General features: G+C 36.1%; 6 protein-coding genes, 1 long non-coding RNA gene and 3 pseudogenes across 7 annotated transcripts; 5 read left to right on the plus strand and 5 right to left on the minus strand.

Moving 5' to 3' along the window:
• The first annotated feature begins 483 nt into the window (after positions 1-483).
• Positions 484-10,654, plus strand: LOC140673904 (fatty acyl-CoA reductase 1-like). Its single transcript, XM_072907155.1, has 8 exons — positions 484-808; positions 1,190-1,367; positions 1,692-1,835; positions 1,997-2,106; positions 2,856-3,048; positions 3,481-3,729; positions 6,441-6,533; positions 7,593-10,654. Exons 3-7 carry the CDS (start codon positions 1,780-1,782, stop codon positions 6,508-6,510), a joined length of 678 nt encoding a protein of 225 aa, XP_072763256.1. The 5' UTR covers positions 484-808; positions 1,190-1,367; positions 1,692-1,779; the 3' UTR covers positions 6,511-6,533; positions 7,593-10,654.
• Positions 10,655-17,014: 6,360 nt separating this feature from the next.
• Positions 17,015-17,934, minus strand: LOC140674072 (uncharacterized; annotated as a pseudogene).
• A 4,291-nt stretch (positions 17,935-22,225) lies between these two features.
• LOC140674237 (uncharacterized) lies at positions 22,226-24,826 on the minus strand. The gene has a single exon (XM_072907621.1). The coding sequence runs from the start codon at positions 24,824-24,826 to the stop codon at positions 22,226-22,228; it is 2,601 nt and encodes an 866-aa protein (XP_072763722.1).
• A 3,655-nt stretch (positions 24,827-28,481) lies between these two features.
• Positions 28,482-29,571, plus strand: LOC140674238 (uncharacterized). Its single transcript, XM_072907622.1, has 2 exons — positions 28,482-28,488; positions 28,730-29,571. The coding sequence occupies exons 1-2, from the start codon at positions 28,482-28,484 to the stop codon at positions 29,569-29,571; spliced, it is 849 nt and encodes a 282-aa protein (XP_072763723.1).
• Positions 29,572-32,632: 3,061 nt separating this feature from the next.
• Positions 32,633-33,087, plus strand: LOC140673905 (uncharacterized). The gene is made up of 2 exons (XR_012048122.1): positions 32,633-32,713; positions 32,826-33,087. It is a non-coding gene; the product is annotated as an uncharacterized lncRNA (long non-coding RNA).
• A 9,529-nt stretch (positions 33,088-42,616) lies between these two features.
• On the plus strand, positions 42,617-57,391 carry LOC140674239 (uncharacterized). Its single transcript, XM_072907623.1, has 4 exons — positions 42,617-43,787; positions 43,862-43,970; positions 51,071-51,379; positions 56,864-57,391. Exons 1-4 carry the CDS (start codon positions 42,691-42,693, stop codon positions 57,389-57,391), a joined length of 2,043 nt encoding a protein of 680 aa, XP_072763724.1. The 5' UTR covers positions 42,617-42,690.
• A 10,907-nt stretch (positions 57,392-68,298) lies between these two features.
• Positions 68,299-70,317, plus strand: LOC140674240 (uncharacterized). Its single transcript, XM_072907624.1, has 3 exons — positions 68,299-68,335; positions 68,418-69,859; positions 70,036-70,317. The coding sequence occupies exons 1-3, from the start codon at positions 68,299-68,301 to the stop codon at positions 70,315-70,317; spliced, it is 1,761 nt and encodes a 586-aa protein (XP_072763725.1).
• A 3,954-nt stretch (positions 70,318-74,271) lies between these two features.
• LOC140673805 (uncharacterized) lies at positions 74,272-75,175 on the minus strand (annotated as a pseudogene).
• A 4,671-nt stretch (positions 75,176-79,846) lies between these two features.
• LOC140674241 (uncharacterized) lies at positions 79,847-84,110 on the minus strand. Its single transcript, XM_072907625.1, has 7 exons — positions 83,896-84,110; positions 82,976-83,536; positions 82,530-82,926; positions 82,252-82,398; positions 81,868-82,152; positions 81,567-81,683; positions 79,847-80,254 (listed from the first exon to the last, which is right to left on the minus strand). Exons 1-7 carry the CDS (start codon positions 84,108-84,110, stop codon positions 79,847-79,849), a joined length of 2,130 nt encoding a protein of 709 aa, XP_072763726.1.
• A 13,479-nt stretch (positions 84,111-97,589) lies between these two features.
• LOC140674242 (uncharacterized) lies at positions 97,590-99,345 on the minus strand (annotated as a pseudogene).
• Between the last annotated feature and the right edge of the window lie 44,834 nt (positions 99,346-144,179).

Here is a 144,179-nt window from a genome sequence, read left to right on the forward strand (position 1 = left end):
AAGTATAAATATGTAAATGGAAGAGAAGACTTCAACTAGATTTACTAAACAAAGTCTAGTCCATATCTGTAAAAAAAACTTAAGACGATCTGGTTTATTTCACATTGTCCCGTGCTTTCAGTATGAGAAACGAATTTCATAATTATATGGTTTTACATCGAATATTGTTATACTTTGTAACTTTTTGTACAAACTACGATTTTTAAAACATTGTCTAGTGCTTGAAAGATATTTTTTTACTATCTATTTTTGATAAGCAATGCAGATTACTCCATTTTATGTGAGAGAAAATGTAAACTCATGTAGAATCGTACATTTATAAACTTTGTACATTTTTACTATTGATGAATACATATAACTTCATTACGCAAGTTCATTGTTTCAAATTTGACTTGTATTTCCGGTTTATTAATAATTCCACTCATATGCTTAGCTCTTTATATATAATCAAAATATGACTACTGTTTAGTAACAATCTTGATTTGAAGGAAACAATAACGTTTTTAAATACAAATGTATTTAAGAACGTTATTATAAACATATTTATTACTATTATTTTAATGCTAGTTCTGTTTTTTTTATTTTCATAACTATGGATAAAAATTTAATTGATCCAGCCATGTCGATTCCGGCGTTTTACGCTGGACAAAGTATATTTTTGACAGGCGGGACAGGATTTCTTGGCAAAGTATACATCGAGAAGATACTGAGATCTTGTCCGGATGTTCGAGAAATATTTATATTAATGCGTCCGAAAAAAGGAGTACCTAACCTTAATGAAAGACTCGAAAAAATGTTAAACTTACCGGTAAGTTAGATATAAATATATACACAATATTTCTTCAAAAATTGTTATAACGTATTAATAAAAAAAGTTTCTGAATAATTTTTATTATACTGTTATTTTAATAAAAAATTGACATTAATAACTTTAAAATTAGAAAGGGAAAAGTAGAAGTATAAAATCTCAAAAAAAAAATTTTTTTTAAATAATAAATTGTAAGAAAAGTCATTAAAAGGTTTTAAACTTTTTGCGTAATAATATTTTAACAATTATTTAACAATTATGGCAAATTTTCTTACAAATAATTTTTATATATAATATTCTTTTATTTTAATTATACGATAAATTACGAGAGGAACAACCTTCAAATTTCAAGAAATTAATTTTGATTTCTGGCGATACCAGTCAGGAAAATTTAGGTTTGTCGACTATCGATAGACAAATGCTGATTGAGAGAGTGACAATAATATTTCATAACGCGGCAAGCGTGAAATTTAACGACAGCTTAAAGTACGCTATCCTTACCAATACCAGATCAACGAGGGATGTATGTATCTTAGCCGAAAGTATAAAGAATCTAATAGTAAGTAAACACAGATTGAGAGAGATTCTGCATTCGCATATTTGTATAAAAAACTTTTTCTTTGTATTTTATTAAGTAAATTATCTTACATAGGATTTTATGCGATATATTAACATTATATTTATTTCTAAAATAATTTTCTATAAAAAATATAATTTTCAAACTTATATATATTCAAAGAATCTTAAAGAGACGTCTTTTTACATGAGAGCCATATTCATTTCTTAAATTGTGAACATTCTTCAATCTTTTACTATAAACTTCTTAATTATAGCATTTTGAGCAAGGTATAATTTTAATATTAATTGTTTTTATCTGTTAAAGGCTTTAATATGTTAGTACTGCATATACACATTTGGATAATCCGTTTATAGAGGAAAAGACGTATCCACCTATAGCCGATTGGCGAAAAATGATCAAAATGGCCGAGTCATTGGATGAGCATATCTTGAGTATTTTTACAGCTAAGTGAGTGTGACAAATATAAATTCAATATACATATGTAAATACGTATGTAAATTTTAAATAGTGTTAATTAGAAAGAGAAATTACTGTTTCCATTTATAATATAATATTACAATTACTTTTTCAAGTTTTTATTTGCTATTTTTATTTGAAATTATGTACAGATGTTTGAATAATATTCCCAACACATACTTATTCTCGAAAAACTTAGCGGAGGGTTTAATACAGGAATATTCTTCATTTTTGCCTTGTGCGATTGTAAGACCATCTGTGGGTACGTAGGTTTTTTCGTGAATATTAAAAAGAAGTGAAAAAACAAAATTTGTGTCCCTAGAATACGGAGTCTGGACTCATAGATATCTTTTCATTTCACGTTCTTAATCCTGTTCAAAATGTCGAATCCAAGTGTAGCGGGAACATACTAAAGCATTCACGTATACATTCATGCATACATATATTGCATTTTGCGGACTTTGAGTCGAACTTTCAGACTCTGTATTCTGGGGACATTATAAAACATAAGTTTTCCTTTCTCTTTCTCTATCTTTTTTTCTCTTTGAATTTTATACAGAAAATCTTAAAATATGATATATTTGTATTGATATATTATAATAAAATACAGCATGTGTGTGTATGGATGTAATATATACATATAAATATAAATAGCGCGAAAAAAAATATTCCAAAATTCTAAAAATTTATCTAAATTTTAAATCTTACAAATGGTGATTTATCTTAACTCTTTTACTCTGCCTTTGCGCGCACGCGTATAATAGTTATATAAATATTATTTAAAAGTATTGTTATTATTGTTGAAACAATTTATTTAATTATTTTATACAACAATATATTTACTAAATTAAGCAAAAATTGAAAGTAAGTTTTCGGGTTTGCACTTTTACTATTTTTTTCCATTTTTGGTTTATAAGAAAAGAGAAGATATGTCGTTCTATGTACATATATCATAGTAGTCATGTCAAAATTTAATAATAATACGATAAAAACATATATTTTGTTTAATAGTGGTAAATTCGCTGAGGGATCCAATTCCGGGATGGATAGATAATTTTAATGGTCCTATGGGACTGACAGCTGCTGGAGGAAAAGGATTATTACCAGTTTTGTATGCTAGTAACAATATTTCACAAGATGACGTACCAGTAGACATTGTTATCAACACTATAATTCTCGTAACTTGGAAACTTGGATTGACAACGTATGATCATCAATTTATGTATTAATGCACATCTCTATCTGCATTAAGTTACTAACGGAAATTAAATTTACGTTATACGTATTAATTTTTGTTATACATATATAAGTACTATTCAATTTGCTTCATTTCTTGCATTGGAGTTTAAAAAATTAAAAAGTCACATTTTTTTTCGATTAAATTTATATATGATTTTCTCTCGGATAAAATTAGATAAAGATGTTTAAAATAATTAAATAATTTTTTTTTATCTATATTCTTAAAACTTAATTTATGATATGTTAAAATAAACTTTTTTATATTTTGTAATAATATCTTGTAATATTCTCACTATCTCGTATTTGTCTAATTGTAAGATATTTTTTAAACTTAATGCAGTTTCTATAAAATTTTATATTTAATGCATTTATTTATAATATTATTTATTACTATTAGTTTCACACCACAGTCCACGTGTTTTGTCGTAAACTGTACTTTTCCAAATGAAAAAAGTATATTATTTCGAGAAGTTTGCAACATAGGATCCAAAGTTATCAAAGAGATACCTTTTGAAGGAGTTCTCTGGACCCCTAGTACATTATTTGTTGAGAATTTAATTATATATTATACATTGACAATATTGTGGCATATCTTACCAGCTGTGATAATAGATTCAGTTTTAAAACTTTCGGGACATAAACCTATGTAAGTACTGAACAAATTAATTGCTTTTTAAATAATAGGTTATTTATGAGAGAGAGAGAGAGAGAGAGAGAGAGAGAGAGAGAGAGAGAGAGAGAGAGAGAGAGAGAGAAAGAGAGAGAGAGTGAGAGGGGGGTGGAGGAAGGGAGAAAGTAAGTGAGGGAGAGGAAAAAAGAGAGAAGGAAAAGAGGAGAAGGGGAAAAATTGATTGATTGATTGAGCTTTATTAGCTTTCTCAGCTATTTGTAAAACTTGTTTTTTTCATATTTTTTTTAACATATAATCACAATGATGATTTTTCTATTATTATAAATGCCATATCCATTTTATTCTCTAATTCCGCACTGCTTACTCCATTTACATATATTAATGTATCATCTGCAAACATTTTTATACTACATTCTTCCAGGCAGATTTTAATTATATCGTTTATATATAAAATAAATAATAAAAGCCCTAAAACTGACCCTTGTGGCACTTCATATTCTGTGGCAATTAGTTCTGACTATTTATTATTGAAACGAACCTGTTGTGTTCTATTATTTAAATATGATTTTAACTATTTTAATACCATTCCTCTAATTCCGTATTGATATATATATATATATATATATATATATATATATATATTAGTTATGAGACACACTGTATATATATATATATATATATACAGAGTGTCTCATAACTAACGAGCCAACGCTCGTGAGCGGATAGAGCGGGTTAAATGGAATAGAAAAGTCCTGTACCATTTTGCGATTTTCAGAATAATTATTGAGAAATTAATTTACAAAGATCGGCAAATCCAACACGAGTATCAGCCTGCCGCAAAAAAAGATGGCGAGAAGGACGGCCCTAAGGACGGTCGCTAAGTGCGCGCGGGATAAATAGGCGCCATTGCCTCGCGGTTACCAGGGGCATAGACGAAAAGCGTTGATAAGAACAATAGATTAGCGATTATTATTTAGCGACCGGCCTAGCGGTGGGTCGTCCTTCTCGCCATCTTTTTTGCGGCGGGCTGATACTCGCGTGTGAGTGTGTGTGGAATATGTGTGTAGGGTGCGTGCAAGTGTATGTAAAGTATGTGTACGTACGCGTGTGTGTATAGGGTATGGAGTATGTTCGAATTTTACCTTTACTGGTTGCATCATGCTCAGATCTTGCCTTCACTGGCTGGATCATGTTCCGATCTTGCCTTGACCGGTTAGATCATGTCCAGATCTTGCCTTGACTAGTTGAATCATGTAAGATAAGACTATCGGAAAGTGAATATTTTACGAGATATTTTGAATTTCTTCAAACTGCAACTTTGGAGCTTTATAACTCGAAAAGTACTCAATGAAGAAACATTTGATTATAATGTTTTGGAAAGCTTGAGGTCAGCTACAAGAATATGTAATAAAAAATAGGGGATGCCATTTAAAAAAATTGAGGTGACCTTCATGTGACCTTCAAATAATTCTTCAAGGTCAAACCAATGATACCATCTTATGGCCCCCTCGAAACCAAACAACTTTTGTCTGAAACATTTTTCTCTCCCGGGCTTGGTTTTCAAGATATTCGACTGGATGAATTAAAATGGTCCACCCTGTATATATGTATGTGTGTATATATATATATATATATATATATATATATATGAATTAAAATGATGAATTAAATTATCACACTCGTTTCGCAAATATATATATCATTTAAAAAACATTGAGAACGAATAAATCTATACACCCGTACCAAATATAGCCTGACAAAACGTAAATACGCCTTCTACAATATATATATATATATATACATATATACGATTCGACTGGATGAATTAAAATGATCCACCCTGTGTATATATATATATATATATATATATATATATATATATATATACACAGGGTGGATCATTTTAATTCATCCAGTCGAATCGTATATATGTATATATATATATATATATTGTAGAAGGCGTATTTACGTTTTGTCAGGCTATATTTGGTACGGGTGTATAGATTTATTCGTTCTCAATGTTTTTTAAATGATATATATATTTGCGAAACGAGTGTGATAATTTAATAATGATGTCTGAGGCCCATTGATTCGTGATGTTCTTCTCAATATTCTTCTTTTCTTAAAAGTATTGCGAGAGAGCCTCGAACTCTCCTTATATATGATACAATCCCTAGTCTTTTTCCTCCCTTCAAAAATCGGGCCAATTACCTATCTAATTTCGATGTCAGTGCGTTAGTGGGGGTTGACACCTCCGCATTTCGATTTGCACACTTGAGACGATCGATTCGAACGAGAGCTTGATAAACATGCGACCGTTAGGATCGAGATGTAAACACGTTAAACAACAGTCGCACGACTACAATATATATATATTTATATACATACAATTCAGATAAACACATAACTACAAGATATTTTACTTACAGGTAGATTTTTTAATGTATAAAAGTAATCAAGGATAAGCAAAACATTTAATGTAACACGAAACATATATCTAATTATTTATTTTTTTATCAACTCAGAATATTAATTTTCATGTATTTTTTTTACGCAAAGTGTTTTAAAAATATTAGTTTGTAACGCCATTTTAAAATTGCACATTTTTTCAAATATTTTTTTTATTGTGGTGGTTTTGTGGATTCAACTTTCCCAGGACTCATAATAACTAAAGTTATGCCATTGAATATGTAAATTGTCTCATATAAACCTGTTATATGTACTAGGCTCTTGGGATTGCAGAAGAAGATATATGTGGCTAATCGTGCTCTGGAACATTTTTTGTTTAACGAATAGAAATTTGATAATACAAATAATCGGTAAGGTTTAATGTCATTAATCCCATTTGATGACCGAGAAACGTTTTCAATCGATCTTTCTGATGCCGACATAGAAAAGTGTATTAAGTATTCCATTCTCTCTTAACTTTAAATAAAATAAAAAAGTATTAAATTTTAAAATCGATTCAGCTCATTATTTAGAACATATTTTTTTAGGCTTTCATTTTTAATTAAAAACTCATTTCCATAAATATTTACTGTATTTTGCAGTTTATTAAATTATGTATCATAATTTTAAAAATATTGTCCTAAATTTTTAAACGAATTGCTTTTTCGTAAAACGCACAAAAATTGAAATTTGCGAAAATAATTATTAAAATAATATTTACTGATAACAATATAAAAATATGATAATAAATAAATAATAAAGTACTGTCACGTATTGAATGATATAACTTATACACTTCAGTTTTAATATAAAATTACATATTTTTCTTTTTATTTAACGTACTTAAAAATATAACATTTCTGATAATTAACACACATTCTTTTTTTTTCTTTTCTTATCCTGAAAACTTGAAATTTTTAATAAAACTTTTTTATATATCTATAAAATAAAAATTTGAATAAATCGGTTGGATAAATTTATTTACATGTTTTAATTGGTACTGTATTAAAATAAAATTTTAATGTATGAATTACAAGTTATGTTAGTTTTTAATTGCTGTACGATAGTAGTAGTATATTGATTTATAATATTGTTTAATTTTAACACCTTTCCTCTAATGTTTACATTATATATGAGAAAAAGAGATATCTTTTTTTACTAATATCTCTATTGATCTTGCTTTTGAAAGTGTTTCTAATAGATGGCATTTAATCGAGGATAATTGCCAATTACCAAAATTAGAATTCATGACCGGAGTTGCAATGATTCTGAACTCAACATTTTTTAAATTTAACAATATCATATATCGTCAAACGTTCGGTACCTCTATGGGTTTCCCTCTATCCCCCATAATAGCTGATAATAGTCATACAAGATTTGGAATCTAGAGCCATACAATCTTTGAGTTTTTCTCCTCCATTCTATTTCAGATACGTGGATGACATCTTATTAGCAACTCCTCCGGAATTAGTGAACCACACACTTATAACATTTAATTCATTGCACCTGAGATTACAGTTCACATTGGAATTAGAGAAGGACAACAAATTGAACTTTTTAGATATCACCCTTATGAATAATAAAAAAGAAGGGATTATTACAGATTGGTATCATAAGAGTTCATTTTCAGGCAGATAACTTAACTTCTTTTCTCAACACCCGTTTTGCCAAAAAAAGGGAACAATTATTGGATTGGTGGATCGGGCATTTCTACTATCTCATCCAAAATTTCTCCAAAAAAATTTACACAACACCATCAACACACTACTTGAGAATGGTTACCCAAAAAAATTAATATTCGATACTATTAATCAACGATTAAAATTTCTGCACAAAAAAAAAAAACATTATTAAAAATAAATCCAAATAAAAAAGAAAAATTAAACACTTCATACTTTCCCGTCCCCTATCTACCTGGTTTAACTGATAACTTCAATAATTATATTAGAGGATATAATACTGTTGCCTTATTCTACAGCATTAATAAACTCAACAGATTCATTAAAGTTCATAAAGACACCATTCCCAAGTCTAGCAATAACAATGTAGTCTACAAAATTGAGTGTAAAGATTGCAATGCATCTTACGTAGGGCAAACGAAAGGAAAATTAAAAACTAGAATTACTGAACACCGTAAACATATTAATAAAAATACGTCCATAAAATCGGTCATCACTGATCATAAACTTAATTACAACCACGATTTTAAATGGGATGACGCCATTATTCTAGATAAAGAATCGTACTATAACAAACGCTTGATTTCAGAGATGATATACATTAAAAAACAAGAAAATAGTTTGAATTTACAAACCGACACAGATAACCTGCCTGACATTTACAATAATATTATTAAGAAAATACCAAACTAACAATCTAGTTATATATAAGAAGGTTGAAGCAGAGGAATCGGAGGAACATTATTGTTTTTGTTTGTGACACGACACTATGTTATAAAAATTATTTTGTAAAAATGTCAAGGAGTTCGTTTTACATACGTTTAAAAAACGTTGTCTCCTCAACTGCAGCGTTTTGTAAGATTTAAAGGACTTTTTTAGCGTCGAATGTTTATACACTAACAGATTGACGTAATTAATTATTGGAACGTCAAAAATTCTCTAACAATATCTCATTTCATTTTAACGATTGATTCTCAAAAAATCTTTATTTCCAGAATTTTGACAATTCCTTTTGAATAATTGATCCCTCTAATTATCGAACTAGAGAAGACCAATTACATTATCAAAGAGTAAATATGTTATCCACGGTTACATTCTCGCTAACATATGTTCGTTGCGTCTCTAACTTGACATATTATGAGCTGTCACCAATCATCTACATTATACGTCCGTCGCGTTTTTTTGCGGAAATTGTATTTAACTTTCGATCTTTTTATAATATCCGTTTTTTTATATAACCTTGTAATATCTTTGTTAATTCTTGCGCTGAAGATAACCTGAATTATTGGGTCGAAACGTCCCCCACTATTATTATTTCTATTTATATTTTTATATTTCTGTTTATTCATTTATATAAACGTGACATTGTTACTTATTTTGACTATATTATTGCGACAATGTTACTCATTTAATTTCGTTCAGATTTAATTATATTTATATTTTTAACAAAAACTTGTCTTTAACTGAGATTATTTTGCTCCTATTATGCCTATTTTATAATGTTTTTTTAAAAATTGTATAGAGCTATTACTTTGGTTTTGTCATTTAAATAATATTTGAATGTTAGAATTTTGGAAAACATAGATTTTTATTATCTATTTAATTAAATTTAAACTTTTTGTTCTTTTATTTGTTAATTATTAATTATGTGTTGTTAAATAATTAATTATTTAATATGAGTGTACTACACACACACGCACGCATATATAATTATTAATAATTAATTAGTGTGGTATGAGCATACTACACACATACACATACAATTAAATAAATATCTTTATTAAATAAATCTTTATATAAGTGTTCAAAAATGGCAAAAATTGAGAAATGAATATATGAGCGACAAAGAGGTTGCAAAGTGCAAAAGATGCTTATAATTATATAGTTCATTTCACAATGTGGTTTACTTCATATTATCTAGTGCTTTCATTAATGCAAGCATACATAATTATATTCATATGGAATTTTTATATTTTGTGTGATATAAGGTTTTTCAACATTGTTTGCTTAAAAAATATTTCTTCTTTTACTGTCTATTTTTAACCTAAAAAAAGGCGTACTAGAAGATGTGGGGTGTGGATCTAGCTTCTAGCAAAATATTAAACATTTATGTAAAATCTTTTTCTGAAAAAATTATATTTTTGAACACTCTATATATGTGTATAAAGATTTTTAAAGGTATTTTTTTAAGTCTGTATAATATAAGTATTATATAAGAGTTACACACATGTTAAAAATTGCATTTTTTATCAGTCTGCGGTTGAATTTTGATTTACATAAGCATTAATTTTTGTTAATAGTTCTTTTTTTTTAATAAACCACAAGTAACGGTTATATTATTTTGAAAATTTTCAAGATCATGAGTTTGACTACATATATCAAGATCTAGTCATCTCTAAATGTGCAATAAACATTTATTGTGTTGCATCATCCTGTATTAATATTGCATAATATACAATAAATTGTAATATAAACAATACAAAAAGATAATCTTATGTGAGAAAGAAAAAAATGGGACAAGAAATATGCATTTCTTATCTAAATATTATAAATTTATTTGCAACTTGCTACACAATAAAAATTTTTTTACTATTTAGCTTTAATCTAAAAGCATAAGGCAATATATAGATTACTTTATTTACTTTACATGAAAGAAATTGTAAATCCATATATTGTAGAATATCATACAATTATAAACCTCGTTGAATTTTGTGTATGTGTATGGATGGATTGTGGCTCTAACTTCCAATAGAAAATTAAAAACTCATGTAGAATCTTTCACAGAGAAACTCTCTCTTAACTATTATATAACATATTTTTAATTACTCTATACCATATATAAAGATTTAGAAAGATATTTGTCTAAGTATCAGCATAATATAAATCTATATAAACTGTGTTAAAAATTGTACATATTTTTTATTAATCTACGTTTGAATTGGATTTGGACGCATGAATATCGATTTTTCTTAATAATCTTATAATAAATAACAAGTAACGATTAAAATCTTTTGGAAATTTTCGGGATCATAACCTTGATCATAAATCATGATCTTGTCGTTTCTAAATGCGTAGTAAAATAAATATTTATCGAATTGTGTTGCAACACCCTATATTAATATTGTAAAATATACAATAAATTGCAATATATAAATAATGCAAAAAGAAATTTTTATGTAAAAAGGCAAAAACGATAGAACTGGAAATAATATGCATTTGTCATCTGAATATATTTAATTGCAAATTTTAATACAATAAAAGTATATCACATAATAGAATAATCGCATTAGTATATTTTGATCGATTTCAAGATTCAAAAATTGTGTTATATTCAATAAACAAAAATTTTATACTACATACAACTGTTTGGATGTAATTCAATATCTACATTGATTGTAGAGTTTAAAAGATTAAAAAGTGAATCTTTTAAACTTAAAGCAATAGCATAATATATAACATATACTTTGTGTACACAGAATAATTCATAAACGTACAAACAAGTAATGTACACAAAAAAAAAAATTAAAACAAAAATAAATAAAAAATATTAAATAGCTAATTAGTATACATATAGTTTTTATGTAATGAAAGATTTTAGAAAATGCTAATTTTACTTCCTCATTGTAAGTATAAATCCGTTGCCTTACGAAAAAATTACAGTTATGCAACATGATGCAAACAACTGATGTGAACTTTATGGATAAATTAAAGCAATGTAGGATAAATGAACAAAACATTTAACAAATGTAAAAAATTTTATTTAGTTTCAAAAATTTTAATTTTAAAAATTAAATAAAAAATAAAATAAAATGAAGTAATGTACTACTCAAGTGGAATACAATATCCTATTATCTGATAAAAAATAAATATTTCAATTATATTTTATTTATTTAATTTTAATTTTGAAAACTGTCAGATTTCCGTGACTTACTCTAAATAAAGAGATATTATTTGTATATAACTTTTTATGCTTTACTATTTACAATAGTTTTACATATTATAGTTTAATCAAGAAAAACGATTTAAATATATGTTCTTCAAAAACAATATAAGTGCATTGTAGCTGTGCGTCGTATTTTCATCGTATTTTCATACAATTTAAATATTTAAAGTTTCTATTAAGTTTATATATCCGATAAATAATAATTTTATTTCACGTGTGGACATGTTAATTTGAATTGAATAAATAATTTATTTTTTATTGAATATTTTATTTTGAAAATAAAAGAGTTAAGCTTTGAATATCAGTTCTTATACACTATGTATATGTATTCTATTTTTAAAATAAAAACCAGTTCAGATTTTATACATATATTTTAGAAAGATTTTATTAGTAACCGTTCAGTTGTCATTATACAACCAGTAATGTAGTGATTGTGTATCTATTTGATCTATTTTGATCTATATTATATCTATTTGATTTGGTATTGAAATGGAAAGAAAACATATAGAACACTTGTAAATCGAAGTAAAGATTTGGGAAGATTAACCTTTCTTTTCAATGCGTAGAAACTAATGAGTCAGGCATGATAATAATATACAAAATTTTTATATATATATATATATATATATCTTTCTATAGCGGCCTCGAGAACTTTAAAACTTTTACGACCACGGAAAACATTAAATACAATATTTTAATTTAAAGCAAAATTGAGAAAGTTATTTTTATATAAAAATAAGTAGTAATGGGGCAGGTATGGCCTGTCAAAACAAATCCCCACCACCGTGCTCTCGGGCACCGCGGGGGGTGTCTGGTGTTTTCCCCCACCACCACCGGGACTGACAGAAAAAAAAGTGGTAGTTGGAGGGGGAAGGGTTCGCGCTCAGGTAAGAAAAATTTATTTGGAAAAATTTTCTGGTTTTCTCGGGACTTGAACCGGGTCCTTCGTATTGCTGATCCTGGTCCTGGTGTGCTGAGCTAAATAAGAACTTACTAGAGTAAAGGTTAGATAAGGCATTTATGTTACGTAGTGAGGCAGGTATGGCTCTTGGGCCGATATCGGTTACGGTGCTGGTGAAGGGAGTAAAAAGCGTTTTGACGTTCTGCAAGCGGGGCAGGTATGGCTCTTGGGGCGATATCGGTTACGGAGACGGTGGTGGGACGGAAAAACGCGTTCTGCACGTGGGGCAGGTATGGCCCGTCAAAACAAATGACGTCACATGGTAGTTGATCATGTATAACGTCATGCCTGTGAAAATAAAAAAAAAGATAATAACACAGGAACGTGCAGGTTCTGTCAAACGCGATGGTATGACGCAACGAAAGAAATAGTATTATCGGTGTCTTATATTACGATGAGCGCCTATTGTTGAAAGAGGTTGCGGAACATCCTCTTTCAACAATAAAAGTAATGGTACTACTTATATGTAAAATGAGAAAGAGGAGTGGGTGAAAAAAATAGATGATTAAAAATAAAATTGCTCATTTATTGATGCAGATTTTTACTACAAAAACCAATATTCTTATTACATATAATTAAGGTAATAATTAATTTTAATTAAGTAATAGTACAATGTATTTTTTTATATTTTATTACACAAAGGTTTACATGTTTAAACAATACATGTCGGTATGTTTAATACGCTTTTCGTGAAAGAAAATTTTATTAAATAATCGTACAATGAAGCGATCGTTTACGTTCACAATCTTCGGTAAAAAGAGTAAGAAACTGATTAAGATCGTAACCACTACACATATAATATAAAAATACGCAGCAGTATTGCCCGCAAGTTTGAAAAAAAATTCCTTGTAATTGCTGGGTATTCCAATGGTGGATGGTGGAATTTCGCCGCAGTCGGAGTAAAAATCCGGAATACAAAGGGGGCAATCCGTAGCTATCGAAGTAAGTGCCTGTACCGTATTTATCGAAGAAGAAAGCGACCCAATGTTCTCCAGGTCGAGTATGGTTGTCGGTGTTAGCAACGATGGCCGTCGACCTCGTCCACACCCTCGGAATTCTGTCGGCAGAATACACTCCCACATGTCTGGCATCAAGATGATGGAGTGCTTGCAAAATTTCGCGAGAGTTCATTTTTTTCCAACAAAGGCGAACGAACGTACGGTATTATTTGAATAACGTCGGTTTTTACCTCTTTTGATAATGCGATTTTATCAATATCGGCTTTCGGGTTTTCAATGTCGGTTTGCGTAGAAATGTTAGTAATTTTGAACTTGTTTTCATCCAGCAACGTCTTTGATTTCGTCAATTTCACGAATCCCTTTTCTTCTTCTTTTTCAATTAGATGTTCGATTTTTTGCAGGTTTTGTTTCTCTATTTCATTACTCGATTTAATATTTTCATTCATGTCACAAAAAACATAATCTTTTCTTTCGATTTCCTCGGCGATTTCGTCGTCCGTGTTCTCGGAGTATATTTCACTATCTTTCTCAGTACTACAACTAACTTGAGTACTAAACGTAACGTCGATATCACGATTATTTTGTGTGACTATCCAGTATTTTAGTTTATAAGCATTGTGTAATGCGCAACGGAAGATTCCAAAATTCCAAAATCCGTGGTGAGAGCAATATCGTCCGTCTTCTTCTTTTGACGATAGGTTTTTAAATGGCGGAGAGATATCTTCCAAATTATTTATATCTCTGGAAAGTATATTCCGCAAGTAGCTTGCCTTTTCGTTGCCTCTAACGTAAATGTAACGCACACGTCTTGTAATTTCGCGCAAATGTGAAATAAAATATTTCAGATTAGTTTCACCGTCCAACCACTCGATACCGTGATAATTTTGCGAGAGCCAATTGTTTTCTCGTCTTGCTTTTGCGGATAATTCTCCAAATGGATGTGGAGGCATCATAATCCAATGACCGACGATTGGGGCGTCAATCGAGACAATAACGACTTCCTTTGGGATAAATTTATCGTTGACATCACGGAAGCCTTGTATGTCGATGACTATGTCCATATTGTGAAAATTTATGTGCTTGCAATGACAAAGTATAACCTCTTCATGAAACGTTCGCGTTCACGTCTCGAATGAAACTAAATCTTCTTTTGTTACAATACACGTTTTTGGAAAACACGACGATATCGATATTTTATTTGAAATTGGAGGGGGAATTTTTAACCGAGTATTACACTATGAGGCATAAATCGTGCATAGATAAACTAGCCGGAAAAATCGACGATGACTTGACGCGACGCGTCGATTTCTATCACATTATCGAACTCTGCGTAAACAATACAGTTAATAGTCTCGGCGAGAGCTCTCTCGAATCGCACTTCTAATCGCAAACTTCCATGTTTCACAAGAATCCAATGGTCGGCACAATTAGCGGACAAATCGGGTGTAAGGTCAAAAGCAAATAACGTATATCCCTTGAAATAATCCTCTCTGCTTATAGAATTTCCTTCATTCAAAAAATGGATAGCTGTCCCCGAAAAAAGCGTTTGATAAGCTTCAACATAAAGCCATTCTTCAACCGAGAAAACCGGCTGTAACGGCCTACTGGGAATTTGCATATCATCGACATACATCGAGAAGAAATTTATACCCCAATTTTTAAAATTAAACGGATTTAATTTTCTATCACCATTGAATGGTTTATTATTGACGAAACCGACTATTATTCGTTTCGGTAGTTGACCTAATATTGCATTATCTATTGATTCCGCCATTACCCCGCTATGAATCGTAAAAGTTTTAACCTCGACTCTCGTAAGTGGATACTTGGCAGTAACTTTACTCAACATTCTAGCGTGTGCGAGTAACACCCCGGCGCTTATTTTCGCTCTTCTCACAAGTAAGCTGGCATCCAATATATGAATTTTCGATAAACTGTTACTTTCCATGAGACAAAATGAATCTTTCGAGCGTACGAGTCGTAAGCGTACTTCTACGCCGTTAATTAAAAATTTGTTTTGATTGAAAACGTCGCAATGAAGATGTCCTATAAGATCTAGCGCTCGTTCTCCGTGAATGTATCGAGTTCGTCTTACGAGCGCGGCGTTGCCTTTTGATTCCAATAGATCGTCCATGTATCCGGGTGTATCCGCGTCCCACAGACTCGAGGTTAGATGGGTAGTTTTTGCGGGTGAAGAGTAATTTAACAACGCCTCGATGTACGCGCGGTACGCGTAAGCGTTGTTCGGAGGCGACACGAGCTTTTGATTGAAATACACGTCGATCTGATTGAAGATAGAGTGGAGTAAATGATTTACGGGCTCTACTTTGACCTCTGTGGCGGCGGCGGTACCTCCCGTTCGCGGCGCGAGGTCGTCGTTGGTTTCCACGCGCACTCGAAGACTCAGCATGGTATGTGTGAGATCTAAATATTCTTCTCCATGGCCTGGGATGACGAATTCTATCGGTGAGTCGTTCGAGAGCGAGCTGACGGGTTTGTAATAGATCCATTGTGAACTTTCGATGCTAGTCTGCGTGGGTGGTAAAGAAAAAAGGTCGAGTTCACTTTTTAAACACTCGCTCGAATGCGTATGAAGAAAAGACATGATTATTTACCGTAAATTTTTATCAATATCTTTTACCGATATTTTCGTTGTCTACTGTGTTTAGCGTAGTATCGTTTAAGAAAATATGTCGGATACGGTGCGCTTTCTAGAAGTTTTACGACGTTTCGTGGAGGAGTTATGTCTTTTCTTTGACTTGCGATTTTTCTTTCTCCCCTTGCTTTTTAATGTTTTATTCCGCGCTTTGGTTTTTTTCGGTAATCTTTTCTTATTTGATCGCTGACGTTTACGTGACGACGTTACCGTGGATTTAACGATACGCGCGTTAAGCCCGGCGAAAGGAAACTGAGCTGCGTGCATTTTCGCATCTGTCTTATATCCCGAGCCTTTCATCAGACTACTTATTTTTTCTTTAGCTTTTCTCTTGAGATTTTCGCGCGATTCTTTAAAACGGTTTTCGGCCGACACCTTTAGCGGTATATTATTTTCAATATTACCGATTATATTAACACCTGCTTGTAAAGCTTCTTTCCCTACTGCACGCGCTCCTCTACTTAGATAAGGTAGTATACGTCTAAATAATCCTCCTAGAAAACTTCCGATTCCATGACCGCGTTGATAAGGTGCGCCGACGAAAACTCTCGGAATTCCACCAACTCTGCCGCTTTGTAAATTGTAATACTCGTAGTAGTCTGTCATGTTGCATTTAAGAACTTAATTTTTATCTTTTTCCCTATGACACCGACGTTCGCAATACTAACGGGTTCGCCTATAGTGTAACGTCACAGTCGATGTTCCGGATTCGAATGCTATTTTTTTTCCGAACTGATCTCTTATATCGATTTCAATCCTACTGAAATTTGTTCGTCGTAACGGGATATAATGCAGAGAAGAGAAATGTTTCACTTGATTCGTTCCGTACTCGTAATCGCGACCATGCCCCTCGACCGACACTATTCGGAGAAGAGGAGACTGCACATCGCCTGTTATGTAAGGTTCGCAAATATCACAATAAATGAATAGTTATCGGGAATACCGCGAGCCAAACTACAGGGTTCGTAACTAAAGAATCCAAAGTGTCCCTTTTCAAAACCGAGTTTAACAAAAATTGATGTAGATTTTGTTTTTGAATCAGGATTATACGTCGTAAGCATAGTATAGTATCGTCCTTCCCGCTTAGGAGCATTATAAAGTGCATCCCCTAAACCGAGTATTCGTAGAAGTTTATCGGAAAAGTTTACATAATGATTTAGTTTACATTTATTTTCATCACACTCAAGGTAAAACTCTATACTACCGGCGGATAACCCCTGTCGATCCAGATGAAAATGCGAACCGACTCCTTTACACGTCGTATTAATCGCGTCGAGAAGTTCGTCCATATTTTTATAAATGCCAGCCCGTATTTCGTCTTCCCTCGAAATTATCACAGAATCTTTTTTCTCGTTACCTTGAATGTCAACATCGGCGAATGTGAGTATATTCTCACCGCGTTGTATATGAAAAAAAGTATTGGGAAATTGAATTTCGCTGAGCGCGACTTCCCATTCGCCGTGTAACTGTATCGATTGAGGCAATTCCGTAATAAATGACGAGGTAGTATTGTCCGGAAAATAACGCATACTGCTATTGCTCGGAAGAACCAGTAGAAATTGGTCCTCCTTCATCTCAAAGATTCGTTAAACTTGAAGCGGGAATCCAACTATCGAACTTGCTAGGATAATCACGCCAGCTAACTAACAGCTGTTTATTATCACCACGTCCTCTGCTCTTTATCACGCGATCGACGATAAATTCTTCCTCCTGTAAATTTTTCTCAACTAGGGCTAATTCTTGCTCGTAAAAAATACCGTCTATGACCTCGCCGACTAAGTCACTTAGTTCGTACACTCGCGGTTTTCGCCAATCAAGAACCCGATGAATTCGAAATATCTCCTCGCTCCACTTTGCCTCGTATCCTTTCTCGAAGATAACTTTTGCTCTACTGATCCGCACGAGTTCGCCAACGCGATATTTAGCCTTTTGTTTTTCGCATTTCTCGTTTTTCCAACGAAGAGTTATATTTTCGCGCGCAATGCGGGCATTTTCCCGCGTAACGACCGCAGGTTGCATTTTGATACTGGAATGACGCGTGTGATTATAAGCGTGAACGATATCCTGCAAAACATTTATGTAACGTCGTGTATTTTTATGCGTAAAATAATGCCACATACGTTCCTTGAGTGTTCTATTAAAACGCTCCACTATAGCTGCTTTAATATCAGGATTGCGAGTTACGCGAAAGCGAATGTCTTTTTCTTTTAAGAATTTTTGTACAGGACGCGCTATAAATTCTTTACCTTTGTCGGTCTGTAGGCAAACCGGTAGACGACCATTGCTTCTCGAGAATATACGCTCAAAAGCTCGTATTACACAGATACCTGTTTTGTCACGTAAAGGTTCAACCCATACAAATTTACTAAGCACATCGATTACGAGTAAATAGGAATAACCGTCATTATAGCTCTTGAGATTACGGAGATCAATCAAATCAGCTTCCCACAAATCGTCGATATTTGTCACGTTATAATGTAAACGCGGAAATTTTCGTCGTACCGGTCGATACAGCGTGTACGCGTCTTGCGATTTAAGCCAGTCGAGAACATTGTTGTAAACTAAAATTCGGTTTAACGGCTCGCGTTAAATTGTCCACCGCGGAATACCCTGCGTAGTGTGAGGGGTAATACAGTTTTTCGAATTCCGACATTAGAGTCTCATCCAATCGAGTAAACGTTTTTCCCTTTTGACGGAGAATCTTCGTTATCGTGTGTTAATGTTTCATCGGCGCTGTCTTCGCCGGCGGATACAAATATCGTGTCTGCGTCAGACTCGTTTAATTTACGAGTGTATGATTTTGAGCGCAGAGTTTTCTTCGGAGTGGAGCTCCCGCGAGGTAACGGATTTTTAATACGATGAACTCGTAACAAATCGCGATTACCTATGAGATTGGAAGGCGTGTTTATATCATGCAGTAATCGAGCAAACTGAATTCTTCCGGTTGCTTTTACGGTTATTCTTTCTCATATCGCATCGTTTATGAGATCCGAGATATTCGATCCCGTTACGACTATACTGTCTATAGTCACAACTCCGCGTCTATCCCAGCTAATCTTAGACTCCGGGATGTCTACCAAATATTTCAATAGAGCGCGTGCTTTGTCGCGATAAGATTTCGGCACGGAGACGACTATTTGTTTTATCATTTCCACCGATTGAGCGCGTTTTTTTCCGAAACTGCTACTAGCATTACTACCGCTAATGTTACCGTCACTGCTAATTAAAGTTTGCGTTTCCAAAAGTTCATCGTTATCGTCATCATACAAATCTTTCATGTCTTCGTTCTGCTCTTCATCTACCTCGCCATTATCGTTACGTAAACGTTTTCTCGCAGCTCAAACAAAGTGAAGATAACGTTGAAGTACTTCCTTATACATTTTCCATCTTTCCCCCTCGTCGCGGGGAGTCGCGAGATTAAGAATACGGCACATCTCAGTATCGAGTCGCGATAAAGTAGTTCCAGGCGTCTGCACCGTATTATTATTTTCGTTAACATTTCCCAGATTTTTTTTTATCGAATTATCCGACGATGATGCGCTGGGTGCTATTTCCGGATGATGTTGATGTTGCATGCGCTGCATTCTCTCGAGATTATCCGTAGAAATTAAAACCATTTTTTTAGCTCTTTTCATTATTCAAATATCGTAATCGTTAATGCTTTACTTTTTATTCTGAAAAAAAGCTGATATAAAAAATTGTATAATTTTTCATTTCCCGATAATCCGTGATAATATAACCTCGAGTAAAGGAGCAATAAGATAGGGTAAGAATCCTCCCCGTTGTACCAGTAGCTTTCTTCTGCCTCTCCAATTACCTCGTTTTGTCGCGACGCGTCGTAGGATGGTTTTATGCTTGGCTAATTGTCTTTTTTTCGTTACTTCCAAGCGGTACGTTTCCTTTGAGCGTATTATAAGCGCACTCTTGTATGCACTTTATTAGTTTATTATCTGCAGTGCGTAAGAAAGACACTCTTTGATTTTTTTTCAGATAGCATAAAGTTTTCAAAAGACATGCGTTTCGCTCGCCGATTGATCGTCTAGCAGTTTTTATTGCTCCGTCCGACGAATTCCGTGACGCCGATGACGAAGGATATTTATTCTCTTTTACCATTACGATGTAATAACGCGACTGGCAAGATGCGTATGTAATCACCTTCCTTTTATATACCCCCTCCTCTATTGCTCGATCTACGAGGTACGTAGACGTAATGCAGCGAATCATCGGAAAAGATACACGCCCGAAATCGATATTCGTCTGGAGTGGATTGTTTCAAATCAAGCAATAAATACCCATGCGGTCTCGAGGTTGCGTCTTAGTATGCTTCTTCCATAAACTTTGGGTCTTCGGGATATACTTGACGTGCTAAATGACGAATTTGGGCACGATCACGCGGATTTTTGAAAACAACTATATAATTCGCGTTGAGAGATATGTCACGCCCCTGATGGAACAGATTTTGCGAGATAAGAATAACATTGAGATTCTTATGATGGCTTCCTTTCGTAAACAGATCCACGATAGCGTCGCACGATGATGATTCTCTCATAAGATCGTCGATTATTACCAATTTCGGAGAAAGCGGATCGTTGGAATATTCTTCCGGGCACGGCAATCCCTCTCGAAATTCAATTATATTTTTTTTCGCGTTTCTCAAAGTATTATTACCGCTAAAGTATCCGCTTCTTCGCGCGCTTTTCTCTTCTACTTCTCTTTCACTCACAGCGTGTTGTAAGCGCTGATACGCATCTTGCCACTCGGCGTAATAAAATAAAATTCTCTCGAATCGTACATCGAACATAATTGATAAACTTCGAAGGAAAGTTTCCACGAAAATCGTTTTTCCGCATCCCGTAAGTCCGCAGACGATCGACGTCCAAGGATGTTTCCAGCGTACATCCATTTTGCAAAATGAGCGATTGCGCATTTATACACAAATTTATAAATGAAATAAGTTCATCGTCACCCTTACAAATAATAATAATAAGCTTGTTAAAAATGCGCATGCGCGATAAATTTTTAATGTTAAACGTTGGAATGCAGAGGAATAAGCTTATCCGCGCTTCGGGGCCCTCCACCCGCGGCGGTGGCGTGCTCGTGCTAGCGAATATCTCGTTGAGCGTAATGGCGCGGTGATAAGCTGTAACTTTAGTAAAAATGCTCTCACCAGCATATATATGCTCGCGATAACAAGGGATTGAGCGTACGCGCTATTTTTAAAAAAATTGTTTTACTAAATAAAAAATATACCACTTAAAAACTAAATTAATAAAACTAAAAAATATAAAAAGTGGGAGGAAATAGGAGCAATATTTTTATTAAAAATAAATTTTTTATTTTTATATATGCATTTACATAGCATTTTTCTTATTAGCTATATTTATATTTTCCAACTAAACTAAGATTTACATTTTATTATAAAAAAAATTACAGCTATATTTAAAACTAAAATTTTATTTTACAAAACTTTACATTTTGACAATATTTATATTTTACGCAGGGTGGGCGGAAAACGTGCGCAATTCTATATTTTTACACGCAAAGTTAGAGGAGTGAACAGGAAAGTATGCTAATATCTATCAAGTTTCTGATAAATACCCGTACGGTAGAGAATATCGTTTTGTTTTTATAAATCTTCGTTTTAATAGCACAGGCGCACATCTTTTTGTTTCATCACGCGTAATTATATCATGAAACACTGTGCGCCGAATGGCTTTAAACCGAAGATTTATCCTTGATTCAGGGGTTGTTTCTTCTACTTGTTCCTCTGCCTGTTCCTCTCTTTCTCTTTGTAATAATAATTCTCTAATGCTAATAAAATTAACTAAGCGCGAGTTTTCAAAATTCAGAGTTATACCCTTTACTTTACAAACTTCGCGAGTGAGTCCATCGGGTGTACGAACCACACGCGTAAAATTTCGGTCCACCGGATACGAACTTTATGTAGCTACCCTTGCTGTAGTTTGCGAGTTCATCCGTCATATCGGCTAAAAAATTACCCGTACGCGGTTCGTATTCCTGAGGATTGCCGGTACTCACGTATATACATGAATCGGTATCATAATACAAAACGCGGCTTTCTAATTTTTCTAAATATCCGTATAATTTTAATCTTGCTTGTGCCGTTGTGTAAGCTGCTATTACTACATTAGTAAGAGGTGATGGTACGATTGCTTCTTGTCGCATTTGTGACGAAACATATATTACCTCGTCGTTTACGGGCAATATATCGGTTATTTCATGTTGCAGGCTAGTGAGTAGGCTCATTAATTTCTGCTGCGTTTTAACGATGTCAGTATGTGGCAAGTTTTTGCGTTGACCAAATTTTCCCCAAAAAGAATTTAACACTAGTTTCGCGACCGAACGTAAACCGGGGTTGTGTACGATGTTATTTTTCTCAAGAGCAATACTTTCTGTTTCCTCGTACTCACGAAGATATCGCTCTTTAGCATCGTCATCTGTACATTCGCTCGGCCAACCATTAGTCTCCTGCTTTAATTGTAAAAATGTGTTTATATATCCGGCGAATAGACCTCCCTGGCGCGTGGTGTGATTATAACGAGTGACATTATACTGCCAAATCTCACTAACCTCTGTCACAAAATAACCTTTCTCAATAGCTTTCTTTAATTCGCACGATATCCATGTACCTTCGAATTCGCGTTCGGAAGGTTCATGAGCGCACACGGATTGAGAAAATGTTTCGCAACAAGCACGACACAATGCGAATAATAATTTACCCTGCACGCGATAGGGTAATACAGGGTGAAAGAGATTGCGGGGAGGGAGTACTCTGCAACGTACGATTCCTTCGACCGAGTCGAAATTATATCCCGGCGATATTCCGATTAATTCCGCGCATTCCTCGCCTACGTATATCGTTGGATGCCCGATCGGAAAAGCACCGGTTTTCAACACATACGAGTACAGTGAACATACATCAACGTAACGTACCTTCTCCGTTCCTGTAATCTCGTAGCGCGTCATAATATTTTCCGTGCGCCCTCCGTAGAAGGAGTGTCGAGGATCGAGCGGTTCGTTGTCTAACATTTGATGATGTTGCAAATATTCACGCATCTCAACATTTTCATTTATATCGTGATCAAAGTCGCACTCCCATTTCTCTATGACCCTGTATCCCCGTGTTCGAAGACGCAATGTCGTTGCGACGGTATGCTCATAACATAAATCGTTTGTATCTGTATGATCTAACGAAAGCGGTTTATCGCGATTGACTCGAAAACATCTCGGACAACCATGCCAGAAACATCCGTGAAATTGTAACACGTAATATTGCGTTACCCCGTTTTCCACAGACTCGTAGTACCCATCGACAAGCGTGCCATCGGGTAAACGATATTCCCTGCTTCGCCCTGCGTGGATAATGCGATGACCGAGCTCACGCTCCTTCCACACTAACCACTGTAGAGCTTTGCGCGACTGAATATTTACACGTCTGTAACCACCCGCAGGAATAACACCTATCTCTCTTTCGCGCAAAAAGTTTTTTCTGAATACTCTCATATACGTAGAAGCAATAGTTGTATATTCCTCGAATGGACACACATCCCCGCGCTGTAAAAAGATCTTTCTAAAAGCCATGCACGCTTGTCTAAGAATATCTACGTCATTACGGCAGTAATCCAATATTTCGCGTTGAAAATCAAACATGTAGTTCGCGCGCGTCATCTCCGAGTGCCATGCCAAAAATTTTTCGCGTTCTTTCACCTGCATAGAATCAGGTGAATAATATTGTACATCAGGCAGTGGACCGACATAAGATTGATTATCGATAGTATTAAATAAGTGAGGAAAAATACCTTTATTCGAAATATCCGTCAGACCGAAAGCCTTGGGTAATTTGGATAAACGCATCGGCATATAATTAACACTATCGATAAATTTTGTACGTCCCACCGTTAATACAACTATTTTCGTTCCATTTAAAATTACTTGCGGCTCTAACGAGATACGGTTTTCCACGATATGATGTAAAATAAATTGAGCATCAAACGACTTAGCGTTATGTGCGATACAAATTATTTGTTTAAAATATTTTGTCGGATGCGTTACAAAATCTACAAATTCCTGTACGGGATTACGATGAAATATATATTCCCGAATCCCGCACCAACGACATCGCACCGAGGTTTCATTTATTTCCGCGTATGACTCACAAATTTGATGAGCGACGCAGAGCGTAGGTACGTAAATTTTTACATTCGTGGTACCTTGGAGCGTTTCGTCTTGTCTCGTCTCAAAGTCGTAAAACACGAATGTTACGCGGCTTTTTTTACGTGCGGGTATACAATTATTTTCGCCGCCGTTCCTCCGTTGTTGTTGCTCCCCATTCTCTTCGATAAATTCCGCACAATAAGAATTGGAATTATCGCTGCGCCGAATAGGTAACATATAACAAAGGTGGTTCAGTGATTGTAAAGAATGACACACGGTACAATAAGCCATGTCGCATTCGTGTTGTTTATTTCTTTGAATTAACCGGCCGCAATCGTTACAAAATCGTACAACTTCGCAAACGCTTTTTTGCGATTTTTCATCGTATGATTTCCGCGCGCGGTGACGCTCCAAGCACTCACGATTAAAAAATCCCCGTCCACAATTATCGCACCTAATATGTGGCGTATCTGTTTGCTCGCACGGCGGCATCGCGTTACATCGCGGACATTTGTTAGAGCATCGATGCTTTCCCTTATCGGAGCGATAACTTAAATTACACGGAACGCAGTATCCTCGCCCACTCGCGGCGGCCCTTAAATTTAAAATTACGTCGAAATGCTTTATGTCCGGATGAAATAATATATTTAAGCACGTTCTTGTCTCTCGCTGTAGAGAGAGGCTAAGAATTCAACCCCGTTGTACAACGGTTTACCGCTCCGATCAAAAGTAACGATATTATATATCACTACAGCAATATTATCCCCGGCGAGATATTGTTGAAAGCGTTCGATTTCGGGAATTCCGCTTCCTTTTTCAGGAATCGTGACACCTGCATTCCTCGTAAGTTGCAACGCTAAGTCGCGTTGTAACACAGAGTTTTGTCGTCTCACTGCGTTCCATTTTTCATGTAACTCTCCCGTGCGCAAATTTCCACGCTCATTAAAAATTTGAGCGGATACAAGCGCACGAGGGAAACATAAATTGTCCGAATTGGAAATCGTTAAAATCGAACGCTTAACAATAATATCCCGTGTAAGTGCGTGACGTCCGTGACCCTGAGGAGGAGTAACTTTAGAAACGCGGATATTAAACGCTAGAGCTATATCATGACCGTCGCAACTTTGCGCTAACGAACTTACAAGATTCCAAATATTCTCGTAAGTCAAGTCGCGAAATGGTCGGAATGATATACCTGCGGGTCTACGCGTAAAATTTCTGGTATCAAAAGTCATCCCGGCGTAATCACCTGGTACGCACGAACGCGTTACGTACGTGTGAAGTTCCCGAAACGCGTTCTCTAGCCAGTTATATTCATTAGCCTCCTCGGGTACGGGTCGGATACGAAAACTAATTTCGCGTCCCTCTATACCGAAATTTCTAAATTGGCGCACGTTTTCCGATAATAATACAATATTTCTAAAATTATTTTCTACCTGATCGCCAGTATATACACCCTCCTCTTCTCTTCTATCGAGCTCGTTTTCCACAGCGTCAAGATCTTCCTCATCTGCATGCGACTGATTTTCTTCTTCTCCTACGCGTACTTGTTGATGTTGATGTTGTTGACGTTGTATTCCGCCGCTTCTTCCACCCTCGATCTGTACTGTGAAAAATAAGAATAATTAAATTATTTTGATGAAATATTTCGTAAAATATTTCTCTCTTACGTTTAAATTTTGTTAATAATGTAAAATTGTTATGTTATTATTTATGTTAAGCTAACTTACTCGTTTTAATATTCTCCTTTCAACCTTCTGTTACGTCGGTATATCTTTAGGGATCGTACACCGGCGTGTATGAAATGTCGGAGACGATAGTTGTTGAGTAAAAGTTTCCTAGTAAAATTTTTTCAATTAAAATAAAATTTAAACGTAAGAGAAGAAATAAAGAATGTGTTAAGTTATTACCTTCTTCTATCATCGACACGTCATTTATATCATTTTCTTCTTCTTTCTCCTCCTCGCATTTTGCTTCTTCTTCCTCTTCTTTCATTTCTTCTTCCTCTTCTTTCATTTCTTCTTCTTCTTCTTCTTCTTCTTCTTCCTCAGTCATTTCGCCCGATTCTATTTCTGACTCTTCATTTCCTTCCCTCAGGTCTTCATTCCGTACTTCTTCGTTTGCTGCGATGTAATCTAAAAAATATTGTATTATTTCTCTTGTTTAAAAAAATCTTTCGCGCTATTTTTTTTTATTCGATGTAATATTTTTTACTTACTTGCAAACTGGGAGAATATGACCACTTTGTCAATCGAGCTAACTTCTCCAGAAAGCGGTTTCTCTGTGTCATTCTCTTCCCCCTCCGTTAAATCGATAACAGGAGGTTCTGGAGTTAACACTATGCGAGCCCGTCCTGAAATGTACGGTATTTTAAAATTTGAAAAATAATATTTTGTTTTTTATCATCGCTATAAAATATGTGTTAAAACTTACGTGAAGGTCCCGCCTCTGGCGACGTGTCTGCTTGTCGTCTTCTGCGTAAACTTAATCTTCCGGTTCGATCTTCGTTTATTCGAGGGAGACGATTTCCTTCGACTGTCGCGATCACGATCGGGCGCGTTGAGTCTAAAAATTGTTTGATTTAAATAACATATTTTATAATTTTAAACCCGATAAAAGTAAAAATAAAAACTTACCATTCGAATTCTGGAGAAATCGATGAAAATGCAGCCGAAGAAATTCTATGTGCCCACCAGCATCGCTCTCTTCCTCACCAAAACAGATCTGCGATTCGATAACTTCTCCGGCGATATTTAAAAGTTCGCGAAAATTGCAAAAATGCCCTAGGCGGAATAATACCGCAAGCACCACGCTAGGACATTCGCCAGCGAACTTTCCGAAGACGCTATAATTTTTTTCGTCGTCGCTTGTTAATCTCGATAACAATTTGTCAAATTTCTAGCCGCATAAACTCTGTGCCAGTGAAAGGCAAATTTCTACAACGTTTTTAAGATTCGACATGATAATTAATTATTTGCACTGTAACTCGCGTGATGGATAAAATTCAAATTCGGAACTTAAAATGTACTTTTTTCAATACGGAGAACCATATTTATACATTTTAAAGAAAACGCCTCTTTAGGAAGAGGGGAAAATTCTTTGATTTTGCATTGGTCGGATTATTAAACAAAATGCGATAGGACAATACAATGCAAAACTTTCGAAAGAATGTTTTATTATTATATTTTCTTTTTTTATGATGGATTAACGGTAAGTTCAAAGAAAGTTTTGGAAATAATCTATTTCTCACGTTTACATTTCTTTTTTTGTTACGTATGATAATAAACGAATATTTCTTTTTTGTTACGTGAAGTAATCTTTATTATTTTCTTTATTTCCGTGGCGGCTCGTTATAAGAAATATGTCGTGAAAAAATTTCGGTAATCTTTATTATTTTCTTTATTTTCTCGCCGATTATTTATAAGAAATATATCGTGAAAAAAATTTCAGAAAAACCAACAGCAATAAACACTTATTCCTTTTTTTTTGTTACGCGAAGTAATCTTTATTATTTTCTTTATTTTCTCGGCGGCACGTTATAAGAAATATGTCGTGAAAAAAATTTCGGAAAAAACCAACAAGCAATAAACACTTATTCCTTTTATTTTGTTACGCTAAGTAATCTTTATTATTTTCTTTATTTTCCCGGCGGCTAGCTATAAGAAATATGTCGTGAAAACATTTTGGAAAAACCAACAAGCAATAAATAAATATCTTTTTTTTTTTTTTATAACTTTTATATGTGACGCAAGGTTTTGTTTTTTTTTCTTGGCACTCTTTAGAAATTCTTTCTCTAAATTTATATTGAATACAATTTTATATATATATATATATATATATATATATATATATGAACAATTTTCTTTTATTATATTTTTCACGATTTTTGTAAAACTACGTTATAAAAATATTATTCTCTGAACTTTAGACGCGACACAGGCAAGCTATGGAGAGTAACGTACATTTTTATAATCTATTTTTTACATTGATTTAAAATTCCATACACATATAATTTTTTATTATTCTGAGCGCATTTTCTCCACCACATTTCTATTTCATCTTTCTAATTTAAGTATTCGAGAAAATTAAGTTCAGTCGTTTCCTACCATCCGAACTAGCAAGTTCAACTGTAAAAGTTTGTTGTTTTCGTTTGTATTCTGTGCGTGATTATTCGAACTTCGATTTTCTACGTAGAAGCAGCTATCAAGGACAATCGTAAGGAAATTTCAAATTTCAAGAAATCCTTGTATTCAGTCAGCGCTTCTAAGTCAGAATGCAATTTCGTGGGAAAAATCGAACTGCAACGTATGTTGTTATCTACAACATATGGCCTGAATTCATCCTATACGAAGAAAATTCATGTGGGCCTTATGGCGTCGGATGGAGAGGAACTGGATTTTCTACCGATTGTTAAATTATCATCTCATAGCGCTGAAGGAATTTGCTCCGATATGGAATCGTGGCAGAAATTTCAAGAAAACATGGAACAAATGTCTTTGTACTTAAACGGTGATAAAATTAAACAGAGTATGATTATCATCAACAAAATAATTATAAATTTTACTACCGCATATGGTGCTAGAGCTGTGCTAGTAGCGTATCGCGAAAACGTGCAAGAAGATCTTCCTTCCGAAAACATCGAGGATACGAACGCAAACGGACCTACACCGAAGAAACGGAAAACTTACAGCGTTGCGATAGTAATGCAGAGAGCAACCTTTCTGGGATTGGAAAATATAGTTGGATGTGTAAACGCTCGTTTGAATCAACTAAATTTAATTTCCAACAGTGTCAACGAATGTGCGCGATATCTAATGAACGAAATAGAGATAAATCTTCCTATCAATAGTAACATTAATAGCAGTATTATAAAACTTCTGATCAATAGTAATAGCAAGGAAATAGAACGTAACGTTCGCATTCAGCTAAAAGATTTATCATTTCTCGATATATACTTTGAAATAACATTTTTAGAAATAATCTCACTTTACCTCAATCAAATTGTACATATGATAGTAACAAAACGAAAATTATAATCATTATCCCAGGAATATTTTCTTCAATTATTCATTTTGTAAAAACTTCTTGAATAATTTTGATTTTGTAAAAAATTTTAAATATAAACGTTACATATTTGTACATTTAAATCTATTGTCAATTTCTTTCACCCACTCCTCTTTCCCATTTTACATATAAGTAGTTCCGTTACTTTTATTGTTGAAAGAGGATGTTCCGCAACCTCTTTCAACAATAGGCGCTCATCGTAATATAAGACACCGATAATACTATTTCTTTCGTTGCGTCATACCATCGCGTTTGACAGAACCTGCACGTTCCTGTGTTATTATCTTTTTTTTCATTTTCACAGGCATGACGTTATACATGATCAACTACCATGTGACGTCATTTGTTTTGACGGGCCATATCTGCCCCACGTGCAGAACGCGCTTTTCCGTCTCACCACCGTCTCCGTAACCGATATCGCCCCAAGAGTCATACCTGCTCCGCTTGCAGAACGTCAAAGCGCTTTTTACTCCCTTCACCAGCACCGTAATCGATATCGGCCCAAGAGCCATACCTGCCCCAATACGTAACATAAATGCCTTATCTAACCTTTACTCTAGTAAGTTCTTATTTAGCTCAGCACACCAGGACCAGGATCAGCAATACGAAGGACCCAGGTTCAAGCCCCGAGAAAACCAGAAAATTTTTCCAAAAATAAATTTTTCTTACCTGAGCGCGAACCCTTCCCCCTCCAACCACCACTTTTTTTTCTGTCAGTCCCGGTGATGGTGGGAGAAAACACCAAACACCCCCCGCGGTGCCCGAGGGCGCGGTGGTGGGGGTTTGTTTTGACGGGCCATACCTGCCCCATTACTACTGATTCAGTATTAAAACTTTCGGGACATAAACCTATGTAAGTACTGAACAAATCAATTGCTTTTTAAATATATAGGTTATTTATGAGAGAAAGAGAGAGAGAGAGAGAGAGAGAGAGAGAGAAAGTGAGAGAGTGAGGAGGGGAGGGAGGAAGGGAGAAAGTAAGTGAGGGAGAGGAAAAGAGGGAGAAGGAAAAGGGGAGAAGGGGAAAAATTGATTGATTGATTGATCTTTATTAGCTTTCTTAGCTATTTATAGAACTTGTTTTTTTCATATTTTTTTTAACATATAATCACAATGATCATTTTTCTATTATTATAAATGCCATATCCATTTTATTCTCTAATTCCGCACTGCTTATTCCATTTACATATATTAATGTATCATCTGCAAACATTTTTATACTACATTCTTCCAGGCAGATTTTAATTATATTGTTTATATATAAAATAAATAATAAAAGCTCTAAAACTGACTCTTGTGGCACTTCATATTCTGTGGCAATTAGTTCTGACTATTTATTATTGAAACGAACCTGTTGTGTTCTATTATTTAAATATGATTTTAACCATTTTAATACCATTCCTCTAATTCCGTATTGATATATCTATATATATATATATATATATATATATATATATATATATATATATATATATATATATATATACAATTCACATAAACACAACATAACTACAAGATATTATACTTACAAGTAGATTTTTTAAAGTATAAAAGTAATCAAGGATAAGCAAAACATTTAATTTATTTTTTTATCAACTCAGAATATTAATTTTCATGTATTTTTTTTACGCAGTGTTTTAAAAATATTAGTTTGTAACGTCATTTTAAAGTTGCACATTTTTTCAAATACTTTTTTTATTGTGGTGGTTTTAGATTCAACTTTCCCAGGACTCATAATAACTAAAGTTATGCCATTGAATATGTAAACTGTTTTATATAAACATGTTATATTAGGCTCTTGGGATTGCAGAAGAAGATATATGTGGCTAATCGTGCTCTGGAACATTTTACGTTTAACGAATGGAAATTTGATAATACAAATAGTCGAGCTTTAATGTCATCAATCCCATTTGATGACCGAGAAGCGTTTTTAATCGATCTTTCTGATGCCGACATAAAAAAGTGTATTAGGTAAGTATTCAATTCTCTCTTAACTTTAAATAAAAGAAAATAGTATTAAATTTTAAAATCGATTCAGCACATTATTTAGAGCATATTTTTTAGGCTTTCATTTTTAATTAAAAACTCATTTCCATAAATATTTACTGTAATTTTCTGTTTATTAAATTATGTATCATAATTTTAAAAATACTGTCCTAAATTTTTAAATAAATTACTTCTTTTGTAAAACGCACAAAAATTGAAATTTGAGAAAATAATTTATAAAATAATTTTTACTGATAACAATAGAAAAATGTAATAATAAATAAATAATAAAGTACTGTCACGTATTGAATGATATATATATATATATATATATATATATATATATATGTATAATTTATATATATCAGTTTAGTATAAAATTACATTTTTTTCTTTTATTTAACGTATTTAAAAATGTAACATTTCTGATAATTAACACATATTCTTTTTTTTTCTTTTTTTATCTTGCAAATTTGAAATTTTTAATAAATAGACTTTTATACATCTATAAAATGAAAATTTGGATCAATTGGTCAATATATTTATATTTTTTAATCGATACTGTATTAAAATAAAATTTTGATGTATGAATTACAAGCCATGTTAGTTTATGAAACATTTTAATCTCTAATTCTACTATAATCGCACTACGAGAGAACAAGGAAAAATAAAAACAAGAATAAATTAAATTTTGTAACTTACACAAGCAGATAGCATATTATCATAAAATGTACTTATTGCTAATTAAAATATATAATAAAAATATAATAAATTCTAAAAATATATAAAGAATTATTTGAATTTTAAATAATCTCTGTATAAGTCAATTTAACATATTGTGTGAATAAGCAACAAATGCACAATAAATTGATTAAATAAGCATGTCAGATTTACTTCAGCTACACGATAAAATGAAAGTTTTAAATTGCTGTAAGATAGTAGTATATTGATTTATAATATTGTTTAATTTTGACATCTTTTCTCTAATGTTTACATTATGTATAAAGAAAATTTGAAGGTATTAAATATTTATTTTATTATTTAAAGAAATTGAATGATAGGTGTAAAAAAATATCTTTTACACGAAGACATGAATCGATTAGATGCAGCCAAAACACATTGCAAAAGGTAAGTGTTAAATATAAACAGAACATTGTTGTTTATATGTTAGATATTAAGTATTTATTTGTAAAATGTATTTGTAAGATTAATTTATTAAATTATTAAATATCTATTTCAGAGTGGATCGATTCGTCGCAACTTTTAAACCTATTATTGCTATCGGTATGCTATGGATGATATATAAGTGGATATGTTTTTAAAGATTTTAAAAAGAAAAAGAAGGCCACTAATTTATAAATATTGTGCAATTTTTATAAATTAGTAATTACCTCTCTCTAAAATGTTTAATAAATTCTATATTTGTACAATTGTTGTATAATTGTTTAATTATAATTTCTAACAATTAAAATAAAAATTAAAGCTATAAAGTCATAAACAAATGGAATACGTATTATATTTTGTTCTTTTTTTCTTTTTCCCCCTTTTTTTTATTTTGCGTCAAAAAGATATGTGTGTATATATAATTTTATTTTCTACAAACTCTCTTTTATTTCATACTCTTTCTATCTCTATATTGTATTTGTTTTACTAAACTGCGTGTATATGTACATAGAGCAGATATCTAATTTTTACAGTTTAACAATTAAAACAAAAATTAAGGCAACTTATGAAAGAAAAGAAGAGGATTAAGTAAGTATGTCTAAAAGTTTCTTATTATTAAAATTCATATTAACACCTTTCATTTTTCATTGAAGACGATCTAATAAGACTTGTACAGAGCAGAACATTTTTTAAATATCATTTTAATATAATTTTTATAGGGAAAATAATTTTAAAAGATGAATAAGTGCAGAGCAAAAATTCACGTGGAAGATACTTATACACAATAGCTGTGTTCCCTTTAGATGCACGCACTGAAAGCATCAGTCTACCTTTGTTACTTATTATATCTCGTAGAAAAGTAAAATAATGCTTTCAATGCGTGAGCATCCAAAGAAAACAGCCGTAGATAAAACATGACAAAATAATATTATTTATTAACAAAGTATTGTAAATTTAGAAATATAATGATTAATTACTAAATAAGCTAAATAGTATTATTGAAAAACATAAATATTATTAAAACGTAAAAATTTAAATATTTTAATTTTAATTAATTTTTTATAATTAATTCTTTTACATAATGACAATTTTTTTATAGTAACGAACATATACATAAATAAGTTCTTAACCCGAATAAAGTTCTGATAAAATTACATAAACTATTAATAAAGAATTAACCAGTGAATAATATTCTTAATTCTTTTGTTAGTGTATGTTTTTAAAATGTTTTTAATATATATATATATATTAAAAACATTTTAAAAACATACACTAACAAAAGAAATATATATATATATATATATATATATATATATATATATATATTAATTTTTTATTCATATTCTGCATTTTCCTACAATATATATATATATATATATATATATATATTGTAGGAAAATGCAGAATACGATGTTTGAATAATTAATAGTATATAATTCGTATATGACCGTAAAATTTCCGTACAAATATTAAATAAGCGGAATAGGCGGAAGATCGCGAAGATACAAAAGATCGACCGTCTACGTCGGTTTCTCGTCTTCTAAAAATCGTTAACAGTTCAAAAGTCTCCTCGACCTCTCGTCAGATGACAATACGCGCAAGAAGAGACGACAAAACACGCAACACAAATATAAACACGCAATACAAAATATAAATAAAAATACAGATTTAAAATATAACGTTCGATTAATTTTTCTTTTTTCCCTACAATAATAAAAAGTTTTATTACAAATTTAATTAAAAATTAATCTAATTATGTTATATTTGATATCATTTTAATCGCAAATAGATTATATGACTGTTTACTTGTAAATAAATTAATTCGTTTCGAAAATATGTTCGGCTAAGGCTGATTAATGAAAATGGCCGTGCTTGGTACACTGTTGGTGTTCTTTAATGCGTGTGCTAATCTTTCTCCCGGTTTCTCCTATGTATACTTTTCCCCAGGAGCAAGGAATCCTGTATACATCTGGTGTTTCCAAGTATGGTCTCTGATCCTTAGGATTAGGAAGTAATTGTGCAATCTTTCTTTGAAGTTTGGAAATTACTTTGATGTTGTGTTTACCCAGGATTCTACTAATGCGTTCTGTTGTGCCTTGAAGATACGCAAGAATAGTCCATTTTTTATTTTCTCTTTTTTCTTCTTTTATTTTTTTTTTTTTTTTTCGTTTCATGTCTCGATATCAGTAGAAATGGAAATCTTGTTTTTCAGCCTTTGAGTTATGCGGTTGATGTCTCTGCTGTTATACCCATTCTTGGTCAAGGCTTGATTAAGATGTTCTAATTCTTTATTCAGGGATGTAGGTTCAGAAATTGTTAAAGCTCTGTATATTAATGAGCTGATGACAGAATTCTTTTGAGAAGGGTGATGATGGGAAGTAGCATGGAAATAACGATCCGTATTATTTACTTAACCTTTTACTCTTGGTGCATGTATATAGACTATTGCTTCAAAAGTTTGAAAGCAGTTCAGAATTGTTAACTATTAATTATTAATTTCTGAGAAATGTGATTAAAACAAAACTTCATTTTCTACAAAGTAGTCGAAATACAATATATAATAAATTTGTTTATTGTGAATAATTTTTTCAAATATATTAACAAAAGATTGTTGTTTAACTAAAAAAAATTGACTGCTTTTATACTTTTCGAATGATGGTTAGGTTTATATTTAATAAGAACCTTGTTATATGTATATTTAATAGATATATGTATACTTACTTAGAATCTGCATCAGTAAAAACTAAAAAAAAAATAAGATCTTATTATTTATTCATATTATAGTATATCATATTATTATCATATTATTTATATATATTATAGTATAATTATATTATAGTTACTTTTTCAGTTAGCATTTATCTGTAAACAAAACTGACAAACCTATAAACTTTCTTGATTGGTATCACCATAACTGATTGTGAGATTAATTTCTTCTTGAAGGTTAGCTTTGCGTGTAAATTCGAATACCTATACGAAACTATTATATATTTTTATAACAATTAAGAATAGCTCTCTTATAATTAATAAATATTGAAACAATAAGTGCTGTAGAGAGCGGTAACACAGATCAAATTAAATAGAAGTAAAAAATAAAAAAAAAAGTAAATAAATTTTAGATAACATTAAATTGATATAGCGTATAATTAGATGCTTTTAGAAATACATATAAGAATATTGGTAAGCATTAAATCGATATTTAAAACAAAATATGGTAAGAATGTGGCGAACGTTTCGGACTCGTCTTCGAGCCTTCTTCAGCGCAAAAAAACATTAATCATAACGTGCAGGCTTAATTGAAACAATCATAATACATTATTAAAGTCAAACTAAAAAAATTTTTGAAAAATACTAAAACAGAATCAGTCTAATACAGAACGCAATGAACAGAATTGCTTTTTATCAAAAGACAGAAGAACGAGTTAAACCTTCAAACGGATACCGAAAATTTACCGTTACTATATAATGACTTGATAAACAAACTTCCCAAAATTTAAAGATTAGGGATCTGTATATATATATGTATATATATACTGACTAACGAAAGAATTTTTGACAGTAACAGTTTCACAATCTAACAACGTTTTCACTCATCTCGCCTCCGCTTTTAAAGAATAGTTGCGATTTTTGACTTTGTGAGTAGACATTTATTTTACTGTAAAGTTTGGTGACTTGATATATCAATAAGCATTTTTTAACCTACTCTATACAGGATTCCTGTGATAATGCATTCAAGTCACTAATCTATTAAGCATATTTTGATCTACTCTTCGTGGCTCACCAACTACGAAGGATCATATGCATCGGCAATATACAACTTTTAGTGCGAGTTTAATAATGCTTCGATTATCTGCATTCTGTTTATTGCGTTTCGTATTAGACTGATTCTGTTTTGGTATTTTTCAAAGAATTTTTTAGTTTGACTTTAATAATGTATTATGATTGTTTCAATTAAGACTGCACGTTATGATTAATGTTTTTTTGCACTGAAGAAGACTCGAAGACGAGTCCGAAACGTTCGCCACATTCTTACCATATTTTGTTTTAAATATCGATTTAATGTTTATCAATATTCTTATATGTATTTCTAAACGCATCTACTTATACGCTATATCAATTTAATGTTATCTAAAATTTATTTACTTTTTTTTTTTTATTTTTTCCTTCTATTTATTTTGATCTGTGTTACCGCTCTCTACAGCACTTATTGTTTCAATATTTATTATATATTTTTAACTCTTATTTCTCAAGTACCGAATTATGATTAACAATGTTTATTTAAAACTTTATAATAAACAATTAGTAATTAAAACTGTGAGAACTTATGAAAACGTTACTTATAGCTATAATTTTAATCACGTACTACAAGGTCATTAAAATTAGTAAAGTTGCTTTAAATATTGTATATAATAATATGTAAATTATTATAATAGTTATAAGTTTATAACAAAGAAATCAAAATATTTTTTAGAAAAAATTATTATAATTTCATCTAACATAATCTTTAAGAGAAGTATTAAACATAAACAAATTTTGTTTAAATCGTTATTTGATTCGATGAATAAATGGCATATATTATAAGAAAACTATTTTAGCTATTAGCTAAATTTCAAGAAAATTATATATTTCTTTAAAAAATTTGGCCAATCAAATTTAACTGTACATTATTAAATAATGTATTTTAGTAATGTACTTTATATGTATATAAATTTTTAATGTTTCATAATTTATAATACCTTTACATATTATAGGTTAATCACGAAATACGACTTAATGTGTCCTTTAAACACAATAGAAGTGCATTGCAGCAATAAAATACTTGTCATCGTATCTATTTTGATGTACTTGAATATTTAAAATTCTTATTGTCCGATAAATATATTCAATAAAAAAATGATAATTTTGTACCATATAAATATACTAATTTGAATTGAATGAATAGTCTAGACTGTATATTCTATAAATACTCTATTTCATATTGCATATTCTATTTAGAAAATATAAAAGTCATGTTGTTATGATTTTAGAGGTCAGTACTTACGATACACACCATACACTATTAATAAAATAAAGGACCAAATTTGATAAATGAATTCGTATTAATAGTAGTGGAGAAATAATATATAAATATTAATCTGTAAATATTTTATTTCTGAATTACAGCTTCAAAGTTTTTATTTAGAGAATACGTTGAAAGAGAGTTTGCTTTTCTCTTCAATAAAAAATACATTCTTCGTAACGTTCTCATTGTCAAATTAATACAAAAATTTCTTTACTGTATGTATCTCTATTATTTGACAATCATTGACAATATAATTCAAAATTTACATTTTTAAACATTTATTTTATATTAAAATATTATTTTATATTAAAATATATAACAAAAGCGATATAATTTAGAGATAGTAATATCACCATTTTGTTGATACAAAATGTGTAATAATTTTAATAATAATAATTATTTTTAATTTATAAAAACACTAAATTTTATGAAGGATAGAAATAGACAAAATAGATAAGAGACATGCACAAGAATTTTTAGAAAATTTTACAATATAAACAAATTATTTTAATAGAACGTCTTAATTCATTTTCGAACTATCTTCAGTAAACTAAAACAATTTTAAAAAACAAACATTGTTAAAAATGTGCGTTACACAATAAAATAATCACACTATCATGTACATTTTAATTCGTTTTAAAAATTCAAAATTTGTGCTATATCAAATAAACTTTGATACACTATCTTGAATTTAATTGCATATGTAATCTACTACTGCATTTAACTGCAAACTTTATTTAAAAAAATTAAAGATAGGACTCTTAAAATCAGTAGCATGATACATATATGTATGTAACACTATACATATACATACATTGCGTACTCAAAATTCATAAACTTCAGAAATAAATGTGCACCCTAAAAAATGAGTAAAAAATATTTAAATAGTACATATGTAATAAATTCTGGTTGTATTTAAACAGAAATGCTAATTTAACTTCTTTGTAACAATCCAAACATTTGTAAACAACTTTTTCCTAGATCAATGAAAACAGCAAAGACATAGTATGGACATTTTGTAATTTTCTGATTAAATTCATTAAACTTTTATTTTTAGTTTTATTTAAAATTTATTATATATGCTATGCAAATGAATAATGATCACTATACATTTTAAACTTTATTTTTTATCAAGTACCGAGTTATAACTAACAATGTATGCAAATGAATAATGATCACTATACATTTTAAACTTTATTTTTTATCAAGTACCGAGTTATAACTAACAATGTATAATTATAATTTTATAATAAAAAATTAGCAACTAAAACTTTTTGAACTTATTCATAGTCGTATTTTAATTACATATTTCGAGGTCGTTAAAATTGCCCCTAATATTGAATATAATAATTTGCAAATTATTATAATATAATTTTTAAATACTAAAAATATATCAATATATTTTTAAAAAATTTTACAATTTTCAAAATCTGATCAATTATTAAAAGTATTAAATATCAAAAAATTTTTATTTAAATTGTTATTTGATTAAATTAATAAGTGTCATAAATTATATGAAAACAATTAAATTTCAAAGAAATAACAGAAATTGTAAGAATTTGTTACTCTTTGAGTAACAGTAACGAGTTACTTTTTAAAATTAATAACGAGTAACGGTAACGAGTTACTTTTTGGAAAAAAGAACGGTAACGATAACGAGTTACTTTTATAAAGTAACTTTCCCAACTTTGATAATTTATATAGTTTAATCAAGAAATATGTTTTAAATATATGTTTTTGAAAAACAAGACAAGTGCGTTGCAGCATTGTCATCATATTTATTTTGATCCATATCAATATTCCAAAATTCATATTGTGTTTGCATATTTGATAAATGATAATTGTATACCACGTGTGAACATGATAATTTAAATTAAATGAATAATCTATTTCGTATTGCACATTCTGTTTTGAAAATTAAAAAGTCAAAATTATTATTAGGCTTAATGCCAAATCTTATTTTTTTATTCAAAAAATGAATTTCTTTTAATTTCAAAAAATGAATAAGCTCAAGTAATACTCAAATAGCATTCTATATTTTTATATATACGTCCTATTTATCTAATAAAAAATAAATATTTAAATTATATTTTACTTATATATTTTATATTGAAAAAATAATTTATTTCATTGTCAAGTTTCCGTGATTTATTCTATACATATAATGAGATATATTATATGTATGTTTCTTTATGCTTTCTATTTTACAGTAGTCTTACATAAATCGAAAAATACGATTTAAATATATGTTTTTAAAAAACAATTCAAGTACGTTGCAGCATTGTGTCATTATATTTATAATTCACTTAAATATTAAAAATTCCTATTGTGTTTGTGTATCCAATCTAATTTTATACCATGTGTGAACACTAATTTAAGGGGACAACATGGGTTTAGGATCAAAAAATTGATTTTTTTGTTTTAATCGATAGTAACACTTTTAAAAAATATATTGTTAGAATTATATAATAAAGCAAAATTCGAAGTATTTCCGAAGTTAAAAAGCTTAAAAAGCAGGATCGTCCAAGTACACGAGCGTGCAGTGGGAAAGCGCTCCGCCCTTCAGTCCCTAAAATGATTTTATTATCTTTGGCAGATGTCGGACGAGTATATATATATAGGAAATTTACATATACCTTTTTATGGATAAATATAGGTGAACAGGTAATTCAATAGGTATACAAAAAAATAAATTCTGGTCGGAAAATTGGAAATTGCCGCTTTTATTTGTACGGGTGTCTTCAATGAAGATTATTCTGCCATTCTAAAAATTATGAATTTGTTAGAATTAAATATTGGTACGCAATGCAAAATATTCGCCGCGAGCAGCAGATAACGATGCAGGAACGACTCCACCAAAACAACACAGAGGAAGCTCGTATAGCTTGTAGGCTCGAGCAAATTCAACAAAATGAATTTTATGAGAATACGGAAGAATTATTGTAGTCCTGGTATAGGCAGATTAGCATTAAAATGCTGTAAGTTATCAATAACCATTATTTTGCTGTACCGAAAATTTTAAACGCGTTTTTCTTACAATCACTTTTTTCAAATTGGCGGGAAAGATAGAAAGAAAACTATTCGACCGATCAACTTCTTCCAATGATTTTTCGTTTACTAATAAACAAACTAAAAACATTGTTAAAAAAATTATTTTAAACATTTTTTTGACATATTTAAAGCGAAAATTTTGCATTAAAATCGTAACTTTTTTTAAAATCCTATATTTTTCATTTTTAGCTCAGCAACGACAAAAATATATGCAAATTAAGAATATATTTGATTTTTTTGCTCCAAATAAAAATTATAGACTCCAGATTTCCCACCAATTTATATGAGGCATGCAAAAGAGCGAGTAAAAACTTTATGTTACTATCATTTTTTTAACATAAAGAAGTTACTAAATATAATTTCAATACGTAAATTTCTCTCAAAGTTTCAGAAAGATCCGATTTATTTTTACTTAAAAGTTCTCAAAATTTACCTCTTTTTGGCGTCTTAAACTAGGTTGTCTCCTTAAATTAAATAAGTAATTTAATTCGTTATGCATATTATATTTCGAAATTTAAAAATCAAATTTTTAAGATTAGTTCTTATAATACTCATATGTATAAGTAGTGTTATAGTGGGGATTCTAAGCCATGGGGCGCTGAGGGGGGGTGCGGGGGCGGGGGTATCTGGGAGGCGCGAGGGGTCTGATGTTAGGGAAAGGGGGGGGGGAGGGTCCTACACACGTTCGAAAGTAGATGTTTATCTTTGCGGTTGATTTTATAGCCGGGGGTATTTTAGAAGTCGTAAAACTTTTTTTTCTAGTTTTACGATCATTTTATGGTCATTATATCATTAGGATTTTAAGCGCCGACGTTCGACAGCTTTGTACCCTTGCGGAAAATCTCCCATGAAACTGGAGCGAAACATCTTCCGAAATTTTTAGGGAAAGAACTGCAACTGCAAGGTGTTTATTTTTGTGGTTGATTTATAGCCGGGAGACATTTTAGAAACCATAAAAGTGTTTTTTTCTTTTTTTTCTAATTTTTATGTTCATTTTATGACCATTAGAATATTATGGAAAAAAGAGATTTTAAGCGCCGGCGTTCGGCAGCTTTGCACCCTCGCGGAAAATCTCCCATAAAACTGGAGCAAAACATCTTCCGAAATTTTTAGGGAAAGAACTGCAACTGCAAGGTGTTTATCTTTGTGGTTGATTTATAGCCGGGGGACATTTTAGAAGCCATAAAAGTCGTGGGAAAACAATAGAAATTTTTGGCCAACGCTGCGACGAACATGTCGGAACGTTTTATAGATGCAAAAGCGTTGACGTTCGGTAGGATGTGTTAAGACAGCATTAGGCGAAATATAAGAAGAATGAGAGCCCCGTCAAACCATAGTACGATTTGAAAGGGCATAGAGGAAGCTGTGGAAAAAAAAAAAAATTGAGTGGTTACTATCAGGCATTAGAATTGTTAGTGACAGTGAATAGTGAATAGTGAATAATGGAAAATATTAATTTCGAAGCGATAATAGACGAGTCGTCAGACGAAGAGCATGCGTTGTCGGACGATAGTAATTATATTAGTGATTGCAGTAATACCGATTTTGACGACAACGTAGTAGAAAATAAACAACTCCGTGCGCAAAATCAACGTAAGATTTGCGCCATACACTTTTATTATTCAACGGGTGGTGCTCTAGCTCTCTGTGCTTCGTGTATGGACATCTTTCGAGATGACATCGGATTAATATACGAAATACGGAGACATAAAGTTACATCGCCCGATGAAGTGGATATGCGATGGTGCAGTAGCTGTCAAATTTTATTACATATAATAATGTCGCGTAATATGTGTTATGTTTGCACACCAAAATAGAGAGAGAAAAAATGGAAAACGTGCAGCAGAAAGAACGCGACTTGTTGGAGCGTTCCCACCAAGTCACCACATTGGGTGAATATTTTGGATGGCTGCAGCATTGCGAGGAGTTTATCGAAGAGCTTGAAGAACGCAGCCGTGTCAAACGTCCGCGACTCTCAATCGGAAATAGACAATCTTTGGTGACAAGAATTGCGCGACTCGAGGGTGCAAAAACTCGATTGCAGAGACAGTTTATACCCAGTGGTGGTGATTATAGTAGTGAAAATAACTCGGAGAGACTCATATGGCGAGAGATTGATACGGCGTTTGAGAGCCGCATCTTGACTGGTGCGGTTATAAATTATAATCACATCGAACCTCGTCAATTTTTGGAAGATGCGAGTGACATTGTGCTCGAGCACGTGCGAGACGTTATGCAAAAACATAACAGTGTGAAAGTGAATACAGTGTTTAACGGCGAGTTTGTGGCGGGCGATAAGCATGCCAATAAATCAATCAATACGAGAAACTGTGAACTCTTACATACATCCGATTTACGCGAGTGGTATGAGCGGCGAGTCGTCGAGCCAATCCTTGCATCGCTCGAAGAATTTCAGGAACGCGATAGCGGATGGGCATTATCGCGTATACTAAATTTGACTGTAAATATAAATAAATATAATCCTATGCGCGCCGGATGTTACGTGCAATTGTCGCGAAAGATAATAATGAAACGAGCAGTAGTTAACGTGCAATCTAAAGACAATGCATGTTTTGCGTGGGCGGTAGTGGCTGCTCTGTATCCAGCTGAAAGATGTGCACACCGACAATCATCGTACCCGCATTATACAACAGTACTAAATCTCCAAGATATTGAGTTTCCAGTCACTCTTAATCAAATTAAAAAATTTGAAATTTATAATGACATTTCAATCAACGTGTACAGTTTTGAAAACGAAAACATTGTCCCTATTCACCTTACGGAGCAAAAGAGAGACAAGCACGTCAACTTGCTCTACGTGCAAGATGCGCAAGATATCGGACATTTTGCATGGATCAAGAATCTATCTAGACTTGTTAGTATGCAACTCAGCAAACACAAGACTAAAAAATATATCTGCGATCGGTATGTATATTTAATAAAACTGTCTAAAAAATATTTAAAACAAGGATATAAAAATTTTAACTTTTATTTTACAGATGCATGCACTATTTTCACTCGGTCGAGAAATTGCAATCACATACAGTAGACTGTGGAAAGATGAACGACTGCGCTATCCGATTACCGAGCGATAAGGATAAGTGGCTTGCATTTACCAACTACAACAGGAAGGAGCGACTACCTTTCGTCGTGTACGCCGACCTGGAGTGCGTTTTGGTGAAAAAAGAAGAAAATTTTTATCAACATCACCAAGTATTTAGTATGGCTTATTATGTACATTGCTCGTACGATAATTCGTTATCCGCGTATCATTCTCGTCGCGAAGCCAATTGCGTTGCATGGTTCACCGACGAACTTAAAAATTTGGCGCAACATGTAGAAAATATTTTAACAACCAATGTCCCCATGGTAAATTTAACGCAAAATGAATGGAAAGAATTTCGAAGTGCGACTCAGTGTCATATATGTGAGAAACCATTCGTAGAAGATGATACGCGCGTACGCGATCATTGTCATTTGACCGGGCGGTACAGAGGTCCCGCGCATTCAAATTGCAATCTAAATTACAAAGAATCTTTTTGCATTCCAATAGTATTTCACAATTTATCTGGTTATGATTCTCACTTTATAATCGAGGAAATAGCCATAGCGTTCGAAGGGGGAATCGATTTACTTCCGATAACAAAAGAAAAATATATTTCATTTACAAAACATGTTAAAGGTACGAAAAACAAACCGGGAAATCACATTAAATTACGTTTCATAGATTCATATAAATTTCTCACAACAAGTCTCGACAAATTGAGCGTCTTTTCTGAGCAAGGATAAACTCAAAATTTTACAATCGAAATATAAAAATTTATCCGCCGAAGATTTCAATTTATTAACAAGAAAAAGTGTCTTCCCGTACGAGTACATTGACTGCGTAGATAAATTGCAAGATGCGTGTTTACCATCACGAGAATCATTTTACAGTTCCTTGACAGGTAACACAGTATCTGAGAGCGATTACGCGCACGCTGAGATTGTGTGGAAGCGATTCTCCATTCGAACGCTAGGCGAATATAGCGATCTGTATTTAAAAATCGATGTTTTGTTATTAGCAGACATTTTTGAAAATTTCCGAGAGAGTTGTATCAAGAGTTATGGGCTCGACCCCGCGTATTACTATACTCTTCCCGGTTACACGTGGGACGCCATGTTAAAGTATACGAAAATTATATTTGAATTACTCACAGACATTGACATGGTTATGTTTATCGAACGAGGTATACGCGGTGGTCTGAGTCAATGTTCCAACAGGTACGCGCGTGCTAATAACAAGTACATGCAGTCGTATGACTTATCAAAACCATCAACGTACTTGATGTATTTCGATGTTAATAATTTATACGGATGGGCAATGTGTCAACCATTGCCCTACGCCGATTTTCAGTGGGTCGATAATGTTTCCAATTTTGATGTATCATCGATCGCGCTCGATTCGTCTACAGGCTACATCCTCGAAGTCGATCTCGAGTATCCGCAGCATCTTCACGATTCGCACACTGACCTACCGTTTTGTCCGACACACGACAAACCACCCGGCAAGTGCGAGGGCAAGCTTCTCGCAACCGTATACGATAAGAAGCGTTACGTGATACACTACCGCAACCTGCAGCAATGTTCACGTCACGGTCTTCGTGTTACAAAAATTCATCGTATATTACAATTCACTCAATCTCCGTGGCTCCGTACTTATATAGAACTCAACACAAAATTTAGAACACTGGCAAAAAATGATTTTGAAAAAAATTTGTACAAACTAATGAATAATGCAGTGTTTGGCAAAACGATAGAAAATGTGCGCAATCGCGTAGATGTTAAACTTTTAACAAAATGGGACGGAAGGTACGGCGCAGAGACATTGATTGTAAAACCAAATTTTCATAGCAGAAGCATTTTTTCGGAAAATCTAATCGCTGTAGAATTACGTAAACTCGAGGTGAAATTCTACAAACCAATTTACGTAGGTATGTGTATTCTCGATATATCCAAGACATGTTTGTACGAATTTCACCACGATTATATGGTACCAATGTATCGGGAGAGATGCAAAGTCATGTACACTGATACGGATAGTCTTATATATCACATTGAGTGCGACGATGTGTACGAGAATATGAAACGCGACATCAGCAGATTTGATACGAGCGACTATGCGATAGACAATGCGTACGGTATACCGCTCGTGAATAAAAAGGTACCGGGTCTAATGAAGGATGAAAACAACGGTACCATAATGACTGAATTTGTCGGGCTTAGAGCAAAAATGTATGCGTTGCGCGTGGATGGTAAGAAGGATACGAAAAAGGTAAAAGGCATCAAGAGTAACGTTGTTGCAAGAACGATAACGTTTGACGATTACACGCGGTGTTTGAACGAAGAGATTGAAATAACGCGTAGTCAATCGTGTATAAGATCAAAATTACACAAGGTATACACCATTCGCGAAACAAAAATTGCTCTAAGTCCGTACGACGACAAGCGGTATATCGTACCTACAACTATTGATACGTTACCGTGGGGACATTATAAGATATCTTTATAAAATATAATGTGTGTGTGTGTGTGTGTGTGTGTGATTTTTTTTTCTTGTATGTATATTTCATATTTTATATATTGTAATGACTATTGGAAAGGATCTATTAATAAAGATTTTGTATATTTCAAATATTTCATATATTTTTTATATTGAATACATTGTATTTCTTATAAAATTAAATTACATGATCCTTATGTACCCAAGAATTGTGCGAGCTATCAAATCCCAACCATTTCACGTAAACCTCGTCACCCCTCTTGCGCAGTACTTTCTCCACGAGATACACATCTGGATAATTCGCGCGATGCAACTCGTGCTCGTAAAATGCTCCAGCGATAGATTTTTTGCGATAATCCTCGAGTAGATATGTTACGGGATTAGTATGTTGCACTTTAACAATCTTAAACACCTCGGTTGTCCAATTTGGCGTGTAACCCTTTTCGAAAAATTTTTTGTATTTGCTAACGCGTACCAGGTCACCTACTTTAAACTTTGCAGGAGCAGCAATTTTTATACTGTTGTATACAGTATTTAAAAGTCTATCAGCGATCGTGGGAGTAACATCGATAGGTCTCATATTGATAGTGCGATGTTTTCGCGCGTTATATTCTGCAACGAGTCGGGATAGCGCGTCGATCCACTTGTAAGTTCCGTTCAGCGTAAACATCTTCCACATGTCGTTCTTCAGCGTGCGATTGAATCGCTCGACGACAGACGCCTTCAATACCGAATATGTGGAATAGTGATTAATGTTATGTTTCCGTATAAGCCGTTGCACATCGGTATTGTAAAATTCCTTCCCGTTATCAGTTTGTATGTTTTTCGGGCATCTCTTGCTATCTCGAATTATTTTGGCGATTGCATCAGCCGTCTCCCTTCCACCTTTACTCTTGAGTGGTGCAGCCCATGCATACTTGCTCAACACATCGATGACGGTGAGTATGTAGTGGTAACCTTTGTTGAAACGAGAATACGGACGCATCTCGACGATGTCGGCTTGCCACAGATCATCGTATCCCCGCACTATGACGTGTCTTCGGGGAAAATTTTTTCTCGCTGGCGCATGCAATTCGCTCACCAACTGTCGTCTCTCCAAACTATGTTGATTCTTTGCTTTGTCAGTTTTTCTCGATGTCCGTTTGTTGTTCGCATTTTTTTCACTCATTTTCGTTTATCGCTTTTAATAGCCGTTCTTGACCTGTTCTTGGCCTGTTCTGACCTGTTCTGACCTGTTTTTGACCTGTTCTTGACCTGTTCTGACCTGTTCTTGACCTGTTCTTGGCCTGTTCTGACCTGTTCTTGACCTGTTCTGACCTGTTTTTGAGCTGTTCTTGACCTGTTCTGATCTGTTCTTGACCTGTTGTTGGCCTGTTCTGACCTGTTCTTAATCTGTTCTGACCTGTTCTTGACCTGTTCTTGGCCTGTTTTGACCTGTTCTTGACCTGTTCTGACCTGTTTTTGACCTGTTCTGACCTGTTATTGACCTGTTCTGATCTGTTCTTGACCTGTTCTAGACCTGTTCTTGGCCTGTTCTGACCTGTTCTTGACCTGTTCTTGACCTGTTCATCGCCGTCCTTCACCCATTCGAAAATCCTTCTTGACCCGTTCGCAGCCTTTTTCACAGTCGTTTTTGACTCGTTCGTAGCCGCTTCTGACACGTTCGTAGCCTCGTTCACAGACGTCTTTTGACCGATCGTAGGAGTTCTTGAGTTGTTTGTAACCTTGAGTGTAGCCGTTAAGAACGTGTTCGTAGCCTCGTTCGCAGCCCTGCTTGAGATGCTGATAGCCTCGTTCGAAGCTGTTGCAGCTGCTGCTGCTAGGTCGTTCACTGCCACTGCCACTGCCACTCATTGTAGTTTAGATAGCAGTTCGATAATTCTTCGTAGCTGTTCGATAATTGTTCGCAGCCGTTCTATAATCCTTCGTAGCTGTTCGATAACCGTTCGATAGCCGCTCCTAACCCGTTCACTGATGCTCATTCAGGTTGATAGCTGTCTCTGAGTTAGCGTTAGCCGCGCATTGAAGTTTGTTTAGCACAATCTGTAATGCTCGCACGTCCTTCTCAAGCGAAGTAAGCTTCTCGTCTGATTCTTTCTGTCGATTCATTAATCTTTTAACGCAGGACTGCACGTACAATTTGTTGACGGCATCGGTGTCAGTTTCAGGTTGCGCTACACGGCGAATCTTACGCGACCTCGCATCGAAGTCTGTAACGACGCGACACAGAGCGTTTTCGTGCACATAATCTTTTACCAATCTATTCCAAGAGCCATTTGTACCGGTTGCATCATTTCTTGAATCGAATAAGCCAAATTTGTTGATAGGTATTTTTTCCGATGCTTCGTAAAGTGTCACGCGACGCTGATCGACTGATTAGTTTTGTCGAGACATCATTCAATTTATAATAAGACTATCTTCGCGAAGTTCTTCGATAATCGACATAATTTCATTGTCGCGAGCATTGTTACCGGCTCGACGCGAAGCATCCAGTAATCGCAGACGATCTACCAACTCGTTTGGATCGTTCCAATGCACGTAGTCGATCTTATTGTCGTTTAGAGTCATAGCGCGCGATACCTTTTCCAGCTTTTCTGCTAGAAAATAACGGTGCAATTACATTTTTATATTTATATCCTTTAGTCCCTAATACTGGATTATGTGCTTTGTTCCCACGTTTATGCGCATTCGTCGCTAGTAATATACTTTTATATTTAAGCAAATCATCTTCGGTGTATATTTCATCGTCGGAGATTTTTTTGAAAATTAATTCATAGAGACCCGGCGTTCCCGTATATTTTACTTCATTGATAATTATATTATCATTTTTGTCTACGTCAAAATGTTTATCACCGAGGATTATTCCATCGTTAGAAAACTTAATGCCATACACATAATCCATAGCTTTATCTTTATCTTGATTCATAAAAGTTAGTATATATTTTTGTCCGAGTGGACCTAAATGCTCTCGAAATATGTTTACACCTGCGGACGTTTGCAATTCACGTTGAACCGTTGTAACCAACGAATCGGGTGTAGTTTTAAAAATTTCGTCGGCGGGTGGTTGCTCGTACGATAATTGACGCGGTTGCGCAATTTCTATCTGAGTAGATGTGTCCGGTATTGTTTGTCTTTGATTTGGTGTAGAAGTTATCGGCAAATCATTTAATGAGACATTTAATCGTTTTTGCTTTGAGCTCAAATCATTCAATGAGATTTTTGGTCGTTTTTTAACTTTAATAATTTTCTTTTCCACATGGTCTTTTTCGAGTATATCAAACGGCTCGATTTTCGATACGTCAGATTCTACATCGATGGTATTTTGAACAAGCTGTTTTAGAAGCTCGCTAATCGGCTTAAACTGTTTCTCCAACGCTACATCTTCCTCAATTTTACCAGTTTTTAACGCGCGATATTTTTTGCGAATTGACTCGCTCGTCTGTGCAATTTTTCGCGCAATCTTTTCACGATCATTGTTATCACTCATGTTTTTTTTTTTTTATGTAGACGTTGCTCTGTCAATGTTTCGATAGCGACTGATCATTTTACGGTACTGCAAATTCATTAAAACCTCTTCTGTAGCGTCCATTGCTCATTGAACTGTCTTTGTCAATTACTAAAAATCCATACTTGTGCTGCCAACATTTTTGACATAACGCGCTAAAATCATCGTATGACATGTCAGTATTTACATGATCGTTGTACACATGTCGCAAGTTTGTACCGTCTTGTTTAAATAAAATCAACAGATTAGCATTGTCGCGTATAAGATGCTTGGGTATCTTGGCATACGTTTGACAGAGATAGAAACAATCGACGCTTGAGTGTCGACCCATTGAGAAGTACTCTGGTATCGTATCTTGCTTGTCACATGCCACGTCATCAAAGATAAAAACAGAATTCAGAAGCGCCTCTTTCGATGGAATGACATCGCTGTTATTAGAGAACATAAAGTCAACCAATTTCATCTATCGATAATAGTAAATTTTCCAAATATTGATATTTTGGTTGTTGAAGCGATTTTAAATATATGTATAAATTTTCAAAGCGTATACCGTTTGGACTTTCTATCAAGCTTATCAATAAGTTAGTTTTACCACAATTTGAAGGGCCGCAAATTTGACCGCATATTGTATTCGGTAACATTTTTCCATGTTTGTGTATTTCTTTTTCAGGCATTAGCCTATTGTCAAAATTTGTTACTTTAATTACCGTTGGTTATAGCACGAATCGCATGACTTGTCTAATCAGACTTAACAATACTTTCTGAAGAGGAGGAGGGGGAGGAGAGCCTATTTATAGATGCGCATCAAATCGAAACCGCTCAGTATCAAACATGTTTCTTTCACTGTCGGATGACTGTGATATTCTCAACCTTACCGCAGAACAGTTACGATATATACCAAAGATTATTTTATTGAAACAGTTTGGTCGTTACGTGGACGTCTGTGGGACAAACTTCCGGAATACATAAAGGCGGATTCGGAGGTTCAGACCTATCGTCGTTCGAACATTACAATCGACCGTGGCAACAAACGCACATTGACGGTCCAGCGTCGATGATAAAAGATTGTTACGAATGTCAGCGAGAACCGTAAGAGATTGTGGTCTGTTGAATCGCGTGATAAACGGACTCCCTATCGAATTACATATTCCTGGATATCAGTTTTGCGGACCGGGAACTAGTTTACAAGAACGATTGGCTAGAGGTGATCGAGGCATCAACCCATTGGATGTCGCGTGTCATGAATACGATTTAGCTTACTCGAGAAGCAACGACCTCGGCGAACGACACGTAGCGGATCGTATACTAGCTGCGAGGACGCGAGAACGTATCACCGCGAAAGATTCGAATTTTGGTGAAAGAGCAGATGCCACGACCGTTTGGACGGCCATGAAAGCAAAGACGAAAATGGGTATGGGGATGAAAAAGTCGTCGATGAAGAAAAAGATTACGAAAAAACGAATACTTCCAGTAGCGAAACGTGGGGGCGTATTACCGATTCTACCAGTGTTGGGTGCTCTCGGATCTCTGATTGGTGGAGCGGCTGGTGTAGCAAAGATGGTAAACGACGGAAAAGCTACACAACGTCAGTTTCAAGAGATGCTACGTCACAATCGCGCCATGGAAGGTCGCGGATTGTATCTCGCGCCATACAAATACGGACGAGGAGTCTCAATGGGAAAGAAGAAAAAAAAACGTCAAAGAGACACTAAAAATGCCAGAGAGTGCAACTACCAACATACAACTGCTTCAACTAGCAAAACGTATGCACATTCCGTATTTTAGAGATGTTTTTATGCGTGACTCATTATCGATCGGTGGTATATATCAAAACGAAAGCGGCATCATAAATTTGGATAACGCTAAAGGCTCGGGTACTCACTGGGTAGCGTATGCAAAGAGGGGGAATTGTGCTATATATTTTGATAGTTTTGGCAATCTTCGACCGCCGAATGAATTGGTGCGATATTTAAATGTGACAAAAATAGAATATAATCACACATCCTATCAAACTTATAATCAAAGCATCTGTGGACAATTGTGCTTGCAGTTTCTCCGAACGGTCGATGCACGCGAATTTAAAGACATACATTGTGCTATTTAACTTAGTATTCGTCAAACAGTTTGGCCAACATGACATTCACGCTGACTGGAAAGAGCAGCGTTCTCGCGGCAAACTACTTTCCCAACGTAGATTTAAGCGACGGTGAATACGAGCTTGGTCTAGCGGATTTTGAAAGTTATCACACGATATCGAACGTGAATTCCTCGAATAATAAATTTTACTTTGGCAAAGACGATGCGGAAATTACGATTCCCGAGGGATCGTACGAGCTGCAAGCGATACATGAATTTTTGAAACATACAATTTTACGAAAACGTTCGCAACACACAGTTCGTGATGGTGATAAAAAACACACTGACGACGATGACTTTGAGAATGGAAAATGGTCGATAGTGCTCCGCGCTAATTACAATACAATGAGGAGCGAGATCAAATGCGCCTACAGAATAAATTTTAGCAAGCTTAACAACGTTGGATCGCTGCTAGGATTCTCGAACCGTATACTGCAGCCGCGAAAATGGTACGAGTCGGACGTACCGATTAACATTATCAACGTGAACATTATCCGCGTCGAATGTAATGTCACCGCGGGTGCGTACAACAACGGTAAACTCGTTCATACGATACATGAATTTTCATCAAGGGTACCACCAGAATATAAGATATCGGAAACACAGGCGCACGTCATTTACCTACCGATCATCGTACAGAGCATTACGGATTTAACGTTACGCGTTGTCGATCAGGAAGAACGATTACTCGACTTTCGAAGAGAAGAGATCGCCATTAGAGTGCATGTACAACGGCGGCAAAATTAGTGTGTGATACTCGTGTTGAACGGATCGAAAGACGTGAGAGACAACACAATCTTTACGACGTCCGCGACAACAACATCGAAATTTGCTAATACACAATCATTCTGCACTAAGAAAAAGAAATTGAACGCATCAAATGTTGCGTTTTTACAATCTTTGGGATTCGCGGTGCGAAACATTTGAACGATGACTGACATTCTCAACATCGCGGACGAACCAATCTTTGACGATCGCATCGTCAAGATTGAGACTCACGCCTACAACCCATTCGCCAACACAACGTTCGGACATAGTGACGAGATAAGAATACCCATACAACAACAGGTTCTGTATACATTGCCGTACGAGAGTTTCTTATACATCGAAGGAGAATTGAAGATAAACAATCCAACTGACGGATCTAATGTGGTACTGCAAAATAATTGCGTCGCATTCATGTTTCATGAGATTCGATACGAACTCAATGGCGTGGAGATTGATCGCAACAGAAACGTGGGAATAACAAGTATGCTCAAAAACTATGTAACAATATCATCCGATAGAAGCGTGATTATGAGAAATGCTGGCTGGAGTGATCCAACTACTGTGAATGGACACTTTAATTTTTGCGTACCGCTCTACATATTATTGGGATTTTGCGAAGATTACAGACGCATAGTAATTAACGTTCGTCACGAGTTGATCTTAATACAATCGCGCAATGACAACAATTGTCTGGTTGGAGCTTCGGCGGTGGAGCCTGTGATCAACATATTCAAGATACAATGGCGATTGCCACATGTGCTGTTGAGTGAAATTAAGAAGCTGTCTATGCTGCGCGCTCTGGAAAGCGGACGCTACCTCAGCATGGGTTTTCGCTCGTGGGATCTGTACGAGTTTCCGCTGTTGCAGCGTACAACCAAGTATTCGTGGGCCATTAAGACCGCGACTCAGCTGGAGAAACCACGATACGTTATCTTTGTTCTGCAGACAGGCCGGAAGAATATTATGCTCAAAGATATGAATAAATTCGACGACTGCAAATTAACAAACGTGAAACTTTATCTGAGCTCGGAATGTTATACGTACGTCGACATGAATCTGGATTTCGATAAAAACAGATGGTCGATTCTATACGACATGTAAGCGCGTTTCTGCAAAAACTATTACGGATACGAGTACCTCGAACCGAGTCTCACCGTCTCACTGTTTCTATTTTACGGTCCGTTTGTAATCATCGATTGTTCTCGACAAAACGAATCGGTGAAAAATGCTACCGTAGACATAAGAATAGAATTTGATTGTAAGGAAAATGTGCCGTCAAACACTACGGTTTATTGTCTCATTTTGCATGATCGCGTTGTCGAATACAATCCTCTAACGAACGTAGTACGTAAAATTACATAAATCAGCACAAGTAGGAACGCTCGTCTTATCAACCAACGTTTAAATCTTCTGTAAACGAAATTGGAGAATCGCATACCGGATCATATAACATAACAACTTGCGATACTCGATTATTAACATCAGTCGTTCGTCGTAGTTCTCGCCAATATCTTTTCATTATGGTTGTGCCAACGTTTGTGGATCTTCAAGGATTTATTATCGATAAAAAATTTATCGTGAAAGAAATTGCGATTCTGACAAAGGGATCTGTACTCTCTCATTATATTTGTACGAGTCTTACACCATTCCGTTTGCTCACGAGGTCTGAGAGATCTCAAGTTGCATGGTTGGTTGGAAAACATCACAATCTGCAATGGGAAGAAGGAAACGTTCCATACTACATGGCTAAAGGTTTAATCACTGAGGCTGTGACGTTGAAAGATGCAACTTCTCGAGTGTATGTTAAGGAGCATGAAAAACGAGAATGGTTGGCAAATTTACTGGAAGACGATGCGAGAATCGGTCTTATTATCGAGACATTGGATAACGACTATGATGACGTTCCTGCTTTAGATAAATTAGATGCTACTCTGCGTTGCGATAGACATGTACGAAATTGCGCTTTACAAAATGTATTTAAAATATTCAATTGGTGGTCGAATCATCATCATGAAGGTTCAATCAACCCATATTTACATTAGAACTATACTTCAAGTATTATTTTCTATATTCTGTAATTAAATTTTTTTATTTTAAATAAATTTGGAATTTTTATACATTTATATTTTTTTTACTGTTGCCTTCTTTCCTTACCATCATGTTCTCTCCTTTCCTTACATATCATACTCTCCTTGTCCTACGCCTATAACGCTGTCCTTTTCTCACCATGCGCGCTCTCCTTCCCGCTATCCTCCTTCCTCTCTATTCTTTCTCTCACCATGCGCGTTCTCCTTCTTACTATTCTCGTTTCTCTCTATTCTTTCTCTCGCACCCATATCTCCTTTTCCTACCACCATGCTCTCCTTTCCTTATCATCATGCACTCCTTATCCTACACATACAGCACCTTCATTCTTACACCACATCATACTATAGAACGCCTGATTATATTTATAATCAAATTAAATATACATGATAATGCCCACTCACTATGCGAAACGTTATTCTTTAGCGCAAACATCCGTACTGTCGGCGTTCTGTATATGTTTTCATTTAGCAAAAATTTATATCTCACGCTTTTGTTGTATACATTTGTAACCAAATATTTGAATCGTCGTATACATTTGCAACCGAATATTTGAATCGATTTCATCATACACACACGGCGCTCGAGAAAGCACGTGGGGATCCCCTCCTCATTACGTTTTGCGATATTAAAAAATTGCTCGCAGTACTTTGAATAATAAAAATTTGAATAGTTTAGTATCGCATAAACTACAACGCCTTCGGTAGTACCATGAATTCTGTAGTGCAATTTTTACAAAATCGTGAAATTGGTTTACCAAAGACTTATACAAGATCGCTAAAACTGTTTTTCGAGATCCGTGACGATATAGATTTTTTATGTGACGTGGTCAATGAAAATACCGATATAGAACTTATGCAATTTGAAGATCCTGTTGTTGCGGAAATAAAGTATCTTCGAAAAAAGAGGTTGCTACAGATAAAAAGAGAAAGAAAGATAGACTTTTTAGAAGAAAGAAGAAAGCGACTTGTACATAACTCATTTAATACATACACATGTGTTGAAAAAAACTGAAAAAGGCTCAAAGGATATTTTGTCTATCGACCTCGCTGCGTAATTTTAAGCCTAGATGCTGCTATACATCCCCTACTCTTCTTTCCCGAGACGTTGTCTAACTCCGTTGGAGCTGGCATAAAGTGTCTGACTGTTGTGCAGTAAGTGCATTTTTTTTAAAAGTTAAAAATTGTCGCATATGTGGCGTTTATGCATGCACTTTTCGAGACGGGCTTTCGCCGCCTTCATGTTCCTGAGGGGATTACTCATCGCCGGCACCATCGCCGCCGGTCACTTCGGCGAGCGCGAGATTTGGCTCGCGCCCTGTTCTAGGCGCTGTTGAACGTTTTATTCGGAGATGTAAGTAGTTTTTTATTATTATTAGGTGTACAAATGAATAATCCAAATTATTTTAAGCAGTTATGAAATCAATTTTAAATTGAATAGATTTTTCCGCTCTTTTGTGATTATGCAATGTTGACATATAGCTATTAAAAAGAACATATAGTTTGGCGAAAGGCCCAACATAACCTTCAAAAGTATTCAGTTCAGTACAGTTGAAAATGGCAACAGATAAGGTATATATCCGACACTGCATTCTTTACGAATTCCAACAAGGAAAAAATGCTGCAAGAGCGTGCGAATCGATTTGTTCCTTTTTCGGCGAAGGTGTTGTATCGTACGATGTGCACATTTAAGCGGTTTAAAAGCGGTAATTTTAGTCTAATCGACAAACAACGCCCTGGAGGCCCTCGGAAGTGCGACAACGATGATTTGGAACAACTGCTCGCTGAGAATTCGGCACAAACGTAAAAAGAGTTTGCAGAACAGTTGGGAGTAACGCAGCAAACGATTTCCAAACGCTTACATGAGATGGGAAAGATCCAGAAAGAAGGAAAATAGGTTCCGCATGAACTCACTGAAACCAACAAAAATCAACAAGTGATAGCGTATCTTTCTCTTCTCAATAAGCAGCGTCGAAAGTCTTTCTTGTGGAAAATCGTTACGGGCGATGAGAAATGGATACTCTATGACAATCCGAATCGCAGAAAGTCATGGGTAAATCCCGGCGAATCATCAAAATCGGTCGGAAAACCCAATCGCTTCGGAAAGAAGATTCTTCTCTGCATTTGGGATATCAAGGGCGTGCTTTATTATGAGTTGTTGGAACCAAGTGAAACAGTTACTGCGGACTGCTACCAACGTCAATTAATCTGCTTGAGTCAAGAATTGGAACGAAAACGCCCGTATACTGGCAAAAGAGAACGTCCAGTGAAATTGTTGCATGACAACGCCAGGCCACACATTGCTTCCAATACAAAAGACACCATAATGAGTCTTGGCTGGGACGTCTTGCAGCACTCGGCATATTCACCAGACATTGCTCCATCCGATTACCATTGTTCCGGTCGATGCAACACGCCTTGTCTGATATGCACTTCCAATCAGTGGATGAGATCCGAAAATGGCTTGACGACTTTATCGTGTCCAAAGACGTAAAATTTTTCCGAGATGGAATTCATTAGCTGCCTGAAAGATGGCTTAAAGTTATAGAAAGCAACGGCGAATACTTTGATTGAACAATTTAATTTACTTTCTTTTAAAATAAACCTTGAATGTAATTGGATTATTCATTTGTACACCTAATATTTTATATGCTTTTTTTATTTATAATATATTTATATTTATTAATTTTTCATAGATTTTCCGGATAAATACGTATCCGATCCCTGGATACATTAACATCGCGCACAAGAAGAAGATGCGCAGGGTGCGGGCGAGAGAGAGAGAGAGCGCGCGCTGAGTGTGACGATTTGTGGTGTGATCGTTCCATGAACCGAGATTTCGACGCGCATTTTCCGCATACGTATGCGGATATATTAAATTTTTTATTTAAAATGTATGTATGTGTATACATATAAAGTGTGTGTGTGTTTTAAAAATAAAAATTTAAAAATATATAAATTTAAAAATATAAAAGATATAAAAATTTATAAAACTAAAAATCTGTTGGAGTAAGGCGGAGGGGGAACTCGTGACGGCTGCGTCTGTAAAGAAAAGAAAATGAACATTTTTTATTAGTACTTTTAAAAAAAATATTTAAAATTTGCGCATACTTACAATACGAGGGGCTCCTCTCCGAATAGCCTGCGGAGGCTGAATATGACGATCACACCACAAATCGTCACACTCAGCGCGCGCTCTCTCTCTCGCCCGCACCCTGCGCATCCTCTTCTTGTGCGCGATGTTAATATATCCAGGGATCGGATACGTATTTATTAAACTTATTTATATATATATATATATATATATTACTTATTTGCGCCTTCTTCATCTATCCCATCCTTCTTCCTCTGTATTAAATATAATTAGATAATAAGATATATAATAAGATAACATTTAACATTATAAAAAAAAACTTAACATACAAAAATTATCTTTTTCTCGCGTACGCCTTAGCCTCCGTCTTATCGCGCCTCCGCTATCCTCCTTCCTCTCTATTCTTTCTCTCGCACCCCATAACACGCTTTCTTTCTCGCTATCCTCCTTCCTCTCTATTCTTTTCTCTCGCACCCATATCTCCTTTTCCTATCATCATGCTCTCCTTTTCCTATCATCATGCACTCCTTGTCATACACATACAGCGCTTTTCTTCTCACACCACGTCATACTCTTTTTGTCCTACACTATATAGAACGCCTATAGCACCGTCTCTCTCTACCGCGTTGCGAACGCCTATCGCACCGTCTCCCTCTAACGTGTTGCGAACGCCTATAGCACCGTCTCCCTCTACCGCGTTGCGAACGCCTATAGCACCGCGTTCCTCTACCGCGTTGCGACCGCCTATAGCACCGTCTCCCTCTACCGCGTTGCGAACGTCTATAGCACCGTCTCTCTATACCGCGTTGCGAACGCCTATCGCGTCGTTACCATGGGGATATAAAAAATTTATTAATATTAATCTAATTATTTATTGCAAATATACATTATGAATAAACAAAGTGGGGTGAATATTTTATCTATAACAGTTGACATTCCTCTCTCTCACCATCAGACCTCCGCAATCAGTCGGAGAGAACACTTCCTCCACCTGCGGAGGCATATGTACCCCCTCCCTTCCCCTTCCCCCTCAATCTGGGGGACATTTGGTACCTCCCCGCCCATATCAGTACCGGAGGTAATCAGTTCCCCCGCTTACCTCACCCCCCTCAGATCCCAGTATTAGTACTCTCTTATTATATCTACTAACATAGATTCCTAAAATTAATTCTTCGTTCTTCTTTTTAAATAAGCATTGTTCACTTTTTAATTGTTGGAATCCTTTTTCTTTTAAAAAATTTGTAAATCTCAAATTCCATCTTAACGGTACTTGTTTAAGACCGTATAGCGTCTTTTTTAATTTAAATACTTTATTGTTACAACTATATCCTTCTGAAAGATACAAATATACTTCATCTTGTATGTCTCCATATAGAAAAGCAGTTTTTACATCAAATGTTACTGTTTGATATTTATTCAATGTTGCAATAGCAAACAAGCTTCTTATTGCTGTTGTTCCTATCACTGAACTAAAAATTTCATTTTAATCTATTCCATGTTGTTCATAGCCCTTTACTACTAGTCTTGCTTTATACCTTCCATCTTGTTTTATTCTAAAAATCCACTTGCTATGTAATGGTTTTTCTCCTTTTAATTCTTTAATGTCCATAATTTCCCAAGTATTATTTTCTTTTAAAGATTCTTTTTCTTCATTTATTGCTTCAATCCATTTTTCTTTATCTGAACTATTGATTGCTTCTTTTTGTGTTAAATATGTATAGTCTGTATACCAATCTGGTTTAATACGTATTCTTTTAGATCTTTTTAATTCCTGTTCTTGATTTTCGTTTTCAATCTTTTCTTCTTCGATATCTATTTTTTCTGTATTTACAAATTCATCTTCTTCATTTTCTCTCTCTACGGAAGTTTGATCTTCTTCTTCTTCGTTTTCATCCTCGTTAAATAAATTTATTGTTTTTCTTTTGAAGGTTGTTTCAGATATATCTTCTTTAAATTTTATGTCTCTAGCTATTTTAATTTTACGTTTTTCTTTATCCCAAAATCTATATCCTGTTGGTGCATATCCTACAAGAATGTAAGTTTTACTTCTTTCATCTAATTTTTTTAATGGTTTTAATATTTTAGCATATGCATCACAACCAAATATTTGTAGATTTTTTAAATTTGGCCTTTTTTTTCCCACATTTCGTAAGGTGTAGATTTTAATGTATCTGTAGAAGATCTATTTGTTAAATAAACAGCTGTGTATAAAGCTTTTCCCCACATTTCTTTTTTTTAATTTTGACTCGAATAACAGAGCTCTTGTTTTACTCATTAAGGTTCGATTTAATCTTTTCGCTTTTCCATTGAGTTGGGGTGTGTATGGTACAGTTCTATCGAGTTCTACACCTCTGTTCTTGCACCAAGTTATTACTTTTTCATTTATATACTCTCTTCCGTTGTCGCATTTCAATTTTGATACTCGTGTATTCCATTTTGCCTCTATTCTTTCTATGTATTCTTTAATTTTTTGAGGAATTTCTTCTTTACTCTTTACTGAGAAAGCTATTGTAAAGTGAGTGAAATCATCTAAGAAAGTGGTGAAGTATCTATTTCCATCCCATGTAGGCGGATTTATTGGGCCACACACATCACTATGTATTATTTGTAAAGGTCTTTTGGCTTTTATTCTTGATTCTTCAAATTTTGTCCTATTCTGCTTCGCCTTTTGGCAAATTTCACATACCTCTTCTAGTTCGGTTAGATTTTTGGAAGTTAAATTTATTCCATCGCTGATCTGAAAAAGAATCTTTAGATTTTCATTGCTTATGTGTCCGAGTTTTCTGTGCCAGTTTCTTGCAATATTACTTGATCCATCGGTTAGTAAGATTCATTTTGTTTTGCTGTTTTTAATTTTACCTGAAACAGACCATTTTGCTTTTTTGTCTTTTTATTATTACTTTATTATTATGTTTTATTAATACTTCATCTTTTGTGAATAATACTTCTCCGCTTTCCGTAATAGCATGAACTGATAAAAGATTTGTACTTAAATCTGGTACGTACAAAACTTCTTTTAATTTACAATTTTTGAATTCCATTGATTCTAATTCTTTTGATGTCATCGATTCGTTTACTTTAGCTACTCCAATCGACGATTGTTTTTCCGTAAATTCTTCCATATTCTTCACATGATCTTGTTTGTTAGTCATGTTAGAAGTAGTTCCTGAATCCACAATCCACGCTTCTTCTATTTTTGATGCATTTGCAAGAAATGCTACTTTATCTATTTTATCTTCTTTATTCTTCTTCTTTTTTCTGAAGAACCAATCTTACAGATGTTACATATTCTTTCGTTTTTAGTCTGTTTACCGTTGCAAGTTCTTGCTAAATGTCCTGTTTTGTTACATTTAACAGCGTATTTTTTTATTATTAATTTTTGATTTTGATTTACAATCCTTTGCTAAATTCCTAATTTATCACATTTATGACATTTTTTATTTGTTACCTTAAATGCTACTGCTTTCTCTTCAGATTATCTTTCAGAATTTCTCATTTCCTCCGTTATTAATCGTGCAGTTAGATTATCCAGTGTCTTTTCATTTCTGTTAGTTGATTCCCATGCGCTTGCGAAGTATTTATATTCTTCTGGAAAAGTTGCTAATATCTTTGAAATAATCATCTCATTTTCTATTTTAGTATTAAGAGCAGTTAATCTAGTGGAGTATCAATATTTTTTAATTTACTTACATAAGTTGCTATCTGTAGTTTTATCGAAATTCAAACTGTAGAACGTTTGAAGAAGATTGCATTTCTGTTGTTCATTGTCTCTTTCATAAATCGCATTGATCTTTGTCCATATCTCATATTCAGTGTTACAGTTCAATAGATACATCAGGGATTTTTTGTCGACTGTTGTAACAATTATTTTTTGTGCGATAGCATCCTTTTTCTTCCACGCGTTGTCTTTGTTGTTTACTGGAGTATCAACAGCTACGATATCGTATAATTCATTTGCTTTAAATAATATGCCTACTTGAAAGTCCCATAATTGAAAATTTTTAGTATCAGTAAGCTTCTCTACGTTAGCAGAATTTTCTGTTAGTGTTTTTGCCATTTTTTTAATTATGTTATTTGTTTTATCTGTTCGATATATGTAAGCTACGTGTTATACTAACCTATACATATATTTGCTTTGTGTCATCTAATCTTAAGTCTAATGTCTCATATAATTTTGTTAGTGTGTTTTTAATATGTTTTTACGCGACTGTCTTTACGTTTTGTATTTTTTTTTTAATGTCTTTTGCAACTTTTTACGTTTCTTAATCTTTTACACTTATATGATATCTATGCCCGTTTCCTTTTTTTTAATATACTTGTCTTGGTTTTGCTTTCTTTTTTATTATATATAATTTATTATTTTGTCTTTATTTACTATTATTATTACGACTTAAGTGAGCATCTGGGCCCATAACCTGTTAGAACGTATTTATATTTGACAGAATATCAATCAAACCATAACACGCTTTTGTACATAAAAGACTTCAACTATATTATGTCTCTTTAATAAATACCAACAATAAAACACATACAATTACTATTAAAGCAGAAATAAGCAAATTACAGAAACATAACCAATATTTAACTAATAACATAACTTGAAATAAACGTACGTGTCTCTTATATATTATGTAGTATTCAAATTAGTGTAATTACAATATATATCTGTGTAGTGTTAATTTATCGAAATATAAATATGTAAATAACTTATCTGTAAATATATAATTAAGACGAAGCGCACAGGTCGACAGTCGCAGAAGGAAAGGGGACGAGTCCACAACGACGACGACCTATATTACGTTTCTCTTTTATTTTATTTTATGTATAGTGTGTATGGAATGTGTTCTTAAAAATGTAGTACAAAATTATATTAATACAATTTTGATTTTAACAAAAAGCATCTCAGATATCAATCTCTTATTATAAAATGGAACCTCCTCTAACACCTTAACTCGTTCCAACAAAAATCGTGATTCTGAGAAGATAGTCTATGATTAGTATGATAGAAAAGTTGCGGACATTTGTGTTGATCTGCGATTTATGTTTGGCTATTCTAATTTTTAACATTCTTGATGTTTGTCCAACATACGAGGCATCACAATCAGAACAATTAATTTTATAGACCACGTTAGTTTTACAATTGTTCGGAATAATACTTTTTTGTACCTTGATAAATCTATCTATTTTATTCATGCTACAGAATGATAATTTGACATCCGTATTTTTGAAAATGGTTTTAAATTGTTCCGTAATCTTTGGTAAATACGGAACGGTAAAGTAAGAAGGAGAACTCTTATGTGTAGTATTAGTAACAGAATCAGGTTTGTTGATTAAGTATTAAATTCGTTGATGGATGACGTCAAAAGTCAATTTGAGCGAGTAGTTATTGTCTAGGAGTATTCTAATAATGATGTCAATATTTTTGCATGGAATTTTGGATGTGATGGAGTAAAAGCTCTATCGATAAGACCAATAATTGTGCCCTTCTTTTGACAAAGCGAATGTTGTGAATAAAAATTCAAGTATCTACCTGAAAAAGTCGATTTATGGTACCAGTCAAATGTTAAAAAATTGTTTTGTACTATAAGCGTTACATCAAAAAAACTGATTTTACGGTCATGTTCGATTTCTAAGGTAAACTGTAGTCGTTTATGAAATGAATTAAAACAAGAGAGGGTCAAATCTATAGAATCAAAAGGAACTGCCATTAAAATGTCATCCACAAATCTAAAATAAAAAGAAGGACAGAAAGGTAAAGTGTTCAGAGCACGATTTTCCAGATCCTGCAAACCAATATCGGCTATGATAGGAGACAATGGGGAACCCATGGGGGTACCAAAAGATTGTCGGTATATAATGTTATTGAAAGTGAAGAATGTTGAATTTAGAACCAATTTAATTCCATTTGGGATATCACCTTCCGGTAGATTGCAATTATCTTATACGAAGACCTATCTATTTGAGACGCTTTCAATCGCTAAATTAATTAGAACATTAGTAAAAAGAGACACGACATCTAATGAAATAAGTCGAAAATCTTCGTTTAATTTTATCTTTGATAGACTATTAACAAGTTCAAAGCTATTGTTGATATGGCTCTGTGCTGTGGGAAGATTTTTCTTCAAGATCTTGTGTAGGAATAATGCAAGGGAACGAAATAAAGTGTTTATGGTGGAAACAATGAGAGTAGTAATGGGGCAGGTATGGCCCGTCAAAACAAACCCCCACCACCGCGCCCTCGGGCACCGCGGGGGGTGTCTGGTGTTTTCCCCCACCACCACCGGGACTGACAGAAAAAAAAGTTGGAGGGGCAAGGGTTAGCGCTCAGAAAAATTTATTTTTTGGAAAAATTTTCTGGTTTTCTCGGGACTTGAACCTAGGTTCTTCGTATTGCTGATCCTGGTCCTGGTGTGCTGGACTAAATAAGAACTTACTAGAGTAAAGGTTAGAAAAGGCATTTATGTTACGTAGTGGGGCAGGTATGGCTCTTGGGCCGATATCGGTTACGGTGCTGGTGAAGGGAGGAAAAAGCGCTTTGACGTTCTGCAAGCGGGGCAGGTATGGCTCTTGGGGTGATATCGGTTACGGTGACGGTGGTGGAACAAAAAAGCGCCTTGGCGTTCTGCACGTGGGACAGGAATGGCCCATCAAAACAAATGACGTCACATGGTAGGCGACCGTGTATAACGTCATGCCTGTGAAGATAAAAAAAGGATAATAACACAGGAACGTGCAGGTTCTGTCAAATGCGACGGTATGACGCAACAAAAGAAATAGTATTATCGGTGGCTTATATTACGATGCGTGCCTATTGTTGAAAGAGGTTGCGGAACATCCTCTTTCAACAATAAATTAACGGAATTACTTATATGTAAAATAGGAAAGAGGAGTGGGTGAAAGAAATACACTACGCAAAAAAATTAAGGGATCACTTTAAAACTTGCAAATTTTGCCGATTTTTAAATAGCTATATCTCAGCTTCGAAAGGTCGTAGGACGGTGTTCCAAAGCGCATTTTAATGGGCGAAGTGTCAACTTTAAGATGTGTGAGCTCGCATTGCTCGCCTCATCGAATTGTATTATGTCTGAGGTCTAAAGTGAGATCATAAAAAAATTCTAAAAATTTCATGACTTTATGATCATGCACGGAAAAAGCAGGGATAGGATAAAATATGCCTCTACATTAGCTTTAAAGTGGGCACCTTCCCCTTTAAAATGCGACCAGGCGCAATGCTCTATCGTGTCTAGAAGTCGAGTTATCGAATTTTATATTCACCCCTGCATTTTACACGAATTTTGGCAATACCTTCGGCATTCGCGTTATCCAATGTGCACCGGGGAGGTTGCTCGGTCGAATTTTGCACATCATGTGTATGGTGTATGTGTGTGTTAAGTGCGTGTTAATTATGATGCGTGCGTATGTGTGACTTGCGTGAAATTGTATGTGTTGAGTGTTTCTTGTTGTCTTTTTCAATATGTGTAGTAATGTTGAATGCATGAATGAGAATGTTTGTGTGCGTGTCTGTTTGCGTGATTGTGGGGGTACTATTTAATTTAAAATGAGGTGTTGTCACCCTGTCGGTTAATTCTCATTTTAAACTTCATTTAATCTCTCATATTGATGCAGCTACTAATTTCTGCTTGAGGAATTTCCTGCCAGATCTCTTGGAGGACTCTTTCCAGCTCGGCTAATGTCGTTGGTTGTCTTGAACGATTTCTCAACTGCTGACCTATCAAATCTCAAACGTGTTCGATGGGATTCAAGTCCGGGCTCATCACTGGGTGATCGAGGACAGTGATGTTATGATCCCGCAAAAATTCTCTTGTCACCGCAGCAGTATGCGGACGAGCGTTATCATGCATCAGGATAAACTGACCTCCAATTCTTTCCCGGAATGGCAAAACCTGTGGACGGAGAATCTCATTAATGTATCGGATTGCTGTCATGCCTGGAGGAGGTATCAACACTAGGTCCGTACGTTGAGTTTGTGTCAGGCATCAACGTAAAGAAGGTATCGCATTAGCTCTCAAGTTTCTAGATTTTAATACGAGAGACGCAGTTCATTAAAAAAATGAGACGACATCTCAACGAAAATCAAGTGGCTCAAGTAATCGCTTTATTAGAAAATGGTAAATCTCAGCGATATGTTGCTAACAGATTTGATGTAAGTCAATCTGTCATAGCTCGTGCTTGGACTCGCTACCAAGAAACTGGGCTTTACCAACGAAGAGAAGGCCAGGGTTGTAGGCGTGCGACATCCGATCGAGAGGACCGTAACATTGTTAATGCAGCTCTGAGAGAACGTACAGTAAGTGCTCATTACATCAAAGCCAATGTGTTTCCAAATCGGTACATAACCGATTAAACCATCCAAAATCGTCTAAGAGAAGCTGGCCTAAGATCACGAAACAGAGCGCGTGTGCCAATGTTGACGGCTATTCATCGACGAGATCGTCTGGAATATGTCAGAGTTCACGTCAACTGGACTCAGAGGCAGTGGATTTGAATCCTTTTCACAGATGAGTCTCGTTTTTCTCTCTTCACTAATGATATACGAATTCGTGTCTGGCGTCGACGTGGAGATAGATTCGACCGTGCCTGTGTAGCACCAGTTCGAGCGTTTAATGGAGGCTCAGTGATGGTTTGGGCAAGGATCACTATGACTCAACGTACGGACCTAGTTGTGATACCTCCTCCAGGCATGACAGCAATCCGATACATTAATGAGATTCTCCGTCCACAGGTTTTGCCATTCCGGGAAAGAATTGGAGGTCAGTTTATCCTGATGCATGATAACGCTCGTCCGCATACCGCTGCGGTGACAAGAGAATTTTTGCGGGATCATAACATCACTGTCCTCGATCACCCAGCGATGAGCCCGGACTTGAATCCCATCGAACACGTTTGGGATTTGATAGGTCGGCAGTTGAGAAATCGTTCAAGACAACCAACGACATTAGCCGAGCTGGAAAGAGTCCTCCAAGAGATCTGGCAGGAAATTCCTCAAGCAGAAATCAGTAGCTGCATCAATATGAGGGATAGATTAAATGAGGTTTAAAATGAGAATTAACCGACAGGGTGACAACATCTCATTTTAAATTAAATAGCACCCCCACAATCACGCAAACAGACACGCACACAAACATTCTCATTCATGCATTCAACATTACTACACATATTGAAAAAGACAACAAGAAACACTCAACACATACAATTTCACGCAAGTCATACATACGCACGCATCATAATTAACACGCACTTAACACACACATACACCATACACATGATGTGCAAAATCCGACCGAGCAATCTCCCCGTGGTGCACATTGAATAACCCGAATGCCGGCGGTATTGCCAAAATTCGTGTAAAATGCAGGGGTGACTATAAAATTCGATAACTCGGCTTCTAAACACGATAGAGCATTGCGCCTTTATTGTCGCATTTTAAAGGGGAAGGTGCTCACTTTAAAGCTAATGTAGAGGCATATTTTATCCGATCCCTGCTTTCTCCGCGCATGATCATAAAGTCATGAAATTTTTAGAATTTTTTTATGATCTCACTTTAGACCTCTGACATAATACAATTCGATGAGGCGAGCAATGCGACCTCACACATCTTAAAGTTGACACTTCGCCCATTAAAATGCGCTTTGGAACACCGTCCTACGACCTTTCGAAGCTGAGATATAGCTATTTAAAAATCGGCAAAATTTGCAAGTTTTAAAGTGATCCCTTAATTTTTTTGCGTAGTGTAGATGATTAAAAATAAAATTGCTCAAATTTATTTATGCAGATTTTTACTACAAAAATCAATATTCTTATTACATATAATTGAGGTAATAATTAATTTTTATTAAGTAATAGTACAATGTATTTTTTTATATTTTATTACACAAAGATTTACATGTTTAAACATTACATGTCGGTATGTTTAATACGTTTTTCGTGAAAGAAAATTTTATTAAATGGACCATTTATTTTGAAAGTGGTGTAAGTCCATTTTTAAAAAAAATGAGATATGACGTATTTCATGCTTAATTTAATGTAAATTTTTTATGTATAACTAGTCCGTGTTTAATTTCTTTAAAAATTCCCATGTTTTGTACAACTTAAAATCGGTCGGTAAATGAAATTGCATACTCATCGATTATGAAAGTGGTGTAAGTCCAATTGACAGAGGTAGGTGGCTTAACAGGTGGTTGCCGATTAGTAGTCTGTTATTTTTAATTTCATTTGTTTTATCGTACGTGTCATCCTACGTGTCAAGAGTTGCTAATTTAGGTTGCTTATTCTATTTTTTTCTTAAAATGGATAACTTCATACTAACATCAGATAGTGATATAGGTAAGAACGAATGGTAAATCAATTGTTATTTTATAACGATTGAAAATATTTATTTTACTCAATTATAAATAAATTCACGCAGACATAAAGCCCATGAATATAAACAGAAGAATAATAAAAGATTCAAAGGATGAAAACAATTCCGCTATAAACAATAAATTAACGACCCGTAAAAAGAGAAGAAGAATAATAGAGGTAGGATCTTCATCAGATGAGGATATTGTTATTGAGAACTTAGATTCTGCAGAACCAAATAAAGAAAAATATTTGCAACAAGTAAACAAAATTAAGCGAAATAGTGGACAAAAGTATTATACAAAAAGAGGAAAATTCATTCCAGCAAAACAATTTGAATCCAAAAATTGTAATTGCTCAAAGAAATGTATTGAACGTATTAATGAAACACAACGTATAGAAATTTTTAATAAGTTTTGGAATATAGATGATTTTAATAAGCAAAATGTATTTCTATATGCTAGTGTTCAACGAGAATCTGTCAATAGAAGAAGGCCTAGAAATAATTCGGGCACTAAAAGGGCATATGCTTATAAATTTTACCTAGTCACTTCTGGTGGAAACATTTTAGTATGTAAGAAGTTTTTCATAAACACTTTCCAAATATCTACTGGACGAATTGATCGTATCCTAAAATCGCATGAGAACATTCCGAAAGACATGCGTGGAAAAATGGTTGGCTCTTGCAGAAGAACTAGTGAGCTACTGACGAATACAGTGATAGACCACATAAAAAGCTTTCCGGCATTTGAAAGTCACTATACTCGATCACAAAATCCAGAACGGATGTTTTTAAATCCTGAATTAAATATAAGAAAAATGTATGATTTATACTTGGAAAAATGCAATGAAAATAACCTGAGTTCAGTAGTTAATGAATGGACATATAGGAAAATCTTTAAACGAGATTTCAAGTTACACTTCCATTTGCCACGTAAAGATACCTGTGCGAAATGCGATTTCTTAAACATGAAAATTAAGACAACAACTGATGACGAAGAGAAAACGATTCTTGTAGAAAGACATGATGTTCACTTGCAAAATGCTGAATTAGCAAGAAAAGCATTACAAGAAGATAAAATTCTGGCATCAGAAAATCCTGATACATACTTTGCCTTCTCTTTTGACCTACAAAAAGCCTTACCTTACCCGAAATTATCTGTCTCAATCGCATATTACAAGCGAAATATGTATGTTTTAAACGAGGGTTTTCACAATTTCCACGATAATAAAATTAATATGTATGTGTGGGACGAAACTGTTGCTTCGAGGGGATCACAAGAAGTAGCTTCTTGTTGTTTGAAACATTTAGAAAACGTATCGACCCAAAGCCATGTTATTGCCTACAGCGACATGTGTACTGGGCAAAATCGAAATTTACAGATGGCATTGATGTGGTTGAAGGTTACCCAGTCGAATGAAAATAACATTGATATAATTGACCACAAATTTTTACTTTCGGGGCATTCATATCTTCCGAACGATGCAGATTTTGGCATCATCGAAATGGTATTGCGAAAAAAAAATGTTCTGTACACACCACAGGATTATTATGAGGAAATAAAACAATGTAGAAAACATAACAAATTTATTTTACACGAAATGAAACGAGAGAATTTCGTTTCAACAAAAAACCTTCAAAATGCAATTAGAAAACAGATAAAAAAAACACTAATGGCGAACAGGTCAACTGGTTGCAAATATGTTGGTTGAGGTTTCTCAGAAGTGCCCCATATACTATTTTATATAAAACATCAATGAAGGATCCAGAATTTAAAACTATAAATTTATTACCCACACGTCCTGGAAGACCGCTAAAGTTTGAAAAAATCGCCCTGGCGCCTTTGTACGAAAATGCCAGGCCTATTACTTACGAAAAATATAAAGACATGAAGCAGTTACTACCGTATATACCTCCGGTGCATCATGCATATTTCGAAACACTGCCACATGCAGAGCATAAATAAATACTATCAGTATCATGTAATTTTGACAACGTAATTAGTGTCTACAATTAAATTTTATGTCTTCTCATGAGTATTTGTAAACAAAATCGAATTAAAATGAAGTATATTTAAGTGCTTTTTCATTTTTTTAAATTGAAATTAAACGATATTTACAGTTGTCTAATTTTGAAAGTGGTGTAAGTCCATTTACAGCCCATAAATATGTATTATTGTAGTCTAATTCGCCTAAAACAAATCTATATAATGAAATTAAATATTTATAAAACAATAGAGACATTGCCAGACTTAATACAATTTGCCTAAATTTTTGAATTGACAGATATGCTAACATCCAATTTTCTCGAAACATGAGAATATGGACTTACACCACTTTCAAAATAAACGGTCCAAATAATCATACAATCAAGCGATCGTTACGTTCGCAATCTTCGGTAAGAAGAGTAAGAAACTGATTAAGATCGTAACCACTACACATATAATATAAAATACGTAGCAGTATTGCCCGCAAGTTTGAGAAAAAATTCCTTGTAATTGCTGGGTATTCCAATGGATGGTGAAATTTCGCCACAGTCGGAGTAAAAATCCGGAATACAAAGAGGGTAATTCGTAGCTATCGAAGTAAGTGCCTATACTTATCGAGGAAGTACCGTATTTATCGAGGAAGAAAGCGAGCCAATGTTCTCCAGGTCGAGTATTGTTGTCGGTGTTAGCAACAATGGCCATCGACCTCGTCCACACCCTCGGAACTCTGTCGGCATAATACACTCCCACATGTCTGGCATCGAGATGGTGGAGTGCTTGCAAAATTTCGCGAGAGTTCATTTTTTTCCAACAAAAGCGAACGAACATACGGTATTATTTGAATAACGTTTTTACCTCTTTTGATAATGCGATTTTATCAATATCGGCTTTCGGGTTTTCAATGTCGGTTTGCGTAGAAATGTTAACAATTTTGAACTTGTTTCCATCCAGTAACGTTTTTGATTTCATCAATTTCACGAATCCCTCTTCTTCTTCTTTTTCAATTAGATGTTCGATTTTTTGCAGGTTTTGTTTCTCTATTTCATTACTCGATTTAATATTTTCATTCATGTCACAAAAAACATAATCTTTGCTTTCGATTTTCTCGGCGATTTCGTCGTCTGTGTTCTCGGAGTATATTTCACAATCTTTCTCAGTACTACAACTAACTTGAGTACTAAACGTAACGTCGATATCACGATTATTTTGTGTAACTATCCAACATTTAGTTTATAGTATAAGCATTGTGTATGCGCTACGGAAGATTCCAAAATTCCAAAATCCGTGGTGAGAGCAATATCGTCCGTCTTCTTCTTTTGACGTTAGGTTTTTAAATGGCGGGGAGATATCTTCCAAATTATTTATATCTCTGGAAAGTATATTCCGCAAGTAGCTTGCTTTTTCGTTGCCTCTAACGTAAATGTAACGCACACGTCTTGTAATTTCGCGCAAATGTGAAATAAAATATTTCAGATTAGTTTCACCGTCGAACCACTCGATACCGTGATAATTTTGCGAGAGCCAATTGTTTTCTCGTCTTGCTTTTGCGGATAATTCTTCAAATGGATGTGGAGGCATCATAATCCAATGGTCAACGATTGGTGCGTCAGTCGAGACAATGGTGACTTCCTTTGGGATAAATTTATCGTTGACATCACGGAAGCTTTGTATGTCGATGACTATGTCCATATTGTGAAAATTTATGTGTTTACAATGACAAAGTATAACCTCTTCACGAAACGCTCGCGTTCACGTCTCGAATGAAACTAAATCTTCTTTTGTTGCAATACACGTTTTTGGAAAACACGGTGATATCGATATTTTATTCGAAAGTGGAGGGGGAATTTTTAACCGAGTATTACACTACGAGGCATAAATCGCGCATAGATAAACTAGCCGGAAAAATCGACGATGACTTGACGCGACGCGTCGATTTCTATCACATTATCGAACTCTGCGTAAACAATACAGTTAACGGTCTCGGCGAGAGCTCTCTCGAATCGCACTTCTAATCGCAAACTTCCATGTTTCACAAAATTCCAATGACCGGCACAATTAGCGGACAAATTGGGTGTAAGTTCAAAGGCAAATAACGTATATCTCTTGAAATAATCCTCTCTGGTTATAGAATTTCCTTCATTCAAAAAATGGATACCTGTTCCCGAAAAAAGCATTTGATAAGTTTCAACATAAAGCAGTTCTTCAACTGAGAAAACCGGCTGTAACGGTCTACTGGGAATTTGCATACCATCGACATACATCGAGAAGAAATTTATATCCCAATTTTTAAAATTAAACGGATTTAATTTTCTATCACCATTAAATGTTTTATTATTGACGAAGCCGACTATTATTCGTTTCAGTAGTTGACCTAATATTGCATTATCTGTTGATGCTATGTCGTAATATGAATCGTAAAAGTTTTAACCTCGACTCTCGTAAGTGGATACTTGGCAGTAACTTTACTCAACATTCTAGCATGTGCGAGTAACACCCCGGCGCTTATTTTTGCTCTTCTCACAAGTAAGCTCGCATCCAATATATGAATTTTCGATAAACTGTTACTTTCCATGAGACAAACTGAATCTTTCGAACGTACGAGTCGTAAGCGTACTTCTACTCCGTTAATTAAAAATTTGTCTTGATTGAAAACGTCGCAATGAAGATGTCCTATAAGATCTAGCGCTCGTTCTCCGTGAATGCATCGTGCTCCTCTCACGAGCGCGGCGTTGCCTTTTGATTCCAATAGATCGTCCATGTATCCGGGTGTATCCGCGTCCCACTGACTCGAGGTTAGATGGGTAGTTTTGCGGGTGAAGAGTAATTTAACAACGCCTCGATGTACGCGTAAGCGTTGTTCGGAGGGGACACGAGCTTTTGATTGAAATACACGTCGATCTGATTGAAGATGGAGTGGAGTAAATGATTTACGGGCCCTACTTTGACCTCTGCGGCGGCGGCGGTATCTCCCGTTCGCGGCGCGAGGTCGCCGTTGGTTTCCACGCGCACTCGAAGACTCAGCATGGTATGCGTGAGATCTAAATATTCTTCTCCATGGCCTGGGATGACGAATTCTATCGGCGAGTTGTCCGAGAGAGAGCTGACGGGTTTGTAATAGATCCATTGTGAACTTTCGATGCTAGTCTGCGTGGGCGGTAAAGAAAAAAATCGAGTTCACTTTTTAAACACTCGCTCGAATGCGTATGAAGAAAAGACATGATTATTTACCGTAAATTTTTTATCAATATCTTTTACCGATATTTTCGTTGTCTACTGTGTTTAGCGTGATATCGTTTAAGAAAATATGTCGGATACGGTGTGCTTTCTAGAAGTTTTACGACGTTTCGTGGACGAGTCAAGTCTTTTCTTTGACTTGCGATTTTTCTTTTTCCCCTTGCTTTTTAATGTTTTATTCCTCGCTTTGGTTTTCTTCGGTAATCTTTTCTTATTTGATCGCCGACGTTTACGTGACGACGTTACCGCGGATTTAACGATACGCGCGTTAAGCCCGGCGAAAGGAAACTGAGCTGCGTGCATTTTCGCATCTGTCTTATATCCCGAGCCTTTCATCAGACTATTTATTTTTTCTTTAGCTTTTCTCTTGAGATTGTCGCGCGATTCTTTAAAACGGTTTTCGGCCGACACCTTTAGCGGTATATTATTTTCAATATCACCGATTATATTAACACCGGTTTGTAAAGCTTCTTTCTCTACTGCACGCGCTCCTCTCCTTAGATAAGGTAGTATACATCTAAATAATCCTCCTAGAAAACTTCCGATTCCATGACCGCGTTGATAAGGTGCGCCGACGAAAACTCTCGGAATTCCACCACCTGTGCCGCTTTGTAAATTGTAATACTCGTAGTAGTCTATCATGTTGCATTTGAGAACTTAATTTTTATCTTTTTCCCTATGATACCGACGTTCACAATACTAACGGGTTCGCCTAAAGTGTAACGTCACAGTCAATGTTCCGGATTCGAATGCTATTTTTTTTCCGATCTCATATCGATTTCAACCCTACTAAAATTTGTTCGTCGTAACAGGATATAATGCAGAGAAGAGAAATGTTTCACTTGATTCGTTCCGTACTCGTAATCGCGACCATGCCCCTCGACCGACACTATTCGGAGAAGAGGAGACTGCACATCGCCTGTTATATAAGGTTCGCAAATATCACAATAAACGAATAGTTTATCAGGAATACCGCGAGCCAAACTACAGGGTTCGTAACTATAGAATCCAAAGTGTCCCTTTTGAAAACCGAGTTTAACAAAAATTGATGTAGATTTTTTTTTTGAATCAGAATTATACGTCGTAAGCATAGTATAGTATCGACCTTCCCGCTTAGGAGCATTATAAAGTGCATCCCCTAAACCGAGTATTCGTAGAAGTTTATCGTAAAAGTTTACATAATGATTTAGTTTGCATTTATTTTCATCACACTCGAGGTAAAACTTTATACTATCGGCGGATAACTCCCGTCGATCCAGACGAAAATGCGAACCGGCTCCTTTACACGTCGTATTAATCGCGGCGAGAAGTTCGTCCATATTTTTATAAATGCCAGCCCGTATTTCGTCTTCCCTCAAAGTTATCACAGAATCTTTTTCCTCGTTACCTCGAATGTCAACATCAGCGAATGTGGGTATATTCTCACCGCATTGTATATGAAAAAAGTATTGGAGAATTGATTATCGCTGAGTGCGACTTCCCATTCGCCGTGTAACTGTATCGATTGAGACAATTCCATAATAAATGACGAGGTAGTATTGTCCGGAAAATAACGCATACTGCTATTGCTCGGAAGAACCAGTAGAAATTGATCTTTCTTCATCTCAAAGATTTGTTAAACTTGAAGCGGGAATCCAACTATCGAACTAGCTAGGATAACCACGCCAGCTAACTAACAGCTGTTTATTATCACCACGTCCTCTGCTCTTTATCACGCGATCGACGATAAATTCTTCCTCCTGTAAATTTTGTCAACTCGGGCTAATTCTTGCTCGTAAAAAATACCGTCTATGACCTCGCCGGCTAAGTCACTTAGTTCGTACACTCGCGGTTTTCGCCAATCAAGAACCCGATGAATTCGAAATATCTCCTCACTCCACTTCGCCTCGTATCCTTTCTCGAAGGTGACTTTTGCTCTACTGATCCGTACGAGTTCGCCAACGCAATATTTAGCCTTTTGTTTTTCCAACGAAGAGTTATATTTTCGCGCGCGATGCGGGCATTTTCCCGCGTAACGACCGCAGGTTGCATTTTGATACTGGAATGACGCGCGTGATTATAAGCGTGAACGATATCCTGCAAAACATTTATGTAACGTCGTGTATTTTTATGCGTAAAATAACGCCACATACGTTCCTTGAGTGTTCTATTAAAACGCTCCACTATAGCTGCTTTAATATCAGGATTGCGAGTTACGCGAAAGCGAATGTCTTTTTCTTTTAAGAATTTTTGTACAGGATGCGCAATAAATTCTTTACCCATGTCGGTCTATAGGTAAACCAGTAGACGACCATTGTTTCTCGAGAATATACGCTTAAAAGCTCGTATTACACAGATACCTGTTTTGTCACATTTCAATAGAGCGCGTGCTTTGTCACGATAAGATTTTGGCACGGAGACGACTATTTGTTTTATCATTTCCACCGATTGAGCGCGTTTTTTCCCGACTGCTACTAGCATTACTACCGCTAATGTTACCGTCGCTGCTAATTAAAGTTTGCGTTTCCAAAAGTTCATCGTTATCGTCATCATACATTACTTTCATGTCTTCGTTCTGCTTTTCATCTACCTCGCCATTATCTTTGCGTAAACGTTTTCTCGCAGCTCGTACAAAGTGAAGATAACGTTGAAGTACTTCCTTATACATTTTCCATCTTTCCCCCTCGTCGCGGGGAGTCGCGAGATTAAGAATACGGCACATCTCAGTATCGAGTCGCGATAAAGTAGTTCCAGGCGTCTGCACCGAATTATTATTTTCGTTAACATTTTCCAGATTTTTTTTTTATCGAATTATCCGACGATGATGTGCTATTTCCGGATGATGTTGATGCGCTACATTCTCTCGAGATTTTCCGTAGAAATTAAAACCATTTTTTTAGCTCTTTCCATTATTCAAATATCATAATCGTTAATGTTTTACTTTTTATTCTGAAAAAAACAGATATAAAAAGTTGTATATTTTTTTCATTTCCCGATAATCCGTGATAATATAACTTCGAGTAAAGGAGCAATAAGATAGGGTAAGAATCCTCCCCGTTGTACCAGTAGCTTTCTTCTGCCTCTCTAATTACCTCGTTTTGTCGCGACGCATTGTAAGATGGTTTTATGCTTAGCTAATCGTCTTTTTTCGTTACTTCCAAGCGGTACGTTTCCTTTGAGCGTATTATAAGCGCACTTTTGTATGCACTTTATTAGTTTATTATCTGCACTGCGTAAGAAAGACACTCTTTGATTTTTTTCAGATAGCACAAAGTTTTCAAAAGACATGCGTGCTCCGTCCGACGAATTCCGCGACGTCAGTGACGAAGGATATTTATTCTCTTTTACCATTACGATATAATAGCGCGACTGGCAAGATGCGTATGTAATCACCTTCCTTTTATATACTCCCTCCTCTATTGCTCGATCTACGAGGGACGTAATGCAGTGAATCGTCGGGAAAGATACACGTCCGAAATCGATATTCGTCTGGAGTCGATTGTTTCAAATCAAGCAATAAATACCCATGCGGTCTCGAGGTTGCGTCTTAGTATGCTTCTTCCATAAACTTTGGGTCGTCGGGATATACTTGACGTGCTAAATGACGAATTTGGGCACGATTACGCGGATTTTTGGAAACAACTATATAGTTCGCATTGAGAGATATGTCACGCTGTCCACGCTCCTGATGGAACAGATTTTGCGAGATAAGAATAACACTGAGATTCTTATGACGGCTTCCTTTCGTAAACAGATCCACGATAGCACGATAATGATTCTCTCATAAGATCGTCGATTATTACCAATTTCGGAGAAAGTGGATCGTTGGAATAATCTTCCGGGCGCGACAATCCCTCTCGAAATTCGATTATATTTTTTTTCGCGTTTCTCAAAGTATTATTACCGCTGAAGAATCCGCTTCTTTGTGCGCTTCTCTCTTCTTCTTCTCTTTCACTCACAGCGTGTTGTAAGCGCTGATACACATCTTGCCACTCGGCGTAATAAAATAAAATTCTCTCGAATCGTACATCGGACATGATTGATAAACTTCGAAGGAAAGTTTCCACAAAAATTGTTTTTCCGCATCCCGTAGGACCGCAGACGATCGACGTCTAAGGATGTTTCCAGCGTACATCCATTTTGCAAAATGAGTGATTGCGCATTTACACACAAATTCATAAATGAAATAAGTTCAGCGTCACTCTTACAAATAATGATAAGCTTGTTAAAAATGCGCATGCGCAATAGATTTTTAATGTTAAACGTTGGAATGCAGAGGAATAAGCTTATCCACGCTTCGGGGCCCTCCACCCGCGGCGGTCGCGTGCTCGCGCTAGCGAATATCTCGGTGAGCGTAATGACGCCGTGATAATCTGTATCTTTAGTAAAAATGCTCTCACCAGCATATATATGCTCGCGATAACAAGTGATTGAGCGTACACGCTGTTTTTAAAAAAATTATTGTTTTACTAAATAAAAAATATACCGCTTAAAAACTAAATTAATAAAACTAAAAAATATAAAAAGTTGGGAGGAAATATGAGCAGTATTTTTATTAAAAATAAATTTTTTATTTTTATATTTGCATTTACATAGCATTTTTCTTATTAACTATATTTACATTTTTCAACTAAACTAAGATTTACATTTTATTATAAAAAAAAATTACAACTATATTTAAAACTAAAATTTTATTTTACAAAACTTTACATTTTTACAATATTTATATTTTACGCAGGATGGGCGAAAAACGTGCGCAATTCTATATTTTTACACGCAAAGTTAGAGGAGTGAACAGGAAAGTATGCTAATATCTATTGTTACGTCAAACGGGGTCGCGGCTCCTAAGAGTGGTCGGACCTTTCGCCTGACCGGTCGCGTATTTCAGAAGCTAAGCTTCTGGGGATTCCTCGCGACTAGGCTTATCCGGACGATGGATGTTTTTCCTTACCAACGGCGAAGTAATAGGGATATGGCGATTACTGACTAAGGGAAGTCGCGTGATGTGAACTTTTTCGGTGAGCAGGTGGAATTCGTCGAAAGTTCGCACATTCTCTTGATGCTTTTGTCGGGCTTCTTCTAATTCCTTGGCTTGGCGCGCCAATGATTCTTCTTTTAGTTTTAGTCTAACTTGTATCGCTTCCAGTTCCTGACTACTCAGAACGGTGTCATTCCCACTCGATGCACTACTTTCCGGAGTTGTTGAAGCCTTCTTGGAGCGAGTTTCCATCGTGCCGGATTTTCTCGTATCCCACCGCTGTCACCAATTTTGTTACGTCAAACGGGGTCGCGGCTCCTAAGAGTGGTCGGACCTTTCGCCTGACCGGTCGCGTATTTCAGAAGCTAAGCTTCTGGGGATTCCTCGCGACTAGGCTTATCCGGACGATGGATGTTTTTCCTTACCAACGGCGAAGTAATAGGGATATGGCGATTACTGACTAAGGGAAGTCGCGTGATGTGAACTCCTCGGGGATGGTTCCGCTAACGAAGACTTTAATAGATGTTTCTATTTCTCAAATCTCTGAGGAAGTCGGCGTAGGTGTTAACGCACCGGTCGCAGTCGAACGGGAAAAACTCTGCTAGATTACGAGAGCAGACCGTGCAATACACGCCGGAATAGCGCGTGCTGTCGAGCGCGAGGTGTACGTTAAAGTACGCGCAAGAATCTCTATCAATGTCGTCGGAATTTACAAAGCAAGATGCGCAATACGGGGTAAGTTCTAATTTATGAGCGAATCCCGAGATGTAAGTGCAACGGACGTTTCCTAATCGGTGACGCGCTTCGACGGCGGGAGAGGAGGGGTGGCCCTCCCGTATGGGCGCAGTTGTCCGTAACACATGTAGGTGTGTTGTCAATAGGTCATGGTTAAATAAGGAAGGAGTAAAAAATAATTGAATAACGAAAAATAGGTTTCCTATATTTATTCGGTTTAAATATTAATTGTTTACAAATTAATGAATAAAATAACACGCGCGTTATACAATATTTGAATCGAGTATTAACTTGGAAACAAGTATTGTCTTCGAAAAAATCTCGACGAGAGAGAGAACGGTCAACGCGAAGTGCAGGAAATAATAAAAAAAGGGTCGGTCGTAAACCGGTCTCTGCAGCGCGGGGCGAAAATACTATTTTGGAAGGGTTTAGTGGAGGGCGAGCTGGCCCAAGCGAAACGCAGGAAGCAAAAAAAAAGGGTCGGTCGTAAAAGTGCAGGCACGAGAAAACTCTAGGTTTTCCTAGCTTCGTATTTTGAGTGACGCTGCTACGAGATATCGTTATATTTCGTTCCGTGTAATATTAATCTATTACTATCGGTTGTTCCGCGGAACCCCAGTGCTCGGGGGTGGAACACCCGTAATTTAGGTATAATATTTCGTCGCGTATCTGGAGGTAGCGGGTCTTCCTCGGATCTCCCGGTACGTAATTCGCGGGCGGCAGAGGGGGGAACAGTAGCTGTGTGTCCAACTGTATCAGTTTGCGCGGCCACGGAAAATATCCCATAGACTTTATGCGGATGTCCGTCCTCAGAGGTTTGACCTGCTTTGTTCGTAGCGTCGGGTTAAAGTACGCCTCGTACTCTAAGTCAAAATATAGACGATCCGTCCCGAGGAATTCACTATCCGCTTCACTGACGGGGGCGTATTTGTATTCGTAATACAAACGTCGCGCGTGGAATTTGTGTCCGCCTCTTCTTATTTTTGGCATCTACAAAAAGATCAAGTTAATTTCGCGTGTTCGCTGGGTTCGACCATTGGTTTTGAGGTAGGGAGGTGGCATGTGCAGAATATTAGCACGATGCTTCCAGGAGAAGGTATAAGTTGGTCTTAGGGTAGGAGTACCGTATGTGCAGAGTATTAGCACGATATCGGCTGGGGAGAGGAGTAACGAGCGTGCAATTGTTTGCACCGCTACGTCGTTAATTTGGTTAATGGTCGAAACCAGATCGGTTGAGGGTCGGATTGGAACTTAATATGACGCCAAACGTAGAAAATGCGGACTGGGTTCAGGTACGTTTCGGTATTAATGCACAGTGAGATTTTGTAGATATATGTATATTTTGACTAAACTTACATTGAATGGTTACGGTGGTGACGCGTGAATATGAATCGGAGAGCTATCGGCGCGGAGAACTGACGCAGGGTGTACAGACGTAGTATAATAAAGTAACGATATAGCAGGCGCTCGCATGAAGTAGAATGACGTTGCAGAGGAACTGTATGAAATAGAATCGCGTACCGAAATGGAAACGAATGTGGATATGGAAAGCGTGCTGATTTGGAACAGTGTTTGGAAATGGAACCGCGTATGGAAATAGAATCGCAAGGATGAGGAGCACTTCTAGAGAGAGAAGTGCATCGCTCAGAGTCTCGGATTGATGTGACGATTTTTGGGACTGTTTCGAGGTCCCTCAGTTTGTGCGGGTCAGGGTTGAAAAGTGGGGTGGGCGCGTAGGAAGGGTTATCTAAGGGTTCGGAGTAGCGGGAGAGTCTTATGGTGGTGGGAGAGCAGCTATTTTATGATTAACGTTTCGTACTGTCGGTTAGAGTCGGTAACGGTTATAATGGGTAACTTGTGTTAGTGAATAACTTATCGGCTAAAATGTAGTCGGTAACTTGTCGTTTGGCTTTATATTATAAGTTTAGTATTTTTTAGAAGTAAATGAGAAAAATTTTGGTGCCGGGACGTAACACTATCAAGTTTCTGATAAATATCCGTACGGTAGAGAATATCGTTTTGTTTTTATAAATCTTCGTTTTAATAGCACAGGCGCACATCTTTTTGTTTCATCACACGTAATTATATCATGAAACACTGTGCGCCGAATGGCTTTAAACCAAAGATTTATCGTCGATTCAGGGGTTGTTTCTTCTACTTGTTCCTCTGCCTGTTCCCCTTTTTCTCTTTGTAATAATTGTTCTCTAATGCTAATAAAATTAACTAAGCGCGAGTTTTCGAAGTTCAGAGTTATACCCTTTATTTTACAAACTTCACGAGTGAGTCTATCGAGTGTACAAACCACATACGCGTAAAATTTCGGTCCACCGGATACGAACTTTATGTAGCTACCCTCGCTGTAGTTTGCGAGTTCATCCGTCATATCGGCTAAAAAATTACCCGTACGCGGTTCGTATTCCTGAGGATTGCCGGTACTCACGTATATACATGAATCGGTATCATAATACAAAACGCGGCTTTCTAATTTTTCTAAATATCCGTATAATTTTAATCTTGCTTGTTGTGTAAGCTGCTATTACTACATTAGTAAGAGGTGATGGTACGATTGCTTCTTGTCGCATTTGTGACGAAACATATATTACCTCGTCGTTTACGGGCAATATATCGGTTATTTCATGTTGCAGGCTAGTGAGTAGGCTCATTAATTTCTGCTGCGTTTTAACGATGTCAGTATGTGGCAAGTTTTTGCGTTGACCAAATTTTCCCCAAAAAGAATTTAACGCTAGTTTCGCGACCGAACGTAAACCGCGGTTGTGTACGATGTTATTTTTCTCAAGAGTAATACCTTCTATTTCCTCGTACTTACAAAGATATCGCTCTTTAGCATCGTCATCCGTGCATTCGCTCGGCCAACCACTAACCTCCTGCTTTAATTGTAAAAATGTGTTTATATATCCGGCGAATAGACCTCCCTGGCGCGTGGTGTGATTATAACGAGTGACATTATACTGCCAAATCTCACTAACCTCTGTCACAAAATAACCTTTCTCAATAGCTTTCTTTAATTCGCATATCCATGTACCTTCGAATTCGCGTTCGGAAGGTTCATGAGCGCACGTGGATTGAGAAAATGTTTCGCAACAAGCACGACACAAGGCGAATAATAATTTACCCTGCACGCAATAGGGTAATACAGGGTGAAAAAAATTGCGGGGAGGAAGTACTCTGCAACGAACGATTCCTTCGACCGACTCGAAATTATATCCGGCGATATTCCGATTAATTCCACGCATTCCTCACCTACGTATATCGTTGGATGCCCGATCGGAAAAGCACCGGTTTTCAACACATACGAGTACAGTGAACATACATCAACATATCGTATCTTCTCCGTTCCCGTAATCTCGTAGCGCGTCACAATATTTTCCGTGCGCCCTCCGTAGAAGGAGTGTCGAGGATCGAGCGGTTTGTTGTCTAACATTTGATGATGTAAATATTTACGCATCTCAATATTTTCATTTATATCGTGATCAAAGTTGCACTCCCATTTCTCTATCACCCTGTATCCCCGTGTTTGAAGATAAGATGTCGTTGCGACGGTATGCTTATAACGTAAATCGTTTGTATCTGTATGATCTGAAGAAAGCGGTTTATCGCGATTGACTCGAAAACATTTTGAACAACCAGAAACATCCGTGAAACTGTAACACGTAATATTGCGTTACTCCGTTTTCCACAGACTCGTAGTACCCATCGACAAGCGTGCCATCGGATAAACGATATTCCCTGCTTCGCCCTGCGTGGATAATGCGATGACCGAGCTCACGCTCCTTCCACACTAACCGCTGTAGAGCTTTGCGCGACTGAATATTTACACGTCTGTAACCACCCACAGGAATAACACCTATCTCTCTTTTGCGCAAGTTTTTTCTGAATACTCTCATGCACGTAGAAGCAATAGTTGTACATTCCTTGAATGGACACACATCCCTGTGCTGTAAAAAGATCTTTTTAAAAGCCATGCACGCTTGTCTAAGAATATCTACGTCATTACGGCGATAATCCAATATTTCGCGTTGAAAATCAAACACATAGTTTGCACGCGTCATCTCGGAGTGCCATGCCAAAAATTTTTCGCGTTCTTTCACCTGTATGGAATCAGGTGAATAATATTGTACATTGGGCAGTGGACCGACATAAACTTGATTATCGATAGTATTAAATAAGTGAGGAAAAATACCTTTATTCGAAATATCCGTCAGACCGAAAGCCTTGGGTAATTCGGATAAACGCATCGGCATATAATTAACCCTATCGATAAATTTTGTACGTTCCACCGTTAATACAACTATTTTCGTTCCGTTTAAAATTACTCGCGGCTCTAACGAGATACGGTTTTCCACGATATGATGTAAAATAAATTGAGTATCAAACGATTTAGCGTTATGTGCGATACAAAATATTTGTTTAAAATATTTTGTCGGACGCATTACAAAATCTACAAATTCCTGTACGGGATTACGATGAAATATATATTCCCGAATCCCGCACCAACGACATCACACCGAGGTTTCATTTATTTTCGCGCATGACTCGCAATTTGATGAGCGACGCAGAGCGTAGGCACGTGAATTTTTACATTCGTGGTACCTTGGAGCGTTTCGTCTTGCCTCGTCTCAAAGTCGTAAAACACGAATGCTACGCGGCTTTTTTTACGTGCGGGTATACAATTATTTTCGCCGCCGTTCCTCCGTTGTTCTTGCTCCCTATTCTCTTCGATAAATTCCGCACAATAAGGATTGGAATTATCGTCGCGCCGAATAGGTAACATATAACAAAGGTGGTTCAGCGATTGTAAAGAATGACACACGCCGCAATAAGCCATGTCGCATTCGTGTTATTTATTTCTTTGAATTAACCGACCGCAATCATTACAAAATCGTACAATTTCGCAAACGCTTTTTTGCGATTTTCCATCGTATGATTTCCGCGCACGGTGACGCTTCAAGCACTCACGATTAAAAAATCCCCGTCCACAATTATCGCATCTAATATGTGGCGTATCTGTTTGCTCGCACGGCGGCATCGCGTTACATCGCGGACATTTGTTAGAGCATCGATGGTCCCCCTTATCGGAGCGATAACTTAAATTACACGGAACGCAGTATCCTCGCCCACCCGCGACGGCCCTTAAATTTAAAATTACGTCGAAATGCTTTATATCCAGATGAAATAATATATTTAAGCACGTTCTTGTCTCTCGCTGTAGTGCGGCTAAGAATTCAACCCCATTGTACAACGGTTTACCGCCCCGACTAAAAGTAACGATATTATATATCACTATAGCAATATTATCCCCGGCGAGATATTGTTGAAAGCGCTCGATTTCGGGAATTCCGCTTCCTTTCTCTGGAATCGTGACACCTGCATTCCTCGTAAGTTACAACGCTAAGTCGCGTTGTAACACAGAGTTTTGTCGTCTCACTGCGTTTCATTTTTCATGTAACTCTCCCGTGCGCAAATTTCCACGCTCGTTAAAAATTTGAGCGGATACAAGCGCACGAGGGAGACAAAAATTGTCCGAATTGGAAATCGTTAAAATCGAACGCTTAACAATAATATTCCATGTAAGTGCCTTATGTCCGCGTTCCTGAGGAGGAGTAACTTTAGAAACGCGGATATTAAACGCTAGAGCTATATCATGATCGTCGCAACTTTGCGCTAACGAACTTACAAGATTCCAAATATTCTCGTTAATCAAGTCGCGAAATGGTCGGAACGATATACCTGCGGATCCACGCGTAAAATTTCCGGAATCAAAAGTCATCCCGACGTAATCACCTGGTACGCACGAACGCGTTACGTACGTGTGAAGTTCCCGAAACGCATTCTCTAGCCAGTTATATACATTAGCCCCCTCGGGTACGGGTTGGATACGAAAACTAATTTTGCGTCCCTCTATACCGAAATTTCTAAATTGGCGCACGTTTTCCGATAATAATACAATATTTCTAAAATTATTTTCTACCTGATCGCCAGTATATACACCCTCCTCTTCTCTTCTATCGGGCTCGTTTTCCACAGCGTCAAGTGTTTCCTTATCTGCATGCGACTGATTTTCTTCTTCTCCTACGCGTACTTACTGATGTTGATGTTGTTGACGTTGTATTACGCCTTCTTCCACTCCCGATCTGTACTGTGAAAAATAAGAATAATTAAATTATTTTGATGAAATATTTTGTAAAATATTTCTTTCTTACGTTTAAATTTTGTTAATAATGTAAAATTATTATGTTATTATTTATTTATGTTAAGCTAACTTACTCGTTTTAATATTCTCCCTTCTGTTACGTCGGTATATGTTTAGGGATCGTACACCGGCGTGTATGAAATATCGGAGACGATAATTGTTGAGTAAAAGTTTCTTAGTAAAATTTTTTCAATTAAAATAAAATTTAAACGTAAGAGAAGAACTAAAGAATGTGTTAAGTTATTACCTTCTTCTATCATCGACACGTCATTTATATCATTTTCTTTTTCTTCCTCCTCCTCGCTTTCCGCTTCTTCTTCCTCTTCTCTCATTTCTTCTTCTTCTTCTTCTTCTTTTTCTTCCTCAATCATTTCGCCCGATTCTATTTCTGACTCTTCATTTCCCTCCCTCAGGTCTTCATTCCGTACTTCTTCGTTTGCTGCGATGTAATCTAAAAAATATTGTATTATTTCTCTTGTTTAAAAAAATCTTTTGCGCTATTTTTTTTATTCGATGTAATATTTTTTACTTACTTGCAAACTGGGAGAATATGACCACTTTGTCAATCGAGCTAACTTCTCCGGAAAGCGGTTCCTCTGCGTCATTCTCATCCCCCTCCGTTAAATCGATAACAGGAGGTTCTGAAGTTAACACTATGCGAGCCCGTCCTGAAATGTACGGTATTTAAAAATTTGAAAAATAATATTTTGTTTTTCATCATCGCTATAAAATATGTGTTAAAACTTACGTGAAGGTCCTGCCTCTGGCGACGTGTCTGCTTGACGTCTCCTGCGTAAACTTAATCTACCGGTTCGATCTTCGTTTATTCGAGGATGACGATTTCCTTCGACTGTCGCGATCGCGATCGGGCGCGTTGGGTCTAAAAATTGTTTGATTTAAATAACATATTTTATAATTTTAAAACCGATAAAAGTAAAAATAAAAACTTACCATTCGAATTCTGGAGAAATCGATGAAAATGCAGCCGAAGAAATTCTATATGCCCACCAGCATTGCTCTCTTTTTCACTAAAACAGATCCGCGATTCGATAACTTCTTTGGCGATATTCAAAAGTTCGCGAAAATTGCAAAAATGCCCTAGGCGGAATAATACCGCGAGTACCACGCTAGGACACTCACCAGCGAACTTTCCGGAGACGCGATAATTTTTTTCGTCGTCGCTTGTTAATCCCGATAACAATTTGTCAAATTTCTTGCCGCACAAACTCTGTGCCAGTGAAAGGCAAATTTCTACAACGTTTTTTAAGATTCGTCATGATAATTAATTATTTGCACTGTAACTCACGTGATGAATACAATTCAAATTCGGAACTTGAAATGTACTTTTTCCAATACGGAGAACCATATTTATACATTTTAAAGAAAACGCCTCTTTAGGAAGAGGGGAAAATTCTTTGATTTTGCATTGGTCAGGTTATTAAACAAAATGCAATAGGACAATACAATGCAAAACCTTCAAAAGAATGTTTTATTATTATATTTTCTTCTTTTATGATGGATTAACGGTAAGTTCAAAGAAAGTTTTGGAAATAATCTATTTCCCACGTTTACATTTCTTTTTTTGTTACGTACAGTAATAACGATTATTCCTTTTTTGTTACGTGAAGTAATCTTTATTATTTTCTTTATTTCCGCGGCGGCTCGTTATAAGAAATATGTCGTGAAAAAATTTCGGTAATGTTTATTATTTTCTTTATTTTCTCGCCGACTATTTATAAGAAATATATCGTGAAAAAAATTTCGGAAAAACCAACAAGCAATAAACACTTATTCCTTTTTTTTTGTTACGTGAAGTAATCTTTATTATTTTCTTTATTTTCCCGGCGGCACTTTATAAGAAATATGTCGTGAAAAAATTTCGGAAAAACCAGCAAGCAATAAACGATTATTCCTTTTTTGTTACGTGAAGTAATCTTTATTATTTTCTTTATTTCCGCGTCGGCTCGTTATAAGAAATATGTCGTGAAAAAATTTCGGTAATCTTTATTATTTTCTTTATTTTCCCGGCGGCTTGCTATAAGAAATGTGTCGTGAAAAAATTTTGGAAAAACCAACAAGCAATAAATAAATATCTTTTTTTTATAACTTTTATATGTGACGCAAGGTTTTGTTTTTTTTCTTGGCACGTTTTAGAAATTCTTTCTCTAAATTTATATTGAATACAATTTTATATATAAATATATATATATATATATGTGTGTATACCGGGTGTCCCAGAACAACCTTCCGTCCGTAAAATGACGTATTTCTGACACAATTCTAAGACAATTTTTCCTTTACCAAAATTTTATTTGAAGCTTAGTTTTTGAGTTAAATCAATTGTCATCGACATTGTCAACGACTTCAGACTGATCGATATATTGATTTTCCGGCTCAGCTGAGAGACACATCGCGTGTAGCAATCAGCTGATCGCAGCGTCCAACGTTATTTTAAGAAACACTTATTCCTGACGTAATTATAAGACATTTCCTTCTTTACCAAAATTTTATTTAAAGCATAATTTTATGCTATAAGATAAAATAGTTAGCAACTCATGCGGCGGTAATCACCCGTCGGACGGTCAGCTGCGGCCGCGCTCGCGGTGCGCGGCGCCGCGCCGCTCCTGCCTGCCTTCTATACTCGACGCGTGATTTGCTAGCTATTTTTGCTTATAACACAAAAACTACGCTTCAAATCAAATTTTGGTAAAGGAAAAATTGTCTTAGAATTGTGTCAGAAATACGTCATTTTACGGACGGAAGGTTGTTCTGGGACACCCTGTATATACATATACAGGGTGGACCATTTTAATCCATCCAGTCGAATATCTCAAAAACCAAGCCCGGGAGAAAAAAATGTTTCAGACAAAAGTTGTATGGTTTCGAGGGGGCCATAAAATGGTACCATTGGTTTGACCTTGAAAAGTCATTTAAAGGTCACTTCAAGTTTTTTAAATGGAACACCCTATATATTTTTACATATTCTTGTAGCTCGTCTCGAGAGCTTTTCAAAACACTTATGACAAAGTATTTTTCATTAAGCATTTTTTGAGTTATAAGGCTTCAAAGTTGCAGTATTTTGACATAAAATACAAAATATCTCATAAAATATTCATTTTTTTATTATCTTATTCTAATACTTTTATGCACAGAATAACGAGACGAATCAATTGGCATAATTAAAACACATAATTATGTTAAAGTAAAAATCTGAATTTGCAACTAACAGTTACACATTTTTACTTTAACATAATTATGTGTTTTCTTTACACCAATTGATTTGTCTCATTATTCTGTGCATAAAAGTATTAGAGTAAGATAATAAAAAAATGAATTTTTTATGAGATATTTTGTATTTTATGTCAAAATACTGCAACTTTGAAGCCTTATAACTCAAAAAATACTTTGTCATAAGTGTTTTGAAAAGCTCTCGAGATGAGCTACAAGAATATGTAAAAATATATAGGGTGTTCCATTTAAAAAACTTGAAGTGACCTTTAAATGACTTTTCAAGGTCAAACCAATGGTACCATCTTATGGCCCCCTCGAAACCATACAACTTTTGTCTGAAACATTTTTCTCTCCCGGGCTTGGTTTTCGAGATATTCAACTGGATGGATTAAAATAGTCCACCCTGTATATGAAAAATTTTCTTTTATTATATTTTTCACGATTTTTGTAAAACTACGTTATAAAAATATTATTCTCTGAACTTTACGCGACACAATGCAAACTATGGAAGGTAACGCACATTTTTATAATCTATTTTTTAAATTGATTTAAAATTCCATACACATAATTTTTTATTATTCAGCGCGCGCATTTTTCCCATCACTTTTCTATTTCATCTTTCTAATTTAAGTATTCGGGAAAATTAAGTTCAGTCGTTTCCTGCCATCCGAACTAGCAAGTTCAACTGTAAAAGTTCGTTGTTTTTGTTTGTACTCTGAGCGCGATTATTCGAACTTCGATTTTCTACGCAGAAGCAGCTATCATGGATAAACGTAAGGAAATTTCAAATTTCAAGAAATCCTTGTATTCAGTCAGCGCTTCTAAGTCAGAATGCAATTTCGTGGGAAAAATCGAACTGCAACGTATGTTGTTATCTACAACATATGGCCTGAAATCATCCTATACGAAGAAAATTCATGTGGGCCTTATGGCGACGGATGGAGAGGAACTGGATTTTCTACCGATTGTTAAATTATCATCTCATAGCGCTGAAGGAATTTGCTTCGATATGGAATCGTGGCAGAAATTTCAAGAAAACATGGAACAGATGTCTTTGTATTTAAACGGTGATAAAATTAAGCAGAGTACGATTATCATCGACAAAATAATTATAAATTTTACTACCGCATATGGTGCTAGAGCTGTGCTAGTAGCGTATCGCGAAAACGTACAAGAAGATCTTCCTTCCGAAAACATCGAAGATACGAACGCAAACGGACCTACACCGAAGAAACGGAAAACTTACAGCGTTGCGATAGTAATGCAGAGAGCAATCTTTCTGGGACTGGAAAATATAGTTGGATGTGTAAACGCTCGTTTGAATCAACTAAATTTAATTTCCAACAGTGTCAACGAATGTGCGCGATATTTAATGAACGAAATAGAGATAAATCTTTCTATCAATAGTAACATTAATAGCAGTATTATAAAACTTCTGATCAAGAGTAATAGCAAGGAAATAGAACGTAACGTTCGCATTCAGCTAAAAGATTTATCATTTCTCGATATATACTTTTGTAGTGTTAAAAGAGATTCTAACCCAGGTGCTTGAGGGGGGTGCGGGGGCGGGGGAAACCGCGGGCGCGGGGGATGACGTCACGCAGGTTCGCGGCGCGGTTTGTAGACGAGGAATACGCGGGGAGGGGGAGAGGTCCGCGACGCGGCCAGTAGGCGAGGGGTTTGCGGAGAGGAGGGAGAGGTCCGCGACACGGTCGTAGACGAGGGGTTTGCGGAGAGGGAAGAGAGGTCCGCGAGTAGGATGATGGATAGAGAGAGAGAGAGACAGCGCGATAGGCGTTCGCAACGCGGTAGAGAGAGACGGCGCGATAGGCGTTCGCAACGCGATAGACGGAAACGCGTAGTATAGAATAGGATAAGGAGAGCGCTATGCACATTGTACATAGCGTAGGACAATGAGAGCATGAGTGGTGGGAAAAGGAGAAGATTACAATAGAAAGATAGTGTGAGAGAGAAAGAAGAAGGATGAGGGGAAAGAATAGCGGGAGCGCGATAAGACGGAGGCTAAGACGTACGCGAGAACGCAGATTAAATTTTTTATATATTATATTATTATATTATTATATTATTATTATTATTATTATTATTATTATATCTTATTTTTTATATATATTAAATATTATCTAATTAATCCTAAGAAGAGGAAGAAGGATGGGATAGATAATGAAGACGCAAAACTCAATACACATATTTACCATTAACAAAATTTTTAATCATAAAAAATGTGTATGTGTGTACATATAAAGTGTGTGTGTTTTTTTTAAATATAAAATATAAAAAGATATAAAATATAAAAAAATCTAAAATCTAATATATAAAATATAATAAAAAAGATATAAAATATAATATATATAAAATCTAAAATATAAAAAGATATAAAATATAAAATTTTAAATATAAAAAAGAAAAGATAAAATATAAAATATGAAAAATCTACGATCTAATATATGTATATATATATATATATATATATATATAAAATTTAAAATTATAAAATATAAAATTTAATAAAAACTAAAAATCGGCGGGAGAGAGACGGAGGGGGAACTCGCGACGGCTGCTTTTGTAACAGAAAAGAAAATGAACATTTTTATTAACATTTTTTAAAAAATATTTAAAATTTGAGCATACTCACAGTATGAGGGGCTCCTCTCCGAACAATCTGCGGAGACAGAAAATGTCAACGTACATTTTCGGGTACTCCGCGTCTAAAAAGCGGGAGCAGGGGCTGTAACAGAAAAGAAAATGAACATTTTTATTAATATTTTAAAATAAATATTTAAAATTTGAGCATACTTACAATAGGACTCCTCTCCGAACAGCCTGCGGAGACAGAAAATGTCGACGTACATGTGTAAATAGACCTCGTCTAACATTCGAGAGCGGGGGCCATCGCTCCACAAATTCTCCCACTCCGCGCACTCCTAGTGATAGGCCCGCACCCAGCGCACCTCCTCCATGTGCGCTATGCTAATGTATCCAAGCACAGGATAGCTTCTATTTCGAAAATCTATAAAAAAACATAAATATATTATAAATAAAAAAAGCGTATAAAAATAATAATAAAAACTACTTACATTTCTAAACAGGACCTCCAGTAGCGCCTGGAATAAGGCGCGGGCCATATTTCGCGCTTGCCGAAGTGCGCGGCGATGGTACCGGCGATAAGTAACCCACTCGGGTAGCCGTATGCGGCAGAATCCCGTCTCAAACATTGCATGCATAAATGAAACAATTTGTGACATGTTTAACTTTAAACTTTTTTTATTCACTCCACAAATGTACTCACTGGATCACGGTCAGATATTTTATGCTAGCTCCAGCGAGAGCTAGGTAACGTCTCGATGAAAAAAATGGGTAGGGGATGAGCATGACATAAGAATTAGTACGAATGCTTACTCTTCACAGCTGATAAAAAAATTAAAAGCTGACTGACGCGAACTGTTGCTCCACACGGCATTCATACAGATAATTCTAATTGAACAGCATAAAAAATATAAAATATACAATATAAAATAGATAATATTAAAGATAAAAATTAAAATAAGGGGAGGGAGGGAGAGCACCACAACGTCTTCTGAAAAAAAAACATCATTATTAGCATCTTTAAAATTTTATAAAAATGATAAATACACACACAAATCATGCAGAACTTCTTTGTTTACCACATGCGTGTATTAATTGCGTGAGAGGCAAGTCGCTTTCTTCTCTCTTCTAAAAAGTCTATCCTTCTTAATCTTTTTATCAGTAGCAGCCTCACTCTTCGAAGATACTTTATTTCCGGAACAACAGGATCTTCAAATTGTAAAAGTTCTACTACAGTATCCTCATTGATCACATCACATAAAATATCTATATTGTCACGGATCTCGAAAAACAGTTTTAGCGATTTTGTATAAGTCTTTGGTAAACCAATTTCACGATTTTGTAAAAACTGCACCATAGAAGTCACAGAGCCATCGAGGGCGTCGGAGTGTTCTCTCCACTGCATCTTATCGCAACACTTACACAATAATAGTTTTTATTTTTCATGCATTAGTCTTCTTTCGTACAAAACGGACAAAAATTGCACGGTATTAATTGATACAGCAGTCTCAGATATCCACCGCATTCATATAAATCATGGATCTGTTGATAAACTTCACTTTGATGTGTGCGCACCACATCACTCCCAATCTGTGACCTTTCCGGCAATCGCATGAAACACGATATACAGTGTTTAACAGAAATCTCAGGTTTATAATAAAAAGATATAATGCACAGCCGTTTCATTTCATTATATGTACGAACTTGTACATCATCTAACGTACGAATAATAGGTTCCACAACATCACTGAAATCACTAGAATTACCGTCAAGAACACTATCGTGTAAAGATTCTACATCCAAACCAGAATGTTCGGACGAAAAGTCCATCGAATCGGACGACTCGGCAAACTCGAACAAATCAGACGAATCGGATGAATCGGATGAAATGTTCATCAAGAGTGAATCAGGCGACTCGGAAAAATCGGACAACTCGAACGAATCGGATGAAATGTCCATCAAGTCATCCATAAGCACAAAGTTTTTTTTATCAGTTCGCACCCCGACGAGTTCTCTCGAAAGTTATGAAGGCTCGAAGCTGTAGAACCAAGAACAAAAAAGTTATGACCATTTTTAGTTATACGCGTCCGAAAACTTCTAAGTCCCTAAGGGGGTGAAATTTTTTTCGCAATTCTAGCGTTCCAATGAGAGTTCCGTTCGCACCCCAACGAGTTCTCTTGAAAGTTATGAAGGCTCAAAACTGTAGAACCAAGAACAAAAAAGTTCTGACCATTTTTAGTTATACGCGTCCGAAAATTTCAAAGTCCCTAAGGGGGTGAAATTTTTTTCGCATTTCTGGCGTTCTGATGACAGTTCTGTTTGCACCTCGACGAGTTCTATCGAAAGTTATTAAAGCTCGAATCTGTAGAACCAAGAACAAAAAAGTTTTGACCACTTTTATCGAAAAATGAGGTGCCGTTTTCGAGTTAAAAAAAAATTTTTTTTAATATTTAACGGTCAGAACTATTGTTAAAAAGTATCAGGAACTATAGAACTTCGAGAACTATAAGATAGTATGATTTAAATGCTATTTTTCGCATGTTGCGGTGCCACGAGAAGTTAGCACCTCATATTTTCAAAATGCCATTTTTATGGTATTTCGCCGGAACTATTTCTAAAACCTACCAAGAACTGTAGAACTATTTGGGGTGCAAACGGAACTCTCGCTGAAATTTACGATTTTAAAAAATGCGATGCCAACTTCACAGAGGTGTGACCGACAGGGTACGAGCGGTCCGCGCGAAGAGAGAGAGAGAGTCGTAATAGTCCGTTTTCTCTGGTTGTTTGTTGTCTTGTTGTGTGGAAAGATTTCTGCCTTTTTAAAGTATTGCAGATTTGACGGTCGTCGACGCTGTCGCCGGTCTAGACCTCCTCGGTCCTCTCCTGGGAAGGGGGAGTTGTGACGTGACGTTTTCTTTCGTCCGTCACAAGGGCCGAAAGGCCCGATCGGGAAGGGTTTTCGCGGGGCCTGCGTCCTTGAATTATAGAGAGAGCGCCCTGCGAAATTTACTTTTTTATATTCGCGCGTTATTTGCGAGTTTGGCGACAACAACCTATAGTCGACAGCTGCGCGGGTCCGAGGAGCCTAGTGGTGATGGCGAGCGAAGGCCAAGGACTGCGGAGAGATCGCGCCCGGTAAAGACCGTACATTTTATTTAACAATTCATAAATCAGCGGAGACATCGGCTGCCGTTAAAAGGTTTATACCCGCAGAAGCGTACCGAGAGCGAAAGACCGGGAAAGAACGGTCAAGGGGATGGCCACTCCCGACGTATTGAGCATCGGAGCCCCGACTATGGAGCTGAAAGGTCGGACTCAACCATGGGGTTCGGGGAAGCCAAGGGCACGGACCGAGCCGACCGGAAGCTGCCGATAAGCCGCATCGGGAAGTTGCCTCGCGGAGACCGAAGGATCATAGGATCGATAACCCGAATCGAACGGGCCGCGATAAGGAGCGGCCGTGATTGGCCCTAAGGACCACGATAGCGCCGCAGGTGGCCTGATTATGTACGATGTCGTCGACGTGCCTCCCGCAAGCCTCACGCTTGTCACTGTTCGGTGAGCGATCGAGGACGACAGGCCTATCGACCCGATTAGCAAGGATCATCCTGTGAGAGATCGGACGACAGAGAGAAGGAAAGATTGTAAGGCCGCCAAACCGGTAACTTCGGGCGAACGGATCCTGTGATAATTACCGTAATTTTAGTTGTCGCGATTAGCGGGGAGATTTTATTCCGCCGTCGCGTATTTGTTGCCGTACGGTTAATGAGATTCGCGAGGGCCACATTTCGTCCGAGTCGTAGAAGGGCATAACGTTTCTCTCAATACTCGCCGCCGATAGTCATTATTGTATTACCGTATCACGTACCGTTTAGTTGTCGAAATCTGTTACCGCGTGTTAAATTGTATCCGTCGGAAAGCGAGCTCGTATACCGCGTGTCGCGTGCGACTTCTCGCTCCGCGCTACTTATCGACTCGCGATCCGGGAACAATTACTGTACCGTCATTTTGTCTAATGTAAATTTGCGCACACGGACGTCGGATCTGCGTATTTCGCTTGTTAGAGGGACTTCCTACGCCGTATAGTACATGCCATTAATACCGTGGCGATCGATGGCGGAGATCGATGCGGGCCGACCGCACATGTTTACATATATTCCCGAAGTACTAGCGTAAATCGATTAGCGCGATCAACGGGCGATTCGTGGCCGAGATCTGATACCTATAATTGAATAAAATATTTCTACGATCGCCACGACCCTAACAAGTGAGCAATCTACGAAAAAGTCGGAATTCCTACGAAATCACGCGTAACTCGAGATCCTTCGGCCGCGACATCGCGCCGTCACGCGCCCTTCACATGTCTCGAGCGTGCGACGTATTTGTCTAGTTGTCGCATTTAAGATAACTCGCTCGGAAAGGCTTTCTCGCTCCACACCGAAAGTTTTCTTATGTACTACATTTATCCCCCTAATACTTGTCAAATATATTTATTCTTCCAAGTAATAATTGTGTCTGTTTTCCCGGGAGACTCTCCCTGACTAAATATCGATTCTCGATCCCGTTCAGCTCCTATGCAACCCCCCCTCTGCCGCTTGAATTTCGACTAGCCGCGTTAGTTGTCGTTGCGATCGTAATTGCTTCTCGAGATTGAGCAACCTGCCAAAATTGTGTTAATTTGAGACGGCGCGGATTTTCGCGCCTGGCGCCCAAACGTTATCGTTTTAATAGAACCGAATCACGATCAATTAAGCGACCGCGCCGAAGGTGTGCCGTAGACCAGTCCATCGGCCAAGAACTGTATCAAGGAGCGTACACGAGTTTTAGCCAAAAATAAAATTTACGGTCACAATATATATATTCATTCATGTAAATTTATGTATATTTTTATTATGTTATATGTTTATAATAAATTCTTTTTATGTATCCAAGAGTTGTGCGATTTATCAAGTCCCAGCCATTTCACAAAAACTTCATCTCCTTTTTTACGTATCACCTTTTCCACGAGATACACGTCGGGGTTAGCAACACGTTGTAGTTCGTATTCGTAGAGTCCTCCGGCTACTGGATTTCCGCGCGAATCTTTTAATATATATATCGCGGAATTAGTATTTTGACAATTTTAAACACTTCGGTCGACCAATTTGATGTGTAACCTTTATCGAAAATGGTCTTGAATGTACTTACACGTATCGAATCACCCACTTTGAATCTCGCTGGAGCAGCAATTTTTACATTGTATACTGTATTTAAAAGTCTATCAGCGATTGTTGGAGTGACATCGATAGGTCTCATATTGATAGTGCGATGTTTTCGCGCGTTATATTCTGCAACGAGTTGGGATAAAACGTCGATCCACTTGTAATTACTATTTAGCGTAAACAATTTTCACATATTGTTCTTTAAAGTGCGGTTGAATCGTTCCACGATCGAGGCTTTCATAATGGAATACATTGAATAATGATTAATGTTATGTTTCTTCATGAGTTTTTGCACATTTGCATTATAAAATTCCTTTCCTCTGTCTGTTTGAAAATTTTTCGGACATCTTCCACCATCTCGAATTAGTTTCGCGATCGTTTCAGACATTTCGTTTCCGCTCTTACTTTTGAGCGGTATGGCCCACGCATACTTGCTCAGCACATCAATAACAGTGAGTATGTAATTGAAACCTTTGTTGACTCGTGCATAAGGACGCATCTCAACCACGTTTGCCTGCCACAGATCATCGTATCCGCATACTATGACGCGTCTACGCGGAAAATTTCTTCTCGCCGGAGCGTGCAATTCTTCCACGAGCAGTCACTTTTCAGAGTTGTTTTTCTTTTCTTGCATATTTGATCGTGGCATATTTCATAATAATGTAAAAGTTCATGTATAATTCTTTATGTATCTTTTCTTGAGTTGGATGTAGTTTGCACACGTGTCTGAAGTATTTTCTGCATTTCATGCATCATTATCTGAAGCGTTTGCACGTGCGTTTCGAGCGCAATAATTGTTTCCTCAATTTCTTTCAGCCTATTCCTCAAAAGTTCAACACTCATTTCAACGTACCGTTTGTTAGCAGCATCGTTATCATCTTCCGGTTGCACTACACGTCGTATCTTGCGCAACCTTGCGTCAAAGCCGGCGCTAGTCAGACACAGAGCGTTATCTCGCACATACGTTCTTAGTAATCCGTTCCATTCATAGTATGTATTATTCGACGTACCGAGCGATACTCCAAATTTATTGACATTTCAATACGAAATGTTTTGACTACTATCGTCAACATGTTGTTTAATTTATAATAAAACCCGCCTCGTGAAGCTCTTCGATAATTGACATGATTTCATTGCCATGAGCATTGTTACCTGCTCGACGCGAAGCTTCCAGCAGCCGCAAACGATCTACCAATTCGTTGGGATCGTTACAATGTACGTATTCAATTTTATTCTCACTCAGTGTTATAGTGCGTGGTAGGTTTATACCTTTTCTAATTTTTCTTTTGATAGGAAATAATGAAGCGATTATATATTTATATTTGTATTCTTTGTTACCTAATATTGGATTACGCACATTACTATCACGTCTATGCGGGTTTGTCGCCAGTAATATACTTTTATATTTATGCATATCGTTCTTTGTATATACAGCATCGTCGGGAATTCTCTTGAAAATTAATTCATAGAGACCCGGCGTCCCCGCATATTTTACACCATTGATGATTATATTATCATTCTTATCCACTTCGAAATGTTTATCGCCGAGCATCATTCCTTCGTCGGAAAATTTAACACCGTATACGTAATCCATCTCGTTATTTATCTTTTAGAGTTATCTTGGCTCAAAATTGCTCCGATATATCTTTGTCCGAGCGGACCAAGATGTTCTCGCAACATATTCTGACCCTCGGATGTTTGTAATTGACGTTGAACCGACGTCACAACCGCTTCGGGTGTGGTCTCAAAAATTTCTTCAACAGAAGGAGACGAGATTATTTGAGGTTGTTGTACAGCTTTTATCGGAGTCGATTGTTTCATTCGCTTTGATTGATTTGGTGTAGAAGTTATCAATGAATCGTTTGATCGTTTTTGTCCCCCATTTGATTTTTTTTCATAAATCAGTGAAATGTTTAATTGTTTCTGCTTTATGCTCTCTTGTTCTTCTTTGGGTATACCAAACGACTCCACTTTCGATGCATCAGATTCTACATCGATGGTATTCTCAACAATTTGTTTTAGAGGTTCAGTGATTAGCCTAAAATGTCTCTCCAAAGCGACATCTTCCTCAATTTTACCAGTTTTTAAAGCGTGATATTTTTTGCGAATTGATTCACTCGTTTTTGCAATCTCTTTCACAATCTTTTCATGTTCATCATCAGCATCATTTTGTTTATCATGATGGATATTTTGTAGACGTTGTTAGACTGATGTGTCGACAGCGACTAACCTCTCTACAGTATCGCAAATTCATTAAATCCTTTTCTATATCGTCCATTGGTCAGCGAGCTGTCTTTATCAATAACTATGAATCCATACTTGTGCTACCAGCATTTCTGGCATAATGCGTGAAAATCGTTGTATGACATGTCAGTATTTACATGATCATTGTACACATGTTTCAGGTTTGTACTATCTTGTTGAAATAAAATCAACAGATTCGCATTGTCGCGTATAAGATGCTTGGGTATCTTGGCATACGTTTGACAAAGATAGAAACAGTCGACGCTCGAGTGTCGACCCATTGCAAAGTACTCTCTTATCGTATCTTGTTTATTGCACGCCACGTCATCAAAGATAAAAATAGAATTCGGAAGCGCCTCGCTTGGAGCAACGACTTCACTATTATTAGAGAATGTGAAATAACCAATTTTGTCTATCGGTGTCAACAAATTTTCCAAATATTGATATTCCGGTTGTTGAAGTGATTTTGAGTATACGTACAGGTTCTCAAAGCGAACACCGTACGGATTTTCAATTAGACTTATCAATACATTAGTCTTACTACAATTTGAAGGCCCGCAAATAATACCGCGTATAGTAATTGGTAACATGTTTCCATGCTTGTGTATTCTTTTTCAAGCATTAGTCTATTATCAAAATTTATAACTTTGATTATCGTCGCTTGCCGCACAAACCGCATTTTGAGAATGAGTCATGGGAGGACCTATTTATAGATGTGCATCGAATCGAAACCGCTCAGTATTGAAAATGTTTTTTCATCTGTCAGACGACAGTCATATTCTCGAGCTTACCTCTGAACAGTTGCAATATATACCAAAGATTATTTTATTAAGACAGTTTAGCCGCTACGTGGAACGACTGTGGGACAAACTTCCCGAACATATAAAGGTTGATTCTAAAGTACAGCGGTATCGTAGATGTTTGCAACATTATAATTTACCGTGGCAGCAAACACATATCGACGAGGGTCCAGCACCATTTATTAAAGATTGCTACGAATGTCAGCGAGAATTATAAGAGGTAGTGGTCTATTGAATCGTGCGATAAACGCGCTTCCTATCGAATTACATATTCCTGGATATCAGTTTTGCGGACCGGCAACTCGTTTAAAAGAACGATTGGCTAGAGGCGATCGAGGTATCAATCCATTGGACGCTGCATGTCGCGACCACGATATAGCTTACTCGCGAAGCAACGACCTCGGTGAACGACACGTTGCGGATCATATACTAGCTGTGAAGGCGCAGGAACGTATTACCGCCAGGGATTCGACTCTTGGTGAAAGAGCGGCTGCTACGGCTGTTTGGACGGCCATAAAGGCAAAAACGAAATTTGGTATGGGAATGAAGATGAAAAAATCACCGAAAAAGAAAAAGATGTTGAAAAAACGAATACTTCCAGTAGCGAAGCGTGGTGGTATTTTACCGATTTTACCATTGTTGGGAGTAGTCGGTTCTTTGGCTGGTGGAGCAGCGGGAATCGCAAAGGCTGTAAACGATAGCAAGGCCGCGCAACGCCAATTTCGAAGAAATACAACGTCACAATCGTGCTATGGAAGGTCGTGGACTTTATCTCTCTCCCTACGAGCGTGGACGGGGGTTCTCAACGACTGCTAAGAAAAAAAAACGTTAAAAAAACGTTAAAAATGCCTGCGAGTGTAACAACTAACGTACAATTGGAACAACTTGCAAGACGTATGCGCATACCTTTCTTTAGAGGCGTTTTCATGCGCAATAATTTACCCATAAGCGGCGTGCGACGAAATGAGAGCTGCATTGTCAATTTCGAAGACGTTGAGGGTCCTAGTACTCATTGGGTAGCATACGCAAAGAGGGGAGATAATGTTGTGTATTTTGACAGTTTTGGAAATCTTCGACCGCCCGAGGAATTGGTGCAATATTTTGGACAGAATGTAACAAAAATTGAATATAATCATGCGTCTTATCAAAGTTATAATCAGAGTATTTGCGGTGCCCGTGCCGTGAGGATAGGGTCTTCCGGGATATTCGCCCAAAGAGTTGGAACTCAGGCAGCTAATGAACGCACTCCGTACTTGTATAGTAAAAGAATATATTTCTGTCGTACTGTTACACTTATCTTATACTACTATTAACTCGCGTATTCGGTCGACGTGTAGACGAACCGTGCCGATGGGTAGATAACTTGTTTACGCGCGGCTCTCTTGCTAGCGACTTTCTTACGAGCGACCGCGATGGATCTCGCGATCGGTTTATCACTTTAATTTCGAGGGCGGAAGGATGAGGTTTTCCGGGTCGAGCGCGGGACGTGCTCCGTGCTGGGGTGTCGTAATGCTTGTTCAGCTTGACCGTGACTTGCTTTCTTGTTGGTCACGTCTTATTTTTCTTTCTTAATCTTTCTATTTAATTCTTATTTAATTTTATTATTTAATTCTTTTTAATGCTTTGCTTTGCTCGCTTAATTTTAGTTTATTTCTTTATTTTATATATTTACTTTTCTCTTTCCAGGTAAGTGTATCGGGTTACGACATCCTTCCCCCTGTGGGAAAAGAAAATTTACTAACGATAAATTTTCTTTGCCTTATTTTGGCTTCTTAGTCTATGTTTTTACATTTTGTGTTATTAATATAACATGGCTGTGTTGTTTCCGTTATTTAGTGTTGTATCTGGTTGGTATCTGTCATAAATTTTTTCTCTTTGTACTGGTGGTATGCTTATTTGGATTGTGCTTATTTTGTCCGGTTGTTCTTTTTTCGTTTGCTTCCTTCTTCTTACTAGGTGAGTTAACACTACAATACTGAGTATAATTATTGTTCCTGTGATACCTGATATCGCGGGATATATTACATGTTCTCGTATCTGTAGTCTGTCTTTACTTATCTGTCTGTCTGTCTCGGTCAGTGTGTTACTCAGTTTCATTACTTCGGATGGGTTCCGTATTATTTTTCGTAATTTTATTCTTTCTGCCTTGTCTTTTGGTTCGTTCGTCTGTATTTTCAGTATGCTTGTTAAGTTGTAGTCGAGTATCTTTGTATTTACATATGTTGTTATGGAGGGTTTGCTTGCTTTTATTATTATGTCGGGCGTTACTAATTTACATTTTTCTTTTATTGTTATTCGCCCTGACCTTTTGATTTCGGTTTTCTTTGTTACTCCGTTACTACATGTTATTTCTATTGGCTGTCTTTTCCTAGCGGAGTATATCCACGAGTTATCAGCGTTATCCATATCGTTGAGTTGGCGTGTATGTGCGTGTGTTGCAGCTGTTTATATGTGTGTCTGTTCGTACGTATGTCTGTACTTCGCATAACGCTTGGCTGTCTATGTGGTGTGTCAGATGACTTCTTTCGCATATATATTGGTTGTCGTTTCGCATACATTTTTCTAATTCACTTTCCATTGTTGTAAAATACGTTCGACTATCGGTGTCTATCGCTATTATCGGTTGGCTTACTTCTATACATACAAATGTGTCGTCTTGTTTATGGACGGATAGAGGGATTGCTTTTATTATCTCGTATGTAGGGTACATTATTAATGAAAATCTTACTATCGTAATTATTCCTATACTATCGTAGTGTGCGCTTATTTTTATAAATTTCTCGATCTTTCCCCAATTTTCTGGTGCAATATTGAACGGAAAGTGAGTTCCTTGCGGTATCTGTGCCGCGATTTCCTTAAGATTATTTATTATGGTTTCGACCAGTAGTAATCTTATGTTTATTATTCCGCTTTTCGCGCTATTTAAATGTTTTACGATATCGGTAATATCCGTAATTAATCTTCTGATGATCGCGTTCAATACGATGAAATGTTCGTCCATCTCTTTTCTGTGTCCGAATCCTGTTTTCATCTGTATCCAGCTTTGTCGCATTTTCTCTGTCACATTTAAAAACTTGTCTTCATTTTCCTGTATTATTTTTTCTGATTCTTCTACGTGTGCAATGATTGCGTTTAACACCTTAATTTGATTCTTCAGAGCATGCTGTAGCGTTTGTTGATTTCCTTCCAGCATTTTCAATTGTTCGTTGATTATTTTTTCGTTGTCGGCGTCCATCGTGCCGAATAGCGTTTTGGTTATGGTTCCTAGTCCATCTACTAATCCTGTCCTTGTTTTCTTTGCTAACTGATAGGTCGTTCTTAAACGTGTTAATAAAATTATTGATTTTTCGTACTCTTGTTCTGTCAGTTACAGTAAGAGGCTGCAAGTTCCTTTCATTTTTTCTTCTAAAGGTTTGTCATAGCATAACGCTCTCGTTTGCGCCATGTATCCTGCTAACTGCTCTTGTCGGTGATCTATTGCGGCGATGTCTGTTTTGATTACTATTTTCCATGTGGACTCTACTTGATTGGTTTTTCCTATCTTCTCGAAAAATATGCCTAGTTCCCGTGAGAATCTTTCTATCTTCCAGGCTTCGTCGGTGTCAGTTTTTTCTGTCCTGTCTGTGCTCCAGGTAATTAGACTCCTGTAATATAAATGGTATCATATTATATCACTGCGCTTTCTTAGAATGTTTCGTACATTCTTTATTCGCGTTGCGCTTTTGCACATGTAGCTGCTTTCGCTGTTCTTTCTTTGCTCTTAGTTAGTCTTCAGTCGCGATCCTGTGCGGTTCTTTTCGCTTTGTGTTGGATTGTTTATTGTCGAGCAAATTTCATAGCTCCCAACGCAGGTGACATTCAGTTTTCGAGTGACCAGCAGATTGTGCATGACACCGGTGAGTTGGTTTCTCGAAGAGCCCGCGGAAAACCATTTTTCCCGTACTTTCGTGCCTCGAGTGTCTGAAGTGATTTTCGAACCTATCCCGGACGCGCCGTTTACCTCGGTGCCACCTCACCGGTTTTGGTTGACAGGGCGCCACTTTTGAGACCGGGGTGTTTTTCGGTTTTACGGGAGTGTCTATCGTCCCGTTCGCGGCCGTGGCCACGGTCGTGGCGCTCCCTTTTAAGGTAAGATTTATTTTATTTACATTTACTTCTCTTTGCTTTCCTCTGCGCGCGTCGTCGTTTACTATTCTAATTTTCGATGAACGCTTTTAATCGGTTTACGTGTACGCGTATCGTCCTTCTTCCCATTTTTATCGTATAGTTTATGTCCGAATTCTTCTCGGTAATTAGATAGGGTCCGAGCCACAGGGAATCCAGCATCTTCGATCGTCCTCTACGAACTGTTTCGTCGTGTAGCAGAACTTTTTCTCCTACTTCGAATGTAGTTTCGCGTGTTTTCTTATTGTAATTTTCTTTCGCTTTTATTTTTTCGTTGCGTAGGTGCTCCTTTGCGACTTGTTGCGTTGCGCGTAATTTTTCTCGCAGTTCGCTTGCGTAGTCTTCGTACGTGTATGTAGGTTTTAGCGGTTGCGATAGAGTTGTCGGTAGGGTTGCTCTGTGTCCGTAAATTAGTTCGAACGGTGTGAATCCTGTCGCTGTGTGCGGAGTAGTATTATACGTGAACATTGCGTATGGGATCCATTCGTCCCAGTCGGTTTGATCTGCGTTGATATAGTGTCGTAAATACTCGGCTAGTGTACGATGTGATCTTTCCAGCGCTCCGTTGCTCTCCGGATGATACGCTGTTATTTGTATCTTTTCGATTTTTAACAATTTGCAAGTGTTTTTAAACGTCTCGCTTAGGAAATTTGTTCCTTGGTCGGTTAGTATTTTTTCTGGAATACCATGCTCGAATATTATTTTCGTTGTAAATTCTCTTGCGATTGTTGCGGCTTCTTGGTTCGCTATTGGTATCGCTTTACTAAATATCGTTAAATTATCTTGGAAGGTTAAGATATATTTGTTTCCAGTAATTGTAGTTGTTAATGGTCCGACTATCTAGTGCACATTTTCCGAATGGCTTATCGGCAGTGTCCGTGATTATTAACGGTGCCTTATTTTTTCTTGACAGTCTTTTGTTATTCCTTTCCAATTATGCATTAGTCGAATTCGATTTATTGTTCGTTCGATTCCTTGATGTCCTCCTAGGGAGGCGTCGTGGTATTCGTATAATATCTTTTGTTTCTCATCTTCCGTATATTCTTGCATTGTTCTCGCGTCGCGTGCCTCTTTCTCTTGAATTGCATTGATATCCGCTACGTGTCGACTCAGCGCGTCAGCGTTTTTGTTCGCTATTCCGGCTTTATGTATTATTACATAATCGTATTCTTCTAATTTAAGCCTCCATCGGATCAATCGAGATCCGGGGTCAGTGACATTAAATAACCACACTAACGATTTGTGATCCGTCACGACCGTGAATTTGGTTCCATATAAGTATGGTCGAAAATGTTTAACGGCCCATACTATAGCGAGTAACTCTTTCTCTGTCGTACTATAATTCTGTTCTGCCTTTGTTAGTCGACTTGCTACGGGTCGGTCTTGTCCTATCTGTCCTTGCGATAATATGGGTCCGATTGCATAGTCGGATGCATCTGTCGTCACTATAAATTCTTTTGTAAAATCTGGGTACTTCAGTACCGGTGTTGTCGTTAGTTTTTCTTTTAGTATTTCAAAGGCGTTCTGCTGCGCTTGCGTCCACTCGAACTTGTTTACTTTCTTGGTTAATTTTGTGAGTGGTTTCGCTATTTTGAAAAAATTTTCAATAAATTTCCGATAAAATCCGGCCAATCCTATAAATGCTTGTACATCCTTGACCTTTTTTGGCGTCGGAAAATTTTTTACAGCTTTTAATTTGGTTGGGTCGGGTGATATTCCGTTTTTCGTAATTAGGTGTCCGAGATATGTCACTTCCTTTCTTAGAAATTCACATTTGTCGGGCTGTAATTTTAATCGATTTTCCCGTAATCTTTTTAATACTTCGATTAATCTTTTGTTGTGTTCCTTTAAACTAGCTCCAAAAATTACAATATCGTCTAAATAAATTAGATATTTTATTTCTTGCAATTTACTTAACACGGCGTTCATTAATCGCTGGAATGTGGCGGGTACGTTTTTTAATCCAAACGGCATTCTGTTAAATTAGTGTCCGTACGGCGTGGAAAACGCTGTTTTACTTTTGTCACTTTCTTCCATCTCGATCTAGTGATATCCTGATGCCAAGTCGAGGGTAGTAAAATATTTTGCATTTCCTAATTGATCTAATATGTCCGTAATAATATTCGGTAAAGGGAATGAGTCGCCTATGGTTAGGTCGTTCAATTTTTGAAAATCTACCACCACTCTAAATTTTTGTTTTCCGGATGCATCTAACTTCTTCGGAACGACTAGTAAGGGTGCGTTCCATTGGCTCATTTACCCTCATTATTCCATTATCCAGCATCTCCTGCATTTGTCGATTCGGTCTTATGTTTTTCGGGCAGTCGATATGATCGTACGTTAACCGGTGCGCTATCTGCTCGTGTTGCAATTTGATGTGTCACCGCGTTCGTATATGTGAGTGACTCTCCGTCGGTGTGGAACACGTCGCTGTATTCCTCGCAGATATCTCTTATCGTTTTTTTCCTCCTCCTTATTTAGGTGTCCGGTGCGGAGATCTTTTAATATTTTCTCGGTGTGTCGTAGGCTTTTCTCCTCCGTTGTCGAATGTGCGAGATTTATCTCTGTTGCGTCTTTGGCTTCAATTTTCTCAATTGTTATATGTGGCATTGTAATTTCGACTTCGTTTTTGTTTGTATTCATTACGTTCGCAGGGCATAAAAATTTTTCGGGTTTGACTAGACAGTTGCCTATAAATACGCCTGGTATTATTTCCTTTGCTCGGGTTACTCCCATCATGTTGATTATCGTTGCCACTTGTACTATCGTCTCGCTCCGAGGCTGTAACGTGATCTTTTGATAAGGGTATAGTCTCAGTATATTTCGTTCGATTCTTAGCTGTTTCGTTGAGTAGTTGCATATCGCTTCTTGTTTTTTAAGGAAATCTATTCCTATTATTCCCTCGTACTCAATCGGAAAATCGTCTTTTACGACATAAAATCTATGTTTTATTTTTTCCTCTTGTAACTTTATCGTCGCATTTATCCGTCCGATCGTATATACCTGGTGTCCCGTCATGCCCGTGAGGGTTATTTTGTCTTCGGTTATCATCGTTTCTCCTTTTAGATTTCTCACTTTGATAAGAGAAATGGCTGCTCCCGTATCGCATAATAAATTAATTTTTTCTCCTTTTGCCTCTTGATGGGTAATGCAACTAAGTCTAGGCCTGTGTGTGAGTGAGGCGTTCGTCTTACGTGTTATACGTGATACTCGGCGGCAGGTCGACGTTGCTTCTTATCTTCTTTCTCCTCCTCGTCGCTACTTCGAGCGAAATCAGATCTCTTTTTTCTTCTTTCATCGTTATTCCGATTTTTAATTTCCCGTGGCGGTTGATTTCGTTTCGTACGATTAGACTGGTCCTTATACGGTCGTCCGTGTAATATCCAGCATTCTTCTTGTCTATGTCCGGTCCTTTTGCAGTGGTTGCAATATTTATCAACGATATTTACGCGCGAGGGTCGCTCCGGTTTTGGTAATGAAAATCACGTCGTGTATCGACTCGTTCGGCATTTTCGTTCGTAATGCCCCATTTTTCCGCATTTCTGACATTGTGCAGTTCTTTTATTATCATGATTATACGCGGGTGTTGCAGCGTTCTTTGGTCGTGCGCCGGCACATGCCGATCCCTTGACCTTCTCTTCCGCGCTCGCGGCTGATATCGCTTCTTGCAGTGTCATGTATCCTCGAGAACGTACCACGGTTTTAATGTCGTCGTGTAATCCGATTTGGAAATTCTCTAAGGCTTGCTGCTGTATTATTTTAAAGATTATTCGCTTGTGCTCCGTCGCATAATTTTGTCCGTCTAGTATCGACTCGTATAGTTCTATTGCTAGTTTGTCTGTTCGAAGTCCGTATGCTCTCGCGCTTTTGCCGGTTTTCTGTTTTAGCGTATTGAACTCTATTTGCAAATGTGTCGTGCTCTTTCTACTAGCATAGCACGCTTTTAATTCTTGCTTTAATTGCACAAAATTTCGGATCTTTCGCGTCTGAAAATCTAGCATCGCTCTGTCTTTTAATTTGGTACATAGTACGCCACTTAACAGGGTGACTTCGTCTAATGGGTCAATATTTTCGACCACGTATGTTGTCGCGCTTAAAAATTCTTGTAATTTATTTGGCGATCCATCGAATTCTGGCATTAGGCTTCGTGCCTCTTTTAAGGGTAAACTTCCGCGTCCTCGACGGTATCGTACATCGTCGGAAGAGTAGTCTTCTTCAACTTCGCGTCTGTGATTTGCTGGCGTTAGGCTTCTGTTATTTCGCGTTTCCTGTCTTTTGTGAATATAATTATTTATTAAGGTGCAAATCCCGAATTTCCTGCATCAGCATTTGTATCATCTCTCTACTATTACCGTTTGTTCCGGGTCTCGGCTCGACGTGTCTCTGTGCACGTGGTTCCGCCGATTCCTCGCCTATCTCGTTGTGTAAGCGTTCGATTTCTCTATCTATCTCGTCGGCAGTGACGTTCGGTTGAGCTACCGGAGGTGTTCGGATCATGTTTCTTCTCTCGCGGTATTCTAATTCCGGATTAAAAATGCTCGAGTCGTAGGACGTTAATGAAAATTCGCGTCGGTGTGTCACACGGCTTGGTGTGCTTATCGTTGACTCGGCGTCGGATAACTGACCCTCTTGATTCGCGATTATGCTACGATCTATTTCGTTGACCGAGAGTTCGCATTCTGCTATTACGTTTGCTCCGGGTTCGCTTTCGGGAGAACTTTCGCTCGAGTAATATGCCTCTAAATGTCTGCGCACTCTATTACTAATGTCTCTAAACGCGGTTTCCGCGATTCTTTGGAGTTTCTATAACTATGGCTCTTTCTGCTGATCCGCTGTGTAGCTACGATGCGTTCGCTCTGTTAATTGGTCTTTCGTTTCATCCTTCCGACATTCACGCGTTACAATAATAAATTTTTTCGTTCGACTTACATTAGTATGATGAATCGCATTTTATTTGATCGCTCGCTCTCGCTGTTGTCCGTAGTTGAGGTAGGTCGATGCCTTCTCAGGTTGCAATCCGGCTGTCGTCTCAGCGAATCGGATGTTCGGGAAGTTTCCTGGTTGTCTTCTCCGTTGTAGTGGGTGTGTTTTGGTCACAACGTCTTTTATTTCTTTTGCGTCACTTGTGCTGGCGAATCCCACCGCTGCCACCAATTAAATGTCAATTTCGAAGACGTTGAGGGTCCTAGTACTCATTGGGTAGCATACGCAAAGAGGGGAGATAATGTTGTGTATTTTGACAGTTTTGGAAATCTTCGACCGCCCGAGGAATTGGTGCAATATTTTGGACAGAATGTAACAAAAATTGAATATAATCATGCGTCTTATCAAAGTTATAATCAGAGTATTTGCGGTGCCCGTGCCGTGAGGATAGGGTCTTCCGGGATATTCGCCCAAAGAGTTGGAACTCAGGCAGCTAATGAACGCACTCCGTACTTGTATAGTAAAAGAATATATTTCTGTCGTACTGTTACACTTATCTTATACTACTATTAACTCGCGTATTCGGTCGACGTGTAGACGAACCGTGCCGATGGGTAGATAACTTGTTTACGCGCGGCTCTCTTGCTAGCGACTTTCTTACGAGCGACCGCGATGGATCTCGCGATCGGTTTATCACTTTAATTTCGAGGGCGGAAGGATGAGGTTTTCCGGGTCGAGCGCGGGACGTGCTCCGTGCTGGGGTGTCGTAATGCTTGTTCAGCTTGACCGTGACTTGCTTTCTTGTTGGTCACGTCTTATTTTTCTTTCTTAATCTTTCTATTTAATTCTTATTTAATTTTCTTATTTAATTCTTTTTAATGCTTTGCTTTGCTCGTTTAATTTTAGTTTATTTCTTTATTTTATATATTTACTTTTCTCTTTACAGGTAAGTGTATCGGGTTACAACAGCGGACAATTGTGTCTACAATTTCTTCGAACGATTAAATTTAAAGCCTAACACTCTACTGTCGTGACTCAGTATTCGACATGTTACTGACACTTACGTTGACTGGTAAGAGTAGCGTTCTTGCCGTAAGCTACTTTTCAGCCATAGATTTGAACGATGATGATTACGAACTTGGTTTAACGGATTTTGAAACTTATCATACGATACCGAACGTGAATTCCTCGAATAATAAATTTTACTTTGACATCGACGACAAGGAAATTACGATTCCCGAAGGATCGTACGAATTGCATGGTATAAATGAATATCTAACGCATGCAATTTTACAATACAATTCCCACAACATTGTTAATAACAATGATGAGAAATATCCAATAGTGACTCGCGCTAATCATAATACGTTGAAAAGTGAAATTAAATGCATATACAGAATAAATTTTAATAAGCCCAACAACATAGGATCGTTGTTGAGATTCTCGAATCGTGTATTGCAGCCGCGGAAATGGTACGAATCGGATGTACCGATAAATATTATTAACGTAAACATTATTTGTATAGAATGCAGTGTGACCGCTGGTGCATATAGCAATAGCAAGCGCGTACACACGATACATGAATTTTCTCCGAGCGTACCACCGGGATATAAGATATCGGAAACGCCCGCGCAAATCATTTATCTACCGATCGTCGTGCGAAGTATTACTGATTTAACGATACGTGTTGTGGATCAGGAGTGTCGACTGCTCGATTTTCGAGGAGAGGAAATTACCGTACGATTGCACGTACGACGACGTCAAAAATAGTATGCTCATGTTGAATGAAACGGAGCACGCGAGAGACAATATCTTTACGAGGGACAATACTTTTGCGAGGAGGCGAGCGGTGTCTGGTGACAACAATCAGGTGTCTGGTTACGCTAAAAAGAAGCTCAGCGCATTGAATCGTGAATTTTTAAAGTCTTTGGGATTTGTCGTACGAAATAATTGAAAAAACGATTGACATTTTGAACATTGGAAGCGAACCGATCTTTGACGACCGTATAGTAAAGATTGAAACTCTTACGTACAATCCATACGCAAATACAACACTTGGATATAGCGATGAGATACGGATAGCTATACAGCATCAGGATTTGTACACGTTGCCGTGCGAAAGCTTCCTTTACGTTGAAGGAAAATTGACGATAAGAAAAAAGGATGAACTAATGATGTTGGGAAATAATTGTGTTGCATTCATGTTTGATGAACTTCGATATGAACTTAACGGTGTGGAAATTGATCGCAACAGAAACGTTGGAATAACTTGTACGATTAAAAACTACATTTCCCTTACACACGAGAGAAGTAAAATTTTGCATAATGGTACGTGGAATATCGTCGCAAATAATGATGGCGAAGGTTACTTCAATTTTTGCGGGCCGCTCAACATGTGCTTGGATTTTGCGAGGATTATAAGCGCGTTGTGATTAACGCTCGTCATGAATTGATTCTAATACGTTCACGCAACAACAACAATTGTCTATTTGGAGCTCAGGCTGCTGAAGCTGCGATTGAATTACACAAAATACAATGGCCTATGCCTCACGTAATATTGAACGAAATTAGTAAACTGTCCTTGCTACGAGCGTTGGAGAGCGGTAGATACTTGAACATGAGTTTCCGCTCGTGGGATCTATACGAATTTCCTTTGCTACACAGTACGACCAAGCATTCGTGGACTGTGAAAACTGCCTCTCAGCTGGAGAAACCGCGATACGTAATCTTTGCACTACAGACTGATAGAAAAAATGTCGCGTCGAAAGATATTACCAAATTCGACGACTCCAAATTGACAAACGTTAAACTCTATCTAAACTCTGATTTTTATCCGTATGATGATTTAAATTTGGATTTTGATAAAAAGAGATACGCTATCCTATTCGACATGTATGCGCGTTTTCGTAAATCTTATTACGGATGCAATAATGATAATGTATTATTTACCATGGCAAAATTTCTAGAGTGCGGTCCTCTCACGGTCATTGACTGCTCGCGACAAAACGAGTCTGTCAAAAATGCTACCGTGGACGTAAGAATAGAATTTGAATGTAAGCTAGACGTACCCGCAAATACTACCGCATATTGCCTCATCTTGCACAATCGCATTGTCGAATATAACCCGTTGACAAATGTTGTCCGCAAAATTACATGAATCAGGAATAATCCCCTCCAATGTTATAACATTATAACATTATAAAACTAGCGATACTCGATGATCAACATCAGTCGTCCGTCGTGGTTCTCTTCAATATCATTTCATTATGGTTGTGCCAACGTTTGGATCTGCAAAGATTTATAGTTGGAGGAAAATTTATCGTGAATGAAATGCGATTCTGACAAAGGGTTCTGTACTCTCATTATATTTTTACGAATCTTACACCATTCCGTTTGCTCACGAGATCTGAGAGATCTCAAGTTGCATGGTTGATTGGAAAACATCACAATCTGCAATGGGAAGATGGAAACATTCCGTACTACAGGGCCAAACATTTAATCACTGACGCCGTGACGTTGAAAGATGCATCTTCTCGAGTGTATGTCAAAGGACATGAAAAACGAGAATGGTTGGCAAATTTACTGGAAGACGATGAGAGAATCGGTCTTATTATCGAGACATTGGATAACGACTATGATGACGTTCCTGCTTTAAATAAATTAGATGCTACTCTGCGTTGCGATAGACATGTACGAAATTATGTTCTACAAAATGTATTTAAATTATTCAATTGGTGGTCGAATCATCATCATAAAGGTTCGATCAATCCATATTTATATTAAACTATTGTTACAATACATGTGTGTTATTATCTTTTTTTTATCCTCTCCTTGTAGCATGTATTATATTACAGTACGTGATGCATTTTTCTATTAGTCTGCATTTTAGCAGACAATGGGCGTAGAATATTTGACATCTTTAAACGCGAAAAAAAATATCAAAATTCATGTCGTTCATGGTTCGCTTGATGTTAATCAACGTTCGTTTGATGTACGGTAGTGGTTCAAACATCGTTCGATAGATGTTAATCGCGGTTCGATAGATATTCGTTTAATGTTGATCGACGTTCGTTTGTTGTACGATACTGGTTCAAACATGGTTCGATAGACGTTCATCGCGGTTCGATAGATGTTCGTTTAATGTTAATCGACGTTCGTTTGATGTACGATAGTGGTTCAAACATAGTTCGATAGATGTTTGTTTGATGTATGATAGTGGTTGGATCGATCTGTAGCAAGTATTATATCTCTTAGCCATGTATACATCTGTGTGGTGAATACTACATTTCATGGTGCAGCTGCATCTGGTATTATATTTCAAGTCATGATATTAAGATATTTATTTCATGTATAATATGGTTCAAACATGTTTAGATCCATGTTGATCAATGTTTCAATAGATGTCTTATGACTGATGTTTATTTGATTGTGTCGCTATTTAATTAGAATTATCTGTATGAATGCTGTGTGGAGCGACAGTTCGCGTCAGCTTTTAATTCTTTATCAACTATAAAGAGTAAGCATTTGTTGCTAACTCTTATGTCATGCACATCCCCTACCCATTTTTTTTTACCGAGACGTTACCTAGCTCTCGCTGGAGCTGACATAAGGTGTCTGTCAATGATCCAGTGAAGTAAAGTTCTTTTGTGACGATTTTAAAATGTCGAGCATATTGTCTTTTCTTGACGCTATATTCGAAACGGGCTATCGTCGCGTGGAACTTCGCTGGGTCAAGAATTTGGCCCACGCTCTGTTCCGAGCGTTGGTGAATGTGCTGTTCGAGGATGTAAGTAGTTTTTCATTATATTATACGCTCTCATTTATAATATATTTATATTTATATTTATATTTATATTTATACGCTTTTATCTTTCACAGCATTACCAATATCGTTACTTCCACGTCCCAATCGGTGATGTAAGTAATTTTATTATTATTTTATACGCTTTTTTATTTATAATATATTTGTTTTTTTCTTTTACAGAAATATCAATGTTACCATAACCTCATCCCGGGATATATCAACATTGCGCACATGAAAGAGGTGCGTCGGTGGCGGACCTTCAACCGCGATTATGCAGAAGTTGAGGATTTGTGGGGCGACGGCCCCCGTGCTCGCTTCTTAGACGAGTTCTTCCCATATTTGTACGTGAATATATTCTGTCTCCGCAGATTGTTCGGAGAGGAACCCTTCGTACTGTGAGTATGCTCAAATTTTAAATATTTTTTAAAAAATACTAATAAAAATGTTCATTTTCTTTTCTGTTACAGAAGCAGCCGTCGCGAGTTCCTCCTCCGTCTCTCTCCCACCGATTTTTAGTTTTTATTAAATTTTATATTTTATAATTTTAAATTTTATATATATATATATTAGATCTTAGATTTTTTATATTTTATATTTTATCTTTTCTTTTTTATATTTTAAATTTTATATTTTATATCTTTTTATATTTTTTTATATTTTAGATTTTATATATATTATATTTTATATCTTTTTTATTATATTTTATATATTAGATTTTAGATTTTTTATATTTTTATATCCTTTTATATTTTATATTTAAAAAAAACACACACACACTTTATATGTACACACATACACATTTTTTATGATTAAAAATTTTGTTAATGGTAAATATGTGTATTGAGTTTTGCGCCTTCATTATCTATCCCATCCTTCTTCCTCCTCTTAGGATTAATTAGATAATATTTAATCTAAAGTATAAAATGTAAACGGCGATAGAGAGCAAAAATGTGTCCTGACTAAGGTAAATACACTCAATCTATCATAAAATAAATAACAAAGTTTGAGTATAATGTATTATTTATCAACTAATCTTACATAAATCGTAACATGTTCAAGTAATAAATCATTTACAAAAAATTTTTTGGAAAAATCGCAACCCGCAAATTTACAAAATCGGAGACATTATAAAAGAATAGAATTAATTACTTAAAATGCGGACGTTTCGAGCTCAATTTTGAGTCCTGTTTAGCGCTATGATTACATACAATAATAAGAATTTTTATGGAACGGGAAATATAAACAATAAATTAAATATAAAGATGTAGTTAAGCTATCAACTTAATTATTCTGGATCGTCTCTGAAGGGTGTTTTTATAATGATTTCGGCAGTCACCATGAGTCAACTTTACATAAAAAATCACTAACCTGGTAATATTGCATAAGAATAAGCAGTGACTGTTGAAATCTGTGAAAATATTGAAGTTTTTCGTGTAAAACGAAATAAAACACTCTGTATTAACACTATTCGATATATGTTGGGAAGTCACTCACTCTCATACGATATTCTGTGACGGTTGATAATAATTAATTGACTCAAATCCGTGTACTGCGGAGGACGTTCGTATAATGTCAAAAAACGGTGCGAGTTTCGTGTTTATATAATGTTATTCCCACCACTATATTTTTGGAAGATAGTTGACAATATCTTGATAGACACTCAGTAGATTTTCTGTGTCCGTTTGTAAATTCAGCCCATTCCTTTGTCTTTTTATAAATAACATCTCAGAGATAAGCCTCTTAGTATAAAATGAAGCCTCATCTAGTACCCTAACGTTTTCCCAGTCAAAATCATGTTCAAAATCTCTTTTGTGATTAGTGATTACCGAGTTTATATTCGTATAAAGATGTATATGTCTTTTATGTTCATTAATTCTGGTTTTTAACTTCCGGGATGTTTGGCCAACATATGAGGCATCACAATGGCTACAGTTAATTTTATATATGACATTGGTTTTTAAATCTGTTGGTATGATGTCTTTGTGAGCTCTAATTAATTTATTCATTTTATTAAGACTGAACTGTGCGAGTTTCAAACTAGAATTTTTTGTTAAACAATTGAATTTCTGCGTTAAACCTTGTATATAAGAGAGCGTGAAATAAACTGGTTTCACTTCACTTGGGGTGTCACTTGTGAGAATTTTTTTGTTAATGATAGTTTTTAACCGTAGCCCAATGACATCAAATATCAGTTTTAAGAGGTAATTATTATCTAAAAGAATTCTGATGATCTTGTCTAAATTTTTTCTGTGATATCTGGAGTTTGAGAGGAAAATTACTTTGTCAACTAATCCGATGATTGTGCCCCTCTTTTGGTGGAGTGGGTGGTGCGAGAAGTAATTTAAGTACCTCCCTGAAAACGTGGGTTGTGTAAAAAATATTGAGAATAGCATTAATAAACTTCCTGTAGAAGAGAGAATACACATGAGAGGTTTTTCCAGAGATATCATTAAAACCATCCCTTCTTATGTTTATCCAAAAAATAGGTCAGACGATTGGTTAATTAGTTTATATTCCTCTACAAAACAATTTCTAAATAACAACAAAAATGTAATTCTCACTAGAGCGGATAAGGGAAATGTAACAATAGCCCTCGATAAAAATGAGTATATTACTAAAATAGAGAATTTACTTGGAGATGAAACATACATAAGAGTCAAAAAAGATCCGATAAAGAGATTAATTTCAGATCTTAGGGACCTATTAGTCAGATGGAAGAACAAGGGACACATTTCCACTGCCATGTATAAATCCTTACTATTTACAGATGGCACATTACCACGTGCATATGGTTTGCCAAAAATACATAAACCGAATACACCTTATAGATTAATAGTTTCTTCCATAAATAGCCCACTACACTCCTTAGGCATTTATTTACACAGGCTCATGATCAAGAATTTTCTGACGCCTCCTAGCTATGTGAAGAATAGTTATAATATTGTCAATAAGTTGAATAACACCCACTTAGATGAAGATTTGAAATTTGTTTCTTTAGACGTGATCTCACTTTTTACAAACATACCTACAAATTTAGTGCTTGACAGCATTTCTCATAGATGGGAATATTTAAGCAATAACTGTGAATTGTCCGAGGCAGAGTTTTTGAATGGTATTAAGATGATTTTAAACTGCACGTATTTTACATTTAATAACGTTATATACAGACAAACATTTGGGACTCCCATGGGCTCACCATTATCTCCTATCATAGCGGATAGTTTTACAGGACTTACAGAGTAAAGCATTGAACACATTACAATTTATTCCTCCATTTTACTTCAGATTTGTAGATGACATAATTATGGCTGTTCCCTCCGACGCTATTGACGAAACACTTAATAGGTTCAATTCACAACATGATAGATTACAGTTCATTGAGGTAGAGAAAGATCATAAAATTAATTTCCTTGACATCACATTCATGACAGAAAATAATATTTTAACATTCGACTGGTATCACAAACCCACGTTTTCAGGGAGGTACCTAAATTACTTCTCGCACCACCCACTCCACCAAAAGAGGGGCACAATCATCGGATTAGTTGACAAGGTAATTTTCCTCTCAAACCCCAGATATCACAGAAAAAATTTAGACAAGATCATCAGAATTCTTTTAGATAATAATTACCTCTTAAAACTGATATTTGATGTCACTGGGCTACGGTTAAAAACTATCATTAACAAAAAAATTCTCACAAGTGACACCCCAAGTGAAGTGAAACCAGTTTATTTCACGCTCTCTTATATACAAGGTTTAACGAAGAAATTCAATTGTTTAACAAAAAATTCTAGTTTGAAACTCGCACAGTTCAGTCTTAATAAAATGAATAAATTAATTAGAGCTCACAAAGACATCATACCAACAGATTTAAAAACCAATGTCATATATAAAATTAACTGTAGCCATTGTGATGCCTCATATGTTGGCCAAACATCCCGGAAGTTAAAAACCAGAATTAATGAACATAAAAGACATATACATCTTAATACGAATACGAACTCGGTAATCACTAATCACAAAAGAGATTTTAAACATGATTTTGACTAGGAAAACGTTAGGGTACTAGATGAGGCTTCATTTTATACTAAGAGGCTTATCTCTGAGATGCTATTTATAAAAAAACAAAGGAATGGGCTAAATTTACAAACGGACACAGAAAATCTACCGAGTGTCTATCAAGATATTGTCAACACTCTTCCAAAAATATAGTGGTGGGAATAACATTATATAAACACGAAACTCGCACCGTTTTTTGACATTATACGAACGTCCTCCGCAGTACACGGATTTGAGTCAATTAATTATTTTCAACCGTCACAGAATATCGTATGAGAGTGAGTGACTTCCCAACATATATCGAATAGTGTTAATACAGAGTGTTTTATTTCGTTTTACATGAAAAACTTCAATATTTTCACAGATTTTAACGGTCACTGCTTATTCTTATGCAATATTACCAGGTTAGTGATTTTTTATGTAAAGTTGACTCATGGTGACTGCCAAAATCATTATAAAAACACCCTTCAGAGACGATCCAGAATAATTAAGTTGATAGCTTAACTACATCTTTATATTTAATTTATTGTTTATATTTCCCGTTCCATAAAAATTCTTATTATTGTATGTAATCATAGCGTTGAAGAAGACTCAAAATTGAGCTCGAAACGTCCGCATTTTAAGTAATTAATTCTATTCTTTTATAATGTCTCCGATTTTGTAAATTTGCGGGTTGCGATTTTTCCAAAAAATTTTTTGTAAATGATTTATTACTTGAACATGTTACGATTTATGTAAGATTAGTTGATAAATAATACATTATACTCAAACTTTGTTATTTATTTTATGATAGATTGAGTGTATTTACCTTAGTCAGGACACATTTTTGCTCTCTATCGCCGTTTACATTTTATACTTTAGTTTATATTTAAGAGAGCACTGAATTTATTTATTTATTTATAATATTTAATATATATAAAAAATAAGATATAATAATAATAATAATAATAATAATATAATAATATAATAATATATAAAAAATTTAATCTGCGTTCTCGCGTACGCTTTAGCCTCCGTCTTATCGCGCTCCCGCTATCCTTTCCCCTCATCCTCCTTCTTTTTCTCTCACAGTATCTTTCTATTGTAATCTTCTCCTTTTCCCACCACATCATGCTCTCATTGTCCTACGCTATGTACAATGTGCATAGCGCTCTCCTTTATCCTATCCTATACCACGCGTCTTTGTCTACCGCGTTGCGAACGCCTATCGCGCCATCTCTCTCTACCGCGTTGCGAACGCCTATCGCGCTGTCTCTCTCTCTCTCTATCCATCATCCTACTCGCGGACCCATCGGTTACGTCGTGGACCTCTCTTCCCGCTCCGCAAACCCCTCATCTACGGCCGTGTCGCAGACCTCTCCCTCCTCTCCGCAAACCCCTCGCCTACTGACCGCGTCGCGGACCTCTCCCTCCTCTCCGCAAACCCCTCGCCTACTGACCGCGTCGCGGACCTCTCTCTCCTCTCCGCAAATCTCTCGTCTACAAACCGCGTCGTGGACCTACAGCTGTATCGCGAACCTCTCCCCCTCCCCGCGTACCCCTCGTCTACAAACCGCGTCGCGGACCTACAGCTGTATCGCGGACCTCTCCCCCTCCCCGTGTACCTCTCATCAACAAACCGCATCGCGGACCTACAGCTGTGTCGCGAACCTCTCCTTCTGCCCGCGTACCCATCGTCTACAAACTGCGCCGCGGACCTGCGTGACGTCATCCCTCGCGCCCGCGGTTCCCCCCGCCCCCGCCTCGAGCACCTGGGTTAGAATCCCCTTTAACACACTACTTTCTTTGAAATAACATTTTTAGAAATAACCTCGCTTTACCTTAATCAAATTGTACATATGATAGTAACAAAACGAAAATTATAATCATTATCCCAGGAATATTTTCTTCAATTATTCATTTTATGAAAACTTCTTGAATAATTTTGATTTTGTAAAAAAATTTTAAATATAAACGTTACATATTTGTACATTTAAATCTATTGTCGACTTCTTTCACCCACTCCTCTTTCCCGTTTTATAACATATAAGTAGTTCCGTTACTTTTATTGTTGAAAGAGGTTGTTCCGCCACCTCTTTCAACAATAGGCGCGCATCGTAATATAAGCCACCGATAATACTATTTCTTTCGTTGCGTCATACCGTCGCGTTTAACAGAACCTGCACGTTCCTGTGTTATTATCCTTTTTTCATCTTCACAGACATGACGTTATACACGGTCGCCTACCATGTGACGTCATTTGTTTTGACGGGTCATACCTGCCCCACGTGCAGAACGCCAAGGCGCTTTTCCGTCCCACCACCGTCACCGTAACCGATATCACCCCAAGAGCCATACCTGGCCCCACTACGTAACATAAATGCCTTATCTAACCTTTACTCTAGTAAGTTTTTATTTAGCCCAGCACACCAGGACCAGGATCAGCAATACGAAGGATCCAGGTTCAAGTCCCGAGAAAACCAGAAAATTTTTCCAAAAAATAAATTTTTTTGACCTGAGCGCTAACCCTTTCCCCTCTAACCACCACTTTTTTTCTGTCAGTCCCGGTAGTGATGGGGGAAAACACCAGACACCCCCCCGCGGTGCCTGAGGGCGCGGTAGTGGGGGTTTATTTTGACGAGCCATACCTGCCCTATTACTAGTAATAAGCCTGTAAGGAACATTGATTTTATGGACTTTAGATAGTCCATATGCTCGTATTCACATCTGTCAAGGGCCACGGTTACATTACCTTTGTCAGCTCTAATGCAGTTTACAAGTCATTTCTGTTTACGGACGGTAATTTACTAAGAGGACTACCTAAAGTCCATAAAATCAATGTTCCTTACAGGCTTATTGTTTCCACCATAAACACTCCATTTCATTCCCTTGCATTATTCCTGCACAAGATCTTGAAGAAAAATCTTCCCACAGCACAGAGCCATATCAACTATAGCTTTGAACTTGTTAATAGTCTATCAAAGATAAAATTAAACGAAGATTTTCGACTTATTTCTTTAGATGTCGTGTCTTTTTTTACTAATGTTCCAATTAATTTAGCGATTGAAAGCGTCTCAAATAGATAGGCCTTCGTATAAGATAACTGCAATCTGCCGGAAGGTGATGTCCCAAATGGAATTAAATTGGTTCTAAATTCAACATTCTTCACTTTCAATAACATCATATACCGACAATCTTTTGGTACCCCCATGGGTTCCCCATTGTCCCCTATCATAGCCGATATTGTTTTGCAGGATCTGGAAAATCATGCTCTGAATACTTTATCTTTCTATCCTTTTTATTTTAGATATGTGGATGACATTTTAATGGCAGTTCCTTTTGATTCTATAGATTTGACCCTCTCTTGTTTTAATTCATTTCATGAACGACTGCAGTTTACTTTAAAAATCGAACGTAACTGTAAAATCAATTTTTTTGATGTAACGCTTATAGTAGAAAATAATTTTTTAACATTTGACTGGTACCATAAGTCGACTTTTTCAGGTAGATACTTGAATTTTTACTCGCAACATCCGCTTTGTCAAAAGAAGGGCACAATTATTGGTCTTATCAATAGAGCTTTTACGCCATCACATCCAAAATTCCATGCAAAAATATTGACATCATTATCAGAATACTCCTAGACAATAACTACTCGCTCAAATTGACTTTTGACGTCATCCATCAACGAATTTAATACTTAATCAACAAACCTGATTCTGTTACTAATACTACACATAAGAGTTCTCCTTCTTACTTTACCGTTCCGTATTTACCAAAGATTACGGAACAATTTAAAAACATTTTCAAAAATACGGATGTCAAACTATCATTCTGTAGCATGAATAAATTAGATAAATTTATCAAGGTGCAAAAAAGTATTATTTCGAACAATTGTAAAACTAACGTGGTCTATAAAATTAATTGTTCTGATTGTGATGTCTCGTATATTGGACAAACATCAAGAATGTTAAAAATTAGAATAGCCGAACATAAATCGCAGATCAACAGAAATGTCTCCAACTTTTCTATCATTACTAATCATAGACTATCATCTCAGAATCACGATTTTCGTTGGAACGAGGTTAATGTGTTAGAGGAGGTTCTATTTTATAATAAGAGATTGGTATCTGAGATGCTTTTTATTAAGAAACATTTCTTATCAGAGTAATGTAAAAACTAAAAAATGTGATTTTCGAAAAAAAAATTGCAAAAAATGGTCTTAAAAAATCAAAGTTATTTGAATCCCCTCTTCGGCTCAAAAATTTTGTATTTAAGTCTAAAATGTCATCAATTTAAAAAAAAAAATCAAAGGGGTCTCATTAAGGAAAAAAAATAATTTCGATTAAAATTGACTAAAACGATGTCAAATTATTTTTAAAAATTTTTTCAATATTTTTTTCGAAAACTAAATTCAAAATCAAAAAAATGACCACCTAATAAATGCCAATACCTTTATTCTGCTTAAAGTAATAACTATTTGAATTTTTTTTTATTAATTTCTTTTCTTAATTTATAACTCGAGTATGGATGGAGATAAAAATCTAAAAAAAATCGTGGAAACTACTTTCAATAAGTGCAAAAACATAAAAAAATGAAGCAAATAAAAAATGTTCGCGGAAAAAAGTGGTCGATTTTGTATAGAATGCCCCATACACTACCTCTAAGAATTTTGACAGTAACAGTTTGACAATTAAAACAGCGCTATCGCTTTCCATCTAATTTACTAATTTGCGGCCAAACATAATAACTTTTTAAGTAGATACTTATTTAATTGTACAGTTTGGTGACTCGACGTAATGGTAATTTTAAAATTAATTAACCATATCATTATAGGATTCAACCGGCATTGCAGTCTAGTCACGAATCTACTAAAAATACCTTTATTAATTCCTCGTGGTGCACAAACCATGGAGGACTATACCTTTCGGCAACAATAATTATTAGCGTTTCTGTTTTACCGTTTTTTACCGATTCTTACCGATTTTTATAATTTACACAATTTTCTGCGTTCTGTAATGATCAGTTCCGTTATTTGGAATTACCGATTCTTACCGTTTTTTTATAATTAACATAGTGTTCTGCGTTTTATTTCGATTTTATTTGTAGTATTATATCATGACTTTCACTATATTATTGCGCTGAAGAAGGCTCAAATTAGAGCTCAAAACGTTCACTTTTCTTGTTAACTTTAAAATTTTAATTTTTAATTTTATTTGCTGTTCTGTAATAATTTATTTATATGTAGCATTATGTTTATTGGATTATATTAATTTAATATTATCTTACTTCTTTTTATTATGTCTTTCGACCTTACTCTCTACAGCACTTAATGTTTAATTTATTACCAAGAAATAGATTCTCATTTTTGAGAATCCTATAACCTCTCTTTACCCTCCTAAAAAGGGGTTATAGAATTCTCAAAAATGAGAATCTATTTCTTGATAAAATACACCAAATAAAAATGTGCCCTGTGCACGTTTCAATTTTGGCGGAAAGAATTAATTTCTAAGAAATTTACGCATTAACATCCGCGTATGGCTCTTATTTGCCAAGTTGATAGTTGCTTGTTTAAAAAATTATACTTATAATACTTACATTTTATAAAATAATATTGTTTTTGCTAATTGCTGCCTTGTACTTATACGTTTTCCAAAATAATTTTCAATCTTTGTTTATAAGATCGAATGCGGCATTTACCATAAGTTAATATTAATGATGGAAAAAACATGAATATATCTCGATTGAAGATTATCGGAAATTGTTGTTCAGCGAAGGAAATTTACCTAGAGCATATGGATTGCTAAAAATCCATAAAGATAACATCCCGTTCAGACTAATCGTTTTGTCTATCAATAGTCCATTATATTCCTTAGCGAAGTGGTTACACAAAATCATGTACGACAGCTTTCCGAAAGCGAAAAGTCACGTCACTAATAGTTTTGATCTAGTAAACAATCTTTCAGACATCTACATTGATAATGAATTTGAATTGTTCTCACTGGACGTGATTTCTCTTTTTACCAACATTCCTATTAACTTAGCAATGGAGAGTATTTCTAAGAGATGGCATTTAATTATACGGAATTGTGACATTCCGAAGTCCGAATTTTTGTCGGGAATTAACTTAGTCTTAAATTCGACTTTTTTTGTTTTTAACAGTAAATACTACCGACAAACATTTGGCACTCCAATGGGCTTCCCGATCTCTCCAATTATTGCAGACATTTTTCTTTAAAATTTGGAAGAACAAGCGATAACATTATTGAATTTTACACCACCCATATATGTTAGATATGTTGACGACATATTAATATCGGTACCTCCCAATTTTATTGACAAGACAGTGACCATTTTTAATTCCTTTCATAACAGAATACAATTTACAGTTGAAAGTAGTGACCACAATAAATTAAACTTTTTAGACTTGACTCTTATTTTAAAAAACAATTACATAATATTTAACTGGTACCGTAAGAACACTTTTTCTGGCAGATACTTGAATTTTCATTCACAACATCCATTAATTCATAAACGCGGCACAATAATAGGCTTAATAGATAGAGTGTTTCTATTATCAAACCCGACATTCCATGAAAAGAATCTTAAGCTAATAACAAAGATTTTGACTGAAAACTCTTACCCTATTGACTTGATATTTAAAACAATGAACGAACGCATAAAGTACTTAATTAATAAAACAGCAAATCTTACAGACACTCCTACCTCAAAAAGTACCTCATTTTTTACCATTCCGTATTTACCATCGATCACAGAACAAATGAAAAATGTTATAAAAGACGCGGATATTAAACTAGCCTATTATAGTATGAATAAAAACAATAAATTCATCGAAACTCATAAAGATCAGATCCCTATCCCTAAAAAAACAAATGTAGTATATAAAATCAATTGCTCTGATTGCAATGCCTCATATGTTGGTCAGACGGGTAGAAAACTCATAACTAGGATTAATGAACACAAACCAACATTAAGAAAATAAAAACTACCCATTCTGTCATTACTGACCATCGACTGACACATAATCATGAGTTTGACTGGGACAAAATACAAATTCTTGACGGTGAGCCTTTTTATGCTAAGACTGATATCGAAGATGTTACACATAAAACGACAAAAAATAGCATTAATCTACAAACAGACAGAATGTTCGCCAGCTATTTACGAAAACATTATAAACAAACTACCGAAGATATAATGCCACAGTAAGACGACCTCTGTTCAAATGTTTTTCTCCACGTAGCCGCAGTATCACTTAAGCTTCCAACATAACTACATGGATAATATCTGTACGACATAAGAAAAAATATGTGAAGTGACATATGACTGATGCAGCTACTACTAGTAAGCATTTCTCTGATTATCTTTATTATCTTGTTACTTAATTTCATTATCATGTGGTACACAATTTAACTAATTTATTATATATTTTTTACTATTTACAAATCCGCCAAAAAACATCAATTTAATGGCCAGTTATAGATTTAGTTCAATTAATTTTCAAACTAGAATCTCTTCATCCTCACCCACACAATGCACATCTCGTGGCTTGGAAACCTCAGAGAAATGCTTGAGGAAACATGAAAATATTTAAAAGAGGAATTAGGAATCTCATACATATAAGAAAGACATCACGCTTAGCTTAACGTTATTAACATTGTACTCAGGGAAAAAGACCAACTCTTTAATCCGGACTGATTAGTATTCCGACCGTATCCAATGTATATCTTTTATATTATATTTAAACCGATAGAACTCTACTTTTTGTTATGATTTGTACTAGCGAATATGATGACCTCTATACCTTTCACTTAGCTATTACGTCGATTATTGTTTTTTCAAAATTGCGCTGAAGAAGATCCAAATCCGGATCGAAACGTTCGTATTTTTATTGCAATATTGTCAAATAATTCAGTATTGTACTAAACATCAATATAATCTTTGTAATACACTACGGGAATCATAAACACAACCCACATATCAAAAATTTTCCTTGCTCCTATTGCCTCTATACTTTCTTTATTCAATTACGAAGGAGCTCACACTTATTTCTTAATATTAATGCTTTGAATACCGGCAAATGTTAATTCTAAATTATCTTAAGAACATTTATAAACAAGAAACTACTTTAGAAGATTCTCTGTAAATAAATCTAATGCTAAGTTACAAAAACGTATCTACAATAAATCCTCAGCCAAATGTTTTTCTTTGGTGTTGTAAAATATCAATATTGTCAATTTTTAAATTTCAAATATAATGTCGATAAAAAACTTCATCAAAATATAGCAAATTGTTTAGAAAAATAGGTGATTTAAAATGTTTTCCATAAGAATTGCACATGTTTATTATGTCAAACAAATGATCAAATATTTAAATAAACTCAATTGTTGCTTTACTTCCAGTAAAGTTTTTATAATTTTGAGATTTTAAATACTTGATAACACTACTCCTAATTGTTTTACTTACGGAAAATATACTCAAATTTTGAGTGTTTATACTCAATTTTCAGTGTAAACATTCAATATTGAGAGTTCATCCTTAAATTTGAGTATATACACTTCAACATTGAGTGTTTATACTGAAAATTGAATGTTTATATTAAAAATTGAGTGTTTAGCCACACAGCACATGTAAATTCTGAGGATATTCTGAAAATATTATAACAGTATATTGCGTATATTCTGAGAACATTCGAAATACATACTACGATATATTGAGTATGTACTAACAAGGAAAGTGTCCCCCTCCGATTTTAATGATCTTTGACTATGTTGTAGTCTAGGTCAAAATAGGAGACACGTATTTTTTTATAAGTGCCCATACGCCCGTTAAGGGAGTGAAACACCCTTTTGAGAAAAATCGATTTTTACATTTCTGAGCGAATACCGTTGAAACAATAAGATATAAAAAAAATGTTTCAAATAAAAGTTTTAAAGTTTTTCATATACTTTAAAGCCGTGCAATAAAATTTTTCAAAAATGTTATATTTTTCGAAATCCTTCCCCCTTTCTTTCAATTTTTGAAAATTTTAAAATTTGTCTTATGTAATAGCAAAACTTATAGCTCATTTAAAGACAAATTCAACTATATATGATAAAGTTGTATTCCGAAGTCGCATTTTTCAGAAATAAGCTAAAAATCTCTATATATCACTATCTCTACAGGGTGTCCCATAATTCGCGAACCACCCGTTACGTGCAGGTAGAGTAGGTTAAACTGAGTAAAAAAATTATCTACCATTTTGCAATTTTCACAATAGTTAATGAGATAATAATTATAAGAGATCAGCCAATCGGCGCCCGACAGGAGCGCGCGGCACAAAGAAGCCTCCCACTGTTACTTGATACTAGGCGCGCCGATATGCGTGTGACTATGTGTGTGACTCTTCAAGTTGTCAATGCAGAGGGTTTCTCCCATCGCTTCGTCGGTGCGCCTAGTATCAAGTATCAATGGGAGGCTTCTTTGTGTCGCGCGCTCCTGCCGGGCGCCGATTGGCTGATCTCTTATAATTAATATCTCATTAACTATTGCGAAAATTGCAAAATGGTAGATAATTTTTTTACTCAGTTTAACCTACTCTATCTGCACGTAACGGGTGATTCGCGAATTATGGGACACCCTGTAGAGATAGTGATATATAGAGATTTTTAGCTTATTTCTGAAAAATGCGACTTCGGAATACAACTTTATCATATATGGTTGAATTTGTCTTTAAATGAGCTATAAGTTTTGCTATAAGACAAATTTTAAAATTTTCAAAAATTAAAAGAGAGGGGGAGGGATTTAAAAAAATATAACATTTTTGAAAAATCTAATTGCACGGTTTTAAAGTACATAAAAAACCATAAAACTTTTATTTGAAACATTTTTTTTATATCTTATTGTTTCGACGATATTCGCTCAGGAAACAAAAATGTAAAAATCAATTTTTTTCAAGAGGGTGTTTCACCCCCTTAACGGGTGTATGGGCACTTATAAAAAAATACGTGTCTCCTATTTTGACCTACACTACAACATAGTCAAAACTCATTAAAATCGGAGAGGGACACTTTCAACCCTTTCCTTGTTAAATAATTGTTTAGTTTGCTTAATGGCAAATAATTCAGTAAATTCTAGAGAAGAAGACTTTAGAATTACAGATACACTTTCCTTTTCTTTTGAGATCGTTTACCTCGACCATTTTGGTCCATTAAAAAAAGCTCCTGATAGTTCAAAACATATTTTAATAGCAGTTGATGTATTTACAAAATTTACGCATCTTTTTGCAGTAAAAATGGTAAAAATGCTGAATAGGGGACCCAGACAGCTCCAATGACCTTGGCTTTGACATATGTTGTCAAGGTCTGACTCTGAATAACATGCAAAAGCCGTCGCTTATTGTTTATTAAAAAGTTATAAACAAAAGAAGTTTCATAAATAGGACATAATTTTCTCACATCATGTATATTTAGTGAAGCATACTTTTAATGGATCTATTTATTTAAATGTGATACATTGAATGCGTGGGCGAGGGAGGGACAAAGCTACTCCTAAACCCCCTCCCCACAAAATAACTAACCCAACCCAATCTGCGTCTGAGGTATAAAATAGTTTTTGTTTCGTAACACAGGTTGGGTTGGGTTAGTTTTATTGTGGCGTGGGGAAGTCTCTCTCCCGCGCACATTCAATGTATCACATTTAAATAAATAGATCCATTAAAAGAACAAAAATATGCTTTTGATTAATTGAAAATTATGTCCTATTTATAAAACTCTCTTTCTTTATAACTTTTTAAAAAACAACGAGCAACGGCTAAAACCCTTTGCATGTTACTCAAGGTCATGTCCTTGACAATATATGTCAAGATCAAAGTCATTGGAGCTGAGTCTCTTATTCGGCATTTTTACCGTAAAAATAATTAATGTCAAAAAAATTATTAAAAATCTTAGAAGCATATTTCTTACTTTCAGAAATCCTTTCAAATGTAACGATGGTTCTCTCGAGGAGGCGCGGGATAGCTCTTGTCGGAATCAAGGCTCGAGAGGAGGAGATCACGAGATGTATACTTGAAAATAAATGTCTTTATTTAGAATAAACTACTTTTGATGAGAGCGAGTTTACAAATATGTGAGAAGATATTGATGTGTCTGTTTGCTAGAATAATAGTGTACAAATGTGCATTCGTATATCGTGCGATATGTACACGCATAAATGTGTATGTACGTACGTGTATGACAACCGAAAGCGTCACATACACATGCAGCGCGTACGTGTCGTTTGCAGCGCGGCGGAGTTCAAGCAGCGGAGGAGAAAAAAGTGGGAGGCAATCCGATGTTGCATCCTTAGCGCAAGCTGCACGATCGAGAAAGAAAGCATGACAAGACGTGATGCCGATTAGTGGTGTCCTATAGCTCTGCCTCATTCACTCTACGCTTGAATGCAGGAGGAATGAGCGAGAGAGCTATAGGATACCGCGTTGTCTCTATATGCGTCTCGCACTTGTGTCATGCTTTCTTTTTTATTCCTTCAAAAAACATAGCTGAGTCTTGCGCATCGAATGCCGACATTCATAAAATTTTAATTATATCATATTAATATTAGAAATTGATCGGCTTTATATATAGCAAAAAAACATATGCTTATTCTAATTAATTATTAATTTATTTATGATTGTGTAATTTTTTTCTATTATGTAAAAAAATTTGATAAAAAATTATACATGTATCATTATGAGTAATTTTGAGATTCACTAGAATAGTAATTATAAACTTGCACCTGTTTGTAATTAAATTCACATTAAATATAAATAAATATATAGAAATCATAATTCATGATATAAAATATTTTTCCTAATTGTATTATTAGAAAACTCAAATTTTTTATTTATAACACAATATCGATATCTGATCGAATTCATGGTTTGTCACAAATGAGCCAACGAGCTTTTAACTGTAAATTTACAATACTTATATAAAAATATAACTATTTTATGGAAGATTACGTTATGCTGCGTAATATTACAAAAATTTAGATATCTTCATAAAATTTTTTAAATATTAATATCATTTATGTACGTAATTTTCTATATAAAATAAAAAAATATATTTACATATTATATATTTACATTATTACATTAATTATGTAATCTTTTTACATCTATTATTATTTGTCTAAATTCACAAAATTTTTTTTTACAGTGAAACAATATAATTAGTGATAATTTGGAACTCATACAATGCAAATCACTTGAAGTTTTGTGCAATAAATAGCCTATTATTTTTTAAAATTATTGTTATGATAAATACAAATAAAGAAATATAATCTCTTGTTTCTATTTTTAATTACAGTTTCAAGTTGATCGCACATCTCAAAATTACGCAAAAAATAGTCTTCCGATTTTGACTTAAAATAGATAGGGAGGACAGCTTAAGGAGGTTAGAGAAGACGCACGTCGTACGCGTGCCTCTTTGCACCCGCCCTCCTTCTCCGAGAGGGAGGGGCATTTACGTCCTCCTCCCTCTTTCTCTCGGCGGCCTCCTTCTGGGACATTACTGCCACGCAGAACAAGACCTCCATTTATCTTCCCCATAGTTTGCACCATGGTGGGCAGGGAGACTTCGTCCCCTATTTCTTCTCGGACCCGCTGTATTCAACCCGCTCTGGACAGTAGGCCAGAGTGTGTTCAGGCGTATCCTTCGCGTGTCTACAATGGTGGCATGCGGTCGACCGCTCTCTGCCTATTCGATACAGGCACTCATCAAAACATCTATGATCAGTGAGCACCTGCACTAACCTAAAGTCAAGGGTGCCATATCGCCGGTCCACCCACTTCATAAAGACGTATGGCCTCGACGGCGCGTATGCCTGTCCGTACACCGGACAAGCCTTCCTCCTAAACGGCTAATTTGCGCCGTCGAGCCTGGAGCCTCAGCCTCACTATAGCTCTTGGTGACAGGGGCCTCCTTGCCGTGGGGTCCTGAGCTTCTCGGCGGGAAACGCGCATCCGATGTAACTTGGCATACACGCCGAGAGCACCCACAGTATGACCCCTGCCATCACCCACGCCGCCTCAAACGCGACGGTCCTATACCCCCGAATGGCACGGACGACCAGCCGCCTCTATATGCCTTTGATGGTCAGCAGAGACTTTCTGCTAGCCGCCACTCTCTCGTGCTAAATGGGGGCTCCATACAAGGCGATGGACTGGACCGCCGTGACAAAGAGGCGACGTGCGTCATCCCCTGGCCCCCCGAGATTGGGCATCAGCCTACCGAGACTGGCAGCAGCTGCCCTCATTCGGGGAGCCAACTTCTCCAAGTGAGGCTGGAAATTCCACCGGCTCAAGAATGAAACCCAGATACTTCATCTTAGTCCCGATCCCGACCCAAACACCCTCGACTTCGAGGTGAGCTCTGTCTCGAAGTGGCCCCCTTTTGTTAGAAGCGACGAACCATACCGCATCTGTCTTGTATAAGGCTACCTCGAGGCCCAACTTCCTAATGCGGTCAACCGCATGCCCAACACCTATTTCAACTAGTCTGATGGTGCTGCTCCAATCCTTTTTCCAGGACAGGACGAGGGTGTTATCCGCATAACACACCATCGCCTGCCCTGGAAGGAGGGATCCCCGCAAAACCCAATCGTATCCGAGGTTCCACAGAAGCGGGCCTAACACTGACCTCTGCGGAACCTACGATGGGCCTCCCTCCTTATCAACTTCCCGTATCATCCAGGATACTCAATTATTCTGTTCCGGAAGTAGTCACCAACCACCTTCTGTATGTACGCGGGAACTCTGTGGTATTTTAGAGCCCCGCGCACACTCCCAGGGGAGGGTATTAAAGGCGCTTGCCGTCTCCGAGAGAGCCTTGATACGCATTATAGCGTCAATTGTCGAGCAGCTCTTTCGGAAACCATATTGACAATCCGTCAGGTCGAGACCCTATCCTGGACAAATTCCTCCTGAGGCGGACAGTTATAATTCGCTCGAAGAGCTTACCCGCCTCATCCAGGAGGCATATTGAGCGGTATGCAGAGGGAGTGCGCGCGGGCTTTCCCTCCTTTTGGAGTAACACCATCCTCGCCTTTTTCCATACGTTGGTGGAATCTCCCCGTTCTGAAGCAGTTATAATGTAGCTGTTTTAGGCCATCCCCGCGACCTCCGAGGCTAAAGCCAGCGCCTTGGCGGGAATTCCATCTGCCCCCCGAGGCAGTATTTTTTCCCCGGAGCCTCTTAAGTTCCCGCCTGAACTCATCGTCCGTGAGCCCCATGTCTTCAGTCCAGAGAACGGGTTTGCCCAAGGTTGGCAACCCGGCCCCCGTCCCCCGAGAAGAGGATGGAAACCACCCTCTCCAGTACCTGAGGGTCTACCGCTTCCGTCATCGGGGGACCACCCGACTTCAACTTCTTCCTAACTATTTTATACGGGACCCCCATGGATCCCAATCTACCGACTCGACGAGTTTTTCCCATGCTCTGGTTTTGGCCTTGCCGATGGCCCGTTGTAATGACTTTCGCATTACGATAGTCCTCGTACAACGGTGCCGCCATCTGAGCTCCGTCCCGCCATTTAGCTCCGCTGTCTAATCAGGATTATGACCTTGACAACATATGTCAAGGTCAAGGTCATCGGTAAAGGGTCCCATAATATGCATATTTACCCCGACATCTTATTGAAAAATAAATTGAGAAATTTAAGTTGTAAATATTGAGAAAGTGTTTAGACAATATCGTTTATTCTGTTTTATTCTCATTAAAGTTTTGTTCACATAAATCTGTAAGAGAGCTTCTCAATGAACCGTTTTGTTGTTTAATAGTCGAAGAGGGTTTCTAAGCGGAAAATCAACAGCATAAATATAATATGTTATATCTTCAAATCTTCATTTATTAAATGTATCACACACTTACAAATGTTAACAACACTTAACTTTATTATTAAAATTATAATTTAATAAATAACTTTTGATGAATGGACTTAGAAATTGGATAATGCGCGGAAACGATGTAGATAACGACTGATTAAGTACGCGATCCAAAATCAAAGACGATCAGATCTCGCGATTCTGGTAATTGAGCCTTCTTGTTATTAAGTTGCTAGGAAACGGCAATGGCAATTTAAATATACTGCGCACGTAGTTGCGCAGATCGATGCAGATCGATTAACCAATAGAAAGCATAAATATATATCAAAATATCATGTAGTATCGAGATACATGCGAGATACATGATATTTCTTACAGTTCGGCCATTCTGAACCGACGTTCGACTCGAATGTTTTTGAATTACATAGTAGTGTACAGTGAAATTTATATAGAGAAAAATTTATACAATATGCAAAATTAATTAAGTGTTAACCTTACAAGTATTATTCTAATACAATTTAGGTTTTTAAACCAAAGGAATATTTACCAAAAATACAATAAATGTAAGTAAAATATTTAAATTACATATTTAAAAAAAAACTTAACCTAATTAGCAATTTATATAAATACAATTTTTAACTTAAATTAACATTTTTAACAGGTTTGATTTAAGTCTAACAGGAGATAACATTGTATTATAAGAGACGAAAAGTTGTACCCATTTTTATTTTTTTACATGGGGAAATGCTTTACGCATCCCCCGAGGAGCGGGAACTCCCCGGGGGTACGTGGGACTCCCTCTATTTAGCGAAGTATACTCACTAAAACCCCATGGTGGTCACATCTCGGTGGTTTAAGGTGGGTAGACCCTGGGATTGCTTTCGCATGCAACCAGGACCCACCCCCGCCAATCCCCCCAATGTTTGGAGATTTCCTTCCTATGATGCGCCGTTGAGACAACTCAACGGCGCACCACTGATGGCGTTGCGGGACCACCTCGCAACGCCGCCTCCTTCCCTGGGGTCAAGATGCAATGGGGAGTGAGTGTTCCCGCACTTACTCCCCCTTGACCCCCGAGAGGGGCGAGAATATTTCCCGCCTCCCTCCTTGTGGTCACCGGATCTGGTAGTCGAAATTGGAGCGAGGAGGGTCAAGACTTCCCGTGTTCACGACCTCGATCCTTCCTCGCAGTATATTGCGAGCGAAGGATTCCTCTCCTTCACTTGTCCTTGTCCCCGGTGAGGCGAAATACGCCCTCCCGGGGCCCAAGGACAGGGATGCCTCTCCTTCCGGGGTCCTCCTCACGGACATCGCCGAAGCGGAATTCGCCAACGACGATCCCGAGGGATTCCCCCATAAAAAGGTGGGAGGGGAGTTTGCCCAACCTCAGGAGGAAACCTCGCCCTTACTATCGGTCGAATCTCCTCTTCTCTCTTTTCCTGGGGTGGAGGGGACTCCGCGACTCCTCATCTAAGAGGACGGTCCCATCTAAGTCCGTCCCCCTCTCCTCCTCCACCTCGGAGGTAGCCGGCACAGCGGTCACCTCCATCTCGTCCTTTGCTGCATCCCCCACGTCCGGGGATGCCATCTCCCCCTATGCCGTCTCCGGTGAGGGAGCCACCTCGCTCACCTTAGCCGGAGACTCCCCACTTCTCCTCTTCTCTCTCCTCCTCATCCAACTCCTCTTACCCTCCAATCCTAAAGGCCCAACCAGGGAACAGCGCGCCCCCTCTCCCAGGACATAGTCGGAAGACACACCCAGGTCGCAGCACACTGCGCACCTAGGCGTGCCCCGACATCCCCATTTGAGGTGACCGTGGATACCGCACCGGTAACACCGGTCGCCCCGGTATACCTCCGCCTTACATGCGGCACCGATGTGCCCCATCTTGAGATATCTGTAGCATCTCGGGAACACATTGGTACCGACCCCTCCTTTCCCCCTCTTCCTCTCCGAAGAGGAGAAACGACGCAGGGGGTCTTTTCCCTTTTCAGGGAAAGACCCCCCCGCAGATACTTCCTTCTGAGTAGTTGCCCCACCCGTCGGAACCCATAGACCTGACGGGCAACGGGACACTCCTCTAGCTTTTCTAGCTTTTTTCTTTCTACCCCGTTTGTCCGTGATCTCAGCCCAGGAGGGCGTGATGTTTGACCCTTCACGGGGAGGGGGTGGAGGGCTTCAGGCACGCTCTCATCGCCCGGATCTCCTGGTGGATCTCGTCTAGTCTCTCGACTATGGCGGAATCCACCTCCTTCCTTATAATGTCGTGGAGGGACCCCGCATCTCCAAGAGGATGCGGGGCCTCCGCCCCAACTTCCATAGGCTCGGATGTCTCCACCTGCGTAGAGACATCCGAGCAGAAACCCTTCTGGGGCTGGGGGTCACCCAGAAGACGTCCCACATCCCTCGTTAGAGTCCCCACGCATCCGCCGACCCGGTTAAAATGGCCGTACAGGTCGGCCGCGAGCCGCTAGATGCGTGAGGCCTCTCCATCTAACTTCCATGGGTCGACCCCGCTAAGATCCGCGCGGTATGTTGTAAGGCATGTTCGTGCACTTTCTGGGCCTCCCCCAAAAGAATCGACATCTTCACAATGCGATCTCCGGCAATCGCATATGCCCCCAAGGGCCTCGCCGTCAAGTTCTCGGATAGCTCCTCGCAGGATGTCGACGAGGAGGGAACGGAGACAATATCCCCCCCGCCGGTCCGTGGCATCCGACACCACGGAGTCTAAGCTCCTGGTCGTGTCCATCCATGTTTTCGACACACTCTTAGCACCCTTTCGGATCCCCCAGGGGGTGTGAGTCCAAAGACTCGACGACCACACCGGGATCACCTCCGGGGTGAGCCCCCCGGCAAGGTGGTGCATCATTGGGGGGAGGGGAGGAATTGTACCCAGGAATGTCTGTCACAACATTTCTATTTTTACTTAAATTCTTTGTCGCAAAGTATGAACCTTTATATTTGGGCTTGAATTTTTTACGGGTGGGTACAACACGAGCATAATAAGAGGAAGTGCTAGGTTTTATAATATTTTGTGATAATAAATTGTCTGAAATGTCGCGAATCTTAAATCTTTTAGTCCTAGCAAAGCGATGCGGGGCATGAACATAAGTTATATTTTTAAATGCTATTTTATCACAATATTCTTTGTTAATTAAGTTGATATTTGAATTTTAATTCGCATTTAAAATATTTAAATTTTTTTATCTGAATTCAAGCCAAAATTTGTTTTAATATCTGAATTCAAAGAAACGATATAAGAATGTGTATTATCTTCTGTTAATGTTGCAATGATCATTTTAACAAACAAGTTCAATCTTTTGTCTAAATTTTTATTAGTTGGATCATAAATTATTTTTATATTATTATTGGAAATAAAGTCTCGACCAAGAATTAAATCTGACTGAATTAAATCTTTCTCCAAAACATTTAAAGAAATATTTCCTTTAAAATGAGGTAAAGATTCTAAATTAATGTTTCAAAAGAACCAAGAATATGAATCTTATCTCCTGAAATAGATTGATAACTAATAGGAGATTTAATTAAATAATTAGCTAGTTTATTTATTTTATTGTAAGCTGTCAAACTAATGAAAGAAATTGGACTTCCAATATCTAATAATGCAAGAAAAGTACACGGAACATTATTTAATGAATTAACCTTTATAGTTAAATCTTTTATATCTAACTTTCTACTACTATTTAATATTGTTACAGTTGCAACTGGTGAAGCCGCTGCAGAAGAAGAATTATCATCCGAAGATGTAGATTCAACTGGAACAACTGCAACAACTGGAGAAGAGGATGAAAAAAAAGTTTGTTGTTGTTCTTTCCTCTTCAACTTGTAATAATTATCTCTGGTATGTCCACGAGTCCGCAGGAAACGCAAAAATCCTCTTTCAGATCTTTTTGGTCCTCATCGGAATTGTCGTCTCTCGGAGAAGAGTTCCCAGAAGAATTGCGAGCTTTTACAGACCTAGTGTTGGGACAAAATTCTTTTTTAAAATAACTTTCAACAGAAAGAGTGATTCTATGCATCTTTTCAAGAAAATCATCGAGGGAATTGGCACGAACAACAGCCGCAACACTTCGTATCGTAGCGTTATTAATTCCATAAATTAAAAAGTAAATTGAATCATCATTGGAGAATTTAAGACTTTGCATGAGAGATAATTTCTCCAATGCGTAGTCTTGAAAAGATTCTTGAGGATAATTCCATTTTCTAGCTTCAATTTTTTTAATAATAATCTGGTATGGAATTCTCCTTTTAAATTGTTTTAAAAGAGTATTCTTAAAGCTCGACCATGTATCATTAATTGTACCTGTTCTGAGCTCAAACCATTTTCGAGCTGATTTTACCAATTTTCCTGAAGAAGCCAATAGCATCATATCTTGTGAAGCTCCATGAATGCGTGCCACTCGCTCAACCTTTTGAATCCATAATTCAAGATCATCATCCTCCTTTCCGCTGAATTCGGGTAATTGTGTGGCTAATAAATTTACCGTATTTACGGAAATCTTTGTTGATGAATTATCAGATTCATCAGATCCACTCGAGTTAGAGCGACGAAAAGCTAAAGAAGGGGAAGAATCTTGTGTATGATTATGCTGGTTAAAACGAGACGAGATCATAGTAATCAATAGTTGCATCATCTGTTGATGTTGCTTCATTTGCTCAGTGAAAAGTATACATAAATGAGAAATTGGCTCAGATTGGACAGTTTTGGAAGCATTATTAGAAGAGGAAGAGGAGAAAGCTTGAGGAACAGGAATACAAGAAGTATCTTCGGTTTGGTCAATATGTTGGTCAGGAAAATTCATATTTGAAATTGGAAAAGTTATTACCTGATGACTTGAAGATAAAAGCTTTTGAAGATCTGAAAAATTTGTATTAGCCTCAAGAGATGGAGTTACCTGAAGACTTGCAGATGGAGCTTGATTAGATTCAAAATGATTCATCAGCAAATCGATGCATCCATTCCGAGCATTTGTTGGCTTGAGACCAAATTTTCGGACTTCCATTTGTAGCTCCCTGATTGAAAGTTTATCAAGTTCCAGTCTTCTATCCATCGTAACTCAAATTAAGAGACAAACAAAATGGCAGACCTGTTTTCTGAAATGGCTAATAAATCTTCTTGTCGAAATTCAAAAGAAGATCTTCCTTGGCAACGTCAATAAATAGTCCCTAACAACCGCAATTAACAAAGGAATAAATATATATACAATATATAAGGTGATTCAGACCACCCGTGCCAGCCGTTTTTCTCAGCAATGGAACGTCATAGGAAGTTAGGGAAAAAATTTTCATTACTAAAAGGCACCCAAAGTATTCATTGTTGATAGTTCCAACTTCCGGTATAAACCGGAAGTAGGTGTTACTTGGGTCAACTTTGAAATTTCAAATGGGAACATAAGTCGAATGGGGTATCATTGGATAGAGCTTCGAAAAAGTAACAACTTTTATTAGAACTTAATTTAATTATCTTTTACAAGTTTCGAAAAAAAAACGTTTAATGTGTGAATGTCTGCAATAACTTATGGGGCATTCCACACGAAATCGACCATTTTTTTCCGCGAACATTTTTTATTTGCTTCATTTTTTTTATGTTTCTACACTTATTGAAAGTAATTCCCACGATTTTTTTAAATTTTTATCTCCATCTATACTCGAGTTATAAATTAAGAAAAGAAATTAATAAAAAAAATTCAAATAGTTATTACTTTAAGAAGAATAAAGATATTGGCATTTATCAGGTGGTCATTTTTTTGTTTTTGAATGTAGTTTTCAAAAAAAAATATTAAAAAAATTTTTAAAATAATTTGACATCGTTTTAGTCAATTTTAATCGAAATTATTTTTGTTTCCTTAATGAGATCTCTTCGATTTTTTCTAAAAAGTTGATGACATTTTAGACTTAAATACAAAATTTTTGAGCCATGAGCGAATAGGGGATTCAAATAACTTTGATTTTTTAAGACCGTTTTTTGCAATTTTTTTTTTTGAAAATCATATTTTTTAGTTTTTTACATTACTCTGATAAGAAAAAGAGTTTACAGAGATAATAAATACTCATTCTAAAATATTAATAATAGATAAAAAAATGTTAATATTTTTTTTAAACTATTTTTTCGCTGTTTTTCTAAAAAATAATGTTTATTTATTTCTTAGACGACTCCTATCGAAAAAGAAGCTTTGCAAATAAAAGATTAATTAAATAAAACATTTTTTATCAGAAATTATAACACAATAAAATATTTTTTAAGGGGATACCGTACCTTACCGATCAAAACGATTGTTTAGTTTTTAAACGAAGTTATTAAATTGGTTGCACAGAATGAAAAATGCTTCTCCATGATTAAAGTACATATAATAACGAAGCGGGACTGTGTTCAATTTTCAGTTAAAAACGAGAAAAAAAATTACAGTTTTAAATTATCGACTGCTAGCGTCAAGTCATACATATATTTGTTTAATATAAAAGTTTTGCAATTTTCACGTACAAAATAAGATAGATTCCCGCTTGGACATTCTTGAAAGAATGTATGTAAACTTTTAGAAATGATTTTGAGGTCTAGTAAAAATAATTTCGTTTTAAAACACTTTCGTGCATATGTGTCATACGAAATCGAGAATAAATGGGTAAAAAAGAGCAATAGATTAGTGCACCAGCAGATTGACTAGTGTCGCGATAGTCAGAGCTATCTTTTTCTGTGACAAGGAAAGACAATAGTACTATCCTTGTCTATTTCATGCGTACAGAGTAACATACATACACGCCGGTGATGCCAAACCGTATGACGCACACATAAGCGCGAGCCGTTTACATGTGAGCTTGGCACGTGCGCGGCGCCATATATACACGACTCGCGCTTGTGTGTGCGTCATACTGAGAGTGAGCCATGCATCTGATTCGGCATCACTGATGCACGCTCTAATATCGTTTAGTGTAGTTTTGTGTAGTGAAGTTATTTGTGTAGTGTTAGTTATTTGTCTCTAAAAAATGGGTCAACAGCACGATTGGAAACATTTGTCTCTCTGTCAACGTACGGAGACTCTTTCCTTCAGGAAAGGCTGGATGAAAAGGTTAGTATTTTCATTTATATAAAAGGAATTGTTTTAATGTTATGTTATATGTTGTTTATTATATTGTTATCCAATTATGTTATGGCATATCGTTTTCGAATGAAAGATTTCATTACTCAAAGAGCGATCTTATTTTCCAATAAATTTATATTTTTTTATCAAAAATGAATTTTGATTCCTAAGTTATATATAAATAATATATACATATAAAATATAATAATATATAATATTATTTAAATAATATAATATATATAGAGAGAGTTACGATGTTCCATTTGACACTTTCACTTTTATAAAGCACATACTTTATTCTCTAATAATCAAATTATCAAAATAATAAAATAATATTATAGTGTTCTTGAAATTGTCCATTGATCTAAAAATCCAAATATTTCTATTAACACAAGACGGATTTTTGACGTCATTAATGACACTTTTTGAGTGATGACTTGTATCATTTGAAAACGATAATATTTGGTAATTTGACTTCCATAAAGTCCATTAAAACATTAGTATTACAAAAATTGTTCTACATTTTTTTTCAAATTATATCTTTAAAACAATTCCTAAATAAAAAATATAAATAGTATATAAAGTTTATTATTAAAATACGGTTTGCATGTGCACACTGGTTCAAAAATTATCCAGAGGCAATTTATTCGTGAGCTGGTTATAATATTTCGTACTAGATGCGGTTTGCATGTGCACACTGGTTAAAAAATTATCCCAGAGGCGATTTAGTCGTGATCTGGTTGCAATATTTTATGCCAGATGCGGTTTGTATGTGCGCACTGGTTAAAAAATTATCCAGAGGCGATTTATTCGTGAGCTGGTTGTAATATTTTGTACTAGATGCGGTTTGCATGTGCGCATTAGTTAAAAAATAATCCCAGAGGCGATTTATTCGTGAGCTGGTTGTAATATTTCATACCAGATGCGGTTTGCATGTGACATTTTGCGCTGTAATTGTACAGAACATTTTGTTTCCTCCCTCTATCGATACCGCGGTTATGAAATATAGTTGCGAGAGGGAAAAATTGCAAAAAAAGAATTGGCCAAAATACTGAAAAAGGAGATTAAAACTTGCACATTATTCATTGATGTTAAAAATCCATGCTTGGGTGCTTCTCCTGATGGATTTATAGATAAAAATGGCCTGGTAGAAATAAAATATCCTCTATGAGCTGAATTTAACAGCGGAAGAGGTTATAAAGACGCTGCCTCAATTAAAAAGCGTTTTTGATAAGAAAAATCTAGAGAAGATGAATCCAAAACATCGATTTTTCTATCAAGTTCAAGGCCAGTTAAGTATAACGCAGCGAGAATATTGTATTTTCACTGTGTGGACGCCAAGAAGCTTAAAAATAATACGTGTTAATAGAGACAATGTATTTTACTCAAATGCTACCCTTTTTAACACGTTTCTATTATGATTGCATGCTGCCCGAAATCTTGGATAGTCGACATAATAGACACATGCCTATTAGAAATCTTAAATATATAATAGAAGCTTAAGAAGCAACTCAAAAATTTACTGATCGAAAAAGTCGTCGATAATATAATATAGACGAAAATATTATCGAAGAAAGTCAATGTTGCGAATCCAATATTTTATCAATGGAAGCAACTAATACTACTGTTACTGTTCTGACAAATGCGGAACAAGATGACGATTGCATCATTATTAGTTATTCACAAAATAAAGAAGAACTAATTGAAGATGATATAGCGAAACATAAAGAATTTCTCGATAAACAGGTTATTCTTTTTATAGCCCAGTAAAATTGTTCGATATTTCACGATTTGGAAAAAATAATTGAACAAATGCTGCAATTTCGTGGAAAGGTGTGTTTTGGGGTGCTTTTTGACATATCAATTAGATCAAAAGAAAATGCACAGGACCTAAATTGTAGGAAATTTTGTTACCTTCAATTTAGGTCCTGTGCATTTTTTCCGCAAAGTTGACAAAAATGAAGATATAGACAAGAAAAGGAATAAAAATGCAATTTTGGCATAATTTATCCGAAAAACAGCACTTTTCCAGTGCCTGTTTTTTTAGTAAAACACATCTCGTGATGGACTTACGCAGCTGGACCATTTTCATATGTATATGAACTAATAAAAATAGGTTGAAACTAATTTTTAAAAAATTGTTACGCATACGTTTTTGCGCTATAACTGTAATTTTTAATAAAAATGTATATTGGCCTTTATCTTTAAACACCTATAACTTATAAACGATTTATCGTAGAAGAATCTACTACGGCTCATTTTAAAGATACTTTAATTGTCTTTAATTAATGTATATGTTATTATAGTCAACCAAAAGGAGTTATTTTGCAAAATACCTTTCAAAATTCAAATTTTGCAACTTTTTTGCTTTTATCTCATACATTCATTACCAAAATGAATTCAAATATACATGAAAAGTTTCAAAATTTTATTCCTTATTACTTTTATAATACATGCTATATGCGTACTTTTTGAGTTATAATTGACTTTTTCACACGAAAATTGTAGTTTTAGCCACTAACAGCGCATTCAAAAAATTTTTAAATATTCGTATCTCCGCAAATATCGATCGCACAGGAATAAAAAAAACGCAATTTATTTGCAATTTAGTGCTCCACAACTTTCATTTAAACGATTTTGCGATCCAAATGGCCATTTTCAAGATATTAATGAAAAATTCACGACGCGCGGGCGCGTTTTCGTTGCGTCGCAAAATGACCCATATTTTAAAAAATTCTATCTTGGCTTCTATTGGTCGTACGGAGTTCTATAAAAAACCAAATTGTGCAGAATTTTATTAGCTACAGTTTTGATATTCATGTTTTTGCTCATAAACTTCATATTTTTCGAATTATTTACGAAAAACCGGTTTTTTGGACCTTTTTGTCACCACTGTGAATTTTTCGTAGCTTCCACGCATGGGGACTTTTGATATGTCAAATGGCACCCCAAAACACACCTCTCCACGAAATTGCAGCATTTGTTCAATTATTTCTTCAAAAAAATTCCATTTTACTGGGCTATTAATTTAGTAAGGGACAATGTATTACCTGTATATTGCAAACTAAACGACAAATTATTGGATCAATTTTTACGCGTTGTAAGAAATAAATCTCATTTTGAAATACAAAGTGTGCTACATTTAGAATATTCTCATTTAATTGAAGCAAGTCATAGCGACAAAAACTTACAAATTATTGAAGGAAATTGTAGTGATCACTGGCCATGAATATTTTTTGACGGCACCAAGCTTCGAGTGTACGACAGTTTACCCGATTGTACATAAGATAAATTGGCGTCTAAAGAAAAAAATTACATTCATCGTCGTTATCTACAAATAAGTGCAAATGATATAATATTTGCAAAGGTTCAAGTATAACCTGATGGCACATGTGTGGAATTTATGCTGCTTTCGCCACAGCTGTAGCATTAGAAGGAAATCCTTGTAACGAGAAATATTCCAATCGTGTGGAATACATGAGGCAATATTTTCTTAATATTATAGCAGAAAATGAACTGTCGCCTTTTCTCCAAAATGGTAATCCAATGAATCATTAGAAAAAGACACTTCAATATTATTGATTTCTTTGTACTTGGAGAGACGAAAATAATACATACATTATGATTGCGTTCTCACGGGAATGGGCGATGGAGAGGCCCATTTTATATATATAATATTTTAACAAATCGGAAAGACAAAAATATAATGGTTGCGTCTTACGAGAATGGGCGATGGAAGGCGCCCATTCTATACATAAAATATTCTATAAATATATTTTATATTATATATGTTATATATAAAGCCAGGAGCGATCTAACGTGTACTGGCATTATACGTTTCTTTTTGTTAATTACACATTGACATTCCATATGTATATATGTCAAATGATATATTCATATTCTGTTGCATTTCTTTATTCGACCAAAATTATTGCCATGCAAAGTCATATGCGGAAGAAATTGTCATGCAAAATATGTGCAATAAATATAAACAAAATATTTAATTATTTAAGAATTATATGTATATAACATTGTACATCTAATGTTATATACTTATTTTTAACTCTATATAATAAATACAAATAAATTGTTAAACTTTCTTTAATTTTATAAATGTATAGTATTATATATATTTGTGAAATAAATATTTTATCATATTTGATATCTCTTATACACTTTGCACACGTCTACTTCATCTTGTACATAGCTTTATTATATCATGGTTTTGCATATGCCAAACATGCAATAAATAGGAACTAAATATGCTACAATGTTTAATTTGAGAAATATATATGTGTATGTAACACTATATATATCTAATATCATATACTTTTCTTATTTTTATCTGTATGTAATAAGTGCAAATAAATTGTTTATTATTTATAATACATATTAGGTATTGAATATATAATTATCTCTATTTTGTATTTTATACCATAATGTGTGTGAAAAAAGTTATGAATACGTGTATTTACAATAATAATAAATATATGTATTTATATAATATGTATATTGAATGCTATTATAAAAATACGTTTTAAAATTTTATTCATTATGGTATAAAATACAAAAAAAAGCATAATTTTATATTCAATATCTAATTGTATTTCTAATAGATAATTTATTTTCATTTATATTACATACAGATAAAAATAAGAAAAATGTATGACATTAGATATATATATAGTGTTATATATACATATTTCTCAAAAAATATTGTAACATATTTAGTTC

The sequence above is a fragment of the Anoplolepis gracilipes genome, chromosome 15 (assembly GCF_047496725.1).
Source record: "Anoplolepis gracilipes chromosome 15, ASM4749672v1, whole genome shotgun sequence".
NCBI classification, from domain to species: domain Eukaryota; kingdom Metazoa; phylum Arthropoda; class Insecta; order Hymenoptera; family Formicidae; genus Anoplolepis; species Anoplolepis gracilipes.

Excerpts from the sequence above, each read along its gene's own strand:
- LOC140674240 (XM_072907624.1), top strand. The coding sequence starts at position 68,299 with ATGGATAACTTCATACTAACATCAGATAGTGATATAG. Across the intron at positions 68,336-68,417 it reads AACATCAGATAGTGATATAG|ACATAAAGCCCATGAATATA; the intron begins GTAAGAACGAAT and ends AAATTCACGCAG. Across the intron at positions 69,860-70,035 it reads ATTTTGGCATCATCGAAATG|GTCAACTGGTTGCAAATATG; the intron begins GTATTGCGAAAA and ends AATGGCGAACAG.
- LOC140674237 (XM_072907621.1), bottom strand. The coding sequence starts at position 24,826 with ATGGCTTATTGTACCGTGTGTCATTCTTTACAATCACTGAACCACCTT.
- LOC140674239 (XM_072907623.1), top strand. The coding sequence starts at position 42,691 with ATGGAAAACGTGCAGCAGAAAGAACGCGACTTGTTGGAGCGTTCCCAC. Across the intron at positions 43,971-51,070 it reads GCGATAAGGATAAGTGGCTT|TTTTGCGGACCGGGAACTAG; the intron begins GCATTTACCAAC and ends CCTGGATATCAG. Across the intron at positions 51,380-56,863 it reads CGAAAAAACGAATACTTCCA|CAGCGTCGAAAGTCTTTCTT; the intron begins GTAGCGAAACGT and ends CTTCTCAATAAG.
- LOC140673904 (XM_072907155.1), top strand. The coding sequence starts at position 1,780 with ATGATCAAAATGGCCGAGTCATTGGATGAGCATATCTTGAGTATTTTT. Across the intron at positions 2,107-2,855 it reads GATTGTAAGACCATCTGTGG|TGGTAAATTCGCTGAGGGAT; the intron begins GTACGTAGGTTT and ends TTTGTTTAATAG. Across the intron at positions 3,730-6,440 it reads CTTTCGGGACATAAACCTAT|GCTCTTGGGATTGCAGAAGA; the intron begins GTAAGTACTGAA and ends TATATGTACTAG.
- LOC140674241 (XM_072907625.1), bottom strand. The coding sequence starts at position 84,110 with ATGGCTTATTGCGGCGTGTGTCATTCTTTACAATCGCTGAACCACCTT. Across the intron at positions 82,399-82,529 it reads TCGGGCATCCAACGATATAC|GGTAAATTATTATTCGCCTT; the intron begins GTAGGTGAGGAA and ends TATTGCGTGCAG. Across the intron at positions 82,153-82,251 it reads AAGGTTATTTTGTGACAGAG|CAGGAGGTTAGTGGTTGGCC; the intron begins GTTAGTGAGATT and ends TTACAATTAAAG.